The 144,179-nt window shown below is 32.0% G+C and overlaps 2 protein-coding genes across 3 annotated transcripts; both read left to right on the top strand.

Annotated features, from left to right (window-relative positions):
- Positions 1–939: 939 nt before the first annotated feature.
- LOC143046842 (uncharacterized) lies at positions 940–44,996 on the top strand. Its single transcript, XM_076219905.1, has 17 exons — positions 940–1,053; positions 8,073–8,165; positions 18,946–19,287; positions 19,781–19,944; positions 21,159–21,351; positions 21,861–21,971; positions 22,950–23,060; positions 27,383–27,598; positions 29,234–29,391; positions 29,715–29,864; positions 31,424–31,577; positions 33,392–33,703; positions 35,619–35,833; positions 36,395–36,611; positions 39,995–40,402; positions 41,739–41,932; positions 44,988–44,996. Exons 1-17 carry the CDS (start codon positions 945–947, stop codon positions 44,994–44,996), a joined length of 3,156 nt encoding a protein of 1,051 aa, XP_076076020.1. The 5' UTR covers positions 940–944.
- Positions 42,447–72,150, top strand: LOC143046111 (uncharacterized). 2 transcript variants are annotated; one of them, XM_076219111.1, is made up of 15 exons: positions 42,447–42,564; positions 43,308–43,483; positions 45,098–45,250; positions 46,241–46,354; positions 47,199–47,315; positions 52,394–52,600; positions 53,926–54,193; positions 56,619–56,797; positions 59,029–59,169; positions 61,057–61,173; positions 63,127–64,686; positions 67,418–67,539; positions 70,305–70,374; positions 70,896–71,125; positions 71,904–72,150. In XM_076219111.1, exons 6-15 carry the CDS (start codon positions 52,573–52,575, stop codon positions 72,045–72,047), a joined length of 2,859 nt encoding a protein of 952 aa, XP_076075226.1. In that variant the 5' UTR covers positions 42,447–42,564; positions 43,308–43,483; positions 45,098–45,250; positions 46,241–46,354; positions 47,199–47,315; positions 52,394–52,572; the 3' UTR covers positions 72,048–72,150. The 2 variants fall into 2 exon arrangements, with proteins under 2 accessions (XP_076075226.1, XP_076075227.1); XM_076219112.1 differs by lacking the exons at positions 42,447–42,564; positions 43,308–43,483; positions 45,098–45,250; ... (7 more) ...; positions 63,127–64,686; positions 67,418–67,539 and adding an exon at positions 68,948–69,104.
- Positions 72,151–144,179: the final 72,029 nt, after the last annotated feature.

The following is a 144,179-nucleotide window of genomic DNA, read 5'->3' on the forward strand; positions in this document are numbered from 1 at the left end:
TCAAATGAAAAACAAAAAATGAGAAAATAAAAAGGACAACCACTGACGATTGTTTGACTTGGGAAAAGCACTAGAACATGTGTTAAATAGGATCAAGGGATTGCTGTATTTCGGAATTTTGTTTAATGTTGTATGTATTTAAACTGAATTTACATTTGACAATCGTAGTAATTGGAGCATATAGTTGGAACCCCCCCTTTTTTAAGATGACTGGATCCGCCACTGCATTTATCAAAAAGACATGTACTAAATTTACGTGCGAAGGGACGAAAAATTTGACTATTGCATTTAAAATTGAGATAATTTCTTGGAATCCATCAGGCAGAAATTTTCTATCAAATTTAATGTTTTATTGTCGTACTGAAATCTACTGACAATTAAGATTACGATAGCCAATATAAAAAACGGATTTGACTATAGCATAAAAATGTCATTAAAATAAAACTCAAGTTTGACGAGATATAACAAATTCAAAACAAGAGAATTTTGTTTTCCGACAATTTTTATCAGAATTCTTTGCATTAATAATTCACATTTTTTTAAATGTTGTATCTTTGGTAGAGTAAATACTACATACTCTTTAAATTTCCGACACCTTCAAATAATATTAAACAAATTATAAATGCTTAAATCCCAGACATCATTCATACTGCGTGAACTACCGGCTTCATTTGACAATTTGGACATTTTCCAAGATCTTTTGTCATAACACGTACCTGTAGATCATGTTACAACCTCGAATTTGAAAGAACAAGGAGTCTTGTTTTCAATGTCAATTTTGTAGTTTATGTAATCGATGCATTTGCTAACGTTACGCCTCGTCTCCTGAGAAGTTTAAATAATTTAGAAAAACCGAGATAACGGATTTGTAAATTCTTTCTAAAAAATCAATTGATAAATATAAAACAATAAATTTACAACAGATTATGAACATAATCAGACAAATGCGTAATAGATCAGATTGTAAAACGATGTTTTATTTTGTGTTTTGGGGATGTATTTGTTTTCCCGGGTATACATATCCTTTCATTGTGCGGTCAGCTTCCGAACCAGGTATGATTTTCAATCAAAGTTATTTCCGTGTTTCTTCAAATGTTAGTACTTGATGAAAAGAATGATATTTTCTAATGAAAATAGGCAGAACTATAAGTGTGTGATTGTTTAAATTAATTTTTTTATAGTTTCAAATGATTTTCAAAAAAAATTAAATGAACTGATGTGCGTGGTTTTTTAAGTTCAATTTTTCATTGTTATTAGCAATTTTGCTTTGTTATTCAATCGACCATGTATCGTGTAATTCCGTCCTACGATTCAAAGTATGTGGATATATAACAGTGAATATAATGTCACTACTGATTAAATATTCCCACGAAAAAGAGAGAAGATAGAAATAAATAAAAATGCTTATTTCGTTTTATCAAATTCGAGAATAAAAAAGCGTAAACAAAATATGTTTTAATGATCACATACGATTATAAGAATAAAAGTGTTACCTCATTTTAGTTTATCGTTTCCGAATATATTAAAGACAAAACAAATATTTCGGATAATCACATGAACTAAGCTATCGGAGTTCAATGATATTTGTCTGACATCTGCTTCTAATATTTCGAAATTAATAAGTCTAACCTTTTTAGATTCACAAGCTTGCGCGTCTGTATATGAAACAAAACTCTATAAATAATTGTTTATACAATTTCACCTTTTTGGTGAGACCGGTATATATGTAGGACTCTAAAGTGCGATGGGGACGCTAAAGTACGACGGTCACGCCAAAGTGCGAAGGTCTTTGTTAAAATGCGATGCCTCCATACGCTAAAGTCCAATTGTCCGCGAAAGTATAGATGTAAGAAACGCAGTTGGATTATGACGTTTTCAGTCTTTTATACAAACCAAAAATGTCCATGCCGTTAGATAAATTTTAAGAATATTTGATCAAAATCTTGTAAACCAAATGTTTATGACTTAATTATTTTAAGCCAAATCTGACTATGTCCGCTGAAGCAAATATGTTTTTTTTGTCGGTTGTTGCAAGAAGTACTCGTGCCCTGCAGTCGACCATTTTACTAAAGATACACAATACGTATGTTTTCTGCTTCTGTTTGAAATGAACGGATACATATGAATCATTACAAAAGTTGCAGTTTACTTTGTGGTTCATGTTAAATATTGCAAATTTTATTGAAAAGTAACGGCGGTAAAATAAAGGTTCATGTTTTCATGGTTAAATTGTAAATTGTCGGCTAAAACTTTATTTGTACATTGTATGAAATATAACAAGTAAGGCCTACTATAACAAGTATTTGTACTCGATACAAAAAAGGAGAAAGCTCGGAGACAAATACATTTTACGTATGCCGACAATGATCGATTTTGTTTGTACATTTGTATTTGTAATTTCCAATAACAGTTGTAAGGGGAGGTGTTCACATTAGTGATAGACTGTGTGAACGGCAAGCTACACAAATTATCCAAATATTTTTTACGTCCGAATTGTTAAAAATCATTTACAGGAAATATATAGATTTCTGTTTACACTTAACTTTTTAGTAGAAATTACGTGGTTGGTTTTCTAAACTTTGTTGGTCCATCGTACTTTAGCGTAATACACCATTGTACTTTAGCGAACAAACAACCATCGCACTTTAGCGTGAAACACCATCGTACTTTAGCGTAGACCATCGCACTTTAGCGTGACCATCGCACTTTAGAGTCCTACATATATATAGCTGAATGTTTACATTTCGCAAAAATACTTTCATAAAAAATATAGCTGTACGATACCTATAATTTTGGATACACTATAAAATAACTAAACGCACGTATCAACAAATATAGTCATCAAACTTGAGTTAATATTCTTTAAACCACTAATTCTTATTCAAACTTTATAATTCTTGTTTCAATAAGCAAAGAGTAATCATTATGTCAAAGAAATTATAATAAAATAGAATTTAACAGTTTGGGAACTACCAAATTTCAGCAAATGAAATAACCTTATTTATATATTGTTCGTGTGAATGGTTATGGTTTAGTTTTTGCATCATGACAAAATTGGCATATTAAGAGGGGACTTCGTTTTGCCTCAATAATTTGTATTTTCATCGCCGATTATATTTTTATAACATTGATTTGCGATCGACCTTTGGATATTGTCTATATCGGTACTACCATTGACTTTATTTTCAATAGTTTCTGTCACTTAATAAGTATTGCTTTCGTAATATCTCATGTTTCACTGAATAAATCAATCATGTAATTTATTAAGACAGTGATTCAATGAAAGGGCATACAGATATCTTATTTGTTTACTGCACTTTTTAGGGTACTTTATAAAGGCAACAGTAGTATACCGCTGTTCAAAAGTCATAAATCGATTAAGAGAAAACAAATCCGGGTTACAAACTAAAACCGAGGGAAACACATGAATTATAAGAGGAAAACAACGGAATAACAGAAACACTGAAGTGCAACAAAAACAAACGCCAATATACATAGAAACTACTTATTTGATAACAACTGCCATATTCCTGACTTTGTACAGGACATTTCAGGAATAAAATGGTGGCTTGACCCTGGTCTTATGGCTATCAAAACCTCCGCTTATATGGCAATGTTAAGAAAATCGCTAAAATTACAACACTACGTGATGGAAATAAAGCACAAACAAACGCAAGAACAATTAACACGGAGAAACGTACAAATAAATAATATAAGAGTCGTAACAACCTGTAAACCGCAGAATAACAACGAACACCTTCCATTAACTACAGCACAGGACACCACAAACAGTGACGTAATTTTGTAACGAATATATATTCTTGAAATTCATACAATTATTTTCATAATGCTAGTCCAAACAATTACGTCAGTGAAACGAAAGGAAGGCTAAACAAACGTATGTACGGTCATAGATCAGACATTTACCTCAATGCTAACGACATTCTATACCAGCATTTCAATCAGCCCGATCATTCCATCGTTTCTATGACAGTCCGCATTATCGAAAAAATATACCATAACTCTAACAATCCTAATCTTTCAACGACTCTCCGTAGACAAAAGAGGACTACTGGATTAGACAATTGGGAACTGCGACACCTGATGGTTGCAATGACAAAATTAATGGTATAGGTATTCTATCTAGTCCTTCGTGTAACTCGGTGAGTGTGATGAATATTTTCAACTCGACTCCTCGACGTAGGCTTAGTCATGGTCATCGTCATTATACATCACCTTCTCTGCATGATGTATCTATTAATGACTTGCTGCCATTTATACAAAAGCCGTTAGGTATTCATCACATTCGCACGCAACTTCATTTATTACCCCTTTCAAAACTTCATTCTCTGTTCAATTTATGTTTGGAATCCACTGTTACAAACCCTCATTCAAACCAATACAAAATTACAGCTATAATTTCGGATATTGCTAGTCACAGAATTTTCAAGCCAGTCCGCATTGGCAAAGATGAAAAAGAGAAAAGATCTTTCCTTAATCTTTCCTTTGCCAACAAAGGTATCGATGGCGTCAACTTAGGCAATACCCTTCATCATAAATTAGTTCAATCGAAAATATCTCCTTTTTTCAAAGACAAGTCTGTACCAATCATTTCTTATACCTATACCAAACCTATTGCAACTAAGATTTTCAATTACAAACACGTTTTGCAGGATCTCGATATTGACGACTTCAAGTCTAAACCTCCTGAGAAATGTGTTATCGAAAGGTCCGAAATATCGTGAGCCTAAATCCATCAATTGGATACAAATCAGAATTAAGAAACTGAATGGGTCTATCAATGCCCATGCTACATCAATCTTTAAAGACGCAAATGTTGCAAAACACCTTTCCTACCTTCATGACAAATATGTTGTTGTCCCCGCAGATAAAGCCCCAAACAACATCGCTTTTGTGTGTAAAACTCATTACATTAACTGCTTGATAAACGAGTTAGGTATTGACAATTCACTTGGAAACTCAACATATACCCTCACGACACTTACCAAAGAGGAAATCCTGGATTAATCATAGGTCTGTTCTGTGTTCCTTTGGAATTTCAACCAAAGATGAAGAACTGGATCTTCCATCACTGTATTGGATACCTAACTACATAAGTGTCCTTACAAACAACGGTATATTGCTGGGTCTTCCAAGTGCTCAACGAAACCTCTTTCTAAATAATTAACATCCATTTTATCAGCAATCAAAGACGGGCTTCAAAGTTAATGTGAAACTGCCTATTCTAGAGGGGGCGTGAATCAGATACTTAAAAATTCCAAAGATCTTTTAGAGTACATACAATCTACCTCTCTTTCATCTTGTAACAGTATTAAAACATTTGACTTTTCTGCTCTTTACACTAGTATTCCACATTCCAAAAGAGACAAATTGAAAGAGTTGGTATTGCTTTGCTTTATAAAAAAGAATGGCCAACGTAGATACAAGTATCTTTTTCTTAGAGAGGGTTAAATCCTACTTTGTAAAGGACCACTCTGATTCAAACAAAAAATTCTCTGAAACTGATATTATCAAGATGCTTGATTTCTTGATTGACAACATTTTTGTTACGTTCAAAGGACGTGTTTTTCAACAGACTGTCGGCATTTCAATGGGAACAAACTGTGCCCCTCTACTTGCCGATTTCTTTCGTTATTATTAAGAGGCTGAACTTCTTAGGAAGACAGATAAGAAGTTAGCAATATCCTTTAGCTCTACTTTCCGCTATATAGATGATGTTCGTTCACTAAATAATTCAATTGGAACGCATCTATCCCATCGAGCTAGAGATAAAGGATACCACAGATACAGTTAAGTCGGCCTCATATCTTGACTTACATTTAGAAATTGACAATGAGGGTCGATTGAAAACAAAACTTTACGACAAAAGCGATGATTTCAGCTTTCCAATTGTGAACTTTCCATTTCTAAGTAGCAACATTCCAGCAGCACCTGCATACGGGGTATATATCTCCCAATTGATACGATATTCCCGTGCTTGCATTTCCTATCATGATTTTCTTGATAGAGGGTCGATGCTCACAAGGAAGCTATTAAACCAAAAGTTCCATATGGTGAAGTTGAAATCATCCCTTCGTACATTTCACGGACGCCATCACGAGTTGGTTGACCGTTATGGAATAACCGTTTCACAAATGATATCGGATATGTTCCTTACGACAATCCTTTTCCCTTTCATGAATGTGACCTACCGAATTAGACTATTTACCGGATTTGTTATCACATAAGCAACACGACGGATGCCACATGTGGAGCAGGATCTGCTTACCCTTCCGGAGCACCTGAGATCACCCTTAGTTTTTTTGTGGGGTTCGTGTTGTTTATTCTTTAGTTTCTATGTTGTGTCATGTGTGCTGTTTTTTGTTTGTCTTTTCATTTTTAGCCATGGCTTTGTCAGTTTGTTTTAGATTCACTGGTGTAAATGAGATACAAGCACTCACTGAAAAGTAGGTCATTTAGACATTATCAATATATCTAAAAGTAAAACCAAAGAACTTAGGCAGATGCTTCATTTCGTTTTATCTTTGAGGAGGTTCTGTATGATTTTTACGTTATAACACATTAGGAGCAGGGTCTGCTTACCCTTTCAGAGCACATGAGATCATTCCAATTTTTGATTAGATTCGTTTTGCTAATTTTTCAGTTTTCTATGTTGTGTTTTGTAGACTGTTGTTTGTCTTGTGGTCGTTTTTCTATGTTGTGTTTTGTAGACTGTTGTTTGTCTTGTGGTGGTTTCTATGTTGTGTTTTGTAGACTGTTGTTTGTCTTGTGGTGGTTTTCTATGTTGTGTTTTGTAGACTGTTGTTTGTCTTGTGGTGGTTTCTATGTTGTGTTTTGTAGACTGTTGTTTGTCTTGTGGTGGTTTTTATGTTGTGTTTTGTAGACTGTTGTTTGTCTTGTGGTGGTTCTTATGTTGCGTTTTGTAGACTGTTGTTTGTCTTGTGGTGGTTTTTATGTTGTGTTTTGTAGACTGTTGTTTGTCTTGTGGTGGTTTCTATGTTGTGTTTTGTAGACTGTTGTTTGTCTTGTGGTGGTTTTCTATGTTGTGTTTTGTAGACTGTTGTTTGTCTTGTGGTGGTTTCTATGTTGCGTTTTGTAGACTGTTGTTTGTCTTGTGGTGGTTTTTATGTTGCGTTTTGTAGACTGTTGTTTGTCTTGTGGTGGTTTCTATGTTGTGTTTTGTAGACTGTTGTTTGTCTTGTGGTGTTTTTTTATGTTGTGTTTTGTAGACTGTTGTTTGTCTTGTGGTGGTTTTTATGTTGTGTTTTATAGACTGTTGTTTGTCTTTGGTGGTTTCTATGTTGTGTTTTGTAGACTGTTGTTTGTCTTGTGGTGGTTTCTATGTTGTGTTTTGTAGACTGTTGTTTGTCTTGTGGTGGTTTCTATGTTGTGTTTTGTAGACTGTTGTTTGTCTTGTGGTGGTTTCTATGTTGTGTTTTGTAGACTGTTGTTTATCTTGTGGTGGTTTTTATGTTGTGTTTTGTAGACTGTTGTTTGTCTTGTGGTGGTTTCTATGTTGTGTTTTGTAGACTATTGTTTGTCTTGTGATGGTTTTTATGTTGTGTTTTGTAGACTGTTGTTTGTCTTGTGGTGGTTTCTATGTTGTGTTTTGTAGACTGGTGTTTGTCTTGTGGTGGTTTTTATGTTGTGTTTTGTAGACTGTTGTTTGTCTTGTGGTCGTTTTTCGTTTTTTGCCATGGTATTGTCAGTTTGTTTACAACTTATGAGTTTGACCATCTATTTTGTATATTCAGCCTCTCTTTAATCAAAAAAGTCTGCAAGTTGTGGCGCACAAGATATACAAAATCAATGCTAAAAAACAGCATATAAGTAAATAAAATAGAAGAAAGTTGTATAATGTACACCGTTTTCCCACTGTTATTTACAATGTTTAACGAATATACTGACGTCACATCAATGGCTAAAATTTTGTTTAACGATGTTCTATATACCATTTGTTAATGAATTAATTTAAGATTTTAAAACTATTACATTTAAATTATAGCGTGGCAATTTTCCTAATTTTGCATTTTACATTTTACATTTATTAGCATGTCCAGGCATAGAATGTCTGTCTGGTCAAGAGATGAATATTTCCACGTGTAGGTGTATCTGCAACGACATCCCTGGGCCATTTTGTAATGGTAAGTAGTAAGTTATTATACAAAAAAAATTCATATACTAAAAAAAAAGTATGTATATAAGGTATATTTCTATAAGTAATATTTTCATTATATAACAGTCCTTTACTACTAAAATGTAAAGATTTATCAAACTTTTGGTATATGAAGTAGTTAATCGATTGAATATGAAGAAAGGTTCTGAGAACCATATCTGGATGTCAACATTGGGTCAATACAATGTATCATACTTTAAATTAGACTGAGTTTATTTTTAATACGACATGTTGTACTGAGCGTTCAAACTCTCTTTTGTTTAATTTAACTGTCCAAGGATAATCAATAATACCCATACTAGTACTGCGAAGAGATTGGAGATTATGTATGGATGGTCTTATTCGCGCTTAACCCATTTCTCTGACGTCAATCTATTGTTCTAACAATGGATTATTTTCTAATCCACTGACCACCATGTTTATTTAAGAAAACTCATATCATAACTTTTAACTTACAACAAAATTTTATCTTCTTAAAAACGAGTGACTAATGAAAGGTTCGAACTTCCGCATGTTTTCGACAGTAAAGTCGGTGTTCTATGCATGATACCACTAGACCACGAGTGCTGGTATAAATTATTATTTAAATATCACTCTTATAGCGTCAATGCATGTCAATAAACTGTATTTCTGTCTTTTTATGCCCCACCTACGATAGTAGAGGGGCATTATGTTTTCTGGTCTGTGCCTCCGTTCGTTCGTTCGTTCGTCCGTCTGTGCGTCCGTCTGTGCGTCCGTTCGCTTCAGGTTAAAGTTTTTGGTCAAGGTAGTTTTTGAAGAAGTTGAAGTCCAATACTTTTGACCCCAATTTCGTGGTCCACTGAACATAAAAAATGATAGTGCGAAGTTCAGGTTAAAGTTTTTGGTCAAGGTAGTTTTTGATGAAGTTAAAGTTACATCAACTTGAAACTTAGTACACATGTTCCCTATGATATGATATTTCTAATTTTAATTCCAAATTAAAGGTTTAACCCCAATTTTCACGGTCCATTGAACATAGAAAATAATAGTGCGAGTGGGGCATTCGTGTACTATGGACACATTCTTGTTGTCATCTAATAAAATATATAAACACTATAAATCAAGGAATTGTAAATATTACTTATTAATACAATTCCTTGAAAAAATAAACATTCATGTACACATTACACTTATCACAATTAAGGTACAAGGCATTTCCCTTTTCATCATAGCAAAAGCTTACTTTATGTTTTATGATTATAATGATATCAAACTATGATCACTTAGTTTTTCTTTAATTAATTATACATGGTCCAAATATACATCAACATTTAACTGACTCTTATGTGAATAAAATGTGATAAGCTACGACTGTAAAAGTACTTCTTTGACGGTGAAAACCAGAAACACAATCGTCAACTTTATAGTAAAAATAAAATATAGATACCTCTAAGATTAAAAGTAATATTTTGGTAGAGAAAAACATCCCGAGTACTAGGCTTGAACTTGGCACTGTTGGTATAACAGTTTTTTCTTTCGGTACCAACGACTAGACGATCACGGCTATGAACAGCTTACATGATACATTGCAAAATTGACATAATTATATATTATACATTTGAAGCAAAAGTAATTCTGTTTAGGTTTCAGAATGCGTACCATAAAACTAGTTCATTAACTGATTAACTGATTGACGATGAATGCCAAATGTAATAACGTTAACAGAATCAAAACAAAATGAAAGGGAACCAGTTACAACACAATGTATACATGATATTTCAATTAAGACCAATCATTGTATCTATTTTATCATCAACTGGTGTCTGGTGTTATTATAAATTTTACACTTCATTTAGCTTTTTAGTGATTTTGCATGTGTGTAGTAAATTCAATCAAATGGGAGATATAACTGCCATTGATCTGCTGCTCATTGGGTTGCTAAATACTATATATGTAAATATTAAAGGTTTCTTAATGTTGGTTATTATTTTTTTTAAACTTTCCAAAAAAGATTAAAAAAAATTCATATATTAATTAAAAACCAATTGTTCAGAGAACCATTGATGGTCTTTCCACCAGTAAGGATCTTTTTATATGAAAATATTAAAATTCGGTTTTAAACGTCAATTTTAGCGTCAAATGACAGCTTATTGGACGCTGATTCCAAAAATACATGGTTTCTATACAAAAAGATATACATAAGGGAGATCATTTTTTACTTCCGGTTTAAAAAGATGTTATTTCCGGTATGTTTTGATAGTTTACTTGACACTGATTCCAAAAATAGATGGTTCTATATACTTTTACATTAAATTAGTACAAAAAATGGCTACTTCCGGTTTACAAAAGGTCACTTCCGGTTGGCTTTTTCAAGGTCACATTGCTTGCAACCTTTTGCCAAAAGTCCCATGGCTTTATCATGTATATATAAGAGGAAAAAGCAAAGGTCAAAATCTAGAACGTTAAATTCACCTATGACCTTGAGCTCAATTTCAAGGTCATCAACCAAGGACCTCAAATCAAAAGACTCTAGGCCTCTACTTTATATTGTTAATGAGTTATATTACCATACAACTAATATTAGATATAAAAGGGGGCAAAACTCACATTAATTGTTACGTACCCTTTTAAGTAAAATTTACATGTTACGACATGTCGCAACTAACAATTGTGTGAAAATATTTTGTCGATATCTTGTATGATTTCTGAAAATAAGAGATAACAAGCCAAAATCAATCAAAAATTTGAACATGACCTTGACCTTTGACCTTGACCTCATTTTCATACTTTTTGAGCAAGGGCCTCAAATCAAAAGACCCTAGGCCTCTATCACTTATGGTTTTCCAGTTACAAATTTATTTCACTTATTTCAATACAAAAGGGGAAATTACTCTCATATGGGGTCTTCGTAAAGCCTCGGTCAAAATAAAACGTAACATCCTGAGGATATAACGAGCAATTTGGAAAAATAAATTTGTCACTTTCTTTTACGGTTGCGGAGGAGATCTGATAACAAGAAAAACAGTGTTTGGGGAGATAACTCTTACAAAGAAAAGTGTTCGGTTAAACAGGGTGAGTTTCAAAAGCGTATAGACTGTATGATCTCATATACAAAAAAACTAAGCGACATCTTTTGAAACATTTTTACACCGCAAGAATAAAATTAGGCGGAAGAAAAAAAAAATAATCAGAACAAAATCAATAGGTCTTTCCACACGAAAGGTGGAAAGACCTAATAATATGTTTTTTTGAATGAATTATGAATACTAAAATCTAATCCATATAAATCAATTGTAATGATTCAACATTAAATGAAATAATTATTTACATATACAAAATCTGGTAATAAAAAGGGAAGATAACAACACATTTAAGTGAAATTGAACTTATATTAAGATAAATATAAATGTGAACTGTGTGGATCTAGTCATTTCCAGCTATTAGACATTAAGAAATACAAAATAAGAAATTATTTTCATGAAATTCAGTTGATTCAGTGTCAGATCATGAAAGATATAGTCGTTTTACTAGAAATGGGTTAAGCTAGAGAATAGATAAGAAGTAGTGGATTCGAAAATGATAATCAACTTGCGACTAAAGTCGCTCGTTGATTATTGTTTACGAATCCACAACTTCTTATCAATTCTCTACTACATATTTTATGTGCTACTTTTCATTTCAATTTGTTTATAATGGAGTGGAATAAATGTCTTCTCGTTAGGTGCAAAATAAGTTATCACAATTGATTCTTTTTTAGAAATCTTAATTTCCGAATCTACGCACTTTCAAATACTACTGAAGTTTTCCCTAGGTTGAAAACGTGTACATTACATTTAGTGATGTGTGCTCAAAAAAGTAATAAAAATACAGACCTGCATACGTTTGTATGTTTCATGTAAAATACTAAGACAAGTATTACGTTAAGCCGATAACTAACCAATGTATTTTAAAACTCAATTCTCTTACCAAATCAATCACTTAAGTGTTTTGGAATTGATTTTATATTGACAGTAGATTTGATAGAAGATCGGTTAATGAAACCTTTAACCGTACTTCAAAGAACGTTTTAAAGATTTTCAAGATGGTGGCCTACGGGCGATTTTTTTTTCTGTATATATATACATTGTTGGGTTGATGTTTAGACGAGTTGTATATATATATATATGTATATAGTCTTATTTATATGAAAAAAAAAGCTCTAGCATACAGAAGAGAGAAAAAACTCCTACATACCCTCAGTACATACCATGTTTGAAAATTGAAACTTAAGTTTATATGGTAATATTTTGATATTTTGTAAATATTGACCTCTTGTAAATTTGGCTTTATAACTGTTTATTTGTGTACAGAGAAAACGCAAGGCTAATTGGACAAATGGCTAGTTTTATTATCTGCAGTTAATGTTGAACTGTCAGATGTGATTAAGACAAGTAACGATGTCTTGGCATGTAGGGTAATATAATTAGGTATGCCTATTTGTTTGTCTATAGATAAAGTAATTAAACTCGATGATAAAGGTCAGTTGGTCAAGACACTCAGTCTGTCAGATAGTTTATCAGCTGTGATACTGAAAGGATGTGTATTCCTTAAGTCTTGGATCAGTAAAGATTCTGGAGGACTTGTTTTTAAAGTTTATATGTTTAAACTTCGTAGCTAACTTTGACAATAAGTCAGAAGTAATGTACATTTGTTAATAAACTTGTATATATATACCGTATTATTTAGTTACTGGGAATTTACCACAGGATACATTGTCGTGCCATATATCGCAATGTCTGTTCGTTTGTATCGCTGTTGACCTACCCTCGGTCACGTTACAATATGTCCATATCTATATCTGGTATGGGTTATTTATCTATGATTTATACCACACAGTTTCTCCATGAAGGTATACTATAAATAACTAAGTTGTGACATAGTTAAGGACTCATTGATTACCGTCTGTAGGTTACAACTGGTATACACTTGTAATTGACCTTAATGACCTGTACCAAGTCTGTAATTAAGTGGCTGGTAGTGCTATAACAGAGACAAAATGCCTGACTGAAACGAATACATTTCAACAGAGAAAAACTGACAAATATAAAAGATATATAAATTTATTACAAAAAATAAAATTATATAGGTATTGCCCTTGGGAAATCATCTCAGCTAATTTTGAAAATATTTTTGCTAATTATGAAAATATTTTTCCCGTCGAATTCCCTGAATCCTGAGCTGTTGTAAAGCGTAGTTTGCGCGAACTATTGATGCTTGCGAAACAGTGGTTGACAGGAAATTCGAAGTGACTTGTCCTATCAACTGTAGTATAACTAATGAAATGTGAGTTGTAAGTTGATAGAACTTGGGGGATAAAAAATTGTCATTTAAAAGACTGACCAGTGATAAAAAATGCAATGAATGGCCATTGCTCAGATTATATGAAAAATTATAAAAAAAATATATATGAGCTGAGAAATCCCCCAAGTGGTAAGATTTTAAGTGAGGTGGAATTCAAAAGGAGGTATAAAGGGAGCCTTCAAGTCGCATGTGCTGAAAAAGTATGAGAGAGAGAGAGAGAGAGAGAGAGAGAGAGAGAGAGAGAAACAAAATGAATATATACAAATATGATGCACAAAACATAACTGTAAAGTTTGAATGTATCTAGAAAAATAAAACAGCAACTCGTCACATGGCTGAATATTAAGAAAATTATAAGGTTCACATGTGTTTCTTTTCACATTCCAATCAGGCTCTAAATTGAAATACGCGTTTTTTGGCAAAAAACTCAAGGACACAAGTTCTGTAAACACAGTGAAATATAAATCCAACATGTATCAGGTGAAAACAGCAACTCTTCGAACGGCTGAATATTCTATGAAATCGGTAAATTCGAATTCAATAATTGTCACTATATAGATAAGACTTAAAGTTAAAATACATTGTTTCTTCTGCTAAACGATAATGTACAAATATAAGTCCAAGTGTATCGCAAGACAAACAGCAACTCTTCGTATGGCTGGATACTTCATAACAAGTATAGTAATTCGCATAAAAGTTCTGTATTGGTCAACAAGTTCACATTAAAGTTCATTGTCCTTGGTAATCCATTCAAGTTCGATAATGTCCACATATCAAATATCACTCAGGTATTTTTAGACAATGTCAAAGACTTCTGTGCTTTTCGAATAGTGTCATTGGAAATACGAATATAACGACAATAACTGTCTGATGTCCACCGACCAATTGTTTTGATAAGATGATCTTGAATATTAACGGATCCTGCCGATGTACTGGCACCAATTCTAAAGGAATGACCATTGTATAAGCTTGAGTTGTACCCACAAATATCTAGTACATGTCTTAGACTTCTGATGAAAAAGTCCCGGTCTAAAGCTTTACCATTCTCTTTGACAAACAATGGATCTGAAAAACAAAAAGATGCTTCTCTACCCTTCCTGATTGCAATATACTTTTGGACAGCAGAGAAAGGACAAATGGTATGATCGGATTTGTGAAGCTGTATACTGACACCTTTACGAAAAGGATCTGTTTTTGAGGTTTTAAGGTGTAAAATAGCATAAGAATCGAGAATCTCAACATCCGTTACACTTAGATTAACAGTAGAATCAAAATGTTTTGAAACTGTGAATTCACCACATTTAAGAAATCCAAAAAAGGCTACTGTACAGGCCGTTTCTAACATACAATCAGTAAAGGTAGAGAAAACACCTGCTCTAAGAGAATTGCAAATTCTCCCAAGTACCTGAAAAGTAATAGGAAGACGTGGTTTTGAATTATGCTCTCCTTGTATACGTTTGACGGCGCGCATTATCATATTGAGTCTAAGGAGTGTCGATTCATTTGTATAATCAAATGGATGGTCACAGTTACTTTGGATATAATAAAACCGAATTCCACATAAATACAATTTAATGGTTGTATGTAAAAGTCTCAAGTTTTTGTAACAATGTGCGACAAAATAAATCAAAATATCCTCAGAAATCGGAGGCATAGGTTTACCTAACCAGACAACCCCGTTATTAGCCAGAAATGCAGTATAAGCTCGATATCCAACTTTATACGTCTGAGATGTTCTAGTAGATAACACATGTCGCCATAAATCCGATACTGTAGACTTTAATGCCACATTACTCGTGAGACTGGCGGGCACTTGTGAGGTACTTTGTCCGCTAAAGGTGCAAGTATCTTGAACCGCTCTAGCTGTAAACGAGAAAGAGAGTCACTGATATTATTCTGAACTCCAGGAACGTGTTCGGCGCGAAAACAAAAATTATTTATACAGGCATACAAAGTAAGAGTTCTCATAAGTTTCATTATCAATAAACATCTGGAACGACCTTTATTAACAATATGTACGGTGGCTTCATTGTCACATCGAAATAAGATTCTTTTAGTTGTCCATGAATGACCCCATAAGATGGCTGCAACGACTATAGGATAGAGTTCTAGAAAAGCCATGGAAAATTTCTTTTCGCATGGAGAATTTAAATCATCCAGCCAAGGAGAACAAAACCATTTTCCCTTGAAATAGCCACCATAACCAATGGTAGAAGCCGCATCTGTATATAGTTCGATATCCCTAACACTAGTATAGTCAGAATCATAAAACATATTAATGCCATTCCAGTTTACCAAAAACGAGTACCAAAAACGCAAATCGGTACGACATTCATCGGTCAAATATATTTTGTCTTTGAGATCCTTGACAGTTGTTGATAAAGATATTAGGTATGAGACAAAAGAACGACCCGGAATTATAACCCGCATAGCAAAATTTAAATGCCCTAACAATTGTAGAAGTTCACGTTTAGTACAAGATTGTCTGTTTAAAAACTTCTTGATAAATTCACTTATGCGACTTGTTTTATCTAAAGGCAAGCGGGTCTCCATCTTTTCCGTATCAAGTATAATACCCAAATATTCGATAACTGTACAAGGGCCTACAACCTTGTGTTTAGCCATTGGAATATTAAGTCTTTTAAAAAGAGTAGTCATTAATGCCATAGTTCTCTCTGCGCAAGAATCAGGTTTATCTATAGTCAAGAAATCGTCTAAAAGATGAAATATATATTCAATTTTGTAGATATTAGTAGCAATCCAACAAATCGCTCTGGATAAGTTATCGAAAATAATTGGCGAGCTTCTACAACCAAACGCTAGTCTATTAAAGAAAAAGTATTCTTTACACCATTTAATGCAAAATAAATGCCACTGGTCCTTTCTTATACCTAATTGTTTGAAAGCGGCCTCTATATCGAACTTTGAACACAATGAAAAACGACCTAATTTTCGTATAACTTTGATTGCATCATCTATTCTGACATACGTCATTGAATAATCTTCCTTACTGATCAAGTCGTTAATACTACAATTATCATCATCGTCATGTGGGGCTGATAAATCCAATATAAGACGCTTTTTCCCGGAGTACTTTCCGACAGCAAGTCCCAAAGGGCTGACTCGATAATAGTTAAACGGTGGAATTTTATACGGACCTGACAAGAAACCTTTTTCACATTCTTTGTTAATAAGTTCCCGCACAGATAAAGGTTGAGAGCGAGCAGAAAAGTTATTCTTACATTCAAGTGTCGGTAAATCAGTACATTTAATCATAGTGTCAAAACCCTCGTTAATACCACTACAAAGATAATTAACAAAATTTATATCTGGATGCGTTTGCAATAAATCACGTAACAAGTTAACATTGACAGGTGAATTTTCGATAACAGGAATTGTTACTAGTCATTTTGTATTTTCGCTGATTGTAGTCGACCCTCTAGAAGATTTGTTCCTTTGAGTATCTTTGTTGCAGTTAAAGGCGGAATGAAAAGCGAAACAAGAACTGCAAATATGAGTCAAAGAACAACCCGGTCTGGCACACCCCCTTACCGTGTTATAGTTATTGCAGACCTCTTTCCCATCGTGCAAAACTCGTGTTCTGCCCCTCCTATCGACGCGATCGGAAGATGGTTTATTCCTCGGATAAGTACTACGTTCTACTGATTGAGAAGAAAGAGGGCAAAAATTTGTTCCGTGATCAATAGCGTAACAAAGTCTACAAACTTCTGGCCTTGCATGAGGTGCTAAAAGCGTAAGAATGTCATTGTCTTTAACTCCCCAGTCAAATTTAACTTTGAAATCGCGAAGTGCAGTTGCAGCTTTGGCAGCAAAAAGCTTATGATATTCGTAAAATTTTTCACCGTAGCTAGATTCAATTTGTAAAATGTTAGCTAAGTAACAATCTAATTCTTCATTGCGTTGAGGAAAAACCCTACACATGACGCGTTTATATTTGCCAAAAGCGCAAACGAACTCTTTAATAGTGAGCGTTCTATGTAGCCGGATATCCTTTTTTCCTGGCAAATTAATTTCAAGACCACTGCTAGTAAGTAAAGTACTAGCTGCCTGAACGGATTCGTAATCTTTCATAAGTAATCCGGCTAAATTAACGTCCCTACCTTCAATAATTTGCTTTTTAAGCGCTGGTGAAATTATATCCAAAAAAGGAACAGATGATGACGGCACTCCGTTAATAGTAGCTGTAGATGTGTTAAGGGTGGGATTTATCCCGCAATCGCTTTCACTAGGAGAAACACCGTACCATTTGTATAATGAAAACACATGCTCATCTGCTGTGTGCACTTGTTGAAATCTATTTCGTCTTGTATCTTGTATATTCCCGGAAAAATCCGCTGATAAAGAAGTTAAGAATTATTCTTATTGGTGTTAGAATTCATTGAATCCCTTAATCCTATAACAACTTCGGTTAAATTTCCGATCAAAAGTGGAAGCTCATTAGACGAATTACTGGTCACATTAGGTAAAGTTGGCGAGACTTCCTGGTCTTCATTTGACAATTGTTCAGGTTCGGAAACTGATTTGAGATTATCAAAATAAATTTGTTGTAACACTGTTTTACTTAATTTTGAAGTAATGTTTATTCCAATATTTGTCAGTTCTTCCTTGAACTTCTTAACTGTCCAAGACGAACAGTCACTTTCTTGTCTGCTGATTTCAATTGAATCCGGAGAAAACAAACTTGTAGATTTTTTTTTTTTTTTTTTTTTTTTTTTTTTTTTTTTTTTTTTGTATGGGTTATTTATCTATGATTGAAATATCAAGTTATTTCAAGAATACATGTAGTCATGAATATTGTCCAAAGTTGAATAAGAGTGTCTGAAAGAATAAAGAGTAGATTTTTCTGTGCTATATTACATGTAGTTTTAACGATAATTTCCAAATCCTTGCCTAGTCGGAACCTTTTTTATTGGTTTCATGCTATATGCAATAAGTCACCTATACCTGTCTATGAACATGATGCATTTAATTAATTATATCCATCTAAAAAATATCAATACTAACCTTATTTTAAGTAACGTTATGGCAGGATACCACAACTTTTTTCCCCATATACACCTAACTACTTAACGATAGCCTTTTTTCAATTGATCATAAATTAACATAAAAAAAAATTAGAAAATTGTACTGTCCAATATTCCAATGGCAAACTTGACATAGCATCCCCTAGTCTTTAAACCCAGAGCCTTTCGAAACAAAAAAAATTGCACCTTTTCTGTCTAGGCAAATCAAACCATTTACCAAAAAATGAAGAATGATATTATATTTTAACAACTACACATGTATCAACATTCATTTTAACAAAACAAAACCTAAGAACAAGCTCCGTATCTTCTTTGATAAAATAACTGTTGACAGTAATAACATGCGACGGACGGTAGCAAAAGTTCCCTCGTATAAAAAGATGTATGGAATTACTTTGACAGGTATAAAGCCTTCACCTATCTGGCCCACAGGAAGCTATGCGCTACCAGCCAGTATGTATGGATGTCCTGAAGGTGACTGGGATACTAGATATATAAACTTGACACTGCCACTTTCATCAAATGATGTTTTTTACTGGGAGAGCAGTGGAACAGATTACATGGAAGGTTATGGAAACAAAATATTCCATATCCGACATTCGAAAGATTTGTACATTTTGGGACCTTATTCGAAGAGAAGTGTCCAGCTGAATTTTTGTGTTCAAGATGGGAATGATCCTTCTAGACTACAAGAAGCACAAGGAAATTTTTGTATGTACGATATCGGAAAAGGATGTGCCAAAGGTAATTTGTTTGGTTTAGATCTTCTATTATCTTCTATTTCAAGTAGTCATTTGTATGTGTCATATGATTAGAACGCCTCAATTCATATTTGTTGCTTTTTCTTTTATGTTTTATCATCATTTAGCTTCGATAGGAAAGCCAATTTAAAAAAAAATTTGAATCAGAGACCAAATGACGAAGAAGTTAGCAACTAAAGATCAAATGGGGCATTCAACAATGGGCAAAATCCAGATAGCAAGGCGAATTTTAAAAGACTCTCAATAACAAATTAAAGTAGCAATCTAGAAAACTTATCATGTAAAAAGAACCCCCCAAAACACATCAACATTATGATATTCAGCATTTAACTACACATCTATCACATTTTTCTGAAAATTCATCATCAATTCAACTTAAGAAAAGTAAACAGTAAAGAACAGTAGTCGTAAGTAATATTTTAGATGATACAATATTGTACTGAACAATTAACTGAGCATTTAACAAAAAAATGTAGGTTTCAAAGGAGGCAACATTACTATAAGAGGCTATCACATTGATATGGTAGGATTCGGTATTCATCCAGAGAATTCAACTAGTGTGACATTTTGCTGCAAAGAAGATAGTAACAGCACTTTGTCCGAAGTTTTTCCACATAATTACCCGTTCGTATTATTGAAGGTATAGTAAATCTTTGTATATGAAAATGCTGATAGTGAACCGTCAATTCAACGAGTTAAGTAGCTAGAGCGTCGTCATTAGCTTATAGATATAGGAAGATGTGTTGTGAGTGCCAATGAGACAACTCTCCATCCAAATAACAATTTATAAAAGTAAACCATTATAGGTCAGCGTTAGTTTAGATTATATGTTTTATTGTGAATTATCAGTATAAAAGCCAGGAACAAGACAAACCAGTATACAATGCTAGATACAAAAACAAAGGCAGATTTTCGTAAAAGTATGCACAGAAATAGAAATAATTAGTCATAAAAAAAAACGGTTTGGACTGGTTTTTCAATGCTGTCGGTGTAATGTAGTTTTTATAATCCCTTCTTAAGAAGAGGATATGCTATGGCAAAACGTTTGGACCTCGAAGTTATAAAAAACAATGTATTGTAGATATACCGAATTTCCCCATTCAAATGTTAATTCAATGTGTACATGTTTGGCTTAATAACTATTATGATCTGAGCGTCACTGATGAGTCTAATGGAGACGAAGCGCGCGTCTGGCATATCAAATAATAATCCTGATACCTTTTATAACTATTTACACGACTGGGTCGATGCCACTGCTGGTGGATGTTTCGTCACCGAGGGTATCACCAGCCAAGTAGTTAGAACTTTGGTGTTGACATAAATATCAATTATATGGTCATTTTTTATATATAAATTTCCTGTTAACAAAACTATGAATTTTTCGAAAAAGTTAGGATTTGTTTTTTTATCACAGGTATAGATTACCTTAGCCGTATTTGGCACAACTTTTTGGAATTTTGGGTCCTCAATGCTTTTCAACTTTGTACTCGTTAAGCTTTATAACTATTTGGATTTGAACGTCACTGATAAGTCTTATGTAGACGAAACACGCTTCTGGCGTATTAAATTATAATCGTAGTACCTTAATTAGATAACTTTTACTGTTTGAATAAAGTACATTATTGCATTTGCTACATGCACCGTTTTATATGATAAAAGATGATGAGTGCGAGAAATTTCATTTCAATTTTCTGTGACTGAAAGAGCATTACAAATGTGTATTGTACTTTTGTTTGATAAAATATTTTGTTTTGAAGTTAGTATTAGTCATAATGGTGATAATGGTAGAAGGGCAAGCTATATATTTACACTACTTATGTATTGTTAGAATTTGTCTTTTTTTGCATACAATAGGGTCCAAGTACAGAAATGTGCGAAGCTATGAACGACATGACTGTAATCGAAGACACAATGTACATGTCAAGACATGGTATCTATTGGGACTCACATGGAACGATTCCTAATTTGACCATATCAGATACACATGTCGGAATTACTTTTTGTTTCTATCAACCGGAAAGCTACAACTATGCTTTTTATCCTTTAGGTCAGTATTTTATCGTGGTATGATAAAAGTATACGATGTTTTGACACATTTTTTTTTATCTTATATTTCTTGCGTTAGGCTTCTGAAAAAAAAAGACCAACACGCTATTAGAATCACTTCAAAAAAGTGTAAAATGAACAATAGTTCACACACACAATGTCCAGAATGAATAGCTGATCATGATTGAATATTATGTTGAAATTCTGTCGGATAAATAGACACTAAACAGTTATTGTCTTTATCCTGCAATTAATTCTGTATATTGTTTTTGCATTTATTTTTGATTTAAAATCCCTTGAGGCCCACATAGTAATAATAAAATTACACATTCAGCTTAAGACGGATTTGCAAAAAAAGAATCTCGAATGGTCAATAATAATGCATCGCTCAAGTTGGATCAATATCTATTTTAACATAACAACTAATTTCAACCATGTATTTCGCTAATATTAAGGAAAGAACAATAATTTGAATTTTGATTGGTATAACTTTTTCTCAATATTTTCCAGGATCACAGAATTCACCTTGGTTATCAAATTCGTACAGTCTTGGAAGGCCAGTATATTCATCGCCATACGTGAAATCACCAACCAACAACCCTTTCTTTGTAGTTGATGAAGGTAAAGTAAATTCAATAGTGAGATATATGATAGACATTATGATAGACATTATTGATATTGAAAGTCCAAATATTGCAAAAAATGTTATAACACTTTTAACGTATTCAAGCATAACAACTGAAACATAACATCATTATACAGTAGTTATTTATGTCCAGTTTACATTAGAATTGCAACACTTCAAACATTCAAAGTTGCAGTGCATCATTGAAAAAAATGCAATCCTTTTGCATGAAAGTCATATATTACATGTTCATAACTTTATTGTTATCTGCATCGCCGGGACGAGTCAAGGTCAAGTAACTACTACACGTCTTCTGTCATTCTATTCTATACTTCCAATAACAAATACACCAAAGATGATATCATGAAAATACTGGTCATTTGTATCAACAACAAATGTGCTGAGTTGTTGGCCTGATATTTCAATACGCACACAGTCGGTGTTTCTAATTGTGCACCAATACTGGTCGACTTTTCTTTGTATACTTATGAAGCAGGATGCACACATAACTTTTTCAAAGACAACACGTATCTTGCACATTTCTCTAATGTCTCTTTCATATATATTTATTGATTGATTGATTGTTGGTCACTTAATCCCCAGTTGCAAATAAGATATTTCGATGATGTAATGCCACTCCATTTTAATGAGTGCTTGTGTCTCATATATCCCAGGGAATATGAAAGATGTCATCGAAAGAAAGTCTGTTTCATGTCTTTATTTGAAAGCGATATTCACACAGATCGACGACATCAAAACATATTTGGCGTTTAAAAATGTCAGTTTATACATTACGCTCCTCTTGTTACACTATACCGACTTTTCCAGATTATGAAATAAGGGACGTGAATTGTATGCTTAAAACGTAATACTGTTATTATATCTATTCGAACTGAGAACATCTCTATGACGATTTTTATAGGTATATACAATTTACAGTTTGCTTTTCTCATATATTTCCTATTTTTGTATAGTGGATCAACCAGGTGAAGTGTTTTCCACAGAACTCACATATAGACCATGGATTCAGATCGATCTTCAACAGTTTATCGTCGTCACCCATGCAATTAAGCGAGATGTCAGACGTAAGTCTTATGTAAATTCCGATTATGATTATTTTATTTTTACAGTTCATTGTTTCTGTTGTTCCGTTGTTTTCCTCTGATGGTTAATGTGTTTAACCGGTTTTGGTTTGTGACCGGACTTGTTTCTGTTTAATCGATTAATGGCGAATAAACAGGATATACTGCTATTGCCTTTTCTTATTCCAATTCTTACAATATTTTACTTCTGTCCTAGTTTTTATGTGACTCTTCGAGTGGCCCGACAGGCAGTTGCATTATGTATGTTCTCTTAATCCTAGTTTACAAGACATACCAATAAGTTGAATATTCTCATGATTCAGGGGATCTTTGTTATACTTTTATTATATGCTTTGCATTAAAAGACATGTGGATATACTTTAAATTACACTAAACATTTGTATGGACTTGTTTCTAAATAAATATTACAGTGTGCAGTTTCTTGTATTCATAGTTCTTAAAATGTTTCTTGAAATAAAATATTTGAAACCATGTTGATTGAGATAGCATTTCTGCGTCAAGGAAGGTAAAAATGTATAGGATACTTCATGCTTGAAAATAATCCAAGCGAGATGACAGTTATCACCAATATTACTCATTCTTTCCTTTCGGTGTTGTGTTTTGTATGCAACTGTTTGTCGTTTGTTTGTTTTTGCCAAGGCGTTATCGTTTTCGACATTTTAGTTTGAATGTCTCATTCACCTCCCTGATAAAAGATTTACCTGAATTCTAATGGTTTTGAATCGTCATTTTTATTTATCGTATATTATTTGTCTGTTTTAATGTTAGAATATTAAATGCTTTTTTTCAAGTTCGTACTCTAAAATATCTCATTGTCTTTTCGAAACAAACATAAGCAGTAAGATCATTTTCTGATTAATTTCTCCGATTTTAGATTTTAGTAAATTGACCCCATATGTTTGCCAAACGAAAATCTGAAAACATACTCATCTAACAAACAACAAAATGAAACGTGTGTCAAATCATAAAGAGAGAGAACTAGAGATTTTGAATAATATAAATCAATATATGTGATGGAAAGAAAATATATTCTATACATCTTCATTCTCATTCTACTTACTGTGACTTGACTGGTAGTGTTATTTTCCACCATTTTGCAACTTATTCAAAATTCTGACCATATTGCAATTTTTTTATAAAACCAAACTGTTTATTTGGTCGGAAATTTTAACAAACTGCTCAGTCAAATTGTGAAAGTGCAAGGTGATGATATAAAGCATACTTACAATCCTACAAGACTTTAATTCCACTTTGAAGTTATAACGAAAAATCAGTCTTACAATTTGTATAGACATTCTTTTGTTATTGTCATGCTAAAGGTGGTCAATAATAATTTAGAATTGCTATGTAAATGTACAAACTAAGCTTTTATACAATAGTTCTCTGAAAAAAGTCTTCTATATGCATAAGTATCAAGACATCATTTGAATTGAATCATTTCATATTCAGTAACATATGTGTGAAATAACAATACGTTGTTAGGAAGTTTCCATTGGAGATAGTCAACTTCACTTTTAAAAAGAATAATGTTTTAGGTTATCTCCCATTGAAACCTATTACTGGAAACAACTTATTGTAATTTCACACATACTTACTGAATATAAGATGATTTAATTAAAATGATGTCTGATTCTTGTGAATATAGAAGACTTTTCGAAACAAAATTTGTGTAAAAGCTTAGTTTGGACATTTTTATAGCAATTCAGAATAACTACTTATTACCTTTGGCATGACAATAACAATAAAATGCCTACACAAACTGTTGGACTGATTTTTCATAGAAACATTGAAGTGAAATTAAAGTCTTATAGGATTGTAAGTATACTTTATTTTATTACCTTGCACTTTCACTACTTGACTGTGGTTTTCTGCAGCAGTTGGTTCAATATTTTGACCAGCTGACCATTTTGGTTTTAAAAAACAAATTACAATTTGGTCAGAATTTTGTTGCAATAGATGGAGAGCAACACTGAGAGTCAAGTCATAGTAACGGTAAATTGTATACATCGACTGTCGTCGGTGACATCTTTACATCCTTTTCTTCAGCTCTGCTTACCATTATATGTCTATTTGTGTGTTTCATCAAATGCATTTGTTTATTAGACATGAAATTATATGTATGTGTTACTATAACGGTGTTCGATATGTGCGCATTTGGTTTGGATGATATCTTTGTGTTATCTAAAGTTTCTAACGTGTTCTGTTCTATATGCTTTTTTTTCCAAATTAAGTTTGCGGTAGGCCGGTAAGACATGTTTTCAAAGCCACATCTAATGAATCAAATTCACGAATTGTATCATGTATTTACAATAACCTTCCACAATTTTGCGCTTTAAAAGCACCAACAAGTAAAATGTAAAGGTTTGTTACAAAACTATTTGTTTAAGAAAAAGTCAAAATTCTGTCATGAATAAAAAAAAGATGGTTTCAAAGTATGGTTGTACATGTAGAGACGTAATCATATTGGCTTTATCATTACAATTATTGGTTTTGCTTTTGCTAAATTAACAAATAACCATATGTGAATGACTTTCTTCAAAATATTAAAACCTTTGTTCTTACATCCCGTCGACATTTACATCTTTGAGTGGCCAAATTCAGTGTATTCTCAGGCTGATTTGACTTCTTTACATTACATTCCTTATTTTTGGAATGAGTTATATTTGAGTCCTGGGAAACATGATTATTAATAAATAACCTCATCATAGATACAGGATTCATTTTTTTTTACGCCAGTCGAGCGTCATTTCTAATAAGTTTGAATTGCCTTTGATTTAACTTGCAGTGAATGCCTTCACTTATTTTACCCCCGTGTATTTTGATTCTTAGGTTTGTTATGCTACATTTTTAATGCCCTGTGCATTTTGTGTTTGACTGCACCAGAACAGTAGCATGCATTTCAGTGGTTGTTATTGTCATACTATCGTCTATAATTTACTATAAATAGCATTAACTAAGTTTTGAACTTTGTTCTGAAATAATTTTTTATATCTTACAGCAAAATTTTAGTCATTGGTGAAGTGCCCTATAACTGTGTACATCCCGGAGCATCTGGGATCACCCCCAGTTTTTGGTGTGTTCGTGTTGCTTAGTCTATAGTTTTCTATGTTGTGTCTGGTGTACTATTATTTAGATATAAGAAGATGTGGTGTAAGTGCCAATGAGACAACTCTCCATCCAAGTCACAAGCATCACTGAAGAGATATGTATTGTCGAAATGCACATCTGGTTTCGAGAAAATTAGTACCGTTAATTTTATTACTACCACTGGGTCGATGCCTCCGCTGGTGGACTATAAGTCCCCGAGGGTATCACCCGCCCAGTATCCAGTACTTCGGTACTGGCATGAAAATACGGATTTTTTGTGTTATTAAAATTTGCTGTTACAAAATGATAAAAATTATTATAAATTAAGGAATGTATCTCCCTCATGCAAAGATCTGATTTCTTTCACGGATTCGGCTATATTTTTTTGACCTTTTGAATTATAGCTCTTCATCTTTTATATAAGCTTTGGATTTCAAATATTTTGGCCACGGGCATCACTGAAAAGACATGTATTGTCGAAATGCGCATCTGGTGCAAGAAAATTGGTACCTTTAATTTCATTATAAAAGTAAACCATTATAGGTCAAGGTACGGTCTTCAACACGGAGCTTAGGCTCACACCTAACAGCAAGCTATAAAGGGCCTCAAAATTGTTAGTGTAAAACCATTCAACCAGGAAAACCAACGATCTAATCTATATAAAAAACGAGAAACGAGAAACATTTATGAAACACATAAACAAACGACAACCATTGAACATCAGATTCCTGACTGAGGACAGGTGCAAACAATTGCAGCGGGATGAAACGTTTTAATGGTATCAAAATCTTCTCCCTTCTGAAACAGTAGTATAACATTACAACATAGAAAGACACTCTATGAAATATCAATTGTAATGACTTAACTCAATCAAAAAACGAAGTGACACCAAAAAATATTATTTGTCTGTTTGTATTTTTCTTTTTCAGCCATGGCACTGTCAGTTTATTATCAATTTATGAGTTTGACTGTCCATCTTGTATCTTTCGCCTCTCTTTAACATCATTTGCAATCATACTACATTTCTTAATGCTTTACTTTATTACCTTAAATTAGATTTGAATAGGAATATGTAATGTTATTATTGAATGAGTTATCTTTGAATATATTGTACCTATTATACAAAAAATCGAGTTGATTAACTATCACTATCACGGAGACTACATAGCAATGATAACAGGTTGAAAAAAATGTATGTACATGCTCTATATCTACAGCTCCAAAAGTTCCTCCTCGGGACTTATACGGAATGTACGTTAGTAAAAACCAATGGGATTTTGTAAACAGAGGAGCCAGGGCATGTTTCTTTGGTCTAACAGAGAACGAATTTCATTGTCGTCGTCTTATTACCGGACAGTTTGTGACACTTACACTAGAATATGAGCAAGATAATAAATTGTATGCTTTAACGGATTTAAAAGTCTTTGGGCGTCGTAAGTATTTAAACATTAAGCCGTTTAACAATTTTGATACTATCTAAGCATGTAATGGTATCATTATACAAATGCACTGTTCATATTTTCACTTAAACTCCATTTTTATGAATTGATAATGATGGAGTGAATTTGCATTTAGTCTAATCAAATGTTAGCGAAACCATTGAATACGACAGATTGCCCGTCATCATCCTTCATGTGATATCAATTCATATAAAAAAAAAAGAATGTCTGTGCCAGAAATACAAAAAAGAGTCAATAATGCGAAATTGACAGAAGTGGACATACACAAGATAAAAAACTAATTGTCAACGAATCAAGGATTGCGATTGTAACATTACCATTGTATTCATACTATTTGTTTGGTGAACGCTAACGAATAACTCTGATTCTACACGATGAATGATATTTAAAAAAAAAGTGTGTATTCAAAAAAGTAATAATTTTCCTGCCTCACTAACTGATTTATTTTTGTACTGATATAACTTTTCAAAGACACAAAGCTAAAACATCTAGCATGTATTTTCAGTTTTGATATACTGATTATGTCATGTGGCTCAATGAAGCACATCCTATGTCTTCTTGTATCACATAATTCCATCTGAGTTTATTGTGCTACTGAGATCTAAAGGTCTTCTTCATATCTTTTCATCAGTATTTACAATGATGGAAGAGTTCAAACTAGAATTTGTGACATACACACCATTCCAATTGTCAACTCCCATTTTAAGCAGTTACATATTCTCTATGTCACTGTATGAAATATATATCTCAAATAATACGTTACTAATAAAAAAAGAAGATATGTATGATTGAAAAATGGGACGACTCTCCAAAAGAGACCAAATGGTTTGACCGATGCTATTTGTCTTTTGTAACATCTCACTAGCGACATGTTTTCGCAGACGTAGATCTGTAGATACCAGGATAGTCGTTTGATCTGTATCGATTATGTCCCATTCCTGAGAGTTTAACTGATGGTAAATTAACATGACGGGTGATGCATACATCGCGGAAGACACTTACCTTGTCGACACATCTAATCGCACCTAATTAATGTTTGACTATTGGTAATCGCTCTACTTTTTTCCTGAATGTCATAGCAATACTAATTGTCAAATCTTTCATTTAATCTGACCTTAGATGGAACCCACACCTTCCATACTTGAGGTGAGCACGCTACTACGAAAATGCATCACTAATAAGGTTCGCCTCTTTTGGAATTCGTGTAATTCTCTCAGGTTCATAAACCTCAATTTGTATGTTTTCAATGGATTTACTAGATGTGAGCATCGGTCTAACACTGTTGTCTTTAATTTACTAATTCCTTTTATATTTGTTGTGTAAATCAAAACAAACACAAAATGAGAAATATCGGGTGATTATTTTCAAGGTTATACATTTCAAAGAGTGAGATTAACCCGATAAAACCAATTTTGATGACGATAAAACATACACAATTGTATAGTTAGAGAAACATGCCCACTTACACTTATGATTCTCAAACAATTGACTATTTTTGGTTACTTGATTTAAGAATCTAACCCCCCGACCTTAGGATGGATTGTTTCTTAAATGTTATACTTTACTATTTATATCATTTTTTCCTTGTTCATTACACAATATTTTTAGCGACAGGATGTGGGCGTAGTCTTGGGATGATATCGGGTGACATTAAAGATTACCAGATAGAAACTTCTTCGAACTATAAAGATATTCACCACAGTAGAGCAATGCAAGCAACTGAGGGCTGGTGTTCGTCACCCGAAGACATGGAAAGGTGGTTAATGGTAAGTTTACAATAAGTAATTACAGGGCTTCAATCTGATGACATTACAACCAAATATAAATGCATTTCGGCATTACAAGTTCATTAAATTTTGAATTATGTGGAGGATATAAACGAAATCACTTGAACTGATATTGAAACTGACTTCAAGTTTTAACATGCAGACTTTCATTACATAGTCTGTACACTAACATAACAACGACAACATATTAGAAAAGTAACAGGGTTTATGGGATTTCCACATGAAAATACAAATTACAAATAAGTAACGACAGGTTTCAAGTTATCTTTAAAATACTAGGTACTGATTATTTCCACTTTAAGGTTGATCTGATTGTACCTACAGAGGTTCAGGGAGTAATACTTCATGGGTGGTATCAGATGAAAAGGAGGTTTATTAATTCCTTTGTGGTAGAGTTTGGTCTTCAACAACATAATCTCAAACTGTATGTTGAAGATGGTCGTGATCCAAAGGTAATTTAGTTGAAACAAATTCATAAAAGGTATTTTTTTTAATGTTATGAATCTATTCTTGTCATTTTAGTCTTCATTCACAACGTATGATAACCTGTACTAACAGTAATCTCAGAATCTTCAACAACGCATATGAATTTGAAATTGTTTGATAAGTTGCATTACTTTCGTGTGATATTCTTATTGAAAACAATTTTGCTATAGATGTGAGCTCTGAAACGAGATGGTACTCCAAACCGTGAGGGTCACTCTGAGGTGCAATGGTCTGAGCACTAAGTGTGTGTTTTTCATCACGGTAAAATGCGATGGTGGCATTATGACATTATATTGTTGATAGCTTACCCGAAGTGTTATGGTGGTAACGCAGAAGTGCAATGGTCTACATTGTCATTTTTAATGTATGTAAGATCGTGGGGTTCGTGTTGCTAAGTCTCTAGTTTTCTATATTGTGTCTTTTTCTTTTTAGCCATGGTGTTTATGTTCAGTTTATATTCGATCTATGAGTTTGAATGTCCCTCTTGTTTCTCTCGTTCCTCTTTTAGAACTAGTTTCAAGGTCTTTAAATTGATAAAGGGTTTATTAACTTCAGATACTAAGAAAAGAGATGGAGGATTTTTAGATTTGGGAAAGTTATCTTTTTGAAGCGATTTTTTTTATCGAAATTTATAAAAGGTTTGTTTTTGTGTACGATGGAGCGTGACATAATCTAAATACTTACCAGTGTGCAGACAGACTCTCACTCTCCGTATTAAAATAGCACGCACGATAAACGAGAAACTCATAAAAGAGAAGATAAAATGTTAATGCAGAATTATATACACATGTAGAAAACCAAAGAGGACAATATATCATCCATTATTCTTCCTCTTTGATATAGTAGTTAAACTCAGTAATGAGTACTCAATACATTTAGTGCGCAACTGTGATTAAAGACAGACAAAAACAATAATGAGTTTACATCTAACTATTTTAAAAAAACAGACTTACTTCTCATAATAAATGCACATCTGTAGATTTTAAACTAGCTATCAGACGTCAAATAGACAATCGCACATCAGCAAATGGACCATCGAACATCTGCGTAGACCATTGCACTTCTGTGTGAACATTGCACTTCAGCGACTCAACGAGTCCGAGTCTTCCATAAATAAAAAATGATAAAACTGAACTATGTGTCTGTTATCAAATGGTGAAGAAAAAAGACCAACAAAAGTGACTTAGTTGGTTTAAAAGGATCTGCATGGTTGTTTATCTATTTATTTTCTTTCTAAATACATGTTTATGTTTGTATTTCTCTGTCCTGAATGTTCTTAATTTTATATGTACTATATTCCTATCATGTAATGATGTCATTTTAGTGTTATATTTAACATTGTCATAAAAGTGCGAGGCTAGGATTGCCACAAAACCAGGTTCAACCCACCATTGTATCTTAAAATGTCCTGTACAAAGTCAGGAAAATGACAGTGTTATAGAATGCAAAAAGAAGAGAGAAAGGTTAACGATTTTCTTTCAACGAGTATAAAATATCGTTTTCTGTCAAGTTAGATCTTTTGTAGGTTTTCACCATTGATACTATCCAAGACGTACACATTCTACAAAAGTTTATGTTTTTACATGATATACTGACAAGATACATAAAGATCAGAGTTATAGACCCAAGTAACGACATTGCTTGTTTTAAAGCAGAATTTATCGGATGTCAAGTATATGGTAATAACAGTTTCAAATGACTTAACAGTTTAGTTAAATGTAAATGTAATCAATAGTTTTAACATTAGAGGCAAAAGATCCCAAAGGGTCATTCAAACTCATAAGTCGAATTTAAACTGACAACGCAAAAACGAAAAACGACCTAAAACAGAAATAAAAGGATACAAAACACAGTGATAGTACTTTAATTTTACATTTAACGCTTAATTTGTACATTATATGATTATTGCATACTAAAGACATTTTGTAATACGTAAAAAATGTAATCTACGAAAATATGTTTCGGGGCTAACACAATCTTCTACGTTGTACGTCTTGTAACATTTTCAATTATTTCCAGAGCTTATGGTTCACCCCTTCTTTATATATACAAAAGTAATTCAACGAGACTTGTTCTTATATTGGAAGCAGATTAGTACGAGAATTACTATCAAATTTACTGTTAGTGCAGTCATTTTGGTATTAAAAAGACGTCTGTAATTGAAAGTTCTTTTGCAGTAATATTTACAGAATGAATGTCTGTTTAGTAGGAAGCGTATTTCTTTCCACGAAGCCTTTGTTGTATGCCGTCAATCGCATCACACAAAAAAAAAAAAAACAACCAACACATATCCAATAAATGCTGTTTGTTCGAATAGTTCTGTGCTTTAAAAGACTTAATAGCATTTCAGAAAATGAAAATGTATCGAAAGAAAGGGAGGGGCGCGGAAATACTAGACAAATAGGAGAAGAAAGTAAACACCAGAACAAACAATTGTCTAGAAAAGGAGTAGGTTCAGTAAGACCCCTTTTTGGCCCCGAAATATAGCAGTTTTACAAAAGTATGAAAATGTAATCTTTTAGCTATTTACTGGAAAGTCGAATGCTTCTGCTACATAAATAAGGGCTGTTTTTGACAAATCAATGCACATATATAGGGTACTAGCATCATAAAGTCATGCTAAATTACTGAAATGTTCACAATTTGAGCATTTTAGTTAAATTTTAAACGGTTTCCGTTTTAAATGAAAGTGGCCGCATTCGTATCCATTCATTATATTGAAATGTAAGTTGTATTTGATGATAATACATAACATATATAAAGGTTGAGGATGAACAGGGATGCGGCCACTTTCATTTTGACAAAAACCATCTGAAAAGTGACGTTTTTTGGCATATTTGATAGATTTTTCATACTTAAGCTTAAATCGGAACGTTTTTGATTACTAAATCAGTTAAAATTATTTACAGAAACTAATTGAAATAGACACTTTAGTGTTTAAAAAATGTCCAAAATCTTTCGTTCGATGAACGTGAAACTTAAGGCCAAAATCGGTTCTTCCCAGACCTACTCCTTTTATACAGAAAACATCGTTTACCTTGCATAATCACTTGCAAGAATAGGTGAACTATCGGAAGATGACAATTCTGATTATTTTCAATGGTCCAAGTTTTCAGAAGTTTTATAAGGTTTTAACTCCATAGACATAGTTGACCTCAAATTAAATTAAATATTACTTCTAAATTCCTTTTGATCATTAAGATCATTATGTTTCTTAGTATATATACATTCCTGTCTTTCAAATGTTTAGAGTTTCCAGTGAAGTACTTTGGACTCGAGAAATATACATAAGTTAATATAATCATTTAAGTCTTATCATTAATTATTTTTTTTTGCTGTGTAGTCTATATTTAGGTTACTATAAACAATCAGACCTGTTATCTCATATTAATGTCTTTCAGTTTCTATTCTAGAATCGAACTTCTTAGCTTAGCTTGTCTAAATAATAGTGTACATAATAATTTATCTGTTGTTTCGTTTTCTTTTACGAAAGCTTCCCGCAATATATTGTGCAAAGAATCGAGTGGTAGCATCCTCGGTAGTCCTAAGAAAAGCATTGACATGGGTTTTGCGTCTGTTCGATACATAGAAACAAAAGGTTTTTGTGATAATGATTCAAGTATCACCTTGAATGATTGCCAGCAGCGGACTATAGATAAAGGATACATTGGAAACATTTATCAGGGAACAAATGTTCCACACTGCTGTTATTACAATACAAGTAGCACCAATAGACATTACACACATCTGTGGAAAAGAGAAGACAACAAAGATGTACTTTCATCCGAAAGACTATGTTTCTCAGGTAATAAGATAATATTAAATTTCCTTATTTTCAATGATGAAATATATCCATCACATGTATATTGAATACTGTACCACAGTATAAAGCTGTGACTATAGAAAATGTTTTCGTATTGAATTATAACCCTGGTACCTTTGGCAACTATTATCGCCTAATGAAGACTCGTATTCTGTATATTTAAACGACAAATGAAAATACATCCTGCAAACCAGCAAATACACGAAATCAAAATCTATATCTATATATATAGATACAATAAAAGTGAAATCTAAAGTGAGATTCATTCAGGTATGTCATGTGACAGTTGTAATCTTATAGTTCGTTTCTGTGTGTGTTGTATTGTCGTTTGTTTTTTGTTGACCTTTTAGTGTTTCTATTGTTTCGTTGCTTTCCTCTTGATGCGTTTCCTAGGTTTTAGTTGGTAACCCGGATTTGTTTTCTCTCAATCGATGTATGACTTCCAAAAAGCGGTATACTACTGTTGCTTTTATTAAATGTCATATAATACTATATCGAGGTTGCTCGAAATGTGCTGAAATTGAATAATTTAAATTCCATATCTTATTACAGACGGGTTTTCCGTATTAAGGGACCATAACCATAACACCCTTTGTTTAAACTTCGACAATCCTTTATTGCAAGTGCAACAAAATACCATGATGAAAGGAAAAGTAATCAAACGTGGAAAGGAGATATAAACAGATTCTGGAATATAAAAAAAAGTAATACACCAAAACTTTTTTTAACTGTTATTACAATTTTGAGTAAACCAATGAATAGGTTAAATTTTCTTGATGCTTTGAGAAGATTTCAAAGATATTTCAAAATGATTTTGTTATATTATATTGCCAGATACTAATAAATAAAGCCGTCATTGGCTTTCCGAAAATGTAAAAGCATAGCTTGCTTTCATCTGGATATGAAAGCGAGTTTTGGATATTTGATTAAACACTTAAATAAAATCAACAGTAGTATACCGCTGTTCGAAATTCATAAAACGATTGAGAAAGAAACAAACGCGGGTTACAGACGAAAACTGAGGGAAACCCATAAAATATAAGAAGAGAACTACGACACAACAGAAACACAACACTAAAATGTAACACACACAGAAACGAACTATAACAATGACCAATTTCCTGACTTGGTACAGAACATTTTAAGAAACAAATTGTGGTTGAACCTGGTTTGTTGGCTAGCAGACCTTCCGCTTTTGTGGCAATGTTAAATTTAACATTAAAATGACAAAATTACATGACAGGACTACAATACAAATAAATGGGAGGACAGAGAATCACACAAATAATAGCAATCAAAACGTACCAGGTTTATAATTTAATACGCCAGACGCGCGTTTCGTCCACACAAGACTAATCAGTGACGCTCAGATAAAAAAGTTCAAAAGCCAAAACAAGTACAAAGTTGAAGAGCATCGAGGGCCAAAAGTTATAAAAAGATGTGCCTAATACGGATTAGGTTTCCTACGTGGCCCAAGAACATCCTTTGTATTTACAATAATTCATAATTTTGCAAACAGTTAATTTATAAAAATGCCAATATAATAGATATAAGTGGTGAAAGAATAACTACAGAATAAAAACGAATACATAAAACAACCTCAACCAGCACATAAAAAGTCACAGCCGAGTTAGCCGAAGAGATCTAAAAGGAAATCAATCTAAAAGGAAATTGTGTAAAATGAAGACAATTAACAGCAGTTATCTCTTATCCCACCTTTATTTTCGTTTAGATTCTTAGACAAAAAGTCAAGATTTAATGCAAAACTTCATCCTTATAAAAAGAGAGTATCAGTTATGTTCAACTTCGTTCTTTTCCAAACAAATAATATGCCTACAGAAGTACCTCTCCACCATTAGTTTAATACTATTGCTAACAATTTTACTCTTTCCAAAAGACTTTTATAGACCATCGTTTAACGATGCTGGGGGAATGATGTTTCCTCCTCTACACGGATATACTGATTATATAGACTCTCCAATGTTTCCATCGAATTATCCAAAGGGAATAACTGAACATTTAACCATATGGAGCTTTCCAGGAAAGTACTTAAAACTGACCATTCTCTATGCGTCATTTGCCCAGACTGCAACTGAAGCGCAGCTTAGTGAAGTAAGTTGACTCTTGAAAACAAAGAAAGTGAACGTTTATAAATGTAATTTTCACATTGTATTTCCTAGAATGATTTATTACGCATGACAATAATCTCCTCTGTTATTACACATGACAATAATCTTCTCTGTTATTTCGCATGACCATAATCTTCTCTATGATTACGCATGACATTAATCGTCTCTGTTCATATGCATGGCAATAATCTTATCTGTTATTACGCATGACAATAATCTTCTCTGTTATTACGCATGACAATAATCTTCTCTGTTATTACACATGACAATAATCTTCTCTGTTATCTATAATTGTTTGATGTCATTACTATAATAAGAAAGTCTTGAGATTTATTTCAACTTCAATAAAATTTTCATTACTTTAAACTTTAAATATATAAATTGCAGCACCATGCTAGTTTTATAAAGAACCTTAACTTTTGTCAACTACTATGGCAAATGTAGTAACGAATGGATAAAAGTTCTAACTAAACAAGTTCAATTATCTGACTTATATATCTCCATCACGGTAATTATTGATTAAAAGTTTGCTTCTTTTCTGTAGAGTGGTCATTCGTATATAAATCCAAGTTCATGTAAGGACACATTATCAATAGATATGGGAACAGGAAAGAAGATAAAAATATCAAATGACAACCAAAACAGATACAGATATGCGTCTTTCATGGCAACTGGAGATAATGTCAACATATATTTCACATCGTGTTTTCAGTATCTAATGGCAGATAACTTAATGTATCAATTAAAGATTGAAAATATAGGTAACAGTTTGTTCTACAACTTCTTACCTCATTTAGCTTTTCAATATTTTTGCTTCGAGCGTCTATGGTGAGTAGTTTGTAGACACACTGGAGTATAACATTATAAGCCTAGTATCTGTGATATCTGTTTTTTATGATAATGCCTTTAATACTTTGTAACACAAAAATGTCTACCGTATCAAGATATATAGGTAAAAGAGAGCATATGCAGAAATTTTGCGCCTGTATGAGAAAGACTTTCAAGTCTTTATTTAATCACATTGACGGGTTGTTGTCTTATTGAAGAATATTTCAAGTTCAGTTCCAGTGAAAAGCAACACTCTGGTCACTCGAGTAAACAAAATACACATTATAATAAATATTTCAGCAAAAGAAATCAATCAGAGGTCGTTAATCTGTCACATATCTTAAATCAAATATTTATGTCTTCTCACATTTATATTTTAATTTGAACTATTTTGCAAATTATTGTATTTTTTATATCTGTATTTGTTGACTTTTTTATCTTTGCTTGAGGCGTAGAATTGTCTCGTTTTCGAGGTCCGTTAGATATTGTTTTGATTAATTGATGTTTTCCTTCTTCTGTCATTTATGTTTATGCTCTGACAAAAACTCAACAAAACAATGACGTTAATATCAAACTTTATCAATTAATCTAAACAACCAAACACTTATGACGTCGTTGTCACATAACAAATGACATTGTGCCTGATATTCATATGATGAAGACATAATCTTTCAATCAGTTTAATTGAGGTCTGGAGCTGGCAAGTCAGTTAACTGCTAGTAGTCTGTTGTTATTTATGTATTATTGTCATTAGGTATTTCCGCTTTTCCGTGGAAAGACCTATTGGTTTTCTTCTGATTATTATTTTTTTTTTACTTCGGCCTAATTTTCTTTCCTTCGCTGTTTTTTTTTTTGTTTCACAAGATGTCGCTTAGATATATTGTATATGATATCGAAGAGTTAATACGCTTTTGAAACTGAAACCGCGTAACAGAAATCTTTTCCGAACATTGTTTTTCTTGTTATCACTTATATGTCGCAACCGTATAAGAAACCGACAAATCTATTTTACCAAATTGCTCGTTATATCCTCAGGATGAATTGAATAATTTTAATCGAAGCTATCCGGAGACTCCATATGAGAGTTATCCCCCCTTTTGTATATGATATAAGTGATATGCATTTCTAACTGGTAAACCATAAGTGATAGAGGCCTAGGGTCTTTTGATTTAAGATCCTTGGTTAAAAAAATGAAAACTAGGTCAAGGTCAAAGGTCAAGGTCATATTCTAAATTTTGATGTTTTAAATTTTTTACTCAGATTCATTAACATTATAAGATATTGACAAATCATTTTGACTTAATTATTAGTTGCGACATGTCATAACTTGATAATTTTAGTTTAAAGGGTGGGTAGACAATAAATGTGAGTTTTCGCCCCATATCATATCTAAAATTATGCGTAAGGTGATATAACTTATTAACCTTACATAGTGAGAGACCTAAAGGTCTTTTGATTTGAGATCCTCAGTTTGTGACCTTGACATTGAGGTCAAGGTCATAGGTTAATTTGATGTTCTAGATTTTGACCTTTGCTTTAAATTCATATCTATACATCATAAAGCCATAGGAACTGACATTTTAGACTGATTTTTAATATTTTAATATGAAAATAGAAATTAACTGGTGGAAAGACCTTCAACTGTTCTCTGAACAATTGGTTTTTAATTATTAGGTCTGTCCACTTTTCGTGGAAAGACCTTTTGTTTTTCTTCTCATTATTTGTTTTTTTTTCTTTTTTGTTTTTGACCTTTTGTTTTTCTTCTGATTATTTGTTTTTCTTCTGCCGTCTGAGATGCTTTTTTGTCTTTCAACATATCGAATAGATTTTTTTATCAATGATGTTGTACAGTAATGGGGGTTTCAAAACTCACCCTGTGTGACCAAACACTTATTCTTATAGGAGTTATTTCCCTGCGTCCCCTTTTTCTTGTTATCACTATATCTCTAAAACCGTAATTGATTTTAGCAAACTGTTTTCACCAAATTGTTCGTCTACTCTTGCGAATGATTTGGTTTATTTTGACTTGAGTGATCGGAAGACATCTTATGGGAGTTATTTCCCTTTGAAAATGTAAGATAGGCGATTTGTTGGATAAATTCATACGTTATAGAGGCCTACAGTATTTTGATATGAAGTCCTTGGTCCATTTGAAGGAAATTGAGGTCAAGGTCAAAGGTCAAGGTCATGTTATAAATTTTGAATTTTGCTTGTTATCGTTATTCCAAAGAAACTGTTACAGTTAATGATATGATGTGTTGCCAAATTACTGTTTACAATAAGGCGCAACTTTAACCTATTTCAGTCGAAGTGTTTGGTTAACCCTTATAGGAGTTTTCTCCCTTTTAGTATTTGAAATTAGTATTTCTCCACAACTATACAAGTGATTGACCTGGGGTCGTTTGATTTGAGATCACTGACCTATGAACTCAAAATTGAGGTCAAGGTCAAAGGTCAATTTGACGTTCTAGATTTTGACCTTTGCTAAAAATTCTTTCATTATAAAACAATTAAGTCTTCTACATAATCCTATTAATCTTATTTTTTTTATCAGTTTGATTTACCACATTACATCAACACGGAGTCACATTTTCTCACATCGTTTTTTAAAATTTCATTCTCATTATCGAGGTGGAAAGACCTTCAATTGTTCTCTGAAGAATTGTTTTTTTATTTTATTTGTTTTTTTTTGTTATATCTTCTGACATCGGACTCGGACTTCTCTTGAACTGAATTTTAATGTGCGTATTGTAATGCTTTTACATTTCTACATTAGCTAGAGGTATAGGGGGAGGGTTGAGATCTCATAAACATGTTTAACCCCACCGGAATTTTGCACCTGTTTAAAGTCAGGAGCCTCTGGCCTTGGTTAGTCTTGTATGATTTTTAATTTTGATTTCTTGTGTACAATTCGGAGTTTAGTATGACGTCCATTATCACTGTACTAGTATACATATTTTTAAGGGGCCAACTGAAGGACGTCTACGGTTGCGGGAGTTTCACACTACACTGAAGACCAATTGGTGGCCTTCGGCTGTTGTCTGCTCGATAGTCGGGTTGTTGTCGCTTTGCCACATTCCCCATTTCCTTTTTCAATTTTATTTTTATTATAGATAATAATTCAATCAATTTGAATATATTGAAAAAAAAATATTTTTGAGTTTTTGTAACGTACATGTTTTTCAACAATAACACTACATTAAGGTAGTATACGACAATTTGGCAATCTGACAAACAAATGTGTATCATCTACGAGGCAAATGATAAAAAAACAAATATCTTTTTTTTACATTTCTTTAATTATATATTTTTACAGATTATCCAGGCTGTGGAGTAAATGCTTCAAGATTTGCAACGTGCACTGAGAAAACTGCATATATAGCATCTCATTTATATCCCTCCTTATATACAGCGTCTGACACAAATATGTGGAAAATCAGAGGACGATATGAACAATATATTGAACTTCAATTCATAGAACTAGATGTGAACATTTTTAAACTGGTTGATGCGTTTGTTGAAGTATTTGACTTTGATATCGTGGGCGAAAGATCTGAATCTCTTGGTCGATTCACTAAGGCTACTAAGCCACATTTTAGATTAGTATCAAGTTGGCATATGATGGATGTAGAGTTCCGTGTCGGTAATGACTTGACTGGTAGAGGTTTTCTGGGTTTATATACGATAAAAGATAATGTTATTGATACCATTTCAAATGACTCAAGTAAGTTTTGTGAAAGTATCTTTTAATTATGTTTGGTAGCATCTTTAAAGGCCCATCAGTCTATTTCCTTAACATTTCTATTTTCGCCATAATTTGCAGTTAGTTACATACATAAGAATGATCTGCAACAAACACTAAAACTTATAATTAAAAAGACTAGATTCAACTTAAAAGTGTTTTGATTAAAAAAAGGTAAAGTTCTAAATAGATGGACTAGCGAAAGACTACGTAACAAGTTATAAGTCATCTCTAAAGTCGTTGAGAAAATCAACAGAAATAACTTAAACGTGATGTAAAACCCAACTTTTCATTGCATCTTAATCGTAGATCTTACATTCTTGCTTACAAAGTAAATAAGTAACCCTATTAAAAAAAATTTTTCAACATTCAAAACTTATGAATTTGTATATGGGCATTGTATGAGATAAAAAAAGCATTAGTTTATATCACCAACAGCTTTTCAAATCTTTAATACGGCAAACGTAGTGATATCTTAAAATTCTTCGGAAATTTACAACGTATGTAATGAAAGTAAATAATAAACGTTGTTAGGAAAACAGCTATGTGGTACGATGTTAAAAATGACTTGTATTTAAGTCTGCAATACAAAAAAGTATAATGAGGACCAGTATATCTTAACGCAAGACGAACACGAAAACTACTTTGTACTAGACCAGCACGCATAATACTGCTAAATGCTACGACTTGCCATCCTACTAAGACTTCTTATTCTAGCTCTGAGCCGACCTCTGCTTTCATATTTATGCACATACACAAAACAAAGTGTTGGCTGCTGTACCATTACTTTTTTATATTTCTACCTATTATGTCTGTTTGTTTTGTTCACAAATTATCAAAATAATGGATTTGTATGCAGCTGTCATAGAAGGGAGAGGTTTGACTACCTCTAAAACCAGGTTTAATTCAAAATTTTCGACACAAGAAACCAAATCCAGAATATGACAGTTGTTTTCCGTTCGTTTGATGTGGTTGAGCATTTAATTTGCCATTTGATAAGGGACATTCTGATTTATGCTTTGCTTGGAGTTCAATATTTTTGTTATTTTACTTTTTATTGAAGAAAATCCAGAATCAACTTAAAAGTTTTCGGCTTGATCTTGTCGAAGAACTCTCACACTAGAGACAAACACTCCTCATCACGAAATTGTGATCTTTTTCGTAAAATAGTCGGTATGATATTTTAAGTTTGTTCTTTAGTTATTTAGCAAAGTGATAACATCATTACATCATAAGTTATAACGTGTGGTACACTTTTACAATTAACACTATATAAATAAAGTATAGATATCTATTTATAAACAACCGTTTTTTTTAGACTGTGCTTACAAATGGTCTCACTTGAAAACAAGTTGTTATAAGCTATTTCACAACAACAATACAAATCAGCAAAAGGCTGAAACTGCATGTGTGAGAGAAGGGGGTCACCTTGTCAGTATCAACTCTGATGAAGAAATGACATTTGTCAATCAACTGTTGTTTACTATGGCTGGAACGACAACTGCTGACAAAGTATACATAGGCAAGTTAATTATTTTCGAACTTTAACATTCATTTGAAATAGCAGCCTGAGAAAAATTGGACACGTTAGTGAATGTCAAATGAACAACCTGAGAAAATTTTGATGAAAAGCATAGTTCCATAAAGTCTAATTTATCATGAATCAAACCATTAAAATGTACTATCCTTATAACCAAAAACCTTTATCAATCATAATAGCTAGCCTTATATGTAAAATCTTCTCACCATCAATATCATCGAACAGACACTGTATAATATGATCGGTACAATTATGTTTCCCCGCCGCTGTCCGAAGTCAGGAGCATCTGGCCTTTGTTTGAACTTATTCATATCTTTCGGAGTTTAATATGACGTCTAGAATTTTCCTTAGGGGCCTGTTGAAGCACCACTGCGGTGTGGGATATTATCGCTGTGTCGAGGACCAATTGGTGGTCTTTCACTGTTTTCGTCTCTTTACTGTTTTTTTTTTTGTTTTGTCTCTTTGACGCATTCTCCATTCTCCATTTCAATTCTCAATGTTATTTCTTTGAAGTACATTTCTCAGGTTTGGTCAAAAGGAATAAAGGTTACAAGTTAACAGATTTCCAGTGGTTGAGTGGTGAACCATTAACGTACACAGCCTGGTAATATACTTATTTTATTTTCTAATCAAAGACAACCACATTTAAAAAAAAAACAGTAGAATTAAACAGGTAATTACTAAAATATATGTAATTTTCAATTTAAAAAAAAATTAGTTTAGAATTTTAAACTCCTCATTTCAGTTATCTATTTTAAAGAAGGAATATCCTCATGTGATTAACTTTTGCCAATGTAACTTAGATCAAGTTATACTCGTATCTGTCAATCAATTCCAACCATAACGTAAATATGATCAATAAGACTTTAAATTGTGTGAAAGAAGGAACGAACTTTTCGAAAATTAAGTGAATACATGCACGACAACCGCTTCAGCATAAATATCATTTACATATGTGATTATAATTTTATTTAAATCAGAAGAAAATTTTTACAGAGCCTCAGTAGCTTATGATCATTTGTCGATGGAATAAATTATTGAAATAAATAATCAGCGTTATTAAGATATATTAAACTGTGAGGATAAGGCGTTAAGGTAGTGTGTTTAGTTACAGACATTGTTAACATTGTATTGGTCAACTATTTGATGGAAGTAAGCGTAAATTTGCAACACATTGATATCGGCCTCAATTGATAAATTCGTAGATTAATAGTGCTCATATGTTAGCTAAATATCTATGTGGATATATAAGATAAATATCTCATTATAATCATAAGACATAAAGTGTACTTACTAAACTATATTTGTTTCATATACATGTCCAACTACTGTTTTATTTGTTTGAAGGTATAAGAAATTGTCAACGAGTATCTCTCAACCAGATGGGTTCGACGACGAACAGTGTACGGCAATTATACTTGACAGTATTCATAATAAACAGAACTGGCATGATGTTCCTTGTGCTTATGACAAAATACATTATTTCATGTGTGAGACACAACTGGATCCCATTCAGAATCAAGGTATTTCACAATATCCTGCAAAATGAAACGACAGATAATATGAAAATTAAGTACAAAATAAACATCTTTGTACAAACAAATATTATAGATTGTATACTAAATATGATGGACAACTATATATTCCTCTAATTTGAATGTGTACACTATAACATAATTACCCTGTTATGCTCTTCTTTCATAATTTGAATACCTTTTATCTACTTCTTAACATATTTTAAAAAAACATATTTTGATGAAAATCAATTACGTCTGATCATCTGATTATCGATCACTAGTGACTAACATGCTGATTTAAAATTTCCTTAAGGTAGATCACAAGTATATATTTTTTGAGACAAAATGTTTTTTATAATTTGCCAAAATGAAGGTTTTACTATGCTCTTTTCAAAAATTTAATAAAAAATATGGGTCACCGTGCTATTTTTCAAGCTATGAGTCGTTGAAAATTGCCAAAAAATTGGTTAGTTTGTTCATGAAAAAACACATTAGTGTACATGAACAAAATCTATAAGATAGAATTTTAAAATAAATTATGAGAAGAAAAGTTTCATAATAAGTTTTAAGATAAATAAAAAGAAAACATGGTGTCACCGAACTTGTTTTCTTGCTAGAAGTAAAAATAAAAAAAAAAATCGCTATTAGACCAGTATAAATTTTGTCCTTAAAGAGTTATCTCCCCTTAAATGGCTCATTTGAAAAAAATGATTTTAAAACCAAAAAAAAAAAAAATATTTGTTAAAATATTTTGTATAATACGATTAATTAAGTTATCTTCTTTATATAGAAAAAAAAAACAGTCTAACCATTGAATTGCAAATATGTCTCCAAATTTGCAGATTTAGGCACATAACTAGACCAATTTTGTACTGTGATTGTACAATCCAAGATGGCGGTACACCATGAATCTACCTTAAATTCACACTATACGCAACATATTGTGTTGTTAAAATAACAATTTTGTGATGTATGGATTATTCAAATAAACATATTCTTAGACGAGATTTGCCTCAATACAATTAAATCTAGTTTAACTCTTGTTGTTACTTTTCAACTCTATATCTCTATAAACGTCATCTTTGTTTTTGACTTATTTTCATGTGCATATATAATCATATAATAATTAGCTTTTTATTACAACCTCATTCTGGAATATGTGTAGATGTACATTCTTCATTTAACTTTGTATACCAACGTTTCAAATACCAGTTTTATTGCGATTATCGGCTATTATACTGGCATATAGCTGATAGGAATAAACGAATGCAGATATTTTTTTCAATACAAAATGTAATTTAAGCTGGTTTGTAAATGTTGAGATAATTTTTATGTCGATACTAATCATAGTGAACAGATGAGAACCATTCCTGAGGTTGCAGTTGACATGAAGAACACCCCTGACACCGACTCTTATTTCAATTGCTATACTTAGATAAACTTATAAATATACTTGTATCATCAATAGAACAGATAATTTATTGTGTTTTTTTATGTTGTTGTATTCTAGGTTGAGTAGGATTTTTACTTTTTTTATATTATATCTACATTGGTTTTTGATCAACGTTTTACTGTATAATCTGTCGCACCTTTTTAATGAATATTGACAATTTTTTTCAGAGAACGATGACGGAATAAGAGCAATAAGCAGTACTGGATCATCATTTTCTAATCGTTCTATGTTTACATGTGAAAATGGAGAAGTTATATCACAGTTTGCAGTTTGTGATTCATATCATGATTGTTTTGACATTTCTGATGAAAAATATTGCGGTGAGTTTTTTTTCTGATTCAAATTAAATATCAAATCTAGTCTTTTGCCTTGATATTTTCTGTTTACAAATCGTCGTGTGAATCTTTTAGTGTTGTGAGTCAATTTTTGATAAAAATTGAGATAGCTTAATATTTGAGATCCAAATGTAGTGGTCTATCTTCCTATACAGCTATCATACAAGATTTCTACTCTCTAAGAACTACACTGTCCTATCTTCACACTGTATTCGGGATATCAGTTTATTCATCTAGTAAGTACAGGGACAAACATTCTTATAGTGTTGTTCCTTCATTAAAAAGCACGAATATTCATTTGATATTAGGCACTACGCATTCAAAATAGACAAAACAAAATAGCATAAATAACGTTTTATTTTTGACATCCTCAAGCGGTAAAAATTAGGTTTTTGTCTTCCGATTTAATACATAAGAACATTCCAGCTCTTAATGTGAAGTTATTACATGCAGTACAAGATGTAAATCAGAGAAAGACCCCCATTAACGTACTTTGATATATAATTTTTATTTCTAAATGTGTGTAAAAAATTAAGCGTGGTAAAGTGAACAAAAGAAAGTTTATTGAAACTCATCAACGTCGGACCGATGTTGATTCTTATAACATTGTTCTATTTTATCAGGTGCTTTAATTTCTATATTAATCAACTTAATTTCAATAACTAGAGAAGCCATGGCGGAGAATTTTCTAAGTATTTCACCTACTTCATCACTTGCCTATCAACACAGAGGTTATGAGTTTGAACCTTACACGCGCGGATGTAATCAAAATGGACAAGAGTAATCAGTTTTCCTGCCGAAAGTTTGTGGTTCTCTCTGCGCACATCGGCTTCCTCTCTAAATAAAAATAATTGCCACGATATAGCAATAAGTTCTAAAAGTGGCGTTAAACAACAAAAATAAAGATTTCAATCAATTAACCAATCAATGATATTTATTATAGACGCAGAGCTTAGGTTTGCTTTACGTTTACAGGATCAGATTGTTTAAATTCCCAGTTCCAATGTGCAGATGGGTCGTGTATACATTTAACTTTCTACTGTGACCACACTAAACACTGCAAAGATGGATCAGACGAACATCACTGTCGTAAGTTCAGTTATAAATTTCAATATAATAATGGAAGGATTATTTAACAGGTATATTATATAGGATTGCATCTCTAAACAAAAATAAAATCCAGAGCTTTATTTCATTTTTCAAAATGTATATGAAGCTTTTTTTAGATTCTTTTTTTGTCAATCGGTCCCTTGAGTATTGTATGTATTTATGTAAATATCCTTGGCTTTGAAATATTATGTTGAAGCATACCAGGTTAAGATAAATCTAGGAGAACTCCGGATGCACGAAATTAATTTCCTGTTATTATAAATTTCTAACACTGCGTTCATACCAGTATTAATGATCTTCTAGTCACAGATGGTATCATCTTCTAGGTCTACAGTGTTTCGGCACTGACATGAATTATAACATACTTTTCGTATCTTTTCCGTCGATATCTAAAGGAGTTATTTGAAATCGAAGGTGCTAATCCCATTACTTGAATGTTTGGATTTGTGCGGTTCTGATCAATCAAGATATATCGGGGAAAGCGCGTCAGACAAATGAAATTTATACTTTCACTCACTAACATTTGACTCTACTGAAAAAAAAAATTAGACATATGTAAATAAAATATAATTTCGGTTTATGCACGTATTTCTGTTTAAGTTCAGAATTTTATGCTCATTACAAATAGTAATCTGCATCTTTTATGAGTTAGGGTTTCAATCTATCTTGTCAAAGATTACTATTTCCTACTAACAATAACGAAAATGTGTTCAAACGAATATTTTCTTAATAATGTTTCTGGTAAATGCTTATCATAAATATCTTCATCCCAGAAATATATGGTTGGCTCTATATCAAAATCCTGTCTTTTTATTTTATTTAGAATGGAAAAGTTGTGGAGACGGAGAATGGCAGTGTGACAACAAATAGTGCATTCCTTTAGAAGAACGCTGTGACGTCACAATCGATTGCCTGGATGGATCAGATGAGAACAATTGTGGTATGTTAAAGATAATCTAAGTTTTATGTCTATTCATTCACTAGTATCATTAAAGTTGTAGCCTGCCAGGACATAATACTTTCTCTGCTTTCAAAGTTATTCATAAGCAAAATGACCAGTCAGTGCTTTTGTTTGAATCTTTTTATGCATAAAAGATAAATACTATTTGTAGAATATACAACATACAATTTATGAGAAAATCGTTTTGTTCCAATAATTTTGCAGCCGATTGTAAAGCCATCACAAAAAAAAAACCAAACCCTAAAACATAAAATCACTACAAAACAGTTACCAACACCAAACACTGTTTCATCTAATATACAAATCATTAGGCTTGATAATCATTCTGATGCATCTTTAATTTTTCTTTTAATTTTTCTTGAAAGCAATCAATATGGAGTATATTGGTGGGACACATTGGATTGAGCTATCGGACACAATGCTAAAATAAAGTTCCCCACAGTTTGACTTCTTGACTGCTTACGTATTAACTAATATGTCTTTGTTTCTGTAACTACAATCCTGTCCCCTTTTCCCGAATATATCCTTACGAATAAGACTTATTACTTCTACTGTACTTATATGAGCAAAACGGCGAATGTCACATGTGGAGCAGTTTTTGCCTACCTTGCCGGAGCATCAGAGAACACCTCTTGTGAATTGTTGTTTTTAAGTTGACTCATTTCTTTAGCAGTGACGTTGTCAAATTATTTTGATTAATTAGTGTTAAAATCCCTGTGGTACCTTTCGCTTCTCTTTAACATCATATGTTCGAATGAGTTAAGATCAGAAGAAAAACAAATTATGAAAATATTCCGCTTCCCTTTGAAATAGGGATTGAGAGCTGAAATATACGGATTATAAATTTAAATTCAAAACTATCGGAAATTTTCAATTAATGAAACACTGGTTTAAAGAATACTTCGAAAGCCATTCCAATTAACGACAAAAACTGTTAAAGCCTGTACTTTTTTTTCTATTTTAAAGACCTTAAGACCTTCGGTGTTTTTAGCTTTTTAAATTGATATACCTTTAAAAAGGTAGATTAATCAGATGACATGAAACTTACTAGAACAGACAGTACATCAGAATGTATTAAGACGATTATAAGGGACGCAGAATCTGTATTGGGATAAAAAAAAATCACAGGTTTTACATTTTACTCCCCACCAGTCATAAAAGAGGGACGAAATATACCAGAGGGACAGTCAAACTCATAAATCGAAAATAAACTGACAACGCCATGACTAGAAATGAAAAGGACAAACAGACAAACAATAGTACACATGACACAACATAGAAAACTAAAGAATAAACAACACGAACCCCACCAAAAACTAGGGGTGATCTCAGGTGCTCCGGAAGAGTGAGCAGATCCTGCTCCTTTATGTGGCACCTGTCGTGTTGTTTATGAGATAACAAATCCGGTAAATAGTCTAATTCGGTAGGTCACATTCATGAAAGGAAAGGGGATTGTAGTTACGACGTCAGGAACATATCCAATATCATTTGGGAAACGGTTATTCCATAACGGTCAACCAACTCATGATGGCGTCCGTAAAATTTACGAAGAGATGATTTTAACTTCAGCATTTGGAACTCTTGATTTAATAGCTTCCTTGTGAACAAAAACCCTCCATCAAGAAAATCATGATAGGAAATGCAAGCACGGGAATATCGTATCAATTGGGAGATATATACACCGTATGCTGCTGCTGAGATGTTACTACTTAGAAATGGAAAGTGAACAATTGAATACTCTTCACCTTTAATAAATCGCAATTTATACGTGCATGTATTTAATATTTTCGATTTTATTAGTGCAGCATACGTTTCATTAAGCCCTGGTCGCAACGAGCCCACAACACATCTATACAGCGCCACGACAAGAAATTTGTTCAAATCATGGGTCATCTGTGATGGTCGTACGACAGACGCACGATATTTTAAACATCGTGGCGCTGTTGTGTGTCGTGGCACGAAAATTGGACATGCACCTTTTTTTGTCGTGTCACTGTCTTTTTGACGACAATCGTACGACTGTCGGACGACAATCTCACGACTGTCTCAATATATTAGTGATACAGTCGCACGATTGTCTCACGAATACCAAAATTCGTACGATGCTCGCACAACATTTATTGTCTGTCGTACGACAGTGGTACGTTCGTCGTGCAATATATTCTCGTTTTATTTAGAAGAATACAATTTGGCGGGAATGAATGTTTGGGAAAACATACCGTCTGCCGTTTAAAGAGCATGGCTATTCCACCAGAACTAATACTTTTGGCCCTGCTGAAAATGCGCCTTGCCGGACTCCAACAAGAGCAAAATATCATCCATTTTTTTTTATTTTCTGGAACATCCTGGTTTAAATTCGCAGTCGTGAGCATGGCTATTCCACCAGAACTAATACTTTTGGCCCTGCTGAAAATGCGCCTTGCCGGACTCCAACAAGAGCAAAATATCATCCATTTTTTTTTATTTTCTGGAACATCCTGGTTTAAATTCGCTGAACAATTGTAATATAAACTAATACGAAAAACGTCGTTTACTTGAACCGAGCTTATAATGACACTTAACTATATTGAAAGCAAATAGTCCCGGAATTAAACGCGCGAGTGACCCACGACTGTAGTGCGATAGTTGTAAGACAGTCATACGACAGTGAAACGACAGTGACACGCGCATCCCATGACATGAAAACCTGAAAAATAGCCCCAAATAACTCGTGATTGTCGTACGATTGCACGACCGACTTGCGATAAACCCACGACAGTACAATTACATTTTGTTTTCTATCGTGTACCCATCGTGGAACCATCGTGAACATGTCGTAGCTGATGTGACCACTCAAAATATTTTTTTGACATTTTGCACGACAGTGCCATGACCACTATTTTATAGATCTTCCACGACAAAAAATCGTACGATCTGTTGTGACCGGGGCTTTACACATAAATATATCAGTAGATTCTGTATAACACTAAATACTAGGAACATTATCAGTCACATAGTGTTCTAGGGACCTAATATAAGCTTTGCTTTCACCACATATGGAATTTACTGACCCAATATATAACGTATTAGGTCACTAGTACACTATGTGACGAAATTTTCTAACCGACTAAACAATTTGATTTTAGCTCACCTGGCTCAAAGACAAAGTGAGATTTTCTCATCACTTGGCGTCCCCCTCGTCCATCGTCCATTAACTTTTACGATAATCTTCTCTCATCCCTTATACTCGGACAAAACTATCCAAGCTTGTATAGATTCATTATTGGGGTACTAGTATCTAGTTTTAAAAATGTGTCCGACGAGCTGGTCCTCCAGCCAATAAGGATTAAATGGCTAAAAAAGGAACAAAGGGTTGAAATGTAGATTTTGGATTATATCTCTGAAACCAACGTTTTAAGAGGAAATTTGTTCATTATGTCAAGATCTTTCTACCTTGACATATATTTATTTAGAAGAATACAATTTGGCGGGAATGAATGTTTGGGAAAACATACCGTCTGCCGTTTAAAGAGCATGGCTATTCCACCAAAACTAATACTTTTGGCCCTGCTGAAAATGCGCCTTGCCGGACTCCAACAAGAGCAAAATATCATCCATTTTTTTTATTTTCTGGAACATCCTGGTTTAAATTCGCTGAACAATTGTAATATAAACTAATACGAAAAACGTCGTTTACTTGAACCGAGCTTATAATGACACTTAACTATATTGAAAGCAATTGTAATATAAACTAATACGAAAAACGTCGTTTACTTGAACCGAGCTTATAATGACAAATGACTATATTGAAATAGTCCCGGAGTTAAACGCGCGAGTGACCCACGACTGTAGTGCGACAGTTGTAAGACAGTCATACGACAGTGAAACGACAGTGACACGCGCATCCTTGAAATTTTCAGACTGATTATGAAAATCCATTGTTGGATTGTTGCCCCTAAATAAGCAATTTTAAGGAAATATTGCAGTTTTTGGTTATACCCTTGAATATTATTATAGATAGATTAACTGTAAACAGATAAATGTTCAGCAAAGAAAGATCTTCAAATAAGTCAACATAACCAAATAGCCAATGGACCCCTTAAGGAGTCATTTCCTTTAATAGTAAATTTTAATCTTTTAAAACAAAAACAAAAAAATCAAATCTTTTACAAAATTCTTTTCCTCTGAAAATACTGAGTAAAATTTAATCAACTTGACCACGATTATTATTCGAGTATTTAGTTTAAAAACAATGTCCGATGACACCGTCTGCCAATCAATATGGCCGACATCGTTAAACATAGAACATAAGGATAAAATGCTTCTTTTGACTTATATCTCTGAAATTAAAGCAACAGTATAATTCTGAAATGTATGCACAGTCAACGCTTTTACAACCCTATGAAATGACTAAATGAAGCATTTTATACTTATAATTACATTATTTCGCTATGATCATGAAAACACGATTATTATCAAGTTTTTTCTTTTATTTTCATGTGCACTTTATTGTTGAAACGTGTGTCATCATGCATATTATGATTCGTGTCGTTCATTCTGAAATGAAGATTGACGCGAGATTGCTGTTAGCCAATCATTATAACGTATAAGAATGAAATATACATCTAATTAATATTAAAACCTTTTTCCATTTGGCTATACATTTGTACAAAATCAAATGTCAACAATAACAACTTGTTGACTTAAAATGTGTTTTATGTATTTATTTCAATCGTTCATAGTCAATTTTTTTTTATCTGTTAAAAACATTTCAAATTTTTTACTCAACACCGTGTAGTTTTTATAAAAGGACGTAACACCACTTCTAACTGTGTTTTAAAATAAGCACTCCCTACTAACCTTATATGAAATATACACGCTTTTAATCAATCATATTCATAGAAATGTATCGGAGGTAAGATAAATGCTAGAATTCTTAATGAACAAAAACATAGTTTTTTCGTAATGTCAACGGAGATTCAAAACTGAAAATGAAAAAAGTTACCTGTTTTTATGCTACGAGTGCAGTTGTTTTTGCTATAAACCTAATTACATGTATATCTTATTTTTTTTCAAAGACAGCTGTAGTTTAAACAGTTTTCAATGTTATGATAAATCATGTATCAGTCAAGATCGTGTATGTGATACCATTACTGACTGCCCTGGAAGATACATAGAGGACGAGCATGGTTGCCCAAATAGTGTCATACAGACATCGTGTGAACAGTGGTGGGTCATCGGAGCGAGGTTAAATGGGATGTATTTTGTAGATCAAGGAACAGATGGTATAATATATAAAAAAACACTCAAGTTCATTTTTTTTAAAGAATTAAATATATGTTAACCGTTTTTGGTTAGAATTTTGTAATTTCGGTACATTTCACATGTCTTATTTGACAGTATAGTCGAGTTAATTTCAATGGATAAAATATTGAGAAAATCCCAAATATATAAAACTTCGTCACAGCATTTATTTATTATAGCCTTTCTATACCGTAATTATCATGATACTTGTTTGAACTAGTATTGTGAATTTAATTGTATAAATTTCAAGAGTGTATATTCATTTCCAAAATACGTGACTGTGTTTGATGTTCTTTTCTGTCTGTCGTTAATGGAAGTTGTTAAGCGTTATTTCACGGTTTATATTTTGTAACGACTATCTTATTATCTATTTGTGGAGTTTTCAATGATTGGTGTTCTTGCGTGTGTGTGTGTTATGTAGTGTTTAAGTGATATTTGTTAACATCACCATATAAGCGGGAGATTCGACTAGTAATAAAAACCAGGTTCAACCCACCACTGTTTTCTTAAAATGTTCTGTACCAAGGCAGGACTATTGCAGTTGTTATTAAATAGTTCGTTTCTATGTATTTAAACGTTTGTTTTGGTGGTACTTCAGTGTTTCTGACGTTCCTGTGATTTCCTCTTATCGATGATGTGTTACCCTCGCTTTTACTTTGTAAACATGAGTGGTATAGTTCTGTTGCCTTTATTTGTATGTTGCAATAATGGTGTCAATGTTATGTTATATTTTTGAAGTCAGTTTTACTACATTTGGCATTGAACTAAACGAAATACAACAGTAAATAAAATACAACAGGAATCCACAGACTGGCGAACACGTTGAAACCCACCTAAAGCGGGTTGACCAACAGTTATAAAATATTTGAAGGATTGGTTGATTTTTATATTACTTTTAATGTTGTATAAGGTAAAATAAAAAAATGCAAAACTCCGATGAAAATTCAAAACTGAAAGTCCCTTATCAAATTGCAAAATAAAAATTTCAAATACATCAAACTAATAGATAACGACTGTAATATTCCTGACTTTTTACAGGCATATTCGTTTGTAGGCAATGGTGGTTTGTTCCTAGTTTTATTGCTAGCTGAACCTCTGACTTGCATGACATTAAATTCCATTATATTGACAACGATGTGTGAACAAAACAAAGAGACATAAAAGGTAGAAATGTCAAAATAGGGGTACAACGATCAACGTTGTGTTATAATCATAATCACTATAAAACAAAGTATGAGGGATTCAACGTAGCTGAAATCATAAACCTTGTAGAGGAATGCCAATGAAAAAGCTTCTTTTGTTGCAGATAAATATTTGGTATATTGTGAATTCAACGAAGAAATTAATACGGTACTGGTTTCGACGTCTTTTCATTATAATTCTGTTTACACAGCTAAAAGCCACATTGGTATCTTTAAAACAGAATCAAATACATTTCATTTTCCTGTGGATATGATAAAGGATGCTATGCGTAATAATGATCAGGGGTGTTCACAAAATGTTAAATTGACATGCTATTACCAAGATGCCTTAGATTCGGATGCAGATGCTGTTGTCGAGTCATGTCATGATGGGTAAGTAACATAATCCCAGTTGATTTACATGAAACGAAGAAAAAACAACAAGACATACAATAGTACACAAAACACAAAGAGATAAATTTCGTTATGCCCGTTTCTTCAGTGAAGTTTTGGATTTCAATGAGCATATTTCCTAACGTTACATTATTTTAAATCTTAACTAAATTCCTCCATAGATACAAAGATATGGTTAACAAGTTTGGTTGTAGAAAACGTAATTAAAACGTAAAAGCACATCATAATTTTGACGGGAATGTTATTTTTGTAGCCCGGAAATTAATTTGTTTTATGCTATGTATCGGTCTGATGTGTTAATTCCTTCTCAATCTACTATAAACATTTAATAAAAAATTATTTGAATTTAATTCAATAATAATTAAATTCAGTTATTGTACATATATAACTTTGTTATGCCTTATAATTATTTAAATTGACGGCATGTTTAATTCATTTCATACAGATGACTTTCATATGCTAAATTAGTTTTAGCCCGCGAAATGTAAGTCCGTTCAATTTACCTCGTGTGGTTTGGTCATTTGGATTCAAACCTTATACAAGTACATTAACATTTTATCTAGGCCCCTTTCAATCTATGTGTGTATACATAATGTACACAGCCATGTATCACCATCATTGCTGGTAGCATGGGTTCGAATCCCGGCAAGGGAAGAACAAAATTTGCGAAAGCAAATTTACAGATCTAACATTGTTGGGTTGATGTTTAGACGAGTTGTATATACATAATGTACACAGCCATATATCATCATCATTCCTGGTAATCCGATGGATAAATCTGTAGTAGAGTTGTCACTAACTCAGACGTACTTATAAATATAATTATTTTCTGTGACTGTATCTTGCATTAATTTGTAGGATCCTTTACTATAGATAATTGAGCTGATCTGTAACAATAACATCTCCATGCATAATATATCATGTACTGTAGTACGACGCTAGATTAAAACTGACGAGGACAGGTAACACACGGCCACTAAAAGCTTTATATTTTGTAAAGCCCAAGTGGTCGTGTGGTCTAGCGGGACGACTACAGTGCAGGCGATTAGGTGTCACGATATCTCAGTAGCATGGGTTCGAATCCCGGAGAGGGAAGAACAAAAAATTTGCGAAAGCAAATTTACAGATCTAACATTGTTGAGTTGATGATTAGACGAGTTGTATATACATAATGTACACAGTCATGTATCACCATCATTGCTGGTGATCCGATGGATAAATCTATTGTTGAGTTGTCACTGACTTAGACGTACTTAGTCTAAATTGAAAACTACGTTCAAACCTATGATTGCGTTGGATAAAAACCGCAATTTGTATACGTGTGCATGTAAAACAAATTTCGTTGTAGAAGGGTCTAAAGACACCACAAACAACATTTTCAAAAAGACCAAAAAAGTGAAAAAGTATATTTAAACAAAACGCATTTGATCGAACAACTGATGTTCTTTAACACTGCTGACTGCCATTGGCGATTGCCAAATGAAATTGATCACAAGATGTAACAAAACGGATCTTAATATAAATTTAATACTAAACAGAAAAAAATTAACTTGTGGCCACGATGTTATGCCATAAACATACGGTGTCAATATGTTTTTAGTACACCAGATCCGGATTTCGACAATAAATGTCTCTTCAGTGATGTTAGGGATCGAAACGGTATTTGGAAGGCCATATAAAAAGTACCCTCATTAATGTACTGTTACATCACTGTCCCAGGTTAGATAGAGGGTTGGTGCCTTCAAACTAGTTAAACCCGGCGCATTCAATGCGTGTCTATCCAAAGTCAGGAAATTTTATTCATTTATTGTCTATGGCTCTTGTCTTTCATGTTTTTTTTTCTCAAATTGTTTTGTAATAAATAAGGTCGTTAGTGTCTTCAGTTGAATTGTTTCATACTTGTCATGTCGGGGCCTGTAAGAAGCTGACTATACGATATGGATCTTTCTTTCATTTATAAAGGTCTTACGGTTGCCTATAACTGATTACACCCACTTGATTTGAACGTTGGTGGATTGTTGTCTTATTATCAATTATCTGAGTCGTCATAAATGTATTGCATTTTTTCATTATTAAAAAATTACTTTGTTAATAAGCCACAACAGCTATCAATTACTTGTGCGATGTAAGATGTCTTATAGCACTTAACACTTAGAATATTCCACACATATTTTTATATTCACTATCTTATTACCGTTTTACTGTATAATTAATTTAACTTTGTCATTAAATCTAAAATTATGTTCATGAAAGTCATTATAAAGGGACGGAGTCCCATATGAAATCCATAACTTACAAAATATAAACAAATCCAACACTGTACACTAGTTTCAGTGGTTGATTTCTAACTCCTTACAATAAATTCAAGTCAATTATCATGAGTAGGGGTTGTCTTTTTCTGCAGGTGCAATTGTATTGGAGGTTTTGACTGGAAACAAGCAGATATCAATAAAGTGTTTACTGATGCTATAGAAATTTCAAACCACGACAGACTTCCGTTTAATGATTATATCATTCAAGAGATTTCTTACAGTGACGAGGGATTTTCGGATGTGACAGTTGGGCCTGTTGTTTGTAAATCAGGTAAACTATAGAGACCAGACAGCATGATTGTACAATTAATGACATTGCCATTTTGTTTTCGACTAATTAGAGGACCTCGAATGCCAATATGTCTAAGTAGTCAAACTACCGTTTCATAACCCAGCCAACACAGGTTCGAGTCCTTCACTTGGCACTTCACAATATAAAATGATCTTTTGAACAGCGGTATTCTACTGAATATTGGTTTCTCTGTAACTTCTCACCCTATTTAAGTCATCTGTGGTTTTGTAATACTCTATTAAATTGAATAATGAGATTCGTATTGTTACGACCAGAAATTACCTAAAACATGTAGCCTCTAAAAGAAACAAATCAATAATAAAATTTAAGAAGATTCCTTATACACAAGTTTCCAAGAAATAATATCAGTCCGATCCTTTGTCTTTTTTTTACCCGAAATTCTTATCTTATATGTAATGAATTCATTGGAATATATATGCCCAATAAGTTCACAATGTTGTATGATGTTGTTCGTAAATAACAGTGGCAATACAACAACTACAGATATCTTCTAATAATCAATATAAATGAATGTCTGATAAGTCTAATTTTTGTGTCTGTATTTATAGTTGTCAAGGTAACTTCTAGAAAACCAATAAGAGAAATTCTTACAAAACGGGGAAAGGAGAACTTCTAGAATACTACAGAAGTATAATTTACGCATCATAGGTCATGGTTATTCCGGAAACTTCACAATTTAATATTATTATATAAACAACTTAAAGGTCACACAAAACAAATAAGACTAAAATTAAAAACCAATTGTTCAGAGAACAATTGAAGGTCTTTCCATCAAAACAATGTATTTTGATATGAAAAGTTGTGAAACTAAGTTTAAAATGTCATTTCAATCGTCAAATGATAGCTCCTAGTAAGCTGATTCCAAAAATATATTGTTTCCATACATTTTTTTTAAATAAGGGAGATAATTTGTTACTTCTGGTTTGAAAAATGTTACTTTCGATTATATTTGAATATTTACTTGACACTGATTCCAAAAATATCTGGTTCTATATACTTTTATAATAAAAAGTACAAAAAAATAGCTATTTCCGGTTTACAAAAGGTCACTTCCGGTTGTTTTTTACAAGGTTAAATGGTTTGATATCTTTTTCTAAAAGTTGTATATCTTTATCATGTATACATATAGAATAAAAGCAAAGGTCAAAATCTAGAACGTCAAATTAAGCTATGACCTTGAGATCAGTTTCAAGGTCATAAACCAAGGACCTCAAATCAAAAGACTATAGGTCTTTATTATATTTAGTTAATGAGTTATATCACCAAACGCGTATTTTTAAATACAAGAGGGGAGAAAACTCCCTTTTACATTCAACGTACGCTTGCAATCAAAATTTACATCTTACGACATGTCGCAACTAACAATTTAGTAAAAAAAAATTGTTGATATCTTATACAGTCTTTGGATATAAGTGAAAATAAGCCAAATTCAAATATTAGAATATGACCTTGACCTTTGACCTTCACCTAATTTTCATTTTTTGGGACCAAGGACCTCAAATCAAAAGATCCTAGGTCTCTATCACTTATGATTTATAAGATAGAAATTCATATCACTTATATCAGATGCATAAGGGGAAATAACTCTCATATGGAGCGGTCATATCGCTTCGGTCAAAATAGGACAAATCATGCGAAGGATATAACGAGCAATTTTGTAAAATAAATTTGTCATAATCTTTTACGGTTGCGAAGGAGATGCGCTAACAAGGAAAACAGTGTTTGGGGAGATAACTCCTACAAAGAAAAGTATTCGTTTACGCAGGGTAAATTTCAAAAGTGCATAAACTGTTCGATATCATATACCAAATATCTAAGCGACATATTGCGAAACAAATGTTTATCGCAAGAACAGAATTAGGCGGAAGAAAAAAAAAAATAATCAGAAGAAAAACAATAGGTCTTTCCACAGAAAAGTGGAAAGACCTAATAAACCAGTATAATAATTTCTACCTCAGTAATAGATTACCTTAGCTGTATTTGGCAAAACTGGTAGGAAACGCGCGTCTGGCGTATATACAAAATTTCTATCCTGTATTCTATGATGAGTTTATTCAATATCATAACATTATACATATACTTAATTTAACTTCAAATTCTTTGATGAAAACTAATTATCAGATTTTGACACTAAAATGTCAAAATATGTTTTTGATTATCTTAAAATACAATTTGTTTTTGTATTTCAGAAATTTCTAAAAACGTTTCCCGTAGCCAATCTCTTTGCTCTGATGGAAAGTTGTATAACTATACAGACCACTGCATAATGCGTGTAAATGAAAGGAGCGATGTTAATGGTTGTAGAGATATGACCCATCTTCAACACTGTGGTAAGACACATCTATTGTACTATAAAAACAATTTAAAATAGATTGAACACAGTTATCATTGTTCCGTTCATACAAATGAAGTCCCTAATTTATCAACATCTTTTTATTGTGATACATTATTTTGTAGTATTCATCAAATTTTGAACTTTAACAAAATATTGTAAAATTGAAACATATGTGACAAACTATCTATTATAACATTATTAGTGTATTGTTGTTTTATATTATTAAAAAAGAGAGAAAATAAACTATATTAATCCTACTCTAAGTTAGTAGTGGCTGTCATTATTTACGATAGGTAGTACATGCCGTCGTTGTTTGTAGGTAAAATGGTCTATGTACACGAACAAAAACGAGTTGACTGATCAACTTACAATAGTGTTTATACATTTAGTTTAATAATAGGAATGTTCATACCTTAAGAAGAAGCTATTAATATATTATATTTGACACTGGATGTTACGCTAACAACAATCCATCACTCTATATACATAACAAGAAACCTTAAATATGACAATACAAATGTAGTTTTGAAGAAATTTGCTTCTTTTTCTTTTTTTTTTTTTTTACAATTTTGGGATAAACATTTAAACGCGCGACTTGATTAATTGACGTCCTTGTTTAAATCTGTTGACAGTTACGTGTCCTATTGCATACACAATTCGCGGTACAGAAAATAAAAATATGTTCTAAAGATGTACATTAAACAGTAGGAAAGTGAACAAATTTACCTATCATCCATGCCAAAACAATAGTAGTTGGATTTATGTATACTATTGCATCTGCCAAACCGATTGCCGATAAGGTTTGTCTCCTGTTTGTCTTGAGCACTGAACTTACAAACCTCTAGATTAGAAAATGGAATGGATAAAAAAAGACTTTGAAGTACGATTTTAAATAAATCGAGCTCAAAAGGAACTAACATTTAAACTTCATCGAATGTGTTTTTCATTGGTTCAACAAATGTAAATTGGTCAATACACCAATTTTGATTCGCGTTTTCTTAAAATATCTTTACAATATACGTCCAATAAGATTTTATGTAAATATAATACTTAGTTTATAGTAAAAGGGTCAGATTCTTTTAAACTTTTATGCGTTTGTAGAAAAAAATAACCGAGATGTGTTTTGGAGTGATTTTAGAAGGCGTAATATTTTAGTGGGAAGTTCAGTGTTATAAAAACAGTATGATTATCTGCAAATATATATTTTTTTGGCGTTGGTGTCCATCTCATTGATTTATACCCATTATCTATTTTGTCCATACACATAATTGATTATTCTGCTATACTTTTGTTAATTATTGAGATGGTTTGTATGCTAAATTAGTTTTTTATTTCGCTTGTGCCTATTCCTATTTGCGCTATATAATTATATGCACTAGGCATAACCACCTTTTTTCTTTTTCTTTTGATTCTTGAGATAGATTCTGTTGAATTCTTTTTTCCCGCTTATTTTGATGTGTTTTAATTCCTATTTGTCAAATTTTACAAGATTAAAAGTCTTTTCTCTATTCTTATTTTCCAAGTTTGATGTTTTTACTTAACAGTTTTTATATAACAATAGGTGTTTATATAACTCGAGATCATTGAAAGCTTTACAAATTCTCATTACATATATCTGTCATTTGAGGCTCTCATGAGAAGATTAGACAGCTAGAAGTCTTTTGTCATTTGTGCCAATGTTTTGTAATACCATTGCATTCAAATAAGGAAAATGATCTACTCAGTTCAAAATATGACTTGGTATTTATTACTTTTTTTTTAAAAGAAAAACAAATCTTTTTCAAAACCGCAAATAAATTCACCACAACAAGAAAAAATATCTCTGACAACGATCTAACATATTTGTTTCGAATCACACATTGACAAAAAACTTTTTTTGTAGAAACAGAGATTTGCCAGCCAAGTTTCTATAAATGCAAAGAGGGTCACTGCATCTCATCCAAATTACTTTGTGATGGGAAAAAACATTGCATGCATGGAGATGACGAGTTGTTTTGTGGTAAACATAAGTTATAAGTTTTTTAACAGATTTCATTTATCCACGAGATTATTCCAGATGATTTGTATAGCATACACTGTTCAGTCTTCAAGCTGTATGTTAAGATAAATTCTAAAATGACGTGCTTCTTTCGCTTTGTAAACAACACCGTGATAAAATTCTCAATATATCTATACTTAGCGCAGACTCCAAGATGTACACAAATGGCTGTTTAAATATGCCTCCCACGTAAATCCACATGTATCGTAACATATGTGTAAACGGTTGTGGATTTCGCTGTGTTAACAATTACAATTGAATAAAACCCTACAGAACATTTATTCTGATTCTGATGCATAACAAAAAGAATTTACACATTAGAGAACGGAAAAATGGACAAAAACAAAACAAATTAAAATTCCGCGAAATTCCAGTAATGATTTTTGCGCATTAACGTCATTTCAAAACATTACGTCATACGAATGAAAACGTCAAAGCTGAAGGTTTTTCTATTGCGTTTACCTTCTAAACTCGGATACAATTGCATTAAAATAAAGTATTGAGGTAGGTGTTGCTTGGTTACAACATGTCAACAGTGAATTTGACGGTAGCTTACGATAAAAAATGCAAATCTAAATTTGCAAATGTTGGGTTTACTGAGAAGTAAAAAAAGTAATCACATTTTTTTCTAGCGGTTAGTTAAGAAATCATTCATGCAGGTTTATTAGATTTGTTTTACATTTATCGAACAGTGGGTAAAATAGAACAGCCACACACGCGGTATACCCATCATCGCTTCAGTTTTTTAATGATCGTATTTGTCCTATTAGAATCGAAATAATTCATGGAAGCCATAGATTTGTACACATGGCCTGGGCCGTGATATTCGTTAATTTTATCCCTCGCTAACGCTGAGGATCAAATTCGAATATCACGGCCCAAGCCATGTGTAAATTTCCAACAAATCTATGGCTTCCATGAATTATTTCTTAATTTTAGAAATCTAATTAAATGAAAAATGATTGAAAGCCTCCTTTTATAATCCTCAACTAAATTCGGTTGTTTTTGGCATAATAAGGGGTAGATTACAGATCAGAATACTAAAAAAAAATGTTGATAATTATATCTAATTCAAATAAAACTGAAAGGAAAAGTTCATTGTTCATCAACCAACAAAATAAATGGAATGAAATGCCATTAATAAGTGAGAGCTAGTCGAGGTTTAGCTAGCTATAAATAAATTAAAATCACAAAAATACCTAACTCCGAGGAAAGTTCATAATGGAAAGTCCCTAATCAAATGGCAAAAGCTAAAGCTCAAACACATCAAACGAATGGAAAACAATTGGCATATTCCTGACTTTGTACAGGCATTTTCTATGTAGAATAGAATGGATTAACCCTGGTTTAAAGGGGAAATTCCTGCTCAACCTCTTACTTGAAACCATATTAAATCCATCTTTTTTAAATAAGGAAATGCCTGTTTGGTATTTTTGTTATTTTACACCCCCCCCCCCCCACCCATTTAGTACATACATTTCTAAGTTGTATGACATTTGTATTTTCTTAACAGTTTTTTTTCTTCAAAATCTTTTCACCAGGTAAGTGGATAGGGATAAATATAATGGTTAAAAACTTGTGTACCAATCCACTATAGATAAATATGTTGAAACAAAATCTGAACAACAATTGTTATTTGTATAATATAAACGATCGTAAAATATCGATTTCAATAAATAAATGGAACGAAGACTGATTCTGGCTAGCACTTTTATACCTGTTAGCTCCAAGACAAACGTTTCGGAGAATCGATCGCCAAGGGTCTTAATCATACAAAGTCAAAACATCAAATGTATATTTTACTCAAGTGAAGAAGACAAATGGATTTAAACAATTCTTTGATTTTTAAACTGAACTTTGATTAATCATCCACAATCTTTTCATTTAGGTTAGTTTAGATATTTTTGCTTTCAGCTAATTTAACTTGTCCCGGATTATATAGATGTCAACAGTCAACGACATGTTTGTTATTTAGTGAAATTTGTGACAATATTAAACAATGTCCTCATGGGGATGATGAAGTCGGATGTGACGTCACTTGTCCTTTTGGGTGTTCGTGTGAAGGTTTTGTATTTATATGCCACCAAAAAGAAGTAGAAGATGTTTTCGGGGATCTGTCTATTGAAGCAAGAAAATTGGATTTAAGCAGCTCAGTATTTCCCAACAATAATTTGGTTCTACCTGCATATACATACCTTGCTGAACTTATACTGCTTAACTGCAGCATAGAAAATATTACGCCATACTCATTTGAGAAATTGATGAACCTCCTTCATTTAGATTTGAGTAGCAACAAATTCAAGGTTCTGCAAAATTACACGTTCTTTGGTCTCACAAAACTAGTAACCTTAAACTTAAAAGACAATCTGCTGTTAGGATTAATCAAATCAAATGCATTCATGTCATTACCTAATGTCAAAGATTTGGAACTGTCTGGAACTAGAATACAAACACTTTTCAATGGGACATTTAATGGTTTAGAAAACCTTGAACAGTTTAACATAACAGGGAATGGACTAACAACTGTAGAGGAAAACGTATTTGATGGACTTGTGTCTCTTCTAAAAATTGATTTGACACAAAACGATGTGACCGAATTTTCGCCTGATATATTTTCTCGCCTTTTTCATTTAACAAAAATGAAGACTGATTCTTATATATTTTGTTGTTTAAAACCAGAATCTGTTTCCGCAGAGAACTGTTTCCCAAAAATGGACGAATTCTCCTCGTGTACCGATTTGATGAGAAATGATATATTGCGTGTGTTTCTTTGGATTATTGCTATAAATGCATTAATTGGAAATATTGGAGTCATACTTTATCGTATAATTTACGAAAAAGCATTGCTTTTTAAGGCAAATGGGCTATTTATTATGAATCTTGGTGTTTCAGACATGTTGATGGGCGTGTACCTAGGGATAATTGCTGTTGCGGATATGTACTACTCTGGAAACTATATTTTACATGACAGAGAATGGCGAGATAGTCTTGTTTGTAAATTTGCAGGTATCCTTGCGGCCATATCATGTGAAGCATCCGTTAATTTCATTATGTTAACAACTTTAGAATGCTATTTAATGGTTAAGTTTCCATTTGGCAGAATGAGAATGACATACAAAACAGCAAAGATTTTGACATTTTTATGCTGGGTATTTGTAATCATTATAGCTGTGATTCCAATTTATAACACGTCATATTTTTCGAATATGTTTTATTCAAAAACAGCAGTATGTTTGGCTCTACCATTTTCTCGACAGAAAGTCAGCGGATGGGAATATTCAACAGCTGTTTTCGTGTTTTACAACAGTATTGCATTTATTGTTATAGCTTGGTGTCAATTGTCAATTTACAATGTAGCTAAAAGTAGCAATAGAATAATGGCGAAGAGAACAAAACAAGACCTAACTCTGGCTAGAAGATTATTTTTAGTTGTTTTGACTGACTTTCTTTGTTGGTTTCCTGTTGGAATAATGGGTAAGTCATCGACGATGCTAGGTAAACAATATTGGTTGGCTAACGCATTGTAACATATGTATGAATACAGACACAAAGTCAACTCAGGGAAAAGTCCCTTACTCCCTTCAATGCAAACATACCAAGGTAAAACTATATCTAAAGCCTTTGTAAATAAATAAGTACAATGGTTAGTTTCTGTTCTTTTTCATTTTTGAAAATCTTTAAAAGGGGCTATCTTAATGCATTATTAAAACAAAAATCTGGAAATTATGATTCAAACTTATGAAATATGAAATGATATATGACTACATTTGGGTGACTCCAATTAAGGGAATCAGGGTGCCTGGACAATGCAATCATATCCTGCTATTAGTACATTAAACTCCATACAGTAAAGGAAATGAAAACAACACGGTAAATTCGAAAAGGGACAATTCTCGTTTCTGCCATAAAATAGTTCGAGTTTTGATAAACAAGTTTAGGAAGTTTGTTTGAATTACCCTCAGTGGTGCATGTGATTGATAATATTTGTAATATGAAAGTTAAGACAAAATTGAGAATTAAAAACAAAATGAAGAAAAAGAAAAGAGATCAAATTGACTGTCGGTTCGGAGTGTTAAATTATGGAAATGATTGTTTGATTCTGAATTAATCTAGCTTGAGGAACACAAGGCACATTATCTTCCTTAAATGTAATAGAAAACGTCAATTCATATATCAAGTCTGATTTTTAAGCAAACCTACGGAAGATTATAATTATATATTTTAATAGCCTTCTATGTTAAGTGCAAGAGTTATGATGGGTTTTATCAGCACGAAAGTCACGACACTCTGTAAGTTTTAAGTTTGTTTAGTATCGGAAAATCACTATAACAAAATACTTTAGTCTTAGATGCATGATTTTTTTATTAGTTGCTAGTGGCTTTGAACTAGCTGTCAGATAACTGCGAGTACCTTCAGATCTGTTCATTGTGTCTTTTTGTGTCGGGATGTATAAGTACCCGGCCACGTTCACTTGTATTTTTTGTCCATCTGATGAGTTAAGCCTTTTTCAACTGATTTTTATAGTTCGTTCTTATGTTGTACTGTTATACCACTGTCCCAGGTTAGGGGGAGGGTTGGGATCCCGCTAACATGTTTAACCCCGGCACATTATTTATGTATGTGCCTGTCCCAAGTCAGGAGCCTGTATTTCAGTGGTTGTCGTTTGTTTATGTGTTACATATTTGTTTTTCGTTCATTTTTGAACATAAATAAGACCGTTATTTTTTCTCGTTTGAATTGTTTTACATTGTCTTATCGGGGCCTTTTATAGCTGACTATGCGGTATGGGCTTTGCTCATTGTTGAAGGCCGTACGGCGACATGTAGTTATTAATGTCTGTGTCATTTTGGTCTTTTGTGGATAGTTGTCTCATTGGCAATCGTACCATATCTTCTTTTATATATTAGACTTGCAGATTGGACTATACTTACTTTTTGTCTCTATCAATTAACCGATTTAAATATGTATATATGTTACAAGCATTTTCTAAATTTAGGCATTTTGTAAAATGACTGAAATTTTTACAAATTGACTATTTTTTTTCAGGCATTTTATAAAATGCCTGAAAAAATTGTAAGGCATTTTGTAAAATGCCTAAAAGACTAAAACTGAATATAATGTACTCAAAATTAAACGACTTGAAATATCAAATAGATACTTTTATTCTATCATTAAATAAAGCATGCAAATTAAACAGTTACAGATTTTTAATTGTAATTGAATTATTTACATAAACAGTGAAGTTGACAATTATTTGTTGCTACATGTAAGGTTTGTATGACAGCGACTGTTACACATTTGTCCCGACTTTTTGCAAAGACAACGTTTAGTGTTACATCTAGTCTTACCACTAGCACTACATCCACATTTTGTGTAACCCTGACCATTACACAAAGAAACTTTACTGACAGCTTTTCTAAAGGATATTTCATTATCATGATTTAGAGATTGAATAGCAATAAAGTTACTGTCAGACAGTTCAAACTGATTCCTGGTGTAAGGTTCACGTAGTATTCCTTCTTTAATTCCCAGTTGATAACCATGCTCTTCCTTTCCAGTCACAACAGCCATAAGGTTAGGGGTCATCCATAATTGTCAACAATTTTCCAAAGTGTACAAAACGTACACTTGGTTGGAAGGGTTAAACAATCAACATTTTACCATACGCCTTTTTAAAAAAAAATAAAAGTAAAACAGCCAGATATTTTTCAATCTATTTTCAATGCAAATTTTTATATGAAACTGAACAATAATAGACAGGATCTTCTTTTTATTAAGAAGGATTGATTCTTGTCTTAAAATCTGAAAATGGTTGATGTACACTTTTTGAGGGAGGGTGGGGGGTCGGACAAAGTGAATGTTTTGTAAACTTTGGAAAATGGTTGACAATTATGGCTACATTTTTAAAGAATAATCTTTAATTTATCTTACTCAACCCTTTCGTGTAGCTTTACAATATATTTTTATCATCTATTTCATGTTTTTCATATTTACACAATTTGCCTGAAACAGACCAGGCAATTTGTGTAATTTTCATAAAAAATTTCAGGCATTTTACAAAATGACTAGGTTTTTTTTAGGCCTTTTATAAAATGCCCGCCAACTTTAGGCATTTTAGAAATTGCCTACAAATTCAGTCATTTTACAAAATGCCTAAATTTAGAAAATACTTGTAACATATATAAAGATTCCTTTTCTATTTTAGGTATACTAGCAATGACTGGTCAAGTATTTCCATCAGAAATCTATTCTTGGGTAGCTGTATTCGTGATGCCGTTAAATGCGGCATTGAACCCTTTCCTTTACACATTTTCAACATTGAAACAGGTACTTAACAATAACAACAACTTAAGTAAAAGAAAAAAAAAATCATTTGCGTGGATCTGGTCCTGTTAAATTCACATGTTGACATATTTTGGAAGTACCTGTAAAGCCACGCACAACATTCAAGGACTGCATATGATATGACTATTATTAGAAAGGATTTGTCAAAATCTAATTAAAATAAAAAGTTGCAGGCGTGGGCATGCTAGTGAGAATCCATGTTATTCAAAGTGTAGTAAAACAAGAAGTCTGACAAATTCAAAAAAAGCTTACAAGTTCAAAGTCATCACTGTTAATAATAATGTTGTTTACTGTATAACTTAGTAGAAATGTATGACTTTACGTTAATTCAAAATATTGAAAGTTTAAAGTATCCGCAAACAGAAAAAAATTGTGTATTGCTAACACAATATACGTGACCACGGTCAAGCGGTAGATTAGATTAGTTTCAAACTGTTCAGTGTAATATTTGGATATTTGTGACGATTATATCAAGTTTTAAAATTTGTATCGCATTAAAGAAATAAAATTATCAACAAACAGAAAGTAGGGCTGACAGATTTGTTAATGCATCATGCTAAGTAAGAGACCTTATACATATATATAACCATATCAAATTACATCGCTTCACCAATCTAATTTAAGGGGGTAGGCATTGGTAACATCAAAATTTTCCTTTCGTTTATTTTTTCTTATTTTTACATCATTGAACAGGTAGGGGTTCATGCATTATCTGCCAAAGTCTTAAGGAAATTCACTGTTTCATTTTATGTTTAGGGTATATTGAATATGACCAGTTTTGGGTTACCCTAACAATGGTTGAAAACACTAGTAGGTAAAAATCATTTTGCACATGTTGTCATTATAAATACCCCTGACTGTAAAGTTGCAAAGAAGAAACATATTTTAAAGTAAATCTATAGTATATCATCATAGTATTACAAATAGCCTGGATGTAAAAAAAAAAACCCGGTTTTTAATAATTGATATGGCGAAAAGTCATATTTTTTTCCAAATTTAGCCAGAAAAACATTGTCGTTTAATTCCTGCAAAAAATTGTTAAAACATTTATTGGTTATTTATCTTCAAAATGACAAAATTTTATTGAATTTAACCGTTTGAAATTTTCAAAATTGTTCAATAAGTTGGCTAACAAGACAGACGAAAAAAGTAGAATTTTTGGACAAAATTCATGTTCCTCTTACAGAACCACCTACAGACTGTTTTTGCATTCGTTTAACGTGTTATAGTCAAAAGAGTACTGTCCCAATGATAACTTTTATAAATTTTATAAGGAAAAACAGTAATATTCAGTATGGGACGAGTATCCTTGGGATGAGTTGACATATTTTTTTCATCACAACTTTTTATTAGTTTTTCTCCCCAGACTACAAAAAGCCCCTGTCATCAATAGCATACGGTATCGGAATGCATTGTGTTGACAATCTGTCACTCTATTTGTGTTAATGTGATAATCTATTAGCATAAGCTTGTACTAGGATTGATGTTCAGATCATATCTTCTAGATAAGGACCTTTTATATTAGAAAAAAAACCCAAACACAAACAGTAAGCACAAACTCTGTATCAATGACTTAGCATAAAACCATGTTACTTCATTATTTACTTCATATGTTCAAATCGAATTTCTCAGATCTGCTAATATTTTGTTCTAAATGATGCCAGAGGGTCCTTTAGTCAGTATAGTTGCTCCAGAATTTATCAGACTCAGTTCATTGTTTTTTTAGGCATTTTATGTATGAATGGTAATTTTCTACCTTTTCATCCACATCATTAAAAAGTATAATGTTTTGTGATGTCAAACAACTAGTTCTGTCTGCATCAAAATCACAACCAAATGTAAACAAGTTAAATACTTGATCACTGTTTAATTTACGGCTATGTCAAAACGCTCTAATGACCTTCAATACATGTGTAAGAGTTGTCTTCCATATACAAAGTCTACCCCCTTAAACAATGCAAATTCTATTATACGAAATTCAGTATAAATATACAGGGGTAAAAGTAAACGTTATACAAATTTGAATTAGAAATGGATATTGATTATTGTTCACTGTGTATCATTGCCACTGGAAATTTGGTACTAACGAAGCGGAGAGAAATAGAAAATTAGAAATAAAAAAAAAGTAAACAAGTTAAGAACTCATTCAATTTAAGGCATTTCCACTCATTTTATTAAGAAATGATTTTCTGATATACAATGTGATTAATTTCATCTTAAAATTACAATATATTGCAAGTTGTTATTTTGCAATTCGCCGTACAACGTCTTGCAATTCGCCATACAATAAACAAACAATGTTTTTGTCCATATTCTTTAAAAAACGTTAGACAAAAAAAAAATCAGTAAATATGATGTCACACTATAATAATCTCAAAACGTGTCTGGAAAAATAATGAAAGACAGTTCAATATCTTGACAATGGGGCGACAGAGGACGATCGACCTCGAAATTTTCAGGTACTTAGTTGCAAGTTTTGGAGTATAACCAAAATCTTGTCTTAAATTTGTACTTATCGGCCTAATAATTTAAAGAATCATATATCAGAAAATCATTTCGTAAGCGGCACCCTCATCAAATGAGTGGAAATGCTTTCAATTGAATGAATTCTTAACTTGTTCACTTTTTTTTTCTATTTTTCTCCACTTCGTTAGTACCCAATATCCGGTGGCGATAATACACAGTGTTGTTATTAACATGCTGAATTGATATCCACGAATTAAAAAATAACGACTGCTTTTTTGTAGAAACCTAGTATTTTAGGTAAGATGTTTGGCAAAATTTTCCAGGTGTCCAAAGTTCAAGACCGACTTAAAGGTAAGAAAACAAGGTCACCAACGATACCATGTATATAATGAAAAATTTCAAACGCACGGTTCGTGTACACAAGAAATTTAAGTGGTGCACCTATCATAAATATTAGCTGTTTAGATCGATAGCGAGTTTGGTTAATTTTTTAAAACAAAAATGTTAAAAAATGATCATCAACTTAACGTTGGTAAAAATGTAATTACTTCGATTGATTTTATGACTATCAATGCGACTTCATATCAGCAGTTCGAATCCAGCACTGGAAAGGTGCTCTCGACTCTTAATTGGCTAGGATTGTCAGTTATTTAAACGATGGTCGATGGTTACTTCTGTGCACTCAAGATTATTCCACAAATAAAAAACTGACGAAATAGCAAAATAGTATTGAAAGTGGCATAAAACACAAACCAATCAAGGAATCAATCAATGAATCAATTTAATGCATGTGTATTGGTCATGTCTCACAAAGTTAAAACATTACAAATAAAACTGCACATGTTGACATATAAATCATGTATGTTTTCTAGATACATCAGATGAAATGTTTATGGCTTCTGCATTTATCAACAACTCACAGATGTTGAAGATGAAGCACATTACTCTGCGAGAACTATTTGCTTCGAGAAATCTTACCATTAGGGAGAGTATTCGTCTGGTGTCACAACTTGCAGCCGCGGTAGCATATTTGCATCATCATTATTTAACAGTATGTCAACCACTTTCATTAGATACTTTAGCTGTCTTTATGGATAGAGAGGTAATTTTAAATATGTCATCAGTGAGGTTTTAATCTAGTTCCATTATTTTTTTGTACGCTTTTTGGTAGTATTGTTCTTAAGAAAATGTGTTTTACCCATTGAATATGCAGTTATTAATAGGTCGATTCTTCGTTCAAATTTGCTACGTATCTATGATGATTTTTTTTTGAACATTTTCAAAAACGGTGTATCTTTAATAATATTTTAAAACAATGAAATTCAAAAGATTTTATTTCACACATCATCGCTTTGGCACATGCGTTGCACAGCTGGTATGAAATGAACGAAATCGATTCATTAAAATGTATACCATCTGAAAAATGCACAGTTAAAATAAATTTATAAATAAATAAGGTAAATTGTTCTTGACTAGAGTAAATGTTTTTTTTTTTTAATTTCCGAACTTCGAAAGAATACAGTTACGTATATTTTTGCGTTTTGTCTGGTTAATATACTTGAACAGAATTTTCTTGAACATAGGTCTTAGTGTACTCATTCATTCGCTCCAATTAAAGCCATTTAGTATATACATTCACTTCAAAAACATCTCCTAAGGTTGAGAATGCTGACACATTCAAAAATTGATAAGCAGTTAAAAAGAAGAAAAAGAAAAGATGATGATGATGACGATTGTGTCAATTGTTTACATTATATAGAGCAGATGTTTTATTTACTTCTACTCTTGTTTATCCTTTACGTGTACTTACAATACAATATTTAACATGCATTCAATTAATATGAATGATCTTGTTTAAAACATGCATATTTATAATTCAGACTATCATACGAATGAAGGTGATTTCTGAGATAAAAGATATCAGAAATGAACTGGATACAGCGCAGGATGTAGACAACATCGGACAGATCACTAAACTGGTAATTAGGAATACCAGAAAACTGCAAGAAGATGGCAACGTGTAATAGCAATTCATGAACAGATTACAAATTCTATATTAAAAGCTAGAGTTAACATGTATATATTTGTTTACCTTTAATTTCTGTATATACTAATAAAAAACGTTGACAACAATGAGTATGCTATTTCATATGTTATCGAAGTCTTATGAGTCTTTGAATTTGTTATATCTAACGCCTAACAAAAGACTCATCATTGATTGATCAATTCCTTTCATTTTGGTCTATAAATATATATATTTAAATATAAAGATGTGGTATGATAACCAACGAGACAATTCTAAGCAAGAGACTAAATGACACGCTAGAAAATCCTAAAAGGCCCCAAAATCACATATGTAAAACAATTCAAACGAGAACACTACAGGCCTAATCAATGTACAAAAAAAACGAAAAACTAATATGCAACAAAGCAACAAACGACTAAATATGAATCACAGGCTCGTGACCATGGATAAGCACACACATACAGGTGCATGTTAAGTATCAAGCAGTACATATAAGGTGGAATTCTTGTAAAAACGTTTGTTTAAGTATGAGAAAAACATGATATTCTGCTAAGCTAATATGGGTACAATCCAGTCTCCTCCTCTCCACCCTTGCCAGATTGAGCCAACTTTTGTGATTACAATGTGCGTCATCTATTAGTAGATAAAAGGCACGCCCATACCGACTACATCATGAACAATGGCAGCACTTTGACCATTTTCAGTGTGGAGGTCATAAAATAGTTATGTTTAGCCAGCTACAGCTACGACTAATGGAAATTATTATTTCGTGGATCTGCGAACGGACTTGATCGTAAACCTTGGCTAGCAAAAATGAATGAATTTAATAACTTTACTGATTAAAGAGTGCAGGCTGTACTTTTTATAAATGAAATATTTTCCAATAGATTAAATAGATAATAAACGTATGTCATTGTGTTAGAATCTTTATAAAGTCATTTCCAAGTTGTAGAATTGAAGTAATCAAATCGATAATGCTAACCGATGTCATTTGGACAAATTACGATGGATATGTTCCAATGATCATTACCTGAAACACATTCTACTTTTCTCGCAAATGAGACAAATTACTGAATTTGTATGTACAGGAGTAACACGACAGATGCCTCATGTGGAGAAGGATCTGATTTCCTTTCCGGAGCTTATTAGATTGCCAAGGTTTGTGGTTAGATATGTGAAGCCTAGTCTATGGGTTTCTATATTGTTGTTAGTAGACTGTCGTTTGTCTTTTCGTTATTGCCATTAGGTTGTTAGTTTGAGCTCAGCTTATGAGATTGGACAGTCTTTTAGAATCTTCTGCATCAGCTCTATTTTCGAACTGATTATCGTTTTGTTTGGTCAGCCAATAGTTTAATTTTGTTTTGCCGAGAAGATTGAGTTATAAATAATTAATTTAAATGTTATAGTTTTCTATCCACTGCAGAAGCAAACTTAAATTGACGTGTACAGTGTCCAATTTGTATAATGAGTTTCGTTAAATGTTTGGAAAAGATATGGAGAAGTTGAATTTTGTCCTTTTTGCCAAAGGATAAACGGGATTTCAAACCAAATTCACAAAGTAATGATGAGTGTTTATAAATTTAATAATTATTTGATACTAGGTCATTCGGGACTTTGTTTTTAATTAAAGTTATAACCTTGATATACATTATCTAATCGATTAATAAAGGAAACAGTAGAATATATATCGTTCAAAAGTCATGAATTGATTTAGAGAATACAACTTCCGGTTACCAACTAAATCCAAGGGAACACATTTACTATAAGAGGAGAACAAAAGAACAACAGGAAAACTGAAGTGCTACAAAAACAAACTCCAACATACTTATAAACGAACTATTTGATAACAACTGCCTTATTCCTGACTTGGTACAGGACATTTGAAGACAAAATGGTGTTAAATTCGATACACATTTAGATCTCTGATAGCAAAAGAAATATGTTTAAAAAATGTTAATTATGTAAACGCGTAACTTCACTTGTTAACATTTTGAAAATTTAAAAGTTGAGTAGAATTCCAATTATTAACAAAGCTTCCAGTGGGATCGTTTAACGAGGCGAATGGTGGACGACTGCGTAAAAATGTCTACATACTAAATTGTTAAAAATATGATCATATGATTGACTAACACAATTTGAGTCTATTGAGTGGACTTGCAAAAAGTTATCAAAGGTACCAGGATTATAATTTAGTACGCCAGACGCGCGTTTCGTCTACATAAGACTCATCAGTGACGCTCATATCAAAATATTTATAGTTGTGCCAAATGCATCTACGGTAATCTATGCCTGGGATAAGAAAATCCTTAGTTTTTCGAAAAATTCAAAGTTTTGTAAACATGAAATTTATAAAAATGACCACATTATTGATATTCATGTCAACACCGAAGTGTTGACTACTGGGCTGGTGATACCCTCGGGGACGAAATGTCCACCAGCAGTGACATCGACCCAGTGGTGTAAATAGTTATCAAAGGTACCAGGATTATAATTTAGTACGCCAGACGCGCGTTTCGTCTACATAAGACTCATCAGTGACGCTTATATCAAAATATTTATAAAGCCAAACAAGTACAAAGTTGAAGAGCATTGAGGATCCAAAATTCCAAAAAAGTTGTGCCAAATGCATCTAAGGTAATCTATGCCTGGGATAAGAAAATCCTTAGTTTTTCGAAAAATTCAAAGTTTTGTAAACATGAAATTTATAAAAATGACCACATTATTGATATTCATGTGTCAACACCGAAGTGTTGACTACTGGGCTGGTGATACCCTCGGGGACGAAACGTCCACCAGCAGTGGCATCGACCCAGTGGTGTAAATAGTTATCAAAGGTACCAGGATTATAATTTAGTACGCCAGACGCGCGTTTCGTCTACATAAGACTCATCAGTGACGCTCATATCAAAATATTTATAGAGCCAAACAAGTACAAAGTTGAAGAGCATTGACGATCACAACAATTCATCAAAATCAAATTAATCATCAGAATCAATGAAGGCAACAGTAGTATACCGCTGTCCAAAAGTCATTAATTTAGACAACAGTAGTATACCGCTGTCCAAAAGTTATGAATAAAGGCAACAGTAGTATACCGCTGTCCACATAAATAAAGGCAATAGTAGTATACCGCTGTCCAAAAGTCATTAATTAAGACAACAGTAGTATACCGCGGTCCAAAAGTCATAAATAAAAGCAACAGTAGTATACCGCTGTCCACATAAATAAAGGCAATAGTAGTAAACCGCTGTCCAAAAGTCATAGTTATAGGCAATAGTAGTATACCGCTGTCCAAAAGTCATAAATAAAGGCAAAAGTAGTATACCGCTGTCAAAAAGTCATAAATAAAGGCAATAGTAGTATACTGCTGTCCAAAAGTCATAAATAAAGGCAACAGTAGTTTACCGCTGTCCAAAAGTCATAAACTGTGACGCGAAAACAAATACATGTTACAAACCAAATAAAGGCAATAGTAGTATACATGATTCGTTTTGCCTACTAAATCATTAAATTTTACTGGTCTGCTGAGAGACTATAACTCTTCAATTTCTCAACGGGACGATATTATATAAAAAAGAAGATATGATATGATTGCCAATGAGACAACTTTTCACAAGAGACCAATTGACACATAAAATGTATGTCATCGTACGGCCTTCAACAATGAGCAAAGTCTACACTGCATTGTCAGCTATAAAGGGTGTTTTTAAACCATTCTCTTTATTTATACTAGGAGATCCAATAAATGTTTTTTTTCTAATTTGTCGTATTATTTGTAGAATAAATACAACATTAATTATATATGTATTAGAGATTATTTAACAAGCACTAAATACAAACAAACAAAAAACCTCCAAAATAACATCCAGTTCGTTAACTGGACGAGGGACGAAAGTACCAAAGGGACAGTCAAACTCATAAATCTAAAACAAACTGACAACGTCATGGCTAAAAATGAAAAAGACAAACAAACAACAGCACACCTGACACAACATAGAAAACTAAGCAATAAGCAACACGAACCCCACCAAAAAACTAGGGGTGATCTCAGGTCTCCGGAAGGGTAAGCAAATCCTGCTCCACATGTGGCACCCGTCTGGAAGAATTCAGGTGTTTGTTAGCTATTATATTGAAATAATGGGTAAAATAGGGTTCCTTCTTTGAAAATTCATGACATTTGTCACAAGGTCATACATAACTTGATTTCAATTTTCACACCTCCGATAGTGTTGTTTTCAATGTCAGCTTTGTGGTTATTATAATCAACTTAGTTGCTATCATAATGACTCTCTTGAGAAATTTAAACATTTCAGATAAACCGAGTTAATGAATCAAGCAGTCCCTCCTAAGCAATTAACAGATGTCTAACAAGACAGTCAATGTACAAACAATGATTAACAGAGTTCGACAATTGTGTTTAAGTTCATCATTTCAAACTATGATTTATCTTGCGTTTTTTTTTGGATATATATGTTTTACAGGGTATACCTATTCTTTCGTTGTGCCATCAGCTTCCAAACCAGGTATTGTTTTAATGATGATTTCTATGTTTCCTTTAATGTTCGTATTAGACACGTTTTATTGAAAACATGCATTACTGTGAGAATTTAAACTATGATTTCAAATTGGAACATCATCATGCATTACCAAACACATACATTTGGAACGCCGTAACCAGGGTTTCCCCTGGGTCAATTATTTTTTTCGCCACCTCTTTCGCCAAAACAATATATTTTTCGCCACTTGATTATTTTTTTTCGCGAAGTAACATAAATATATTTTTCGTTTAAAATTTACCTTTTTTTCTACCCCCACCTACTTCCCTTAAATAAGATGATTTCGCGCCATTGTGTCTATAATTATTCTCTCAAACTTATTTTAGAGTCTACATTTTAATGAATAAACACTAAACATTTACTTTAAACCAACACATTTTTTTAACTTAAAAGGGAAAAATATTCATTGTATTTTAAACAACTTTTCGAAATGAGGGGGCCACCATACTTTTAATAATAAAGAAGATATAAGTCCTGGAATATAACAAAATTCGTGGACATGTTTTGATCATATAATACCAGTATAGTTCGTTGGGAAAGTTTCTTTGAAAGAAAAATACTGATGTGCCCTTTTGTACAAGCTAAGAAGTGGTTTTTACAACAAAACAAAATTTAAGCTTTTAACACATGAAATTGATCCCTCATTTCATGTGTAGTCATTGCATTGAAGGGTTACTCTCATTTGAGGGATTGTTCCCAACCTTTTGGACAGTTTTCTTTCCTTGACCATCGTAAATGAAAAAGTTGAGACGTAATTTTATGCTTGAAACACGTGTGTAACGACTTTACAGTAGACTCCCTAAGCAATTACCTATAGTAAAGACAAAGGCTAATTAAAGTTTTAAATCGGAGATTTTTCTTGCTTTTGAACATTTTTCGTCACAACAACAGCTTTCTTTCTAAACTATCTTTATAAGGAGAGGAGACGTAAAATGTTAGCTTCAAACACGTGCGTCGCAAAGTGGTAAATAAATTATGTATGTGACATTTAGCGGAACCATTTAACCATATCATTTTTTCAAACAATACAATAACACCTTTATTAATTAGTCCTTTGTTGTCGATAGCTGTAAAATGCAATCAGCTGATTATTGATTTTCTGTCCAAGTCTTAATGAGGTCAAGATGAATTCCGAGTATTCGCCAAATTCTTTCGCAAATGACGATTTTTTATCGCCACAATTATTATTTTTTCGCAGACCGCCTGCGGAAACCTGGCCGTAACTGTCTTATAGTTTTTATCGTTTTGTCTTCATATTATGTGTAAGTCTCTTTATTTCCTGAAACTGCATCTCTGTGTTATGTCAAATTAATTGCTTGTTTGGTCAAACATTTATATGATATGTCATTGCTATTCTTTGTTATGTGCAATATGCATTACATTATGTTGAATCTACTGTATGTTCTGTGGATACCTCTAAACGTTATGGTCAACTATCTTTACTTTTCTTTACAGTTCCTCTATGTTGTGTCTATTCTTTCTTTAAGTAAGTCAGTTAATGATTGCGTCCAATCTCAAATGTGATTGTTATGTTGAATGTTCTCAACGTTCTATGAAAACCTCATGATATTATATTCTATTGGCTTTATGTTGTGTTCATACATATGTATCTTATGTGAAAAATATAATACATATTGGTATAGCTAATTGGTGTTTTGCCGAACAATTGATACTCTCTGTTAACAGTCATTACTTCATGTGAAAATGCCTATTATATTATGTGCAAACACCTATTACGTTATGTGCAACTGCCTATTACATTGTGTGCAAACAACTATCACGTTATGTGCAAACATCTATTACATTATGTTCAGCCATCTATTACATTATGTTTAAACACCTATTACGTTATGTGCAAATGCCTATTACATTGTGTACAAACTACTATTACGTTATTTGCAAACACCGATTACATTAATGACAAATGTCTTTTACGTTATGTAAAAACACCTATTGCGTTATGTGCAACTGCCTATTACATTGTGTGCAAACAACTATCACGTTATGTGCAAACATCTATTACATTATGTTCAGCCATCTATTACATTATGTTTAAACACCTATTACGTTATGTGCAAATGCCTATTACATTGTGTACAAACTACTATTACGTTATTTGCAAACACCGATTACATTAATGACAAATGTCTATTACGTTATGTGCAAACACTTATTACGTTCTGTTACACGCGTTTTTAACACAGATAAAAGCAAAACGCATCAATGATATAAACATTTACAGTATTAATTGAAACTTGAGAAAATCAAACGAATGTAGCGTGTTAAAAACAAAAAGTTGTAACGTTAAACTTGAAAGACAATCTGATGCTGAGATTAATCGAACCAAATACGTTCATGTCATTACCTAATGTCAAAGATTTGGAACTGTCTGGAACTAGAATACAAACACTGTTCAATGGGACATTTAATGGTTTAGACAACCTTGAACAGTTTAACATAACAGGAAATGGACAACTCTAGCGGAAAACGTATTTGATGTACTTGTATCACTTCTGACAATTGCTTTAATACAAAATGATGTGACAGAATTTTCCCGTCTTTCACATTTAACAAAAATGAAAACTGATTCCTATATATTTTATTCTTTAAAACCAGAATATGTTGCCGCAGAGAAATGTTATCCAAAAAAATAGACGAATTATCCTAGTGTAGCGATTTGATGAGAAATATTGTATTGTGTGTGTGCCTTTGGATTATAGCTATAAATGCTTTAATTGGAAATATCGGAGTTCTACTTTATCGTATAATCTACGACAAAACATTGCTATTTAAAGCAAATGGGTGGAATCAGAAAAAATGAAGATTTTAACATATTGGGGCATATTGTTTCCCCCATTATATTTAGGAAAGTAAATTAAATGTCAAACCAACAAGTTCAATACCAGCTAACTTGCAGCCAAATTTCATTTAGATATCTTGTACCAGCCAAAAGTTTTATTAAAAAAACATGTCAAATTTGTCAGGAGTGTGACGCTTTTTGTGTGACAGGATTTTTTTTTAATAATTTACATGTTGAGTAAAAATTATTATGATGAATGCATGTATATGAAGATGGTTTATAATCATTCTTCAATACTAGGTTTTGTAGATTATAGATTGGTGTTATCATTGCACAAATATTATGTAAATAAATATACATTGTGAAAAAGTATGTACCAAAAATTAATATTGGCAAAATTTGATAATTTCTAAATTAAAGTGTTATGGTTGTATTTTAAAGGAGTATTTGTGTGTAAAACTGGTAAGTATTTATTGTATACATGTATAAGCTATCCATAAAAGGCTATACAGACATCCTGAGGTGCATAATTCACATATTGGATTAACTTCTATACAAGCACCCAAAAATGTCAGGAGTGTGACAACTGTCTTTAAACATGTACCAAAGAATACATAGGACTTAAATATGTTCTTCTTCTTTATTTTTCAGTAGTGGCTATTCCAAAGAGAAGAAATTTTTTTATTACAACTGTGATATGTTTATATCATAGATGTGGGAGTGCATTATATATGTCAGGAGTGTGACGCTTTTTTTAAGGCATTTTCTGTCAATTCATAATTTCACAAGGACAAGTTCAACAGGTTTCTTTGTGTTAGAAATGTTAAAACAAAGTTATATTCCTATCATTTACCTCTTAAATGTGTTATTTATCATGATTGTTTTGACACAATAAGTTTTAATTAGTCATTTTTCTATTTTTTGTGCACAGTAATGCAAATTTATCAAAGGAAATAAGTGTGTACAACTATAAAATCATATAGGAAAGTGAGGAAATGAATTTTGTACAAAATAGAACAATCTTTTGAATTTAAATGGTATATTTAAAGATGTTTCAAGGATTAACCATTCAGATGTAATTCGTCACACTCCTGACATGAATTTAACAATTTAAGAAAAATATGAAAATTAGCTTTATTTTTAGGACAGATAGTTGAAAGACAGCTAGTAATTTAGAAACTCTTGGTAAATCTTCCATTCCTTAAAACATCCACTAGACTTGCTGACATAAGCCAGGCAAAATTATCTGGAAGAAATGATTCAAAGAAAGAGACTTGGAAAGAGAAAACCCGCAAATATTGGCTGAATATAAAATTAAAAAATTATCAGAGGAAGTTGGACAATCTTAAACAAAATAAAAAACTACAAAACCATGCTAATAAAAAAAGGCTTAAAGAAAGAAGAACTTTGAATTCCAAATTTGATAAACAATATAAAGAAAAACAAAGGCAGTAGCAGAAAAACAGTAGAAAAAAAGGAAGAAAGATAAAAAAGAAGTTGGGTTGAATAAGGACTTAAAATCGAACAAAAACAGCTCAAAAATTCAATTGAGAACAGATCTGTGACTGTGTCAGATTCCAGATCTACAGTGAGAAAACCTGCACAACACACAAGAAAACAACTGCCACAAAACCCAAATGCTTGGACGAGTTCTTTGAAACACATCATAAAAAATGCTACACCCAAAAGGGCCTTCTAGAAGGGATCATTTATAAGCATTTTTGTTTTGTGGCAATTGTTTTCTTGTTTGTTGTGCAGGTTTTCTCACTGTAGATCTGAAATCTGACACAGTCACAGATCTGTTCTCATTTTAATTTTTGAGCTGTTTTTGTTCGATTCTAAGTCCTTATTCAAACCAACTTCTTTTTTATCTTTCTTCCTTAAATTCTACTGTTTCTCTGCCACTGCCTTTGTTTTTCTTTATATTGTTTATAAAATTTGGAATTTGAAGTTCTTCTTTCTTTAAGCTTTTTTTTGTTAGCTTGGTTTTATAGGTTTTTATTTTAAGATGGTCCAACTTCCGCTGATCAATTTTTAATTTCAGATTCAGCCAGTATTTGCGAGTTCTCTCATTCGAAGTCTGTTTCTTTGAATCATTTCTTCTAGAAAATTTTGCCCTGCTAATTTCAGCAAATCTGGTAGATGTTTTAAGGAATGGAAGGTTTACCAAAAGTTTCTTCATTTTACTAGCTGTCTTTCAATTATCTGTCCTAAAAATAAAGCTAATTTTCATATTTTTCTTAAATTGTTAAATTCATGTCAGGAGTGTGACGAATTACATCTGAATGGTTAATCCTTGAAACATCTTTAAATATACCATTTAAATTCAAAAGATTGTTCTATTTTGTACAAAATTCATTTCCTCACTTTCCTATATGATATTATAGTTGTACACACTTATTTCCTTTGATAAATTTGCATTACTCAGTGCACAAAAAATAGAAAACTGACTAATTAAAACTGATTGTGCCAAAACAATCATGATAAATAACACATTTAAGAGGTAAATGATATGAATATTACTTGGTTTTAACATTTCTTACACAAAGAAACTTGTGGAACTTGTTCTTGTGAAATTATGAATTGACAGAAAATGCCTATAAAAGCGTCACACTCCTGACATATATAATGCACTCCCACATCTATGATATAAACATATCACAGTGGTAATGATTTTTTTTCTTCTCTTTGGAATAGCCACTTCTGAAAAATAAAAAAAATTAAACATTTAAGTCCTTTGTATTCTTTGGTAGATGTTTAAAGACAGTTGTCACACTCCTGACATTTTGGGGTGCCTCTCTTTGTGTTTTTTTTAAATGGTCCTAAAAAGAAAGTCCTGTTCTATGGGTAAAGATATCAGAAATTGAAATCAATGATATAGTAATGTGTTTAATGATTTTTTGTGAAAGTTTAAAGCATTTTTCAATCTTTATAAAATATGTCAGGAGTGTGACAAAATACTGAAAATAGAAGGCTTTTTCTACATACAATTACATTAAAACGGTACAATGAAATGACATTTTGTTTTTTGCAAATGATCACAAAATCTCAGGGCTTTCAAAGTTTACTATTGTAACTGAAATATATTAAGATTCTTTTTATTGGCAAAAACTTCAATCACTAGTTACTATTATTTTTTTCAAATTAAGCTATTCAATTTGATTGTTATTATATGATTTAGCAGAAAAGATGGAAATTTTGGTTTTAAAATTTTCCTTTTTATATTGACTTTCATTTGGAAAAGGTCTGAGCAATGTTTTCTTGACTGTTTTATTACCAAACTTGTTTTTAAGTAGTATGGTTTCTGTTAAATATTTTTGAGATGTATGCTATTAAAATTTAAGATTATTCAATGTGTCTGTTTCGTTCGGCCTGAAACTTTGGAATTATAAAATTTAAAGTATTGGTAATAGGGCAAGACAAAAAGAAATACAAAATATTAAGTTTGAAATTGGACCCCCCATGTCACACTTTTGCTTCATTTTTTCTGATTCCACCCAAATGGACTTTTTTTATGAATCTTGGTGTTTCAGTCATGCTAATGGGTGTGTATATCGTGATTATTGCTGTTGCGGATATGTGCTATTCGAGAAACTATAGTTTACATGACAGAATGAAGAGAAAGTCTTGTTTGTAGACTTGCAGGTATCATTGTGACCATATCATGTGTAGCTTCCGTTAATTTCATTATGTTAACAACTTTTGATTGTTATTTAATGGTAAAGTTCCTATTTGGCAGATTTTTGTTTTCTCCAAATGTATGGCAGATCTTTAAATTGCGCGGGAAAGAGTAACATATAACGTAACAGTTGAATAACGCCATATCACATCGTTGCCGCCGCAAACGATGGCGGAACCCATAGATTTGAACACTATTCTAGATGAAGGTATTTCCCTCGACAACAATTTGCGGATGGTTTAAAGGAAGATGTGACCTTTAATCCAGAAGAGTTCAATATGTGATGAACTGGGCCTACGATGAACAAGGGCAACGCATTTTCAGTACCGGATATTTTATAAAAGGAGTGTAGTAGATCTAAACATTTAACTGTCTACGGCTGGCAAAGTTATAAAGTTTATAAAGTAAAAGATAAAATTACCGGAAACCAATTTGATTTAAATCGTTATCAAATAAAAAACATGTATTAACTATGAAATAAATATTATATGAAAATTCAAACTGACCATTTTTATTTATCATTTTTGTTTTATGAAAACCTACCTTCTTGTTTGTTAAGGGACTTAATTACTAGGTTTAATGAATGGTTTAAACAGGTACCATGCACAGATAAGAAAATGTTTTTTTTACAGGGCACATCATTTCAATCTTGAAGTCTGTATTAAGGTCTATGATTTAATCATTTATGATTTTTTTCGGTTACCATCACGATTTGGTTAACCATTAATTCATGGAATGTTCATAGACATGCACCCGTTGTCGTACATGTCTGCTTGTTAAAGGCAAGTCATTGGTCGTGTATGTTCTACATTGTTTTCAATTAACCCAAGATTTGTCATAGATTTGGAAACAACAAAAATCCGCCATAGATTAGGAAATAACAAAACTTGCCATATATTAGGATTGTAAAAAATCTCCCATAGATTTGGGATGGGGTGACGTCACATTTGCCATAGATTTAGAATCTGCCATAGATTTAGAACCTACCACAGATTTGAGTCCTACATATATAAAGCATATGAATAAACTCATCATATAAACCAGGACTAAATTTAGTATATACGCCAGACGCGCGTTTCGTCTACAAAAGACTCATCAGTGACGCTCGAATCCAAAAAGTTAAAAAGGCCAAATAAAGTACGAAATTGAAGAGCATTGAGGACCAAAATTCCTAAAAGTTTTGCCATATACAGCTAAGGTAATCTATGCCTGAGGTAGAAAATCCTTTGTATTTCAAAAAATTCAAAAATTTGTAAACAGTAAATTTATAAATATAACCATATCAATGAATGTATGGCTATTTGTGCATAACGATTTTTTTTAGTATATAACCTCAGTATTAACAGAATCTTTTAATGTAGCAGTTTAAAACTGTCTCATCTCTACTCTGTTTTTTTTAAAAGGTAAAAAATATCACAAATTTAATATCGAACAAATAGTTGCATCCAGTACGTTGTATGCAGCAGAATGTTTTACTCTCATACAACAAAGGACATGCATCAATTTTCAAATATTTGTCCAATTTGTTTCTGTTGGCGATTTGTATGGGAGTTCACTCAAATATTCAGAAATATCATTCACATCTTGATCAAGTCCATAAAGGAGAGAATATAAGTATCAACATTTTAATATATATTTTTTTTAAAAGATAATTCCAAATGTATGTTTATACGTATGGATGTGTAAATCTTTCAGCATAATTTTTAATTTTTAAATGCCGCCAGATACATATATAAAATACGGTAAGTTCCATAGGAACAGAAACAGAAAGTAGTTTAAGAACAAATTTGCCTGTTGTAAAAATCGTCACATCAAAGAATATTTGAGGAATGATAATCAAATGCATGATATTTAGACATTTCATGATAATTGAACTAATCTTGATTTTTTTTACTTTTGATTGTTTCATTTGATAGAGAACTTTTCGTTGTAAATTTACCGGAGTTCGGTATTTTTTGTTATTTTTCTTTTCATACAAGTGTTTAAAGCTATGGTATCTATCAATCACCCGCTACATAGATACATCTATCATTTTCCCTGTTCTTTGTAAGGTATTCTAGCAATGACTGGTCAAGTATTTCCGTCAGCAGTGTATTCCTGGGAACCGGTATTTGTGATGACACTACACGCAGCTTTAAATCCATTTCTGTACACGTTTTCAACATTTAAGCAGGTACTAACGCTTAGCAATAACTAAACGTTTTCTCAAAGTTAGGCTTGTATTTTCGGTGTTTAAATAAGCTTATTTTATCAAGTCCGTCTTAAAACATAGAAACTACAACCTAGAGACTAATTTTTCAATATGCGTTTTTTTTAATTTATGTTTTAGAATTTTTGTCCAGGGTTTTTGAATTTCCCAGGGAATAACCTAAATTATTTTTTGCATGATATAATGCGATGTTTGATATTTGTTTATTCGTTAATTTCCGAAGTTTTTGCCTTTATCATAGTAATCTAAATTTATTCCAAACCTCTCATTATAATTTTTTACCTTTTTTTATAGATTTATTTAAAATCTGTGCTCGGTATAAGGAACATACTCTTTCGTTTCATCTGACATTAAACAATTTCATATAATCAAAGTAATTCTTAAATTTCAGGATGTATGATACTGTAAAGCAGTAATTTACATATTAGGAGCTACACGTTTTTTGTGGTTTTTGATACTGTATGCCTGCAGAAAGAAATCAAGCATTGTTATAGTTAACCATAGTTTTATTGTTTTAATAAACCAAACATACTAATGTAACACGAAAAGAAATAATTTGATTTGTTCATTCCAATTACAGAACTGCTATAAGTACTTGCCAATAGCAACGAAACGGATGTGTTCTTCATTATAATGCCATACATTTGTAGTTAAGACTTTAAGATAAAAGGCCATTTAGCATTGTAAACAATGTCGGTATTTTTACTTTTTCTGGTATATGAAATTATCTTTCATTTGTTTCGTAATTTGTTTTGTAGAAACCAAATATGATGGCAAAGATGTCTGTCAAAATATTCCAGATTTCCAAAGTTAAATACCGACGTAAAGGTAAGAACTGAAAATTCATGTCAAAGACTCATTTTGTCTATTTAAGAATCAAAACAATTGGCAGCCAAATTAATCACGAAGGTTTTAGAAAATTTTAAATTGAAAGCGTTTCTGTATCGGAGATTTGAAAAAAAAAATGATTGATGAACTTTATCACTATGGATAATATTTCATGCAAACAGTTAATCATTAGAGTGCTAATAAAAAAAGCTGAAGATTAAATCTAAGGAGAATCATCATCAAAAACAAAAGAGATAATGCTCTTGGTATTTATGTAATAGCCACTTGACTAGGCATTTTTGTCCTTGAATATTTTAAGTATGCTCCTAAATTTACAAAGTAAGTTTAAAAAGATAAAAAAAGGCGGATGACGGAAATGTTCTAATAGTCCTACAATGCGTCCCTGTTTCCCCAATTATGAATTAGACTCAACACAAGTTTTACATTAACACAAGTAACACAGCACGTTCCATATGTGGAGCAGGATCTGACTACCTGTCAGGGGCACATGATATGGCCCGAGAACACAGTTATTTCGAAGTGCATTTCTTTTAGACAATAAATTCAAATTAAAAAAATCGCACCTGCTCTTTCTCAAAAAGATTTTTACAGTCTAGTGTGCTACCAGTGAGACAAATAATATCAAAATTATAGAAACTTCTACCAGCTCTAACTCAAAATATTGACAATTCTGTATTAAGGGAGTGTAAAATTCAGTTTGACAGCTTCAGACGTGATAAAATTTGACCTTTTTGAACTGGACCAAATCACTAAACACGAAGATTCAGCACCCACATTTTTTTAACATGTAAATACATCCCCCTACTTAATATTTCATACATTAAATATCAGGAAATAAATTGGAAAAGTGTATCAAATAAAACATGCAAGTTATACACTGTTTACACTAGGGACTATATTCGTAGACAACGAAAACCAAAGGACGATAACTGTGTCCTTGGACCATATGACATGCAGTTTTGACGGGATTCGAGTTGCTCAGTCTTTTCTGTGGTGTGCTTTGTTTTTGTCACCCTGTCTTTTTCTCATTTTTTATTTCTGTTTCTGTTACGTAATGTTGTCATTTTAGCAATATTTTGTTTAAACTGTCATATAGTGGAATGTTTGGCTAGCCATAAAAACAAAAATTCCTGTACCAAGTCAGGAATATGGCGGTTGATCGTTTTTTTTGAATGTTATTGTTTGTTGTTGTTTGCTTTTGTTTTGTTACACCTCAGTGTTCCTGTTGTTTCCTTGTTTTCCTATTATAGTTAATGTGTTTCCCTCGGTTTTAGTTTGTAACCAGGATTTGTTATTTCTTACCCGATTTATGACTTTTGAATAACGGTATACTACTGTTGCCTTTATGTAGCAATGGCTACCAATTGAAACCAATAAAAAATGTACTGTAAACCAAGTTATTTTCGCGAGCGATTTATTGTCGCGACTTTCAAGAGTGATAAATTACGGGAAGATAAATTGTCGGGAATATGTAAAACTTGAATCTTTCATTATAAAACTGCATCAATGAAACTAGAAAATCACGAAATTAAATAGCCGAGAATTGAACACGAAATAGTAAAACGCGAATAAAAACTATCCGCGAAAACAAGTTGGTTTACAGTATATAATGACTTGTTCGAAGTAAAAAAAAACCTGTTCCCAATATTGGAATGATTTGTTTGTAAGTTTTGTTTGGTTTACATATGTGTTTATATATTTTAGTTATTTTTGTATCAAATGAAATGAATGAATGGCGATCACTGTAAAACAATTTTGCATCAAGTGTTTAAAAGGGGGTATATTTGCCTGTTTGTCTGAAATACCTGTGTTGTTACATACGAAGTTCCTGGAATCAGTTCTCTCTTATATGCAATATGTTTTTTTTTCTAGTTCTCAACGGTTATTATGACAAATACCATATGATTTAACTTTGGATGTATCACGTCTTCTGATTGTCTAATAGACAAAATCTTGTCATGTGACCGTGAAGATTTCAGCGGTTGTTTTTCATGATTTACTCCTTAAATATGGAATTTAGAATAAGTTTATAAGAATGACTGTTATAGTTTATAATTTCAAACATATGGTGTAAACGTTTGAGTAACCCGCGTTATTCAGTGGGCACCACATTTTTATGTTATCTTTTCATAGACGGAAACTTATAAGTCATTCCTTAAATAGTCGTTCAGAAATGATATCAATTTAACTAATTCCTTTTAAGTAAAAATCTCAGTAATTTAGCATGACTTAATGATGCTAGTACCCGAAAGATGTGAATTGTATTGTCAAAAACAGCCCATATGTATGTAGCAGAAGCATTTTACTTTCCAATAAATATAAAACTGCTATATTTTGGGCCAAAATGGGGTCTTACTGGACCTACTCCTGTTAGGTTTTTGGATAATACAGACTACACTTGTGTATCCCACGGTGTTTTCTAAATTTAAAGCACCAGTGTATCCCACGGTGCATCTTTACATTTTTCTATCTATCTATCTATCTATCTATCTATCTATCTATCTATCTATCTATCTATCTATCTATCTATCTATCTATCTATCTATCTATCTATCTATCTATCTATCTATCTATCTATCTATCTATCTATCTATCTATCTATCTATCTATCTATCTATCTATCTATCTATCTATCTTTCTATCTATCTATCTATCTATCTATCTATCTATCTATCTATCTATCTATCTATCTATCTATCTATCTATCTATCTATCTATCTATCTATCTATCTATCTATCTATCTATCTATCTATCTATCTATCTATCTATCTATCTATCTATCTATCTATCTATCTATCTATCTATCTATCTATCTATCTACCTATCTATCTATCTATCTATCTATCTATCTATCTATCTATCTATCTATGTATGTATGTATCTATCTATCTATCTATCTATCTATCTATCTATCTATCTATCTATCTATCTATCTATCTATCTATCTATCTATCTATCTATCTATCTATCTATCTATCTATCTATCTATCTATCTATCTATCTATTTATCTATCTATCTATCTATCTATCTATCTATCTATCTATCTGGTTGCCATATTATCTTCGGGTAACCGACCATATATCTATCTCCATACACATCTATGGTCTATCTATCTAAATATATATATTATATATCATACGAATCTATCATATTATGAACAAAAGCTGTGGCCAGATATCGCCAAACCATATATGTATTTTGTTTTAATGGCACCATCTGAGATAATTATATGTACATTATTGATATCTGATTTCATTATTCTCTTATTAACAAATTATGGTCGAATATGATAAACGTTACATTTGTATTTAGAAGAGAGTTTTCCAAATTGAATACTATTGTATGGTCTCATTATGACGTTCAATAAATTGGTTTGTATCATCTTAATTTCCGGGCTAGTTAAACAAAATTTAGGATGTTCTATTCCGTATAAAATAGGTTTTCTACAACCAAATTCCAAACCAAGTATTTGTATCTATGGAAGAATCTCTGTTTTAAAGAATTACTTTAGATGTGTCAAAAATGAGGCAAAAGATATCAAAGGAACACTCAGACTCATATAACGAGATTAAACTGACAACTACATGACAAAAGAAGAAACACACCAATCGACAAACAAAAGTAAACAAAACACAACAATGGATATTTAAGACTTAGCAACATGAACCCCACAAACAAAAAACGGAAGTGATCTTAGGTGCTTAGAAAAAGTTATCAGATCATGCTTCACATCTGGCACCAAACGTGTGCTCATACAAGTACAAACCCTCTGCTATGTCTTATTTGGTAGGTCAAGCATAGTTTGTGTTTCTTCCTTGGATAATGATTATGATATGATATAATTGTCTGCAAAGTTTAATATCCTGCATAGTTTGTGCAGATGTATTAGCCAATACCATGTTCTTTTAATTCTTTGAATAGGTCATTAATGTATAGTTTGTTTAGTCGAATGGGGCGATTTCCTCCTTTACGAATGCAATGATATTCTGGAAAGCTCAATCCGTTTTTTCCATTTAACCTTAGAGGCTATACATACAAGAAATATTTCAACAAATAAATGTGGGTCAATATTTTGATAAAAAAATCTGTCTTCAAGAATATCATGATAGACGACTTAAAAAGCGTTTGAGAGTCTAGAAGTAAAAGCATTTATCATAAACAGAAAACTGTATTTGTACTATTATAGTAATCTGTTCAATGTTTACCTATGGTGTCCTTGTTTTCATCGAAGAGGAGAAAAATTATTTTCGTCTGAAGAGAACATGCAATACATCATTACAGCCAATTTGGCTTCATTGTCTCAAAATGGAAAAATACTATCGCTTTACTAAGATGAGCTCAACAAGACTTAAATGACAAGTTTCTAAAAAACTAAATTTCGACAATTAAGCATGTGTCTAGCACAGGTTACTCCTGTCTGACATATCTTAGTGTTTTGTAATTATTTTCTGAACAAAAGGAAGAATTTTTTTGACAGAAGACTGTTACTATCAAGAAAGCTTATTAACGGAAATATCTAATGGAGAAATTAAACTTCTTTTCAACTAGAAAAATCTTTCACAGCCTACTTTCCATCCCTTTTATGATGTTTGAAAAAGGAAAACTCTTTAAAAACTCCTTTGCGATATTCAGATAGGGCATAACGTAAAACAACATTTCAATATAAAGTTATTGATTGATACTTGCTTCTTATTTTACGAATGCCAATATATATAAGACAAAAAAGGTAGGTGATGAAAATACTTTTTAGAAAATGATGTAAATCTAAAAAAAGTATTTTCATCACCACCAGTCATGGCCTTCAGAAGACCTAAAAACATCCGTGACAAATTAGTGACATCTGTATTAGCAAAGCAGCCTAATCCATCGCCCGGTTGCTACAAACAATGTGGTCGAAGGAATTGTTTGTGTTGTAAAGCTGCCAATACAAGCAGTTCTTTCATCAGCTCTGTTACTAAACAAAATTATACCATCTACTCTAACTCCAACTGTAAAACGGAGAACTCAATTTATATATTAACATGTGACACTTGTGGCATTCAGTATGTGGGAGAAACAATGGACAAATTTAATATTCGGCTCAATAACCATCGTTCATCGTATAAAACCAAAAAAAAACTGTCCTCTCACAAGACATCTTCGTTCAACGAAACATCCTTTTGATAATGTTACTTTCCAAATTATAGAAGTCAACACCGAGTGGGACACCACGGCGAGAAGGAGAAGAGAGAACTTTTGGATCCACCAACTCCACACTTTAGAACCTGATGGTCTTAACGAAAAAGACGAAAAAAGATACAGGAAAGATAAAGAATAATTTAAAACAAAGCATCGTCCTTTTTATCCCGTAATATTGGCCAATGGACGTTGCTAACTTCAACTACCAATTATGTATTTTTAAGGTAGCTAAATCCAATACAACATATACATTGAGCTGCAAAATTTTCTTATTTTCAAAGCAGCTAAATTCAATTGCTCATAGACATTGAGCTGCAAAAATTTTCTTATTTTAAAGGCAGTTAAGTGCAACACAGACGTTGAGCTGCAAAAGTTTCTTATCATCTACATTTCACCTGGATAGATGCACGCTTGATAAAGCTAGTTGGTCTAGCGAAATATTGCGTTTATTTTCATCATTTTGTAAATATTTTAAACATTCTTATATTTACATACTAAATAGTGTGTTAAAATTACATTGTTAGGCAATCTATAATTTTATTTGTGTAATTGAATTAATCTCTGTACTGATTAATCCACACTCCCTTAGATTTGTATGTCATGTGCTGCTATTTATAGGCACTTATATATATATATATATATATATATATATATATATATATATATATATATATATATATATATATATATATATATATATATATATATATATATATATATATATATATATATAACACATAGCTGTGGGGTTGATAGAGCATATTTCCTATTTTTAGGATAATGGTGTGTACAACCCAATCAGTGTGCATATTTATCAGCTAGCATCATGCAGCCCTTTAAAACTTAAGCAACTTATCTTTTTCAGTTAAGGTAGATTCATGGTATACCGCCATCTTGGATTGTACAATTACAGTACAAAATTGGTCTAGTTATTTGCCCAAATCAACAAATTTAAAAACAGATTTGGAATTTAATGGTTAGACTGTTTATCCATATTAAGAAAACTTGTAAATTTATTGTATTATTCAAAATATTATAACAAATATCAAGCTTTTTGGTTTTTAAAATCATTTTTTTCAAATGAGCCATTTAAGGAAAGATAACTCTTTTAGTACAAAATTTATACTGGACTAATAGGGAATTTTTTTATTTTTACTTGTGGCAAGAAAACAAGGTCGGTGACACCATGTTTTCTTTTTTATTTTCTTAAAATATATTATGAAACCTATCTTTTCACAATTTATTTCAAAATTCTATCTCATAGAATCTTTTTTATGCACTCTTATGTGTTTTTTCATGAACAAACTAACCAAATTTAGGCAGTTTTCAACGACTCATAGCTCGAAAAATAGCACGGTGACCCATACTTTTTGTTATATTTTTGAAAAAAGCGTAGTAAGATCTTCATTTTGGCAAATTATAAAAAAATACTGTCTCAAAAAACATTTATTTATGATCTACCTTAATGTAAAGTATCTTGAATTTGTACTTATTCATCCGAATCCTAACTAATTATCCTTTTAACAAATTGATAAGTTGATTTTCTTTTTTAATGGTGATACATTTTGCATTTCTGAGTTGCTAAAATTGAAATGAATTTAATGATTTCACTACTTCTATGATATTTAATATGTTTGAAAGCTTTAAAGTTTATCTCATAAAAAAGTTATGGTTTTATTGTGAAAGTATGACTTAATTCGAGTTTAAAAAAACACAGATTAAGCAAAAGTGAAAAAGACAAGTATACAAAAAAAAAACAAAAAAAAAACCACAAAATAAAACACAGCACAAGAACACATTGGCGGGATGCACAAGTACCGAGCCAAGCTAAAAAAAGAGAAGGATTTGACTAAAAAAGTACTAAACAGTAATGGTTAATAATTTACAAAAACAAATAAAAGAACACTGTAAAACGTAATTAAGATGACAAACAACGTCAATACCTAGATTCTGTACTCCAAAACCATCATGTATTATTTGTGAAGTTGATACAAAATATTTATCAACAATGTCTTCGTATTTTCCGACGAACTTTTTAAGAATAGGAACTGTGTACCAAGTCAGGAATATGACAGTTATTTTCCATTCGTTTGATGTGTTTGAGGATTTGATTTTGCTATTTGATAAAGGACATTACGTTTAAAATTCTTTAAGTTCGGTACTTTTTTTGGTAAATGATTTGTATGTTGCCTATTTCCTGTTTTGAGGAGTGCGTAATTGATTATTGTTTCCGTTATATTTATTCTTTAATAAATCTGAATATAAATCTATTAAAACCATCAGACGAGTATTCAATGAATGTCCATGCTGATTCGGTACGTAAAATGGTGACCCCCCCACATACACCCCCCCCCCCAATACACACTAAAATAATATGAAAGTGATATTAGTTTAAGAATATTTGTAAATTTGTAAACTTCTAAAAAAAAGTGTTTCTTTATTTGAACGTGTATTGTATTACTGGCTGCATTATGCATGTTATAGAGAGTCCGATATCTATAATCTAAAAAACAAATCATATGTTCAGGTTGATTGTGTCAAAATGACATTGAGCAAAATGTCGTCCTTCCTCTTTATATTATATTTTTATTCAGACAAATTAGGACAAAATTCTCTAGAACAATTTCGATATTATTTATTTGATTTTATATGTCATAGAAAGTTTTTTCAAAGATTAATTGAGCATCAATATCTAAATCAAGTTTTTATGACATATTTGCATTATCCATAATGGGATGATTTAAAGTGTCACGTTTAACAGATTTATAAACTTAATGATCATCTACTTGGACAAATATAAAACAAATATAAATTGTACAGTGAATGAATGATTCTCGTAAATCTACGTGTCATAGTTACAGAGAAAATTAATTCTTACAATTAGAAAAAAAAAAAACTAATTGATATTTGCGATTTATTCAGCAAAATATATAGTCATCAAATTGTAGAAACTCGAATTCAACTGAAAGCGAGGGTTGTCAGATTTAAGGTTTGCATTTTGTTCAGAGACCGCTTCTGTTGTTTAATCTAGGTAAAAAATTGTACAAAATTCCGGAAACAGATTTTATTTTCAGTGTAATTTATAATCATTTAACCGTAACTTTGCACAGTTGAACAACACAAGTATTTTTCACGAAAGGAAATGAAGATCATGAGAAGTCGATAAGCGTATTGAAAACTATAGATCAAGCTTAAATAAAGAGAGACAAGACTTATAAATCTGCACAAACAATTTCATGTCAAAATACAAAGAATTAACTGGCACTTAACGCCACTCAAAATTTCTAAACATCTATTTTATCGATGAACTGATATGTACGAAAACATTCTTGACTCTTCTGAATCAAACGCAAGGCGTTCTTAATTACACGAACCAGTACTTACTGGTATCGAATCACCTGGGGTGGCCAGGGTATTGAACAAGTACCGAATACCTGAAAAAGATCTTGACATTTGTCTCTGTCTTTGGTATGTTCATGCATAACTTTATTTCCATAAAATAGTATATTTCATGATAAAGATTGATCAATAATTTATTGATAGAATTATAAGCCTAGTGTGGGTATTTCTACGTATGTATTTCAAAACCATTTTACGAACTGTCTATATACTTATCTAAAAAAAAACAACAGTAGTATACCGCTGTTCAATTGTCATAAATCGATTAAACGAAAACAAATCCGGGTCACAAACCAAAACCGAATGAAACACATCAACTGTAAGCGGAAGACAACGAAACAACAGAATCACTGAAATGCAACAAAAACAAACGCCAACTAATTCTAAATTTCCCAAACAACGATAAGTGGAATAAAGTCATATGGTTTAAATTTTACGAAAAAGATACATTGCTGTATATTTCCTACAAAATGCTGAGCCATTTGACTGTATTACATTTTGAAAAATTGAACGGCACGAATGGGCAATAATGATTTATCTGCCAGCCGTAGATGATAACAGAAGCAAATGACTTCAACATGTTAAATGAAATGTGATACAGGCTACCTTTATTCGTGTAACTTTTTTATTCGAGCATCTTATTTAGACAAAACTCTCGTCTGGCCTACACAATTTTAATCCTGGTATCTGCAGACATGAATTTGAGCACAATCTTAAAATATAGATTTTAAAATCTGTTAAATTATTTCTGATACTTATATCCCTCGTCTTCGAGTTTTTTTGGTATTCCTTAGTCCCAATCTAGTTATATGTCCGAAATTGTCAATATCCAGAGCGGTGTCCTGTTCTGTTCTGTTAATTTCTAAAATCTATTATTTAAAAAATTACCAGTATTCGTTCGATGGTATGAATTATACATATGTATGTTCAAAAATACATAATTCATGTTATCTGAATTGTATCAGATATACGAAAAAATATTTGTGAGTCTAGGAGTACCGTACAAAATCTTTGAAATTAAGAAAATTCCGTACAATATGACTATTGTCGTGAACTTGATGTACGTAATCTTAATACACGAAGTCTATCAAAGACAAACAAAATCCAACATATATCTAAAGGACAGTTTTGTGTATGTTCTTAATAGACACTGTATTTATTTTTTGTGAAGTTTTTCAGCAAAGACAATTAAAGATCTGCAATCAAATATAAAGTCTTCAAATGAGAAAAAAATAATTTACAAAATATAAAAGACAACTTCTGACAAATGTATTGGCTTTGGTAAAGCATTTGAACTTGCGATGGAGTTAAAATAGGTACTAAAGATCTTGGTACACAAATGTACTACGGATTGTTGTGAAATATTGAATGATTTTACCCTGAATTTGCATCTGACAATCGTAGTACTTGTACCTTCAGAAAAACAATCAATTTATCATAAAGCTGTAAAATATCACTTGAACTCGCGATGGAGTTAAAACAGGTACAAGAGATCTCGGTACTTCGGATTGTTGTGAAATATTGAACATTTTTACCCTGAAATTGCTTCTGACAATAGTAGTAATTATACCATCAGAGAAACAATCAATTTATCATAAAGCTATAAAACATATGTACGTAAGAAGTGACGAGCAATTGATTGTTCTACTTAAATTTGAGATGATTTTTGAAATCCATCTACAGAATTATGTTATAAAGTTGATGTTTGATTGTTGTAAGCATTTTCATTTTAAGATATCAAATACTATTGAAGTACCGGATTTGTTCTTGCTGTCAAAATGCTTTTATTGTTTTTGGTCTATGCAATAACAAGAAAATCTTCAGTTTTTGAAACGTGACTTCATCATGACGTTACGTGCATTTGTAGTACTGATTTCAACTGCCAAATATAATTACGGTCTCCAATAAAATGTCTTTAAGATGAAACTCAAGTTTTGCGAGAAATCGCAATTTGAAAAGAACGTTATTTTACCCCGATTTTTATAAACATTCTGTGCATTTATAGATGACATTGCTTTAATTTATTCTTTGTTTGGTGGAGTAAATCTTACATACTTTATCATTTTTCGACACCTTAATATATTGTTAAACGAGTTCTGAATGCTTCGATCCAAGAAACCATCCATATTTCTCTAACGTCCTGCTTTATTTGACAATTGTGACAATGTCAAAATCTCCGCCATAACACGTACCCAAAGATCATGTTATAACCTTGATTTTTTTTCCATTTTAAAAATAAGGAGTTTTTTCAATATTAATTTTATAGATTATGTATCTTTTTGCTAACATTACACCTCGTCTCTGGAGACATATTATTTCAGAAAAAACTGATAATGAATATGGAATTCCTTTCTATAAAATCAATATAAAACAATTCATTTACAACAAACGATTAACTTACTTCGAAATATGTGTATAAGATAATATTGTGACACTATGATTTTATTGTGACACTATGATTTTGTTTGTGTTTTTTGGATGGAATTTTTTGGCCGGGTATATTTATCCTTTCATTGTACCATCTGCTTCTGAACCAGGTATAAGTTTTAATCAAGATTATTTTCGTGTTTCTTCAACTGTTAATATTGTCAAACAGATCTTTTGTAAATGACTCAGTGTGTGGTTTTTTTTTTAGCTAAATTTTTTATTGTTATCGTTTATTTGTTTTATTATTCTATGTAGCGCGTATTTTTGTACTACGATTTAAAATATGATGTAGTTAAATAGACGGTTTAAATACGTATAATGTCACTCCTGGTTGATTTGTTCATAGTGAACTCAAAAGTACAGAGAGAATATAATATAAATAAAAATGCAGCTTTTGATTATCAAAGTCAAAAATGAAAAAAAAGACTAACCAATATTGTTTTGAAGGTCACATGATATAATAAAAATACAGTTATTACAGCATTATGGCTTATCTTTTTCGGACTAAAAGGTATTCCGAAAAATCGAATGAAGTAATATTGGATTTCAATAATATTGGTTTAACACCTGCTTCTTATATTTTGGAATAATGAAAATAACCATTTTCAGATTCATAAACATTGACGTATGGATATGAAACTAAAGCTCCATAAATCATGCTTTATATAATTCTTCCTATTTTTGTGACACCAGAATGTACAAAGACAAACTGTTTGCACTTTACTTAAATACTTTCATGAAAAAGTTAGCTGAAAGATACCTATAATGTTGTTTGGCTTTGTCAAAACACTATCAAATATCAAAACGCACGTATCAACAAATACAGTCACCAAATTTGAGTTAATTTTCCTTAAACTACTTATTCTTATTCAAATTTTATAATGCTGTTTCAAGAATCAACTAGATAAAACTATATCAAAGAAAGCATAAAAAGAATATAACTTATTTACATGTATTTATATTGTTCGTGTGAATGATTATGGTTAACTTTTGCATCACGGCAAACATTGCCACATTAGTAGGGGACTGTGGTTTGCCTCTGCTCAATGATTTGTATTATCATGAATGATTAGACAAGGTTTTTTTTCTCCTCCTCTTCCTCATTTACATTTAAGTCTTGAAATACGTGTTAAAAATAGATGCAGTATTACTCTTTTTATATACATAAATTCAAGGCAACAGTAGTTTACCGACCGTCAAATGCCAAAAATGCATTTACAAGACACAAATCAAGGCAAACACAACACTGAGGTAATCACGTGAACTACAAAATGGAGCAGCGAGAACGGGTGCTACGTTAGGTTAAGCGTCTCCAGCTATGCATGTATCAATCGCCATACGATGCGACAGCTGATGTTGTACTGCTTAGATTTAGGAAGTTGATATTTAGACAGTTGAATTTCTCACCTCTGTCATAGATTGTAGATTGAAGTCCTCAATCTGGGTCAATATATCAAGTTCACTGGGATATATGATATAGAAGCACTCACTCAAAAGTAGGTCATTTAGTGATGGAAATAATTAATACATCTAAGGTAAAATAAAAGAACTTAGACAGATCAGATGACAGATGATTTTTCATTTTGTCTTTGAGCTGCTTCTGTATGAATTCTATGATATAACAAATGGGGAACAGGATTTGATTTCCTTTCAGAAACATCTGAGAACACCTCCGATTTTTGGTAAGGTTTGTTTTGCTCGGTCTCTGGTTTTCTGTGTTGTGTTTTGTGGACTGCTGTTTGTTGTTTGGTCATAGTCATTGCATAGTCAGATCGTTTACGACTTTTTCACCATCCATGTGGTATCTTCTGTCTCTCCTTATTAACAAAAATGTCTGCCGGTTGCGGCGCATAATTAGCACAAATTTAAGTGAAGATGATATCGTACAACATGAATGCTAAAAAAGTAGCATTTATGTAAAGAACATATAAGAATGTTATCTAATTTTCACCAACCTCTAAATTGATTTCACAGTTATTTACAATGTTTGGTCATCAATATCCTCAACTTTGTACTTGTTTGGGTTTCTAACTATTTTGATCTGAGCGTTACTGATGAGTCTTATGTAGACAAAACGCGCGTCTGGCGTATTAAATTATAAGCCTGGTACCTTTGATAACAAATTTGTAACTTGAGTGCAAGATGAATATCATTTAATATAATATCGTATTAAATAATTTTGTTTTGAAATTTTTAAACAAACAGAAAAATCAATCTAGCGTATGTCAGTCAGTATCAATATTGAAAAACAGTCAATAACTTAGATAAATGAGATCAAATGGTGTACCCAGTTATCATTAATTTAAAAAACAGACTGAACAATAACTTCCCAAAGAAGTGGACTAATAAAACCAGAATTGAAATACCGAAAATAATCTAGTGTAAATCCAATAAATACATCGCATAATACAAATGCATCATCAAAATAACGAGGTTATGTTTTCAGCATAGCTATAGCAAGATATGAAACTGTTTTCACTTGAAAAAAAAGAAGGAGAGATCATACTAAATAATAAAAAAAAAACACATTTCAAGTCATAACAGAGTCAAAAAAAGCCTTCTCCCATTAACGATCGAAATTTAAAATATACATACCGACCGTGAGAGACCCTCATGGGCAGGCAAGTCGTTCAGCACCCCATAATAGTATGATAGAAAAACGCGTTTTTTAAGTTTGATTTGTACTGATTTACTTCCAATTAAAGACCGAACGTTGTTGCTCAAACTAGACATCTGCATTTACTTTTAAATATTTTAAACGTTATCAGGAGCATTATATATATTAGCTGATTCAAAATTAAGAAGCAGAACATTCATTAATGTAAAATATTAATTTTAGTGAGAAGGGATATCAATCCCAAAGTCATAAAAAAATAAGTCAGATCTGAATTGCCGCTTGTAGGTGAATAAACGTATTTCTTCAGTAATACAGATATCACTTTGTTACAGTTGCTTTTGGAAGTTGACTGCATGATAATTAAAAACGATGAAAATCCATCTGCATTTATTTAATATAAAAAAAGAAGATGTGGTGTGATTGCCAATGAGACAACTGTCAACAAGAGACCAAAATGACACAGACATTAACAACTATAGGTCACCGTACGGACGTGTAATACCACCTTTGATTTTCCCCTATTAGTCTTTGTTAGATTTGCACTTTTCAAAAAAATGTGCAGAATTTATCTATGTTTCAAATAAAAAAAATACTCTTGGCTTGAGTAAAGTTTTATCCTGTCCAGTACTGTAGAAAAAAAATCACATAACATGTCATTGCATATAAGAAAATAAACATCATTGGAAGTTAACCAATCAAACTCCTCTCCTTAATTTATCTGTGTACAAGGTTTAGTCACCATGTAACCTCAAGATTACAAAATTTTCTATAGAAATCCCAAATAAAAAATAGTGGTGTTTACAAATACCCAAAACATATGTTTATGACACAGAAATGTTTTTATTGCAATAAAATGTAGGATTAATTACCTATAACTGTCAAATTTAAGGGAATATTTTTTTTGACCTACTTTCGTATACAACCTGATGTGACGTACCATGATTTGGTGGTATTACACCTAAAGAAGACATTATTGTTCAATAAACTTTGTAATACTGGTTATTTCAAGCATTTCTGTCAAGTTGTGTCAAAATCAGTTCAATAGTTTGAGAACAATCTAGTATAATGAAAGACGACATCTACAGCGATTCGAACAAAATTTCTTCGACAAATCCAAACCAAGCCGCATTAAGATGGAATAGAGTGTGGACCAATAAATGATCAAATATCTATCTTATCTGCCTACAAACAGTTAATTTGATACACAAGATGATTTTAAGAAGATGAATACCACTAATGAACCTCTTTGTCTTCTTTATAAGGTCTCTTTTGGTCAATTTAGACCTCTGATTTCCTCAAAATTTTGACTTTGCAGCCCTATAAATAAAAATTATGGGGTAACTTTCACTCATTTATGGTAGAAATGTTATAAGAAATGAGTAATTGAAGCATTTTAGCAAATTGAACAATCCATATAAAAGTTTACTGTCTCCAAGGAGGTTTTAATAAGTCCTTACGTAAAAATTAAATTTACGCCGCGTTCCAGAGAGGGACATAAAAGGCTTCTCTTTTAGTAAGTAATTTGTCGTTACAGCATTAAAAATAATTTCATCTACTTATAACTTTATATTTATTTAAGTATTTCCTAGGAAAATGTTCTATAACATACAACCGGATGTGACGTACCATGATTTGGTGGTATTACACATAAAACAATGAACAAAGCCCATACCGCATTCCGATTTTTAAACATGTTGTGACCATCATGTTATTTATACAGCCAGGATATTTTTTGTTTGTTGGCTTGCATTTGTTTTTTGTATATCAATTTCCCATTTCTCTGTTACATACCCTCTGCCCCATCGTATAGTGTTTACATATCTCAGTTTTTACGCTATGCTAGTGCATGTTCACTCTAAACGGACTTCATATACAGGAGTGTGCAGCTGTGTTCTCCTTACGCAGAAATTGTTCCAACAGAGTTATGAGGAGGAAAGATTAAAAATGACACTAAAAAAACCGTAAATTTTATGGTCAGCATCACGAATTGGTTGATCTAAACGATGTGTCGGTGTCTAAACTAACTAACGACATATTTACCGAGTCTTATATTGCGGTTTACCATCTACGTCGTCTGGTCTTCTAAGTACCGAACGTGACCTTTTCCCGAATATAACTGTGAGTTTGTGAATTTGCATAGCTATTAGACGTGTCTCGGTATTTGTACACTCAACATTTATGTATTTAGTTATGATGTGCCCTTTGTAATTCTGGATGCATGTTGTTTTATGTCTAATCGCTTGTGATTTTAATTCTATTTTTATTTTCGATATGTATGTAAAAATAAAGATGTTAATCACCTAGTTCATTGGTAAATTCATCATAGATGATTTTTGGTTAAAAGCAACTATATGCATATGATTTATATGTTTTTACACAGTTTATTTTAGAAGAAAAACCGACACGGTTATAAAATACAAATAATTACTAACACAATTGTATATTAATATTCTTGTAATAGTTTGAAAATACATCAACTAACACCATAAAAATTGCATTACAAACTTAATCCTAATTTTATGCTGTATTTTAGAAATTTACCTGTGACTTTTTGTGGCTTTGATACATTCGTGTGACGCACAGTTCAGTATTCTATTGTGCTGTATTTGTGTTCTGCCATAAATTCATTTTAGGATTTCGTTGTTATTCTGTGGTTTACATGTTTAAAGGTACTTTTATATTATTTATTTTTGTATTTCTCTCTCCTGAATGTTCTTCGTTTATTTATACTGTATTCTTGTCACGTAATGTTGTCGTTTTAGCGGTATTTTTTAACATTGCCATATAAGCGAGAGGGTTGGCTAGCCATAACACCAGGTTCAATCCACCCTATTTTCTTAATTAGTATACAGTTGAGTATATAACGGAACAACTTTGATTTGTATATACTCCGTATACAGGCGCATATAAAATGAATATTATCCCGAAAGATGCACTTGAAACAACCTTTAAAAATGTATATATAGTGGATTTTAGTCATTTAAAATATTAAAACAAAATCGCATTGGAGGATTGTGAATAAAGCATATATGTGCAAGTTACGATTTAAGACTTATCTTTTGTACTTGACCTAACTTTTGAATATGAACACAGGTATGTTACAAAAAATTAGACATAATCACTATTAGAACAAAAATGCATTGCTAAAATTCATTTGTAGAGATAATTTTAAAACTGATGATATTATTTGAAATAAAATTTGAAAAGCAAACACATTTGAATGTTACCAAATTACAGAAAACGAACAGTGTGTATATATTACAAAATCGCAAGCCCTTTGTGTCCACTTGATGCAATTTTGGTAATTCCTTTTAGGCCCTTTTTTGACATACTCTTCTCAAGTTCTTCAGTTGTTATACATCTTTGACTCTCTAATTTTTTGATAGGTGTTCTTAATGAAGATAAATTAAAAAAGGCGCAATTGATGCACCCAATCTTAAAGTGTTAATTTCATATTGTGCAAAATGCATAAATATTTTGTATTAATTTTTTCCCACAAAAATGTTAGATGGCGAGAAAAATGAGAATTCATATTAAACTTGTGGCGTGAAAAATAAACACCTTCATACACTCAGATACATTTAAAATCTTTAGAAGACGCACAGTGATTATATCGATATTAGAACAAAACTAGATATTTTAATTTTGACGTATTTTTCGATTTTTTGGATATAAGTAAAAAAATTACAGACTTTACCGAAGCAATTTTATTCCGGTGACGGCATTCAAATTTGAAAAAAAACCACAGGTTTAGTTTTTGAAGATTTTTGAGCACAGGATAAATAAATCAGCCAATTTAAACTAAACACTAAAGAAAGAGAAAAGTTGAAAAATTGTCGACCAATTTACTTATTTACTAAGCGTTGATTTTAGAAAAAAAAAAGGAATCACGGTTAACGCATATCCTGAGATTCAGCAATGGTTATAATTTGACGAACTTAATGTTTGTTTACGTTGTTTTATTTACAATTTGTTGATCATTTGATTTTTAGATCTAAACACAATAATATTTAGTATATAGGGTGAACAGTTTTTTTGTAATCTCTAGTTTCAAGTTTTATTTGACTTTTCATTTATTAGCATGTCCAGGCATAGAATGTCTGTCTGGTCAAGAGATGAATATTACCACGTGTAGGTGTATCTGCAACGAGAGTAATGGACCATGTAATGGTAAGTAGTTAGTTATTATGAATAAAAGTATCTACAGTTATTTAATCTGAGTGTCATTCCTAAATATAACAGCCATTCGCTACTAAAATGTAAAGATTGTTTAAACTTCATTTAGTACATTTGATACATGTAGCAGTGAATTATTTAGATATGAGGAAATTCAACTTTGAAAAGGATATCTAATTAATATGAATTGTGACAGATACATGTAATCATAGGCGACCTTTTGTACCGAGGAATCAAATTCTCTTCTGTGTAATTTGATTGTTGATAGATAATCAATCAAGTCGTCAATACTAGTATTTTATGCATCTTTCTGCAAAAATTTGAGATTATGGCTGTCCACTGATAAAAAACATATTTTAATTCTTCCTGCAATTATGATCAACTAAAAAAAGAGTCTGTTGTTCAGTGGTTGTATGTAATTGCCTTCTATAAGACCGTCTGTTTTTCCTTTTTTTAAATGCTGAATAGAACCCCATAGTTGCTTTTATCTACATCATTTAGTCTCTAGAAGATAGTTGTCTCTTTGGCAATCATATGATATTTTCTCATGTTTATTTTATTCATGTATGGGCGTAAAACTCTAAATATGGCTATTTTGTCCGCGTGATAATCTTGAATATTGTTAATTCTTGAGGAGTAATAAAAAAATCGGAAAAAGGATCAAGGAGATCGAGGCTGTCTGGAAATTTCAAATGTACATGTCAAGAAAAATGTTACTTTTACACAATCCATTTTCTCTTTCTTTCACCTTAGTTGCCGTTTAATCGTGTTTTCTTTTGTCTAAAAAAAAACATCATCATATATCATCAAGTTACCATTTCTTGATTAATTTTTTAGGGATTGAGTGTCTATCCAGATAGATGCAAAATAAGTTATTACAATTGTTTTTTGTTAAAAATTCCGTTTCTCGCCGAATCTACGCACTTATAATAATACTGAAGTGTTACCTATATAATCGGTGTAATTTGAGGGGAAAGTTTATTGTTTTTTGATGATTTTGTAGTGAAAAAAAATGTTAAGCAGGTAATTTTCCCCAAAAATTGTACCGATTGAAAGCTTGGTTTTACTACTTTAGATTGTTCTTACCTGACTTCGTACCATGATGTCCAAGGTAACCAGTCGACAAATTATATAATCCGGAGTTAAAAGTCAGTAATATGAAAATAGTCTATTAAAATCTTTAAAAAGTTGCACATTTACGTACTAAAAGAAAGGACATATGTTTTATAAACACAGTAATCTATTTATCCATGCACTGAAAAAAGTTAGTATATACTTAAGACCGTAATGAAAAATTCCGTACAGATACAGTACTGATTTAATTTGTGTTATAATGAAACAGTACTGAATAAAACAGTAATGAAACATTACTGACAAAATCAGTACTGAAACAGTACTGACGAAATCAGTACTGAACCAGTGCTGACGAAATCAGGACTGACGAAATCAATACTGAAACAGTATGTCAAAATCAGTGCTGAAACAGTATTGAAGAAATCAGTACTTAAACAGTACTGAAAAAATCAGTAGTGAATTTATAGAATTAGTACATGTATCGTTTTTGTATAAATATAAACAGTACTGAATTAATAGAAAGTAGAACAGCAGAACAGTACTGTTATATACGAGGGTAGAAATGTACCAAAAACGTGGGTAAATTCTTGGTAGTGTAGGGTGAAAGCGTTTACATTACATTTCGCGCTGTGTACCCATATAACTTTTGATTGTTTTAAATGTAAATTTTATTATTCCAATAACTAACCAGTGTTTTTGGTAACTCGGCTCGCCTTCCAAATCAATTATTTTATAATGCTTAGGAGTAATTGATTTTATATCAACAGTTAATTTACTGGAAGCTTATGTAAACTCTCTGTTCAAAAGCTAAAAAAAAAAACCTCTTTTGCTTATTTAAAATAACATGTTCAGTCTTCCAGTTTTATTTCTATTCAAATAAAAAGGTAATGCCCGTCATGGATATACACATTAACATAAGTTGAACTGATATTTATTTCTGAACACCAATAATAAAGTACTGGCTTCTTTCGGTACTGGCTATTAGGCTGGTGATTCCCTTGGGGACTAATAGTCCACCAGCAAAGGCATCGACCATATAGTGGCATACACATACAAATGTATATGCTTATTTTGCTTTAAATATTCATTATCCAACCTGCTGTGTTGAATTTTTGCTTTATTATTGATATATTTTTGTGCTTTTTTTCTCTGCTGCTTATATACCTATAATCAGTTTAGCTTTTGCTAGTTATTTATGATTATTTTGACATCTTACAATTTGCTAAATGCTTTAAATATATGCTTGTTTTTTTCAATTAGATACAGACTTTTAAACACATATTCACTGTTGGATCAACTCAAGTTAAATTTCTATCTGAATGCAATGAATTTGATTAAAATATCTTTAGAGTGATCTCCCCTAGACCAGATAGTAAATATCCATCACAATAACAGTGAATGTCTTATGGTTCTGATTTAATATTTGATGTTAAAGTTGGACTATGTCTCGTTCTTGAATTTCATGCTTTCATATATATGTATACAGTTTTAATGGAAGAGTCCCTTGATTTTTACAAATACCATGGTCTATTTATTTATGTTCACTCATTATTCGAGTAATAAATATTGATAAAGCTAAACACAGGTACGAGGGGTGATATACTAAAAATAGTTTCTTATAATTGTCAAGGTCTTTATACAAAGGAGAAACGGAGAGATGTTTTGAATTATTTGAAGTTAAAGAATTTTAATATCTATTGTCTTCAAGACACACATTTAACAGAACAAGACGAATTAAATATCTAAAATCAGTGGAAGGGAGAATGCCATTTCAATTCATTTACATCTAATCAGAAAGGTGTGGCCATTTTTGTAAACGAAAATTTCGATTCTCAAAGTTAAAAAAGATGCGGGTGGAAACCTTCTCGGATTGGATATTACATATACATACATATATAGTTAATATTTATTGATCAAATGTAGACACCCCTAGCTTTTATCAAAAGGTTGCAGACATTATTGTGGAATCTGATAACCGATCTTGTATTCGTTGTAAGGATTGTAACCTAATTCAATCTTGACACTAATATTTAAATAATATCGAAAACCTAAAGTCTAGAGAAAAATTACTACGGATAATTAAGACTATAATCTATTCGGTACATTTAGAGAATCATACCCCAATGTGGAAGTGTTTCCGTGGAGAAAAAAATCCTTTTAAATAATCTTGTTTAGACTTTTTTTCTGATTTCTGATAATATCTTTCACTTTGTTAGCGATGTTAAAATTGATGAAAGTTATACGTCTGATAATTTACCAGTGATCTTTTCTTTCAAGATTAATAAATTTATATCGGACAGAGCTTGGAAGTTTGATAATTCTCTTCTTCGTATACTGACTATGTTAAAGAAATGAAAAAAACTCATTTGTACAGTAAAATAACAATATGTCGTCAAGAAGTCAGTGATTTGAAGAAGGGGGGAAAACCTACTATTTTGTTTAATTTAGAGACTAGTTATTACATTAATAAGACTATTCAGAAACTAACTTTAGAAAATTTGGTTGTAGTAGAAGAACAAAAAGAAATCTTAAGTCAGACACAAGTGTTTTATGAGAAACTTTATAAAAACAAGATTGTTAAAAAGTGTTGATTTAACACGAGACATTTTTTATGAGGATATACCGAAGTTGAGCGATGACGAAAAGCAGTTATTGGAGAGATTTTTCTTTCTAATTAACTGCAGCATTAAAGAGAATGAAAAATAACAAAAGTTCAGGATCTAATGGTTACACTGCATAATTTTAAAAATATTTTATGATTGATATTGGTAAATTTGTTTTTATATCTATTAATTTTGGATATGAAAAGGGTCAAATATCAGTCATTCAAAGACAGGGAGTGATTACATGATTACCAAAAGAAGGTAAACCAAAACAATTTCTTATAAATTAGAGACCTATTACTCCTCAAAATTCTACATATAAATTGGCATCAACCTGTATAGCAGAGAGAATAAAATCTGTTTTGTCAAAATAAATAAGTTCTAATTAAACTGGTTTTATTCCAGGTAGATATATAGGGCAAAATGGTCGATAAATATATGACATTTTTCATTTTACTGATGTAAAATATATTCCAGAAATTCTCTTATTCATTGATTTTGAGAAGGCATTTGATTCCATATCTTTGTCCTTTCTTTATGATATAATAAGATATTTTAATTTTGGCAATTCAGTTATGTCCTGGGTTTAAACTTTCTATAATAATATAACAGCTGTAGTGACATAAAACTGTAATCTTTCAAACCTCGTCACTAAAGGAGGAGGCTGTAGACAGGGGGATCCTTTTCCCACTTATATTTTCTGGCTATGTGCAAAGTATTAGGCATTTCAGTAAGAAATAGTCGGGAGATAAAGGGTATTATTATAGATGATACAGAATTTGTACTTTTTTAATATGCGGATGGTACATCATTAATATTAGATGGCTCGCCAGAATCACTCGATGCTTCTATTTGTGTTCTCCAATTTGATGGTGAAATCTCAGGACTACAGATTAAAATGGAAAAACCAAATGTTATTTGAATAGGTAGCAAAAAATTTAGCCAAAATCAAATTTTGTTAAATGGGATTTGAAATGAGGCTCAAGTACATTTAAGCTCCTTAGAATTACTTTTTCAGTTGATCTAGATAGAATGATTTATTCAAATTATAGACCAGTGTTAGATAATATAGACAAGACTTTGAAAAAACGGTCAAAAAAGTACATCAATCCTTTGGAGAAATTACCATTTTGAAAACTTTCATCATATCTTAATCAAATCATCTGTTTCTATTAATCCCTAGTCCACCCCAGACGATAATATTTAACGTAGTTTTACAAATAAAATATATGCTTTTATCTTGGATAATTCACCAGATATGGTCAAGCGAGATCTTTAATGTAAAAATTATTATATTGGTGATTTAAAATGCTAATGTTTAAAAACATTTGTACAAGGACCGAAACTTACATTGATAAGAAGGCTGTTTAACTCAAATTCAAAGAGGGGATATTAGTCTCTTTTGTGGAGCAAATATATTTTATTGAACTAAGTTACATTAGGTCCATGAAAAGGTCATCAGATAAATTTTGACAAGAGGTTTTTGATACTTGGAAAACTTATTCAAACTAAAAAAACAAAGACGCGTATATACAAAATTTAGTCCTGGTATCTATGATGAGTTTATTTACATATGACATTGCTACAATGCCTATGGATGACATTTATTTTCAATGTTGGTTATTTATAAAGATTACATTTTGAATGAGCGATTTAGTCAGACATTTGTTTTTAATGTTTGAAACGCAATTTGCCGTAATATTAAATTCTCTTCCTGGTATCTATGATGAGTTTATTTGCAACCACTGGGTCGATGCCACTGCTGGTAGAGATGCATTTCCCCGAGGGTATCACCAGCCCAGTAGTCATCACTTCTGTGTTGACTTGAGTTATCATTGATTTGTTCGTAATTATAAATTAACTGTTAACACAACTTTGAATTTTTGAAAAACTAAGGCTTTTCTACATCAGGATTAGATTACCTTAGCTGTATTTGGCAACATTTTAGGAATTTTTGGTCCTCAATGCTCCTCAACTTTGTACTTTATTTGGCCTTTTTATAACATCTTTGATTCGAGAGTCACTGATGAGTCTTTTGTAGACGAAACGCGCGTCTGGCGTATATACAAAATTTAGTCCTGGTATCTATGATGAGTATATTTACATATGACATTGGTACAATGCCTAAGGTTGGCATTTATTTTCAATGTTGGTTATTTACAAAGATTACATTTTGAATGAGCGATTTAGTCGAACATTTATTTTTAATGTTTGAAACGCAATTTGACGTAATATTAAATTCTCTTCCTGGTATCTATCATGAGTTTATTGATGAAGTTCTATTTTATCTTTTGTGAGACGGAGAAACCATTTAAATTGGTGGTTCAAGTGTTTAATATAAAAACTGGGCTAAAGCTGGAACGTGGACAGTGCATGACTTGTTAGATAATCAGGGAAAAATTATGCCATTTAAAAATTTCCAACCATTATATACATTAAGACAAAACGTTTTACATTATTAAGGAATATAATACTCTCTTAGAGAGTGGTTAAACACGAGCAATGTTGGTGTAAAGGAGAAAAAAGTTCAAGCAAAGCTACCTTTCAATATATATATTTTGATATAATCAAAGAAAGATTCAAAGGACATGTACAAAGTATTGAATGGAAAATATATTATTACTTTTGCTGCAAAGGAAAAATGGAAAAAAACATCTTAATATGACTGGTATTAACTGGAAAAAAATACATACTTCGTATACAATATAATCTAGAAGCACTAAGCTTTGCCGGTTCCAATATAGACTTATCCATAGAATTCTGGGAACTAATACTTTACTTTACAAGATGAAAATAAATAGTAGCAATATATGTTGATGTATATTTATTGACTAATTAATAAATGTCGGCTTTGGATTTATTAATTTCGATTTAAACACCAAAAAATAGATATAATATTCCAAGAACGAATTAAGATTCCATAGTTATTAATTATTATTTATGTTAACAACATATTGCAACATTATATATTCTAAAAATTCCTTGCTGTGAATATGCTATTCTTTATAGAGTTGTGCTAGTCAATTTGTTACAATAAAACAGATTCATTATTAAAAGAAACCATATGGGAATCGACAGATAGAAGTACCATGAATGTGCATATGTTTATAACAATAATATTTAGTATGATTTTAATTTCCTGATTACAAAATCAAAATGTATACTAATACAACAATATTCAAAGAACTGGTCGGCGCGACGTTTACAGTAACTGGTTTTTTTTTATAAGCAACTCGTCCAGGAAATATGGTGAAAATTTGACAGCTCCTCAAATACTCTATATTGCGGTCATTTCCTTTGTGAAAACTATTAGAGCAACATCTATTCCAAAAGGCATAGCTTTAAACTAATGATAAATCCAGTTAACACAAAACCGTAGGCATTTGTTAATGAGGAAACATTGGAATATGGGGATAAACATCCTTCAAGTCTAGATATATGACATAAAATTCTTATCAAAGAAAGTGCTGTAAATCCCTTGACATATCTCACATAAAAAGTAAAACAACAAAAGTACTGAAATTCAAAGAAAATTCAAATCGGAAAGATCATTATCAAACGGAAAATTCAAAAGCTCCAATACATCAAATAAATGAAAAACAACTGTCATGTTCCTGAACTGGTACAGGCATTTCCTTATGTAAAAAATGATGGATAAATCTGGTTTTATAGCTAGCTAAACCTCTCACTTGTATGACAAATCATCAAGTTCCATTATTTTGACAACAATGTCTGTACAAATCAAACACGACATTAAAGGTAAAAATGTCAAAAAAGGGTACAGCAATCTAAATTGTGTTATAATCTTAATACTATAAAAGCAAACAAATATGTCAACAGAGAAAAACAAAATGGCATGTACACAAAGCCCATAAAAAATGAAAGACAAGAATACGATAAAGAAAACAATACCACAGCACAAAAACACACTGGCGGGATGCATAAATCACCAATAATGGACATGAACGGTAAACAATTTACAAAGACATATACAAGAACACAATAACACGAAAGTAAGATAACAAACATCGTCAGTACCTACAATCTATACTTCAAGACCATCATGTAATATTTGTGAAGTTGAAACGGAATATTATGCACATATTCTATGACATGCTTTTTTTCATAATCTCGCTATCTCTTCCGAAATATTTATCATATGTACATGATACATTACTCGTGTCAATCTGGTCACAGGCGTCAGGATAGGACGAATACAATCCAGATGAAGTATTTCGCATATCTTTAAAACATGGCACACTGGAAAGGCTTGAGAGTTTAACTTCATGATCTGTCAGTTTCTTTATTTTTTTTAAAGACACATAACCCCAATTGACTTTGTCCCTTTTTTAAACTGCTCTTTGTTTGTGACTTATCATTTATCTTCTTATGCAAACAAAACACTATACATTTACTGAGTTTAAAAATCATTTGATAAGTTTCTTCTCTTATTGAAACCAGAATGCATAATCATCTCGTATTAGAATTTGACTCTGCAATTGTTAAACATATCAAAGAATTTTCTACTTATAATTCGGGCCCAACAGATATAAAATATAATATATTGATAAAAGCAAACAGGCTGGCAGTAAAAGGCACCTGGAATGTAACTGACAAGAAATAATAGACGTTTAAGTACATAACTTTTGATATAAAAATAAATAATATAATTTATCTAATTTCTTTACAGATACAAATCCTGCTAGTATCTGGCCCACAGGAAGCTACGCGCTACCAGCTAGCATGTATGGTTGTCCTGAAGATGACTGGGAGATGCGGTATATCAATTTGACACTACCAATCTCATCAAATGATATGTACTGGGAGAGCAGTGGAACATTTTACATTATTAAAACCGATCTTTATGTATTTAATCGTTCACATTTGAAAGATTTGCACATTTTGGGACCTTATTCCAAGAGAAGTTTCCAGCTGAATTTTTGTGTCAGAGATGGTAATGATTCTTCTGGACTACAAACAGCACTTGGAAATTTCTGTTTGTACGATATCGAGAAAGGATGCTCAAATGGTAAGTCGTGTATGTACGATATCAGGGAAAGAGTGCGCTAATGGTTAGTCCTGTATGTATGATATCAGGGAAAGGGTGTGCTAATGGTAAGTCATGTATATATGATATCAGGGAAAGGGTGTGGAAATGATAAGTTCTGTATGTACGATATTGGAAAAGGGTACAGATATGGTAAGGTGCTGTATGAACGATATCAAAAAGCTGTAGAAATGGTATTTTATGGCAAGTTTCGTCTACTAGTATCTTAGATATTCATTAAGTTGAGTATACGTTTCTTATTTTAATGATTTTTAAAGTTATATTTTATATATATATATATATAATAAATATTTGGTACAGAAAATATAGTTTAAAAGTAAAAAAAACACAAAAAATCACATCATAAATCGCACATTGTTTCTGTCAGCGCTTTCACTGCATCTCATGCGGTTCATCAGACAGAATTGTTATCGTTAATAGTAACAAATTGTGACGTTACGTTATAGTAACGTCATGCGGTAATTGTATATATCTTACGGAATTTAATTAACGGACCGAATTTCACTTCCTATTTAAAGTCGGCTTATACAGTTCAATAAAATATTGTTCCTTGGCTTCACGTGGAATTTTATCTTCGGTCTACATCTTAAAAAAGGGATATATTTTGAAATTTCCCTTTCCACATCGGTCAAAGTGTTCAGGACAGGGAGAATTTCTGATTGACGGGTCCTTTATCTGCTGTTTATAAACTCTCACTCTATCAATTAGTCTATGTGTTTGACCTATGTAGTTTTTATTACAAGTGGGACACGTTGCACAATAAATGACATTTTCCGATTTACAGTTCATGCTTTTATTCGGTTTGATTACTGTGCCGGATTTCAGAGTTTTACTTTGTCCTACTTCTAGCATTTCGCACGTTCCACACCTGGGATCCCCGCATTTTTGTATTTCTGCTACCTTCTGTGCACTGAATTTTGCTCGTGTGAGAAGTTTCTTCAGATTTGGTGCTTGTCGACGGCTCCCAATAAGCTGTGATTTGTCGACAAGATCTTTCATTTTCTTTTGATTGATGTAGAATGGAATGTTCAATGCATTTTTAATTCCATTGTCAAATAATTTAATTTTGGATGCAACGCGTTTTCTGATTGGCTGACGTTATTTTGTTGTAAGTCCATAGACATAATTTAGTCATGTGACAGTGACGTCATCAACATTTTTTCATGGTTTTCTACGGTTTAAAATGGAATTTAGAATTAAATTATAAGAAATGACTGTAATATTTTTTCTGTCTATTCGAAATAACATAAAAAATGTGGTGCACACTGTTAAATAACCCGCTACGCGCGTTATTCAGTATGCACCAAATTGTTTATGTTATTTCTTCATAGACAGAAAAAATATTACAGTCATTCCTTAATTAAACTGACTGGGTAGTTTTGTCTTTTTAGATAATTTTTAAATTCTTGTATTCTCTTATCACGTAACTCCAAATTTATTACTATTGTGCATATACGTCGGGCTAAATTAAAAGGAATATTTCGTTTGGTGTGTGACGGGTGACATGACCTAAAATCCAAATATTTATGGGTATCAGTAGGTTTACAGTATAACAACACATGGAGTCCTTTTGTTTTTCTTTTTAACTAGGTATTCCAATAGTTCACTCCTCGGAATTGACTCCGCTTTCTGAAATTTTTTTTTAATATTTCTGTGTTTGTAGCCCCTTTTCTTCAAGCGAGTTTCAAGTTGATGTAGTTGTCTTTTAGTTGTTTCGGTGTTGGAACTTATTCGCTTGACTCTTAGTGCCTGACTGTATGGGATGCTCTTAGAAAGATGAGCAGGATGGCATCTTTTAGGGGACAAATACTGATGAGTGTCAGTAGGTTTAGAATATAAATCTGTAGATATGATGCCCTTCTAGTTCACGCAATTTTCTTTCATTTTACTTGGAATTTTATTGATGATGTTCTGTCATTCAAATACCCATATTAAACCTCAAATAAAAAAAATAAACAAATGTGATGATTCCAATTTTTCAATTCTCAATTTCTATTTCGAAAAAGTAGCATACCCTCTGCGTATACTTATCGAACATGATACGCTAAGCTAGTTCATTTTCACACATTAGGGACCTCATTTACAAGTGTGTACTCCTTACAAACGTATTGTTATTGATATTGGGGAAAAACGACTGAAATTGACAATACATAATTTTAAGTTCACCATCACAAACTGGTTGACATGTACGATGTTTCGGGTTCGCAACTCTCTACAGAAAAACATTTGAAGTCTTTTATCTTTAGGTACTAATAAAATTGTCTGATCTGTAATTCAACCGATGTTCACGATTGTGTAGTGTCTACTAATTGTGATTTCGCATAGCGGATGATGAATGCATAGGAAGATACGCTTACCATGCCGATACACACGATCTTCTTTGTCTTGTAGTTCATTTTATTCCCCTCGGTTTAGTGTATTACTTTGTTTTGTCTCTTTTTGCACTGAAGAGACATTGATTGTCGAAATGCGCATCTGGTGCAGAAAAATTGGTACCGTTTATGTTATTTGAACGATAGAAGAATTTTGAACATTACTGAACTGTATTTGTTTGGCTATAGCCAATAAAAAATTGCAGAAATAGTATTGTTTTGTTCATTCTTTCAAAAGTATGTTCGTTCTATTGATCATTTAAGATCTGTCAGTTATTATGTAAAAAAAGCTAATTAATTTGACCTTAATTGCAATCTTCCATACATACATTGGCAGTCTGAAAATATGTACAAGTATAGCCTTAGTATAAAATCTATGCAATGTTTGATAGAACAATAGTAGAAATTTATACATTTTCTGAAAAAGGGTATACAAAACGATTTACTGAGCATTCATAGATTATTCTTAACTGCATATAAGAAACAAATCTTCTTTATACAATTGATAGGTTTTAAGGAAGGTAATATGACTATTAGAGGCTATCATATTGACATAGTGGGATTTGGTATTCATGCAAAGGATTCCACTACTTTGACTTTTTGTTGCAAAGAAGATAGTAACAGCACATTGTCCGACGTATTTCCACATGACTTCCCGTTCGTATTATTGAAGGTATGACTGTACTTTACTTTAAACATATTTCACTGTCAAGCAACATATGTTGTAATGTTGATTTGCAACCAGTTATGTACATGTTATAAGGTTTTGCGCTTAATATATTATATAATTATAGTCTTTGAAAAGGTCAATATGAGTATTTTATAAAAAAGTAAATTAAAAAAAATAAAAAAAATAAAAGTTCGGAGGAAAATCCAAAACGAAAAGTCCCTAATCAAATGCCAAAATCAAAAGCCTTAACACATCAAAACGAATGGATAACATCTGCCACACTCAGGACGTGGTGCAGACATTTTCTTATATAGAAAATTGAGGATCACACCTGGTTTTAAAGCTGGCTAAACCTCTCACTTGTATGAGAGTCGCATAAAATTCCATTATATTGACAACTAAATGTGAACAAAACAAACAGACATAATTGGTAAAATTGTCAAAAATAGGGGTACAGCAGTCAACCTTGTGTTATAATCTTATTCACTATAAAACCAATCAAATATGTCAACAAAGATACACAAAAAAGGCATATAGACAAAGCACATTAGCAAAAATGAAAAACAAAAATAAAAGTTAACCATAGCACAGTAATACAATGATGGAATGTATAAGTACCGAGCCACTTCAAATGGATATCACCAAAAATAGACTAAACATTAAAAATATTCAAAAAGACAACTAACAGAATACTATAACACGGTATTAAGATGATAAATAACGTTAGTATCCAGAATCTATATTTCAAGACCATCGTGTATTAGTCGTGAAGTTGATACGGAATATTTATCAAAAAGGTCTTGGTACCTTTCGATGATCTTTTCGAGAAAAAGAACGAGACGTTCTTTGACATACTTTAACAACCACACAGTTCGTTCCATTGGGACGCCGACAATTCGTTGAAAAAGTCTACCTCCAAATTCAACAAATATGTTGTCAATAAAAGAAACTCCAGCATACTGATCACTTGTTCCTCTGTGTAGCGTGTTTTTCCTTTTTGTTCACAACAAAATATGCCATATGGTATTCCAAAGAAATAAATGTATAGCGAATGCTACCATTTTTTATGTTGAAAAGCATTGTGGACTATTACTTTAAGATTATTTTTCAATCTCACTTGGGAAATGGTGATATAAAAGGTTGAAAAATCTAAAGTTTTGATAGAACTAATTTCAGAAAAAAAATCGAGATTTAAAGTTATCCACAAGTTCTTTAGAGATTTATTTGAAATCCACATATGGTTAATACCACTACGCAAGTAAAAAGTTTCACAGTATTTGTGAAGACCCTCTTTCATTGCTGGCAGAATGTTCGTAAATCTAACGGACAATTCTTTCGTCGAACATGCAGATGAACCGACAATGTACCGTTGTTTGTACGAAATTTTGTGAAGCTTAGGTATCCAATACAAACAATATAAGTCCTCTGATTTTCTGTTCAATGTAATGTTCATTGAAGTCTTAAAGGACTTATGATTTGCCAAAATCTCATCCTTGTCAAATGACATTTTTTTGTATGTTGGATTACCTGAGTGCTCATTTGTTCTTAGTTCTTTTATTAGACACTCGTAGTAGTACGATTTACATACAAAGACAGTATTATTTGAAGCTTTTTCCGCAGGAACAACAACATACTTATCGTGAAGAGATCATAGACATTTCAAAGCCTCTTTATGTCTGAAAACTGACTTTGATCGACCATTCACACAGTGTTTCAACTTATGAATGCAACGTTTCATCCGAGAACTGATTTTTTTACCCATTCTGACAAAGTGTCCAGTTCAACTTCTTGTCGTTTAGCCAATGTCAACTTAACATTACAACGGTCAACATAACAATTGGAAACAATGCTTTCAATGCTTCTTAGTTTCGTTTTAAGTTTCCACTATAAATACGTTGTGAAATGATTTTAAGAATGTTATATATTAAACAGTTAACCGCATAGATTGATGAAAATATATTTGCAATTGGTAAAATTTCAAACCTACACCAGAAAATTGGAAATTTGATAACTTCAGTATCGAAACAACATCTGCTACAAAAATTACATGTGTTTTTCTGAGAATGTAAAATTAAAATAACACTTAAACATGGAATATGTTGTTTAGGTAAGGAAGACCGAACAGAGAATATCCTCTCTCTTTGTATTTTTTTGCATTTTTTATATGTGACAAAATAAGATAAGAAAACTTCATTTTGATTCGGCATCAAAAGATACAACACAAGCTCAGTGTCTTTTTCTACTAAGCTATGTAATGTTCAACTACTTTAAGTGTATTACATATGGAATTAACAAGACTGTATAGCCAAAACTACACAATGGCAATTATTGTATCAATTTAACTTCTCTCATTGCAAATGGTTTAAGGAACTATTTCAAACGTAAATCCAGGATTATTTGAATGAAAAGATTTTAAAATGACATCATTTTCCTACAAGAAATACACAGTATTAAATCCTATGAAACTAAGCGGAAACCAAAATGGGGTAAAGATATTCTTGTTTTGCAAGGGAAAACTAATTCTAAATGTGTTGCTTTTTTGTTTAACATCTAAAAACAATGAACATAAATAAAGGCAATAGTATTATACCATTGTTCAATAAGCATAAATTGAAGGACAAATTAGCATAAAAACGGAAGGTATCTCAATTAAACTGTTGAAATTGATAACACAGAGTTTGTTCTTGTGAAAAACTATGCGCCCACCAAAAGTTTTAGAAAAAGGACAAATTAATTTTTCCAAAAAAGACTTTATCAAACGAAAAGTTTGATCAAAATCTTGTTGGGGGATGGGGAGGGGGGGGATTTTGATACGATACTAAATCTATCTTTAGTTAAAATTGGTGGTTCAAAATATAATACACCTGTCAAAAATATTAATTTCTATATATGCACTTGGCGTCATAAAAACCATTCAATACAATGCTGCTTACATTTTGGTTGATCTCGATTTTCTTGTCAAGCAGTGTAAACATCACATCCATTGTCTCATCTATAAAAACTAATCATAGTCTTATTAAACTGTCACTGCCCGGCGAAAACAAATTAAAACATAGCTAGATTTGTATTTTTTCGAATGTTTTTTTTAGATGTATTAATACACGTCCACTTTCATTTTCTATAAAGAGATTACTTTATTTATACATAACATTATACACATTTATTATAAGGTTATACCCTAAGGGCCAAGTGAGCTTTTCTCATCACTCGGCGTCCAGCGTCCGTCGTCGTCCGTCGTCGTTAACTTTTACAAAAATCTTCTCTTCTGAAACTACTGGGCCAAATTAAAATAAACGTAGTCACAATCATCATTTGGGTATCTTGTTTTTAAAAAATGTGTCTGATGACCTCGCCTGCCAACCAACCCGGTCGCCATGGCTAAACTAGAACATAGGGGTGAAATGCAGGTTTTTGGCTTATGTCTCTGAAATCAAAGCATTTAGAGCAAATTTTACAATCGGTAAATATGTTCATCAGGTTTAAATCTATCGCTCTGAAATTTTCAGACGATTCAGACAACCTATTGTTGGGTTGCTGCCCCTGAATTGGTAATTTAAAGGAAATTTATCAGTTTTTGACAAACTTTTCCTCAATCATTATTTGGGTATATAATACTATTTATTATGATTTTACCTATTTTACATGATTTCCAGACCCCCAATAGATACAGGCGAGCACATTCTCTTAAGAGCCTCTAGTTTATTTTTTTTCTATATGAATTTTAAAGTTAAGATAATTAATCCCCTATTTCATTTATATGATTTTTAGTTTAAAGCAACTATATGCACAATGTTTTTATACACAGTTTTGATTTAAAAGGAAAATCGACATGGTAAGACAATACAAATAATTACACTATAACAAACAAATGCCATTTTGATATTCTTGTTATGGTTAGAAAATATATAAGATAACACCATTACAAACTCAATTCCAATTTTATATTCTTGTACGTGTCTACAATAAAAGTAATCTATTCTATGTTGAGATAATAACTTGTGTTGAATAAACTTCACAAAAAATACGTCACTTTATGTAGCGTTGATACATTTGTGTGACGCACATTTTATAATTCGGCCTGCCGTCCGTTGTTATTCTGTTTACATGTTGTAATGCACTAGTATATTATTTATTTACGTATTTCTCTGTCCTGAGTGTTCCTGTGTTTATTTGTACTGTATTCCAGTCACGTAATATTGTCATTTTCGCGGTATTTTTTTTAACATTGCCACACAAGCGGGAGGTTGGGTCAGCCATAAACCAGGTTCAACCTACAAGTTTTTACTTAAAATGTCATTGTTCCCTTATTTTCTCTTATAGTTGATGTGTTTTCCTCGGTTTTAGTTTGTGACCCGGATCTATTTTCGCTTAACAGATTTACGACTATTGAACAGCAGTATGCTACCGTTGTTTTTATCATCGGTACTAGATCATCATTCGTAAATACAAACCAACGTGCAGAAATCTTATACTTTCAGGTTATTCGATCGCATCTTTTAATGGTCCAGATAAAGCACAAAAACGTCTTCATTCACCTCATAAACTAGAAAAAAGTAAAAACACAAAAATACTGAACTCCGAGGAAAATTCAAAAAGGAAACTCCCAAATTAAATGTCAAAATCAAAAGTTCAAACACATCAAACGGAAGAATAACAACTGTCATATTCCTGACTTGAACCTGGTTTTATAGCTAGCTAAACCTCTCATGTGTATGACAATCGCATCATTCCACATTAGCTAGTGGTGGATGGAAGAGATGATATCGCACAAAACATGTTTAAACCCGCCACATGTTTGCGTCTGTCCAGAATTAGGAAGATTTAGTCCTTATTAATATTGTGTGTCTTTTTCATTTTTGTTCATGTGTATGTTAAGTGTGGAGTCAATTTTGCTGAAAGAAAAAAATGAGAATTGAAACTGAACGGTGTCAAAGAAATAACAACCAGACCAAAGAGCAGAAAACAACCCAAAGACACCAATGGATCCTCAACACAGCGAGAAATACATATTTTTTCTTCATTGATACCAATTGGTGGCAATTGGTTATTTATTTGCTATGTGGTCGGGTTGTTGTCTTTAATAAAAAAAAACATTTGTTTCCAATTATAGTTTTGTATAATGTGTCCGATTTTTTCATGACATAAGTTCTTAAAATCATTACATCGTTCTAGTTTCGTTTGTAATATTTGAAAGACGTTATTGCTTTGAAAGGAACTTATACTTGGCCTATGCTGGTATTTATGTCTTGGGTTATGCTGATTATAAGTATTGTTTAATAATTTCTAAGATTCTTTTGCATTAAATAGGGTCCAAGTAAAGACAGTTGCGAACATATAAACGACATGTCTGTTAGTGAAGACACAATGTTCATGTTGCGACATGGTGTACAGTTGGGATTTAATGGAACTATTCCTAATGTTACCAAGACAGATACACATATCGGAATTCCGTTTTGTTTCTATCAACCGGAAAATTACAGTAATGGTATAAGTATAGAAAGTACGTATTCCATCTTTCAAAAGACGCCTGGTAAACAGTAAATAAAAGGCTAAGACGTGGAAGCGTAATATTGCAACTACAGAAATATAAGAAAATTTTAAGAAACTTAACGATCAATTTAACTAGCAAAAACGGGAGGAATAAAACAAGTTATTTATAGCTGATAATTTTGATAAATCGTCCAATGTTCTATTCGTTCGATGCAAAATAAAAAATCATGATGATGAGTTCTCAATTAACTGATAACTCCTTTCAGAGCAACCCCGGTTTTAGATGGGATTTGTGTTGTCTGTAGTTTTCTGCGCAGTGTTTTGTAAACAATTCCAGGTTTTTTTAGCAATGGTGTTGTCTGGGTTTTTTTTTTTTTTTTTTTTGTAATTCCTCCTTGGTATATTCTCTCCAATTACGTTTAACATTACACAAACAGCAACTAAAACCATGGTCAAAATTAACAATCATGGAATAAAGTAAAAAAATCATTTTGCTCCATCGTAACTAAGAAATATGATTAAAATATATTTTGTTGATATAAAAGAACCCAAAATATTTGGCCGATTATTTGAAGACTGAAAACGTTCCAAGCAAAACAATTCAAACAATCAATAATAACAGCAAGGAATAGTGATACAAACTCGATATTAACATTGACTTGCATTAATTGACTTGAACAGCCGGATTATAACATTGAAAACATTTTCTTCCTTTTGACCCGAACATGTAAAAATAGAAGTTTTGCTAAATTTTCTTCGTTTTACAAGTGTATATATGTTTTCTATCAAACTAAGATAACTGAGCTAACACGAATACATTACTACATAACATGTAAAGTCACACGATAGTAATATGCGTTGGAAACACTAATTTATTTTTTTTTAATTTAATAGATAATAATCATTTAATTCATTATGCTTAATACTTTCTAGAACTACAGAATCCGTATCCGTTATCAGGCTTGTATAGTCTTAGAAGGCCAGTATATTCATCGCCATACGTGAAATCAGCCAGCAATAACCCGAACTGTGTAGTCGATGAAGGTAAGGCGAATTCAATAATAATATCAACGATGTGTTCTAATGTTAATAAAAAATTAAACATGTTAAATACAGAACAAGATATATCACTTCATCTCAAATCAGGAAAGCTGGAGCACATGTGTAGTCATTATATTTATACCACAAAGGAAATTTGGAATTATTGAATCTGTATTATCTAAATCATTTTCGTATTATAGTTTTAAATGTTCCAGTAATTTCGTATAAGGAAATAAAGGCAGATGAAAAATGGGAATAATTGTTAGTGCAAATTACGATATGATTTCATCATTTCAAACAATCACATTACTTCGATCAATGGAACTAAGTTTAATCTTATTTTTTGATACAACACATTTTATGACAGATATTCGTCACATATCTAAACTGTTATAATTGTTATAGCTGTTATTAACATAAATTACACTTTTACGGTGTCATCCCTATAAAGAGATTTCTTTGAAACTAGCAGAAAATCAGCCTGAATATTAGTTTATACGCATATTAGTATTTAGAATAAAATGTATTACAAACCTTTCCGTGAATATTTACATTGTTATTAAACGCAAAATAATTATTTAAGATACGTGGGACGGTCTCATTTTATGAATGATCTCTGTTGTTTACTGATTGTACCTCGAACTTATTAACCCGGTGTATTTCTTTAAGTTGAGGTTCTATTTACTTAACGTTGATCGGGCATGACTAATTATACACGCCACTTTAGAATCAGGGGATCCAAAATAGGATTGGGGGAAAATATAGAAAACGAAATACTTAAATTAGCAATTTCAAAGAATTAAGATTCCTTCAGTTGGCTGCAGTACGAATTTATTAACAAATAAGCACATATTTCATATACTTATAGTGGTCTTTATTGCCTGTACATTAATTTCGTTTTGTGTTAGCATTCGTCTGCCGAGGAAAAAAGGGTTAATAATGCGATTTTGATCATTGCTCAACTAGTAGGGCATATGTTTTGCTTCTACCCAACGCTCTATCTTATTCTAGTGTTACTATACATTAGTTTCTGGCCGATTCACTTTACATCTCATTGAGAACAAGCATGCAATATTTGCCAGTGGATATTAAGAAGGCAATCAATCTAATTAACAAAATTTGGTGTTTCAAGTTTTTCTTTATTTGGTTAGGTTTTCATAAAGTCGAAAATGGTTAAAAAGGAATTCGTATAGAGTTCTATAAATTTTGAACTTTTCTTATATTTTTCAATACATGTATTGTCTTACAAATCGTTTTTATACGCCCAAGTCATCAACAAGTCGAACACCAACTCAAAAACCATTTAACCAATTTACATGAAAATTTGGTGAATTGTTTGTATCTATTGACGTGAGCTCTCTTTTGATTTTTATAAATTTTGAATTCTACCTTTCCGAGTTATGGGGTTTTATTTTATCAAATAAGGAGGATTTTCCAATTTTCAGACTTTATTTTATCAAATAAGGAGGATTTTCCAATTTTCGGACAATAACTCAAAAGCAGTTTTCATGACGCTTTGGTCACTTGTTTATATCTATGAAAATAACCTCCCTTTTTGAAAACTTTTGATATTATATTGAGGAGTTATGGAACTTTATTCTTAGAAAAAGCGACGGGTGTAGCATGCGCTCATGGCACAGCTCTTTGTTGTTATTAAAGAGACTTTCTCTGTTAGCGTCAAAATCAATTGGCTACTTATGATTTTGACTTTTCAATAAAACTATTAAAAATATGTCAATTTTACTAAAGTAGTGTCATTGGTTGACAAAGCAACCACATCAAAATTTGTTATAAGTAAACTTGGTAAGATTGAAAAAAATTGCAAAATAACGTACTTTTACTTTTTAAAAATTTGATTTGTGAATGAGGTTTAGACTCCTTTAAAAAAAAACTGATACTGATATTATCTTCAAAAATCCTATCCCTCTAGCGAGTTACTTTAAAGATTTTAAACAGCTGTTGTATATATGGAATTTGACTTTAAAAAATATTTATTTTCGTGAATAATACTTAAATTTCAGTAACAAATAAAGAAACTGCCAAAAGTAGTACACACAGTAGCATAATACATCTTCCTTGTTTCTTTCTATATTTTTAGCTCTTCAGAAAAGTGTTGATTTTAAACATTGTTTGGCAATATGCAGACTAAATTTTAGAATATTGTAAACTAGTATCATATATATTCGATTGTAGGAATAATTATTATGAAACACAAATTTTGAGTATTGTAAATTCGTCTAAATATAGTTTGCATTTCATTACAGAAATTCAAGGAGGGTTTTCTGAAGTTTTTTCTACAGTTAAGACACAAAGACCATGGTTTCAGGTTGATCTTCAACAATTTATCAAAGTCACTCATGTTATAACTCAAGATGGAATTAGTAAGTCAATCAACAATGGCTTTAGAATTTTCTAATCATGCATATGTATACCGGAATAGATGATTAATTTAACTGGTTGCTTAATTGGTGTTTAACGCCAATTACAGAACTATCGTGCTATTTAAAGGCGGTCAGATTAAATTGGTGGAGGAAGCCTTGATGCCAGAGAGAAGCAGCGACCTTCAGTATGAAAACTGACAATTCTAGTCAATGCTGATTGGTGTAAAGCTTACCTGCCTTCTTGTGTGGGATTCGAACTTATAACCCAAGTGTTGACAGGCCGGTGATACAACAGTTCGACGACTTAGACCACTCGGCCTCGGTATGGATGAAATGAGATATAAACTTCAACTCGGTGCATTACATTTGCGCACAACTTTTTTTACGTTTTCGTGAATTTATTCTACATCTTCAACTAGACAGTAATCTGTAACATTAAGGGTTTCGTTCATATATACACCTCAATAACTGTTAACAGGGCTAAACTGATTTTATAAAATGTTTCAAGATTCCAAATTTCTTGAAAAATAAATCTTTGTAGAAGGTAAGCAAACAAAATAGTTTTTTTTTCCATTGAAAATATCTTTCTTAATCAAGTTTGTTCATTTTTTTGTAAATTTTCCGTTGCTGATCATTTTAGCTGTTCAAGTTTCTCTTTAAATATTACTTTTCTATAAGATATTAAAAAAAGACCACACAAAAAATGGGCTAAAATCGGATTCTGACAGGATAATGACTCCTGCAAGGTACTGGTTATTTGTAATCCCAAAAAGAGAGGATAAAAGGGAATTAAGGGGGCCTTTATCTTTTTTTTTGGAATGGAAAGGTGGTATTCAATTTTTTTATATTTATAAATTTTGCGGCTGTATAATCGTCGTCCGAAGACATTTGTTTTCCAGAAAATAACTGGATTAAAAAAAAGTTGATTTTTAATTTCAGTTATGTTAAAATGTTGGATTATTATTTTTTTAAATCTGTTCTTGTCTTTACCATAAAGTACAATATAACAACAAAAGTCATAAGAGCCAAAATTGCCCAAATTGGACCTTTACTATAGGGCATATTAAGACTATTTTCATTGTATTGTTTTTTTTTTTAATTAATGAATGGCTATTATTTATTTTGAAATTATTGAACCATGAAATTAATTTTTGACTCTTCACATTGAATAATCCGCGAACTTGATTATTAGGTCTCGTTTAGTCCTTTTATCCCTCACATTTCCTCAAAATTTCAACTTTTTAGGCCTATTAATAAAAATTTGGAGTACCGTCAATAATTTATATAAGAAATGTGATAATAAATGAATAATTCAAGAATTCAAACTGAATAAACTTTCCATATAAAAGTTAACTGACTCAATGGAGGTTTCAATAAGTCCTTTCGTAAAACTTAAATGTATACCACGTTCCAGAGAGGGACATAAAATTTCCCTTTTAGTGTTGCTGCTTCAAAGATAATTTCATTTACTAATAACTATATATTTATTTAAGTATCACCTAGGATTTTTTTCCATTATAACAAAATATCAGAATTAAGGAGAAGGAGTTAGAAAAAGTTCCCAAAACACTGAGTATGGCTTGGTCTGTCTACTTATATTCAAGGTCCGATTTCAAGACAATTTTCTCATGAACTATGTTTTTGAGACTCAATCCTCTCAGAATATTTCATTTTTTGTAATATTTCACTTAAACAGCAAATGAGAGTACACACAAGGTCAAAGGTTTATGTGCATTTTCCCATAATAGGTGTCATACCACCATTGTTTTTCCCTAGTCGTCTTTGTTAAATTTGTGCTTTTCAAAAAAATTGTGCAAAATTTATCGTTGTTTCAATTAAAGAAATGCTTGGCATGAGTTAAGTAATATAGACAAAATTTCACAGAAAATGTCCTTGCATATAAGAAAATAACCATCACTGGAAGTTTACCAATCAAATTTTCACCCCTTTTTTTCCTGTGTACAAGCTTTAGTAACCATGTAACCTGAAGTTTCCAAAACATTCTATAGAAACACCAAATAAAAAAATAATGGTGCTTTGAAACACCCAAAATATATGTTTATGATTCAGAATTTTTTTACTGCAATGAAATGTAGGATGAATTTCCTACAACAGTCAAATTCAATTGAAGATGTTTTTCGTATGCAACCGGATGTGACATACTATGATTTGATGGTATTACACTTTATCTTTAAATGAATAGTACTTGATTTAGTTTCTGCGGTTTTCCACCACCCAAAACAATATCAATGGTCGGTATTAAACCCTGATTCCGTGAGTCTGAAGGTGTATATATAAGCAGCTTCTCACAAAACATTTTGTATTACAGCTTCCTGTCTAGCTTAAGTTCAACCTCGGTGGTTTCGTGTAGCGTGCGCGTGTTCGCCTCGAGTGCGAGAGGTCATGGGTTCAAACCCGGCCCTGGTCAAACCAAAGACTTTAAATTTGGTATTTGCTGCTTCCCTGCTAAGCGAGCGGAATTAAGGAGTAAGAGCAAAGACTGATCGGCTCGGAATCAGAATCCAGGTAAGGTGACATGTCTTCCTGTGGACTGTTACCTTGTAAAGTAGCATGTTAAAATTCCGGCTCAGCTTGTCTATCTAGTACAAATAAGGGTAAATACTCATATCACATTAACATGTTCTCGTTCTGAATAGGTATATCAATTTGCCGCTGAACTTCCATCATCATCTAGTTGAAGCTGTAAAATAAATGCACGAAAACATATTAATGCTCCACAAATATAATACACTGAGTTGAAGTTCAGGTCATATCTCCTTTAATCCATATCGGGGGGGAGGGGGGGGGGGAGCTTCGATGGCTTACTGATCTAAGTAGTCGAACTACACTAGCCTGTCAATACTTAGGTTGTAAGTTCAAATCACGCATGTGGCAGGTAATCTCGACTCCAATCTTAGAGGACTAGAATTGTTAGTTTTCCTACTGAAGATCGTAGGTTCGCTCCCGTCACCTCGGCTTCCTCCACCAAATATAAACTGGGCACCATGAAATAGTACAAAAGTGTTAAAAATAACATTAAACATCGCTCAGTGAATCAATTATTAAAACCGGTAAAATTATGAGTGAGCAGATAATAATATAGCTTTTGTGATGAAATACTTTTAAAAATGACTTTGATTAATTTGATTACTTTTGCAATAAAAGTTGTTTTATCATATTTATTATATAGCACTCTCGCTATCTGATACGAGGCTGGAGCTGCTATATCAGAAACAGTAAACTGGCTTTAAACAAAAGCAGAATATCCTCTGATAGAACAAATATTTGAATTGCAGGTGCTCAATACACATGGCGTGACGTCATATATCGAATGACGTAATTGTTGGACATCTGACTTCACAGATGTCGAGCTGTCGTATTTTCTGGCACACGAAATACAACCTTGAAAAATAACTGGTAGCAAGAGGGTTAATCATGTCCGTTTATGATTATTTGATAACACTGGACACACGCACGATTTTTCTAAACGAGTAGAATATGTGTCAGGTATACTGTATAAGGATGTAAAAGTCAAATCCGAAACAAACTATACGTAATTAGCCATTTAGAGGATTTGCATTTATTTATGTTTGTATCAAGTATGTAATTAACTATCAATTTTAAAGTAAAACTTATCTTAAGACACCCTGTTCTCAAAGATATTAATATACCAAGGAACTTTGTTTGTGAAAGCTGTAGCAATAAATTAAATTTAACAGCTTTAGACCAATAAACCAATTATCATAGTAAAAAAAGGATTTTCGTACATCATATAAGTATATTTCCACATCATATAAAGGTATTTCCACATCATTAAAGGTGTTTGGACTTCATAAAATGACACATGCACAGCATGTAAAGGTAACTGCACATCATATCATGAAAATGGGCAAAACAAGACAATTTTAGCGTTCCAAACAAGGATGTATAAAAACATAAAAGTTCAAGTTTAAGAAAAAAAAATAAAAATCAATTTTATTAATTTCTACAAAAATGACAAGCTTATCGAATGACTTACAACATACATTTGGAAAATGCATATCATCGACTGGTATATTTTGTTTTAAAGACAGGATCAAAATTGATATTTGCATTTAGTGGTCATGCACTCTGGTGGACATTTAGAATATCAGCAGTTAACAGATAGATGTTCACACTTGAAATGTTAAACAGCTGCTCTTATTTATTCCAATCTGTTTTTGGAAGGAATTTGTATCTTGTGTGTATATCTAAATGACAAGTGATGTAATGAAATGATCGTAAATCACATTTTCCCCCAGAGGGCAATTATATAAAGATGCAATGCAACTTCATGGAACGTCCAAATTCTGTAAAAAAAACTCTTTCAACCTTTAACTATCATCTGAAAACATTTATGAAGTTTCGGTAGGAAAGATAATCTACCTTAATTTTTCTGATCTTCATTTAGTAGGAACATGAGTGCGACTTAATCATCCATGAACATTGTTTGCATTATACTTGTCAGAGTCTCCATTATTTGAGATTTGTTAACTTTTTCAGGGTGTATATTGTCATTCAACTTTTGTATAGAGGTCTTTGTCTTTGTCAAGAATAACTGTTAAGGAATTAGTTTCTGCCTCTTTATCAACCATACGATGATTATTACATTCCATTGCCAGAAATGATAGGTTGTGCTTACATTTTTGAATTTGAACCTTTTCAAGTTCAATTCTGGTAAAAGATAGGAAGATTCCAATTGCATTATTTGACTAGCTAGACTTAAACCTACTTTTTTAATATAGAGAAACGATTGAATTTGTAAACAAAACGAAATCAACATCTTATTTTATTTTCTGGTTCGTTTAAAGTCTTTATAAAAAAATTGTTTTTTGGCATTTCAAAAATTTGGAATGAATTCAATTCCTTTCGCTTCAACCAGTATTTCAGCATTACATAAATTTTCATTTGCAAATATTTCAATTTTCTGGTCATACAATAGTTCAAAGGTACCAGGATTATAGTTTAATACGCCAGACGCGCGTTTTGTCTACATAAGATTCATCAGTGACGCTCAGATCAAAATACTTATAAAGCCAAACAAGTACAAAGTTGAAGAGCATTGAATCTGACCCGAAATTCCAAAAAGTTGTGCCAAATAAGGCTAAGGTAATCTATTCATGGCATAAGAAAATCCTTAGTTTTTTGAAAAATTAAAAGTTTTGTCAATAGGAAACTTATTAAGATGACCATTTAATTGATATTCATGTCAACACCGAAGTGCTGACTACTGGTCTGGTGATACCCTTTGGGACGAAACGTCCACCAGCAGTGGCATCGACCTAGTGGTGTAAATAGTTATCAAAGATACCAAGATGTACAAATGGTTTCATTAATAGTTGTGTCAATAAATCAATCCAAGCGAACCTCAGTTTTACAATTGTCTGTCAGGTGAAACAGATGTTTTGTCTTATGACAAAAAGAAACATATCAAACTTTTAAGGTAAATTAAAAAAAAAACAAATACCAAACTTTCAAAGTAAATTGAAAAAGAAACATACCAAACTTTTAAGGTAAATTAAAAAAGAATCATACCAAACTTTCAAGGTAAATTAAAAAAGAAACATACCAAACTTTCAAGGTAAATTAAAAAAGAAACATACAAATTTTCAAGGTAAATTAAAAAAGACACATACCAAACTTTCAAGGTAAATTGAAAAAGAAACATACCAAACTTTCAAGGTAAATTAAAATAAAACAATACCAAACTTTCAAGGTAAATTAAAAAAGAAACATACCAAACTTTCACGGTAAATAAAAAAAGAAACATACCAAACTTTCAAGGTAAATAAAAAAAGAAAACTTGACAAAATCAAACAGAACGAGTGAAAAACAGCTGTCATATCACTTTGATATAAGAAGATAAAAAAGCATTTTCCAAAAAAGATGGTGGATTAATAGATATAAGAATATGTGGCATGAAGGCCAATGAGACAACTCTCCATCCAAATCACAATTTATAAAAGAAAAACCCTTATAAGTCAAGGTATGGTCTTCAACACGGAGCCTGGTTATATATCTAGCCAAACTCCAACCTGTATGACAGTTGTTTAAAGTTCCTTTCTATTGAAAAAGTTTGGACATGAACCACAACAGACATACCAGGTTAATATGAAAATAAATGGGAACTTTATAAACAAACATCACAAACATACAACACATCTGACTTAAAAATTCAAAGAACTATACAAAAAAAAATCTAACAATGACGACAAGAAAAATGTTTTCTCAATAAAATACAAATTAAGTTTAATATGAATACAAGGGTAAACAAAAAGGAAACACAACTATGAAAACCTCTTGTTACCGAATAGCACCCCAGGACCCCGTGACACAAGGGACGTCAAGTGTCCTTTGGTTTCTTTGTGATCAACTATAACCAAAAGAAAGTAATGTTAAGCATGCATAAATTAAAAATGAATGTTACTTTAACTATTACTTAGATAAAAGAGCAATTTATTAAAGTATAGCAAATTTATGTAGAGGGTAACAAGTTAAATAATTGTTGTACTTGATGGGAGAGACAAACAAGGTTATCTGAATAAAACAATTGTATTCTCTGTCTTCGCAGGTCCTCTCACTCACCCTCCTTATAGCATATCTTAATAAAACAATTGTATTATCTTTCTTCTCATGTCCTCTCACAAGCCCTCCTCATAATCTATCTGAATAAAACAATTGTTTTCTCTTTCTTCATGCACCTCCTCATAACCTATCTGAAAAAAAAATGAATTATCTTTCTTCACATGTCATCTGATGCGCCCTCCTCATAACCTATGTTAATAAAACAGTTGTGTTCCTTTCTTCACAGGTCATCGAAGGTTTCCTTCTCAACTCTTATATGGAATGTACGTCAGTATAAACCAATGGGATTTTGTAAACAGAGGATCCAAGGCATGTTTTTTCGGTGCAACAGCGTATAACTTTCATTGTCGACGTCCAATAACTGGACAGTATGTAACACTAACACTGGAAGAAGACCTTATTGCTAACCTATATGCCTTAACGGATTTAAAAGTCTTTGGTTTTCGTAAGTATTTGAAACGGAATCGTTTAAACGTCAGAAATAAACCGTCAGAAATAATATGAATTACTTAATTTCAAAAACATTAATATTTACAATGTTTTATGATTGATAGGCTGTCGGAAAACATACCATTTTAGTTTGTTATTTAGTGCAGTAACAATTTAAAAAAAGTTCGATGATCTACAGTGTATAATTGTGAGATTCAACCCGCAGTTGAAATCCTATCGTAGAGTTTTAACATGTTAGATTTTTGTAAAAACGTGAATAGGTGCGGTTTTACGGTTCAAAAACAAAATCCTGATCTTACACAGTTATAAGTAATTCTCGATGTACATGTAAAACTCGTGATTCCGCCAAAATTATGCAATACGCTCAGACCAAAAAAATAATTAAATGATAACTCTGTCAAAAGGTGGATTTTTAGTCGGGAAGAAAGGGATTTGCAAACACGAGTTTTAAGTAAACTATCTAGAAAACCGGTTGTTTTCATAATAATTTCAATTACGCGAAAGAATATAGGCCATCGTTTTGTTTTATGTTTGTATGTTATTTTTTTTAATATTTTTTATGGGGGGGTTACCAACCTGTATTTGTCACCTATCGGGTCGACACCAAGTCTTTTCAACTGCAAATCGCTGAAGGTAAATGCTACATTACAGTCAATAGACTCTTTCATCTTGAAAGCAATTCCCTAAGGTCTGCAAATCGATTTCATCCAAGGCCTTTTTATCACGTCGTCTGCCATCCCAATCGATGTTGCTAATGAATTTCGCGCGGAATTTTCGCCGCTTTTTATAGAATCGTCTTATAGTACGATGAAATGGTGTTATCAAATAGTCTACTGGCATATAGATGACACCTCGTGGTAAAGCCATCGGTAGGTAGATATTGAATATCTTTATAAGATAGTAATATGACAGAATAGTATGACAAAGTTACTCCATGTTATTTCGCGATGATAGTATAGTATACAAATTTATCGTTATAAGATAGTTACGTGACATAATAATATACTGGGGTGACAAAATAGTATGAAAGAGTGGCTTAATGTTATATTAAGATGTTTTTATAGTATAAAATGTATCTTTATGATATAGCAATATCACATAATAGTATAGTAAACTGACAAATCTGTATGAAAAGCTTGCTCCAAGTATATCAAGATGTCTTCATAGTATAAAAGAATATCTTCATGACAAAGTAAAATGACAGAATAGTATGAAAAGGTAACTCAATGTTATATCAAAACGTTCTTATAGTAAACAAATATATCTTAGTGATATAACAAATTGACAAAGTAGTATAATCAAATGTCGTTTTGCTTCATGATATATCTCTACCCTTAATGATATGATTATCGTTATCATAAGGCAGCTGTAGCGTTTAATAAGAACGTGTTTATTTTTTCTGTAATAAAAAACGTGTTCCTTGGTTTATTTAACGTACTATATTAAAAGAGAGACGAAAGATACCAAAGGGACAGTCAAACTCATAAATCCAAAACAAACTGACAACGCCATGGCTAAAAATGAAAAAGACAAACAAACGACAGCACACACGACACAACATAGAAAACTAAAGAATAAACATAACGAACCCTACCAAAAAACTAGGGGTGATCTCAGGTGCTCCGGAAGGGTAAGCAGATCCTGTTCCACATGCGGCACCCGTCGTGTTGATTAGGTGATAACAAATCCAGTAAATAGTCTAATTCGGTAGGTCACATTCATGAAAGGGAAGGGGATTGTAGTTACGACGTAAGGAACATAACCGATATCATTTGTGAAACGGTTATTCCATAACGGTCAATCAACTCGTGATGGCGTCCGTAAAATTTACGAAGGGATGATTTCAACTTCACCATTTGGAACTCTTGGTTTAATAGCTTCCTTGTGAGCAGCAACTCTCCATCAAGAAAATCATGATAGGAAATGCAAGCACGGAATATCGTATCAATTGGGAGATATATACCCCGTATGCAGGTGCTGCTGAAATGTTGCTACTTAGAAATGGAAAGTTCACAATTGGAAAGCTGAAATCATCTCTTTTGTCGTAAAGTTTTGTTTTCAAGCGACCCTCATTGTCAATTTCTAGATGTTTGTCAAGATATGAGGCCGACTTAACTGTATCTGTAGTATCCTTTATCTCTAGCTCGATTGGATAGATGCGTTCCACATAGTCACCAAATTTTGAATTATTTAGTGAAAGAACATCATCTATATAGCGAAAAGTAGAGTTAAAGGATATTGGTAACTTCTTATCTTTCTTCCTAAGAAATTCCTGCATGAAGTCAGCTTCATAATAATAAAGAAACAAGTCGGCAAGTAGAGGGAACAGTTTCTTCTCATTGGAATGCCGACAGTCTGTTGAAAAACACGTCCCCCGAACATAACAAATATGTTGTCAATCAAGATATCAAGCATCTTGATAATATCAGTTTCAGAGAATTTTTTGTTCGAATCAGAGTGATCCTTTACAAAGTAGGATTTATCCCTCCCTAAGACAAGATACTTGTATCTACGTTGATCATTCTTTTTTTACGAAGCAAAGCAATACCAACTCTTTCAATTTGTCTTTTAGTTTGGAATGTGGAATACTAGTGTACAGAGTAGAAAAGTCAAATGTTTCAATACTGTTACAAGATGAAAGAGAGTTAGATTGTATGTACTCTAATAGATCTTTTGGATTTTTAAGATGAGAAGTTGTATGTAACTGCTCATTCAAAACATGCTGGCCTTTAGAGATTAGCAAATTTACTGGTTACCCGATTATTCGATGAATAAATCTTTTACTTGATGTTTTTTTATATAGTTGTCTTAACTGAAAGTGAGAGGTATGGTAAGGTTAATTAGCCAAATTATATTCTTAAGATATTGAAATAACCCCCAGCAAATAGTACATTTTATATGAAAAACGTGCACATTTCCTTAGTAATTATAAACGTTGAATGCTATTATTCAGACGCTTGTCCTACGGAACCCTTTTACATGATGTTAGAAAATTACATCTTTTTAGCACTCTTTGTCTCTGAACTATTTATTCTATTTATAATCGGAATTCTGTTCTGCGAAAACAAATTATTTTCAGCCACTGGATGTGGCCGTAACCTTGGGATGATAACGGGTGACATTAAGGATTACCAGATAGAAACATCCTCTAACTATAAAGACATACACCACAGCAGAGCAATGCAAGGAACAGAGGGCTGGTGTTCAGCACCTGAAGACAAGGATAGGTGGTTAATGGTAAGTTTACAAGACAATGTTTTTGAATGGTCAAATTCCAAAATAGTTTCTGTACTTATATCTGCATTGTTTTTTGTAAGATTATCTTCTGTTCAAACCAACAGTAGATTATCGATTTCCAAAACGCATCAATCCTTAAGAAGATACTAACCGAGGTTAAGATCAAGAATATAGGAAGTCGAATGAACTCAATAAAAAAAAAGTTATCGGTTGTACTGACAGGTAAAGCGTTTACTGATATGCATGCATTACACACCACTAGACTTTAAAAAAAAAGACTGTAAAAATGCCGCTTGTGAGTGAAACATAGCTTCACCCTATTGGTCAATAATTTCGTGATGGTTACCGTCAAACTTATATTTATGTTAACTATTTTATATTGACTTAGATTTATTATTAAGGGGATGCTTTTTTGTTTTGGTTTATACCAATAATATGATATTATCACAGGACGTCAAATCTGAAATTTTAAAACTGAACCAGATAAAAAGTTAAAGTGAAACAGAACTGAATATTTGTTTTCTTCAGAATATTTGCTTTTGTTTTGAATTTAGCAGCAATCGTCGTTAATTTTTTTCCAACGTTGGACAGACATTTTTCAGCAACATGTATGGGACAATCATGGTAAACCATTTTCAGTATCTATACTATTAAACGAGAAGACCTCATTTTGTGTGTCGCTTCTCTTCCTTCCACAATAAATTAATCAGCATGCCTCTGTGTTCTTTAGGTAACATGCATAGTCGCATTTGTAATCCATTCTTATGATTATTCAGGTTGAGTTATTTTGGAAGAAAAACGACAAAATAGGTGTCCGGATATTGTTTCCGTTATCAGACTAACTTTTAGTCATGGATAAGACTTCCGATAATAAACATGCACAAGAACAACCAATCGTATGATAGATTACAAAAATGAAAAATAAATAAGCCAATCAGAGCGTTCTCCATATCATGGTTTTTAGATCGCAAGAACCACAACTATTATACCTCCTCAGAGACAATTATGTTTTCGCGTTAATCCACCTGTAAACTACGATTATACTACTATAATAAACAGAGACTCTCTATATTGTCTACTTTTTTTCTGAAATATTTACTAGGGGTCATACCAGTTGCATATATATATTGAAATAAGTAAAACATGTGGAAACGAGAATGTGTCCATAGTATACGGAGGCAACATCGGCACTATCATTTACTATGTTTAGTGGACAGTGTAATGGGGTAAAAACTCTAATTTGGCAATAATATTGGAAAGATCATATCATAGGGAACATATCATTACTAAGTTTATAGTCGGTTGGACTTCAACTTCATCAAAAACTACTTCGACAAAAACTTTAACCTGAAGCGGAACAGACGGATGGACGAACAGAATTGAAAACATAATTCCCATTAGTGGGGCATAAAGAATTATTGTTGAAAGTGAAAACTTTAACCTGAAGCCGGACAGAAGGACGGACGAACGGACGAACAGACTAAAAAACATAATTCCCATAAATTGGGCATAAAAAATTATTGTTGAAAGTGAAAGTAGTGATTTGGCCAAAATGAAGATAGTGTAGAGATTAGAGGGAGGCAGGACTTATTCGGGACGTCGGGATCGGGTGTTTATAGCTCGGGATTTCGGGATGGATCTTTACGGGATGCGGGAATATTTTTTTTTTAATTTCGGGATGTCGGGATATGAATTTCGTTAAAATACACACCTCAGTCTGAGGATTTGATGTTTTTAAGCCGGGGATTTTTGGATCAGGGTCCCTCAAACCACCCCTCAAATGAGCCGTAGTCATTTATACGAGATTCAAATCCTACCATTTGGCATGTAAATATGGCTCTCAAAAGGAAAAGCACTGATTGATTGTCCTAGAAGCACATTTTATTAGAATAATAATGGTCTATAAGCAGTTTCATTTATTTCATGTTTGAAGCGGTGCAAATTTTTAATTTAATTTGACTTTTACCCACAAAAATGCATGGTAGCAAAGGGGAAGAATAATTGTGGTATAAGGTCAGAAACACTAAAAATAATTGAATTTAACAGAAAGGAAACACATAATGGACTTTGGAAAAAAAAGGGAGAGGACTTTTAATACCTTATATGAAATTCTCCAGTTATAATATCAATTACAGAAATTCATCGTACAACATTTTACAAGCTGTATATGCCCGCGATTTCGCGGATGTGTTCTAGTAATTTTTATTCTAAAATAAGTACGGTAACACACACTTTAAATGTATCTATTTGGCTGATTTATTTCTTAAGATGACAATGTGAACCTAATTTTTCTCGAACACGATTAAGTTAACCTATACTTTATTACATTATTTTCATAAACTTACCACGATCTACATCATATCTCTAAATAACAAATATTACAATACGACGTGACACCGAACACCATGAATATATTCAAAAAATGTCAAGGGACAATGAAAAAGTTACTTACAACATTCTGAACTCCAAAGTAAATTCAAATAGGGGAAGTCCATAAAAGCTGACAAAATCAACTTTCTCAACAAGAGGAACGAATGGAAAACCTATCGAGTATACTAGGAGATGGTGGTTTAAGCCTGGTTCTATAGTTAGCAAAAAACCACCCACATGTATGACAGTTGTGTATAGTTCCGTTATATTGACACAATTGAATGAGCAACTCAAAAAGACATAATAGTTGGGGTCCAGCAGTCAAAATGCAAAAATGTAAAATGGTTAGTTCAAAGCCAAGAACAACGAATGCAAAAATCATGTTTCTACGACTATTGTATTATGATTGACAACTGTCGGACTAAGGTCTTCTGTTTAATAACTTTAACTGGATTGATCAGTTTTAAATGTTTGTTTTATTTATTATTCTGAAATACGATTATTTTGTTTTTCATTTTAAAACCCAGGTTGATCTTATTGTACCGACAAAAGTTCAAGGAGTAATACTTCATGGATGGTATCAGATGAAAATAATGTTCATTCATTCTTTCGTGGTAGAATTTGGTCTTCAAGAATATAATCTTAAACAATATGGTGAAGATGGTCTGAATTTAAAGGTAATAAATTTGACTCTCTTAAGATTATCTTTCAGTAAAAATGATATAAAGTTACTTGTATCACTTTCTTGTCATTGAATCGATATCGTTAGCGTCATATTGCCTTTCATTTTGATATACCAAACCGGATATGTCGAGCTATTGTTAGCCTCAAATGGACAGAAAATGACATCGTTGTCATTGCTTCAAGAGTAAACTATGATACCCCGTTACTATACTCTTTATCATGTATTTTGAAACATTGATACAAATATTGAAAACATATGTTTTAATGGTACAGCAAAATGTGTTTTCTTGACTCATTCCAGGTTATGAATTTGTGTGTATAACAGAATCAGAATAACATGTTCGACATTGTATGTCGACATCTTGATGTTTGATCATGCGCAAAATATTGTGTACAGCATTTAAACGTGCCTTAGATACTGAGTAAAATAATAGGCCGAATCAGAAAATAACCTATAAAAGACGAACAAAATCGTTAAAATTATATTGAAACTGGTAAAAATATGTATAAAGAGTAAAACAGATTGCGAAAAAAACAGAGGTAAAAATCTTGGATAGTTTGAAATTCTTTCCAACTATTCACTGAACTAACAGCATTCTGTACAGTCAGCCACTCAGAGTCAAGAGAATAAATCCCAACACAGAAATAAGTAAAAAACGAGTGGGCCAACTCAAAACACGCTTGACGAGAAGGGACAGTAAGCACAAAACTATATAAACGAGTTGAAAATATCACAAGGAGCAAACTGCTTGAAAACAAAAATAAAAAAGGACTCAATGTCTTCTTACATATACCACCAATCTCATAAAAAAAAATCAGCTATTGTGTCATAAGTGAGTATTGGAAAAAAGTTGAATAGAATTCCAAACTATACTAGATTTTTTCCTAGCCAGCCCCGCGCCTAGTTTTTTGGCAACCAAGCAGTCTGCGGGAACCTGGTTTGGGATGAGGTGTCAGATCCGAAAAAAACTTCTGGAGAATGCCATTCGTGTGATAAAAAAACGAGGGAGAGATAGATCACTCATCAACGTTTTACAGTAAGGCAATCGAAAATAACTATTGGATATTTTGCAATGTGGCCTGCAAAAGTATAAATATTGTTTACATTTATGAATGTTTGGTTTGTGCCATCAAATATGTTGGTGAGTGAAAACAGCATTTTCGCATCCGCCTCAACGGCCATATTAGTGATATCTCTAAGAAACCACTCCTCCCAGTTAGCCTTCATTTCAGACAGTCTGATCATAAACTAGATGACATAAACCGCATGAAAAGCCTAGTGAATGAACAGAACATTCACTGGAGTGATTCCCAGCTATAGATTCGGGAAAGCATGTGGGTAAAGGAACTAAATGTCATGCATCCAAACGGCATGAACAAGAATTACTAGCAGTTTGATGAATAGACTTTTCTATTTTTTTACATACATATATATAATACTGCTGCATTTTGACAACTTGGGATGTAAAGATACACAGCCACGTTTATAGATTATTGAGTTTTGTTTTATATGTTAGGTCAAGATTGGAGATTAAATAAATAGTCAAAAACTGAGCTATATTACACAAACAAATAGTATTGTAAACTTTTTTTACTCAGACGATTTTTTTACAACATATTCGTATATTACAATCTTTTATTAGTACCGTTGCGCATATCTTTTGACTTTTATATTTTTTCTTTGTCTGCTCTGTATCGTTTATTGTAGACTATCCGGTACTTATTAAATTTGATGGTCGGTCCTTTTTATAGACTTCTATATATATAATAAGCACATGTGTTCGTGATTTTAATACACGGGTATTTACTTGTAATACGGATAATGAATATTTATTACTTTAACAAATAATATATTTCGTGGTTATAAATGCATATTTAATTTTATGAACCATCATTTTATTTTTTAAAATATTTTTGATGCAACATAGCCACACTTCTTTCTTCGTGTTATAGTAAATTATCCGTCATATATTCTAATTTTTTTAGTAGTAAAATATATATATCATATATTGCATATATTCTTCATTTACATTTTGTTTCTAATTGAAAACTAGGAAAGACTATTGTTGCCAATACTTTTTGGAATGAATGTGTGATGGAATATAAATCTTTTCATTTCTTTTGTTTTTTAGATTTTCACTGTTAAAACTACCCAAGATGTACGCATTCTACAAAAATTTCTGTTTATGCATGAAATACTAACAAGATATATAAAGATCAAAGTCATAGAACCCAGTAAAGACATTGCTTGTTTCAAAGCAGAGTTTATTGGATGCCCAGTTCATGGTAATACATTTATACATACATACGGATTCTACTTAAATTTTTTAATATATATATAATATGTATTAAATAATTCTAAAATTATGCTTAACTTATACTTTTTAAAATATACTACTATCGTTCTGTTACTTGTAGGTTTGACATGTACTTTTATTTGTATAAAACAGATTTCATAGGAAACTTTACTAGACATAGAACTAGAGAGAAAATAAAAGAAGCCATTGAAATCATAAGTCGAGTAAAATTAAACACGACATGACGGAAAAGTAAAAATTGTGTTAGACATAAACTTATAATGAACCTGGTCCAATGGTGACATTTGTCGTGATACTCATGCAACTAAACATTGGACAATTAGTTGCATTCGAAGATGTCACAATAGAGGCAAAGAGGATATTCGTGATCGCCTATGACATTTATGATTTAAGGAGGTAATCCAAATCATGATGGCGTCCGTAAAAACTTCGTTGGGTTGACAACATAATCATTTAGAACTCTTTGGGTTCAAAGCTATAAAACCATGATAGTTTCTTTTCCTTGATTGTTACATCATCGGATGCGACTATTTATCTAAATTGCTATTGATATGTCCAAAGTTACGATTATCACAAATGCAGCAGGACCTCTTATCCCTTCCGAAACACACGATGATACCACTTCATTTATATGAGCAAGTAGTGATCCATCTTGATCATTTGAACATTGGTAAACTAACGTTGACTAAAACCGGTTTTCTCCAAAGTGTTTAATAGCATTTTTTTCCTTTTCATCTTTTAGTTTTGATCATTGAGTTTCATTTTTTTTGTATAGGTTTTGATTTTAAATTAATACACTTAATGGAACCTTCTTCTTTTTTTTACAATACAAAATTTATTGGATCAAATCTTGTTTTGTCACCAATTTAAAAAAAGAACAATTAACAGTAGACTATATTGAAAAGTAACATTGTCGTATTAAGTTTTTCTTTTAAACAAATTCTTTTTTGTTATTGCTTTGAAGTTTTTACCAGAACTCTTGGTAAACATTTAAAAAAATGAATAATCATTCAGTAGTTCAGAGGAAATCATCAACCTCAATTGTATTTTTTAAATGAAAAAGAGAGGCGAAAGATATGAAAGGGGACACTCAGACTCATAAGTCGAAAACAAACTGACAACGCCATGACTAAAAACGAAAAAGATAAACAACATACGGACACAGACATACAACAGTACATTGAACAAAACATAGAAAACTAAAGACACGAAACCAAAAATAAACTGGTGTAGCGTGTAGTCAGGACATTATGAGCTACTTGAATGTTCAGAAAACAGAACCACGTCTTTGATAACAAATCAGGAAGTATGAAAAGTACTAGCATCAGTGTTCGTGAAATCTACCTAAAGGTTAAACCCAACTTTATTATCAGCTGTTATCCTTGCATTTAATCTGAAGGTGTGTTAATGCTTTCCATTTTTTAATGCAACAGTTTCTTACTGATTTTCTTAAATACTCGTAAATCTATGCTTAATCTAAAAAAAAAACCAGAACAAAACTAGGGTTATGGCATGAACTTTAAGCTGAAGGAATCAAGATGCGTAGAAACAAAAAGTGGTTCTTGCTTTGTATATATCAACTGCCGTTCGGTATTATTTAGGGCATGAGGCGTGGATTTATCCATACTCCAGTTTAAAGACCTTATCAGTAAAAGCTAGAGACTACATCACACCTGAAGTTCCGAAAAAGGGGTATGGAATTGGTTTAGATAAAAAGAAAAAGTGTGGCAAAAAATCTTCAATTATTTTCTAAACGGGGATTTATAAAAAAGCAGTCATCAATGATTTTTCACATCAGGTAAATAAATATGACAAAATTGGTAAATCAGACAATTATTATGGTGTCTTTAGTTTTTAAACCGCTAACATGTGTGTTGCGAAGTATGACTCTGACACAATGTATCTCCCAATTTTATCTCTGAATTACGTTAAGGTGGTCTGAGAGAATAGCGTTGTAAAGTGTTAATAATCGTGTTGGTACGGTCATCTAGACCAGTTTTTGTAATTAAAAGAGATTTAATTCTGATTTGTTTAGTCATTTATGTTGGATGCGCAACATGATAAAGGCTATTATTAGCTAAGCTTATCAAAATGACATATACACAACAATTACCGACTGTTTTTGTTTACTGTAGCTGGTCGCAATATATGGTGTAAAGAATCAAGAGGAAGTCTCTTCAATGACCCTAAGAAAAGCATTGACATGGGATTTGCTTCTGTTCGACATATTGAAACGCACGGTTTATGTTATAATTCAAGTATGACTTTTAAAGATTGTAAACAGCGGACTATAAATTACGGATACATTGGAAATGTTTATGATGAATCAAGAAACCACTGCTGTTATTACAATACTAGTAGCACCAATAGACACTACAAACATCTTTGGGAAAAAAATGAATTTAAGGATGTAATAACATCCGAGAGACTTTGTTTCTCAGGTAAAGATTGAGAGGTAAAGATTGAGAGGTAAAGATTGAGAGGTAAAGATTGAGAGGTAAAGATTGAGAGATAAAGATTGAGAGGTAAAGATTGAGAGGTAAAGATTGAGAGGTAAAGATTGAGTAAGGTTACATTTCTTAATTACATAAATCAATAACATCTATTATATAAATATATAATAAGATGTTACAAATATATAAAAGTATAAATTACCAAATATACTAAAATATAAACACACAAATGTAGTATGTTACAATAAACCTGAGACTTTATACCATAGGAATATTCAAACTCATAAGTCTACCAAAAACTGACATGCCGTTGAAAAAACAAAAACAAAAGATCAAGGGGAAAGTTTTGGGCTAATGCAGACTCGCAGATAGCATTTTATAAAAAGGCAAAAGCACATCATAACAGCAATGCAAATATCAATTGGCAATCTCAGTCATAAGCTGAAAGACAGTCAAATGTGAACTCAGTTACTTCGGGAAGGTAAGCAAAAACTGAAAATCGATAAGTTAGTACTTCTGCACCTATAAATCATTCGAAGGGTGATTCATTGGCGGAGAACCTACACATTTAATTTTTGATATTTTGTTCAGATTTGAATATGATAAAAGCACTACCAATTATTTCTACTTTTACCATGGTCATTCAAGATATATACTATATAAGAGGCATTACTGACAAGGTGATAAATGAATAGTCTACAATACATTCCTTCGTAATGTTGTCAATTTTCTTTCATGATCAGGATGCATTAGAAAAATAATTATCGATTTCATGATGTTCATCATTAAGTGAATAATATAAAAAGCGTGTTTTTTTTTTTTTTTTTGCATCACATTTTTCATACATTGCACGAAATATGTATAAATATATAGAAGGCTTCTCACAGATGTCAGTCGAGGTATGAAGAAACGTAACTGGTGGTATGACGCAAATACTATCCAGAAGGACATTATACATTCATCTATATTCAAGGCCGTACGCTACAAAATAAAATCAAATATAAATTTTACTACCACAGTTCACCTTTAGGCCTCCTCTGAACATTTGAAGGTCCAACACCATCTATTGGTAACCCCTACACTACACACACAATAACTGTAAAATTTCCTATTGGCCTCTAGTCCTTTTGGTTAGGATTACAGTTTTGACTTTTTCACTCTTTATACTACACTCAAATACAATCTTAACGAACAAAAAGTTACCTATTTATGGAATGTCCAGAATTTGAACAACAACGACAAGTAATTCTGATTTACAAAAATGTAATAATTTTTAAATCTAAATCCAGAAGAAAGTTTATCTTGCTTCTTTTTGTGATCATGAAGAATGATGCAACACTGTGGCTTTAATTTGATATAAATGTTTCGCAATAAGAAAAAAACACAGTTAAAGTTAAATCCATATTATCATAAGCATAATCCCT

This window comes from Mytilus galloprovincialis, chromosome 9 (assembly GCF_965363235.1).
Source record: "Mytilus galloprovincialis chromosome 9, xbMytGall1.hap1.1, whole genome shotgun sequence".
Classification (NCBI taxonomy): domain Eukaryota; kingdom Metazoa; phylum Mollusca; class Bivalvia; order Mytilida; family Mytilidae; genus Mytilus; species Mytilus galloprovincialis.

Excerpts from the sequence above, each read along its gene's own strand:
- LOC143046842 (XM_076219905.1), top strand. The coding sequence starts at position 945 with ATGCGTAATAGATCAGATTGTAAAACGATGTTTTATTTTGTGTTTTGG. Across the intron at positions 1,054-8,072 it reads GCGGTCAGCTTCCGAACCAG|CATGTCCAGGCATAGAATGT; the intron begins GTATGATTTTCA and ends TACATTTATTAG. Across the intron at positions 29,392-29,714 it reads ACATGGAAAGGTGGTTAATG|GTTGATCTGATTGTACCTAC; the intron begins GTAAGTTTACAA and ends TTCCACTTTAAG.
- LOC143046111 (XM_076219111.1), top strand. The coding sequence starts at position 52,573 with ATGTATTTTGTAGATCAAGGAACAGATG. Across the intron at positions 56,798-59,028 it reads GCCTGTTGTTTGTAAATCAG|AAATTTCTAAAAACGTTTCC; the intron begins GTAAACTATAGA and ends TTTGTATTTCAG. Across the intron at positions 61,174-63,126 it reads AGATGACGAGTTGTTTTGTG|CTAATTTAACTTGTCCCGGA; the intron begins GTAAACATAAGT and ends TTTTGCTTTCAG.